Source organism: Microtus pennsylvanicus, chromosome 8 (genome assembly GCF_037038515.1).
Source record: "Microtus pennsylvanicus isolate mMicPen1 chromosome 8, mMicPen1.hap1, whole genome shotgun sequence".
Taxonomy (NCBI): domain Eukaryota; kingdom Metazoa; phylum Chordata; class Mammalia; order Rodentia; family Cricetidae; genus Microtus; species Microtus pennsylvanicus.
The window spans coordinates 27,138,371-27,282,549 of NC_134586.1; the positions used below are offsets into that span (position 1 = coordinate 27,138,371).

The 144,179-nt window shown below is 39.0% G+C and overlaps 2 protein-coding genes across 24 annotated transcripts; one reads left to right on the top strand and one right to left on the bottom strand.

Annotated features, from left to right (window-relative positions):
• Positions 1-1,991: 1,991 nt before the first annotated feature.
• Positions 1,992-118,095, top strand: Wnk1 (WNK lysine deficient protein kinase 1). 15 transcript variants are annotated; one of them, XM_075982938.1, is made up of 30 exons: positions 1,994-3,734; positions 36,770-36,942; positions 45,372-45,592; positions 47,550-47,707; positions 67,946-68,034; positions 69,979-70,198; positions 71,522-71,855; positions 72,988-73,175; positions 81,496-81,576; positions 86,440-86,580; positions 88,651-89,109; positions 89,941-90,225; positions 90,888-90,985; positions 91,082-91,244; positions 91,898-92,014; positions 92,332-92,505; positions 92,651-92,708; positions 92,827-92,949; positions 93,640-95,075; positions 97,016-97,099; positions 99,121-99,204; positions 100,297-100,357; positions 103,217-103,281; positions 104,662-105,323; positions 106,153-106,355; positions 107,141-107,335; positions 108,949-109,041; positions 112,094-112,135; positions 114,753-114,940; positions 115,348-118,095. In XM_075982938.1, the coding sequence occupies exons 1-30, from the start codon at positions 2,976-2,978 to the stop codon at positions 115,663-115,665; spliced, it is 7,272 nt and encodes a 2,423-aa protein (XP_075839053.1). In that variant the 5' UTR covers positions 1,994-2,975; the 3' UTR covers positions 115,666-118,095. The 15 variants fall into 15 exon arrangements, with proteins under 15 accessions (XP_075839069.1, XP_075839068.1, XP_075839060.1 ...); XM_075982939.1 differs by having other exon boundaries at positions 108,949-109,020; XM_075982945.1 differs by lacking the exons at positions 114,753-114,940; positions 115,348-118,095 and adding an exon at positions 113,828-114,731 and having other exon boundaries at positions 1,993-3,734.
• A 1,421-nt stretch (positions 118,096-119,516) lies between these two features.
• Positions 119,517-135,695, bottom strand: Rad52 (RAD52 DNA repair protein). Of its 9 annotated transcripts, none has more exons than XM_075982966.1 (12): positions 135,566-135,695; positions 132,867-132,960; positions 130,842-130,943; positions 129,277-129,370; positions 129,035-129,102; positions 127,559-127,677; positions 126,835-126,910; positions 123,264-123,463; positions 122,975-123,126; positions 121,772-121,855; positions 121,000-121,224; positions 119,517-120,075 (listed from the first exon to the last, which is right to left on the bottom strand). In XM_075982966.1, the coding sequence occupies exons 1-12, from the start codon at positions 135,580-135,582 to the stop codon at positions 120,014-120,016; spliced, it is 1,293 nt and encodes a 430-aa protein (XP_075839081.1). In that variant the 5' UTR covers positions 135,583-135,695; the 3' UTR covers positions 119,517-120,013. The 9 variants fall into 9 exon arrangements, with proteins under 9 accessions (XP_075839081.1, XP_075839084.1, XP_075839082.1 ...); XM_075982969.1 differs by having other exon boundaries at positions 121,772-121,852; positions 122,975-123,123; positions 135,566-135,688; XM_075982967.1 differs by having other exon boundaries at positions 122,975-123,123; positions 135,566-135,688.
• Between the last annotated feature and the right edge of the window lie 8,484 nt (positions 135,696-144,179).

Consider the following 144,179-nt stretch of genomic DNA (forward strand, 5'->3'; position numbering starts at 1 on the left):
TCCTGCTTGAAACAACATGTTGACAGGTCGTAGTTATAGTTAAGGAAGTTGTGCCCATTGCTGTGTGACTGAAGTTTCAGGTCTTAGTAAATAGGAACAAGCGATAAAGATAGGTAAAACTCTTTCATAACCACCCATACAGAAGTATCCTAATTTGTTTTTGTAGAGACAAAAAAAAATAAGTGTTGTGATTTACTGGCCTTCTAGTCCACCACTGTATAATTAGTTTCTGTGTGCTATAAGCAAACTTCTCTCTGGTGAAGCAGCAACTGGGAAAAGTATAGGCAGTAGCCTCGAGAAGTAAAACAAAATGCACTTCACAGCCATTTCCTCATTTGCTGACATTAGATTTATGTCTGGAGATAAGCCATTAATTACGTTTACTAGAACAGACTTACCCTTACTATAGCGAACCAAATGATTCTCTTAAACAGCAGAGCACTAATATATTTCAGTATTCTTGCTGTCACTACTGCGTTTATATTTTAAAGTGTTCGCAATCTGCCTTCTTTATGAAATCTAACAACCATTGGTTTCAGACAAATGCTAAAGATTAAAGTGTAGCGTTTGGTAAGAAAAAAAAAGGAAAGTGCTAACTTTTTTTAAAAAAACGTTTCTGATAAGTTGGTATTAATCATATAGCAAGACTTCTCTAAGTGGAGTTTATCCAGATACCGTGAGTTAACGAATTTTTTAGCTGCTTCCAAACTACTGCTCCTCTCCCTGGGGTTTGGACTGAGAATGCGGGCTTCAAAGCTCGCTCCAGTCCCGGGCTGCGACTGCTGCGTATCCACGCTCTGGTGCGGTTGCGTACGTTTAAGCGCTTCCCGCTCTCACCGGTTGGGTTAAGACTTGTAACTGCCATCTGGCTCATAAATTTGTCTTCCTACTCTGTCTGGTGCCCCCTGGTGCTCATCACAACTATAATCTTAGGTAGTAGCAAAGGTGGTCCAGGAAGCACTAAGGATATTTTGATGAAAAGAATTCCATTACTGTAAACTGTACGGATCTAGGTTTCTCGATTGGTATAAATTACATATGTACACATATGCAAGTCTAGTAAAGAAAGGGATGTTTCACTAAGCCACCGAGGGAGGGAAAAACAAAACGAAAGGTAAATAAATTTTACCTAACTATAGAGGCGAAAGTCAGCTATGCCCTCTCAAGTTTGTAGTCAAAGATCAAAGATGAAGACATCTTCGAACCCGACTTCCTCCCATACTTGTCACCCGCTCCCCCTCCCCCACGCTAAGTTTCTGGCAAAGCAAAGAGGGTTCGCTCTGATCTTGGGTTTTATTTAGTAGGCAGCTCATCTTCGCAGCCAAAGTACTTGTCTGGGAACTGGAGTCGAGCATGTGGTCTCAAGTTGTGGAGGGGAGAAGGATGGGATATATTTGTCTTCCCTAAACCATTTAATCAACAGTGATCTTTTGTGCACTCTTCACAAAGTTTCCCGGGAGTCTTCGAGCTCGGGCTCTGGTTATCCAGCTTTGCCTTCCCCCTCCACTCCCACACCCCCAGTCACTCAACACTAAGGAGGCTCTCCATTAAAGGCGAACAACAGATCATTTTTCATTGCATGGCAGCTCTGTGAGCTATTTAAGCAGAAAATGACGGAAGTCTTTCGTTCTCTCCTTATGACTTTTTTTCTCTCTCCTTTCTTGTCTTCTTTTGCAGTTGATTCCTAAATAATGATTTTGGTAGAGAGCACTGACTTTAGGATGGAATTGAGCGACCCACGATGACGCTCCCATCAGGCTTTCAGAAGGGGCGGTTTTCAAAAAAAGGAACTACAATTCCCAGGAGGTACTAGGCTAGAACAATCGCAGGGCATCACGGAAGTAGTAGGCGCTTTTCTCCCTGGTCCCTTTCACGGTTTCCACTCTAAAACTACCAATCCCATTGTGCCTCGAGCTCGGCACGCCTGCGCGAGAGCCCCCGAGAGCAATGTGGGCGGGGCCGCCCCGGGCAGCAGGGGGCGGGGTCCAAGCGGGCTGTGTGGAGGCTTCAGACATCGGCGCCATTTAAAGCGGAGAGTTTCCCGGGCGGACGCGCTTCTTCTGCTCGGCCATTCCGCACTCCCTTCTTCGCTGACAGAAGGCGCCTAGTGGGGTGACTGCTCTTTTCTCTCCCTGCTCCCCCTCCTCCCAGTTCTTTCGGTCTTCTCTCCTCTTGGCCAGAGAAGTAGCGGAGCCCGGGCCCCGCGGTGAGCGGCCCTCCCCTCCCCACAGTTCCCTCCCTCCTCTGCCGCCGGCGCCGGCCAGAGAGGGGAAGAGGTTCGCCAGGCCCGGGGCGGGCGGGGAGGCCTCGGGGACGGGGGGGGCCGCTCCTCAGGCTTCGAGGTTTCGAGGCTCCGGCCCTCGGCGTCTGGTGATGGGCGCCCTGTGAGACTGGTCCCCCTCTCTGGGGCGCGTGCTGCCTGAGGCGGCGGCCGAGTGACCGGGAACCCGGGCCGCGGCCCTCCTTCCCCTGCGCGGCCCCTCCCACTCCTGTGCCCCGGGCTGCCACCGCCCGGCGTCGGGGCTCGTCCCTCGCGCTCTGTGCCTCCGCCCTCAGGGCCTATCCCGCCGTGCTCGGCGGGCGGCGGCGGCGGGAGCTTAGCCGTCTTTGGCTTTCGTCGCATCCGCTCGCCCGGGAGCCGGCCCCGCGCCCTGCCCCTCATGACTGCGGCGCTGGTGCTGCCACAGCCCTACCGGCCACCGCTCGCTGCAGGATGGATGCGGACTGTGCGGCGCTAACCCCCGTGGCTCCGCTCCTGCCTCGCCCGCCGACGAGCCCGCCCCGTGAGCCGCAGCAGCAGCAGCAGCCGCCGCAGCCGGACCCAGAGTCCCGCGTCGCCCTCGGGGCGTTTTGTCAGTGCTGAGCGGGAGTCGTCGGAGCGCCGCCCCGCACTTCTTGGTGGCTCTTCCGGGCCTCCCTTTCCCCCTTTTCATTCACGAAGCCGAGCCCGCACTCTTGACTCCAGCGGACCGACCATGTCTGACGGCGCCGCCGAGAAGCAGAGCGGCACCCCGGGCTTCCTTTCGCCGCCGGCGCCAGTCCCCAAGAATGGCTCAAGCTCCGATTCTTCCGTGGGCGAGAAACTGGGGGCCGCGGTCGCCGACTCCGGGATGGGCAGAACCGAAGAATACCGGCGCCGCCGTCACACCATGGACAAGGACAGCCGTGGGGCGGCCGCCACCACCACCCCCACGGAGCACCGCTTCTTCCGCCGGAGCGTCATCTGCGACTCGAATGCCACCGCGCTGGAGCTGCCGGGCCTCCCCCTTTCTGTCCCCCAGCCTAGCGTGCCCGCAGTGGTGCCCCAGAGCGCTCCCCGCGAGCCTCACCGAGAGGAAACTTTGACCGCCGCCGCTGCTTCCCAGGTGTCTCAGCAGCCCCCAGCTGCTGCCTCCCCTGGGGAACAAGCCGTCGTCGGCTCGGCCACCGCGACCGTCCCCAGCAGTATTAGCCCAGACCGCCCGGTGTCCCAGCCCAGCCCGGTGGGGAGCAAAGAGGAGCAGCCGCCGTCCAGAGGTGGAAGTGGCAGCGGCGGCGGCAGCGCTAAAGAGCTGCAGGAGGAACGCCACCAGCAACAGGATGACAACGAAGAGCTGGAGACCAAGGCCGTGGGAATGTCCAATGACGGGCGCTTCCTCAAATTTGATATCGAAATCGGCAGAGGGTCCTTTAAGACGGTCTACAAAGGTCTGGACACCGAGACCACAGTGGAAGTCGCCTGGTGTGAATTGCAGGTAATGCCCCACCTCCTTTCATATGCGGTCGCTTGGATCCCTAATTTGGCTCGGTTAAGCCAGTTTATCGAGTTTATTCTTTACTTGTAATTCTCTGAATCTGAGTGGGAGGGGGAGGCCAGCTTCCGAAGAGGTTGAAATTGGGAGATTGTAGAACTTTTAGTTAGGTGTTTGGAAAAGATAGCAATCCCTCGTCACCAATAATTCCTACCAGGTTTGAGGTGAAAGTCACTTAAGTATAAACTTGTGTTTTAATGTGTCTGGAAACGTGGAATTAATTATTGGGGAACGGTTTCTTCCTCGACCCTCATGAACTGGGCATTGAACCCGGGGCCTGGCCAAGTGCTTTCCCACTGAGCTATATATATCCTCAACCTTTGGGGAAATTTTTTATTTTAAGTAAATATCAATCTTTTTTTCCCTTGTGCACTTCAGCCTCATCTGAGTCTCTGCAATAATAAATTGCCTTGTGTGTTTCCATCTCTGAAATCAAGTTGTTAGATAAGAACCTGTGCCTTAAGATACAGCTTACTTGATAGCAGCATAGACATTTAATAAATAATAAAACAGAAATGCTTTCCAGGTGTGTCGGGACATGCCTGTAAGTCCCAACTGTTCCAAAGGCTGAGGCAGGACAATCTCAGCTTCAAGACCAATCTGGGCTGCATATTGAGACATTCTTTCCATTTTAGGATAAGTACTTTGGGATTAGGAAGGTCCTGTATGCATCTACTATTATTCCACGTACAGATGCTTAATCCATGTGTCTCCTGTGATCTGACACTGTTCATTAGAGTGACTGTCATCATCCTTTTCAGCCAGTAGTGAATAGTAAAAGTCCATGCAAAATTGCCGAAGTGCTTTGAAAACTGTGTTATTGCATCATTGTAATCTTATTATAAAAGGTTTTTGTTGACAGTATTCTAAAGTATAGCCTAGTCTGACCTGAAATTGTTGGTCCCTCTTGCCTTAGCCTCCAGAGTACTAGAATTACAAGTTTGTGCCACAATGCCAGGGATATAAAAAAATCTCATAGGGAAGTTTTCATTTTATAAATAAATTGCAGCTATATTCTAGACTTAGGTTACTTTGCTTGACTTAAGTAATAATGAGTATTAGAAAGCACCTATGTAAATATCAGTTCGTTAGCTCTGTTCTCTACAGGAAATGAACATGTGTTAATGGTGGAAGCAGAATTTCAGTTATATCATAGATCAAAGTGTCACTGATGATTTCTTGTCCAAAAAATGGACCAAACTGAAATAATATTGGAAATTAAAATGAAATAATCTCAGAACTTCATTTACCCAAGAACTAGTAAATAAACAACTTGGTTTCTAAATGACCCAAGGCCATATGAAATGTGAAAGGAATAATGTCTGGAACTTGCTTCTAAATATCTAGTGAGGGTGAGAGAATGTAGTAGTTATCCAGCTTCAACAATTACCAGCACGTGGTTGTTCCATGCAAAGTAGTTGATCAAGCTTTAAATTTCCTCTAATGGAAATAAATGTTCTTTTTTTTTTTTTTTTTTCTTAGCTGGGGTTTCTCTGTAGCCCTGGCTGCCCTGGAATTCTGTCCAGCTCTGTAGACCAGGCTGGCTTTGAACTCACAGAGCTCTGCCTGCCTCTGCTGGGATTAAAGGCATCGGCCACTACTACCCAGCTATGTATGTGTTTTTAAAATAAATTTGTCAAAATATGCCTGGTCGATCATACTCAATAATTCAGATGTAATTGATTTACAGGAAGACACTTTGTGTGTGCCAAGGATCTGATCCTGGTATTTAATTTTTCTATTACAGTTTCGTTTATGAATGTGCGCTTCTACTTTTTATTTTTAATATTACTATTATTTACTTTTTTCTTTTCTTTTCTCTTTTTTTCTTTCTTTCTTTCTTTTCTTTTTTTTTTGACAGTCTGGGCTGACTTGAATTCACTCTGTAGATCAGTCTGGCAACCAATTTAAAGCTTCAACCTCCCAAGTGCTGGGATTATGGGTATTAGCCACCATGTCTGGTCCTTCCCAGCCACCCATTTTTAAGTACTGTGTTTGTTAAGTATTGAGAATTTTGTGGGTTAAGTTTGTTAGTTTCAGTTATTCCCTTACAAAATATGTATGTGTGTGTGTATAATATATATATGTTGTTATTCTGGGGATTGAACCCAGGACCTTTACATGCTAGGCAACCCCTATAACCTAGCACTCAACAGTACTCAGTTATTTCACATTTAAAAGGACTTCTCAGACTGGTTTGTTTTCCTTTGTCATTAGGGACTGATAGTTTTTTTTCTTGGAACTAATATAAAAAACTCCCATTTGTCTAATGTCACAACAATGATTTTAAAATTCAGCTTTTCTCAAAATACTAAATTTTTGGACTTAGTTCTTTATGTAGATCTGGGTGTGATCAAACTAAGGAAAATCTTACTTTGACTATTATTTTTAAGCCAAGTCACCATTTGGAAGCAGAACCAAATGGATCTTAGCTTATAGAATGAAGTCCTGGTTTTCAGAACTTTCATGCTTTTTAACCAAGCTTCTGAAAATTTTTCATTTTTGATTTAAAAAAATTAAACAAATGTGACTTCTAGTATAAGAGTACTTTATAGCGGTAGTCAGGCAATAATTTTGTTTTTTGTTTTGATTTTGATCAAAGTATTAGTAGGTCAATGTTTTGAACTTTTATCTTTGGGTCCAAATTAAAGGATAAACCTCTAAGGATAAGCTTTGGAAAGAAAAAATACCTCTCTTTTACATTGAATGTCAATGTTTCCCCCACTGTCCCATTACTAGCAATTGAATCTAGGATATTACATACTCTATCTCCAACCTGAATGAATACTTGAATATAGTATTTTTGCAAGACAGGAATAGGATTGTGTTCCATTAAGTTAAAAATCTGAGTGTTTTTTATTTGTTTTGAGACAAGGTTTTGCTGTATTGCCCAGGATAGCTTTGAACTTCTGTTTTTACCTTCCTAGCACTGGCATATACATGTCTGACTTTAAAAATCTCAGTATATGAAAACTTGAAGAAGGGCTCTGGGAAATGGCTCATCAGGTAAAGGCACTTGCCACTAAGCCTGGTATCAGTTAGTTCAATCTCCAGCACCAACTTGTGAAAGTTGTTCTCTGACCCTGCACTCTTGCTGTGGCACTTGTATACCCACACACATACATGAATTAAATACATGCAAAATTGGATGAAATAGGCTATCTTTTCTATCTACTTGTTTATTAAATAAGGACCTGAAATCATAGGGCAATAAATAACTTGGTTTAGGTTAAAAAGAACAAAATTAAAATAGTTAGGATCCAGTAATTTGTGAGGTATTAAAAACTGTTACAAGTTTGGCTTGGGCCAGGCGGAGCCGGGCGGTGGTGGCACACGCCTTTAATCCCAGCACTCAAGAGGCAGAGGCAGGTGGATCTCTGGGAGTTCAAGGCCAGCCTGGTCTCCAAGAGCTAGTTCCGGGACAGGCACCAAAGCTACAGAAAAACCCTGTCTCAAAAAAAAAAAGTTTGGCTTGGTAGCACAGGCCTATAATTTTAGCTACTGAGGGAGGCTGAAACAGTAAGATCATAGGTTCAAAAACTGTCTAGGCTACAAAGGAAGTTTTAGGACAGCCTGGACAGCTTAGTAAGACCCTATCTCAAAAGAAAGGGCTGGGGAATGTAGTTCAGTAGAGTGCTTGTTTAATATCCTTAAAGTTTAGTTTTCAGTATCACAAAATGTTAAAGGAAACAGTAGCTGTGATTACCTGTATAAAACTTTAATTTTTTTTAAAACTGCATTTGTAGCTTTAGTAGATGGCTAATTAGTAATTTCAAATGAAGTAATATTTTTTCACTTTTTTTCCCCTCAAGACAGGGTTTTTCTATGTAGCAGTCCTAGCTGTCCTGGAACTTCCCTTTGTAGACCAGGCTGGCCTCAGACTCACAGAGATTCCCGTCTCTGCCTTCCAAGAGCTGGTATTAAAGGTGTGTGCCACCACTGCTCAGCAAAGTAATGCTAGTTTTATGTAGAAGTGACTGTCAGATTTCTAGAGTCCTCTAACAATGGAAAATTATGTTTACTTTTTATCATTTCATATGGGGATATAAATTTTGGAGGATGAGTGAAGTGAGTAGGGTGTACAAATCAGACTTCCTATTGTTAAGGTTATTTTTAGAGTCACAGGTAATATTTTGATACCATAGTTTTAAGTAATAACTAAGACCACCCACCACCACCACCGGCCTGAGAACCCTTAAAACAAGATTTCTTTATCAGGACCTGTTACGTAAATGGTGTACTTCAGTTATTCAACCAGATGTGCTGATGAAAAAATATTACTAGGGTGTTCTGTAGAATTTATATTACTGTTACTTCTGGAGGCTGGGGTAGTAATGGGAGCATGCTTTTCAGGAACAGCATAATTTGCTCTAAGAAAACATACATAGACCTAGTAATCTATTTCTGACATTTTTCTTATAGGTTGTCTCTAAATAGTGAGTTTACTTGAAACACTGTATATTTATGAGATTGTTTTTAGTTCTAGCTAAAAGGAGAGATAGAAGTCATAATTTTTGTTTACACTCTAGTCTACCTAGTACCTGTGTCTTAAACTGGTTTTTACCAAGTTAAGGTTTTTGTTCCTTCCTAAGGGTATGATTCTTCCCCCGCCCCCCCCCCCCCCCCCCCCCCACCGACAGGGTGTCTCTATATAGCCTTGGCTGTCCTGGAACTCACTCTGCACACCAGGCTGTCTAAGAACTCAGAGATCCCCCTGCCTCTGTTTTCCAAGTGCTGGGATTAAAAGTGTGTGCCACCATGCCTGGCTCTTAAGTATACAATATGAATGTTTCAAGATGAGCAGTGCTGTAGAAATGGAATGTAGTTCTGTCACTCAAACCTAATTTATTCCTTTGCCAATTTTGAAATAACCCCCATTGAGCTGAATCTCCTCTCATGTGATTCTTCCCCCCCCCCCCCCACAGGGTTTCTCTGTAGCTTTAGAGCCTGTCCTGGAACTTGCTCTGTAGACCAGGCTGGCCTGGAACTCCCAGAGATCCGCCAGTCTCTACCTCCCCAGTGCTGTGATTAAAGGCATGCGCCCCACCGCCCCGCGGCTTTTTGGTGTTCTGTTTCGTTTTATTTTTTTGAGACAGGGTTTCTCTGTAGCTTTGGAACCTGATCAGGCTGTCCTCGAACTCACAGAGATACACCTATTTCTGCCTCTGGACTGCTCGGATTAAAGGCGTGTGCCATCACTGCGGGGCTGGAATAGTTCTTTTGAGTTCAGTCTCACACCTTCTTAGACCAGGGGTAATCCATACTTGAGTGTACAAGATCTTGTTTTAGGATATTTTAGGTTCAAAATACTGTTGTGGTTGGGTAGATAGGTTGGTAAGGTCTTTCTGCTTTAGCTACACTTATCAACCTTGTTCGTTTTGTTTGTTTGTTTTTTATTTAGTTAAAAAGTTACTGTGTGGGGGCTTGAGAGATGGCTCAGAGGTCAACAAACAGAACTAACTGCTCTTCTAGAGGATCTGGGGTCAATTCCAAGCCTCCATATGGTGAATTAAAACTGTCTATAGCTCCAGTTCCAGGGAATTCAACACTTTCCTACAAACATACATACAAGTAAAGCACCAATGCACATAAGATAAAAGTCAATCATTTTAAAAAATGATTTGGCCAAGTTTGGTGGCTCATGCCTTTTATCGCAACAAGCACGTGGGAGGGAGGCAGAGGTAGGTGGATCTCTGTGAGTTTGAAGCCAGCCTAGTTTATAAAGTGAGTTCCGGGACAATCAGGGCTTTATACATAGAGAAACCTTATTTGGAAAAACCGATTTTTTTTTTTAAATTTTGTATGTGTGTGCATTTATGTCAGTCTCATTCTACTATGTGTAGATATGGAAGCATATACTATTTCATTCCACCACGTGAATTGTGATGACTGAGTTTAGGCTTGGCGGCAAGTGCCTTAATCTGTTGAGCCATCACATCAGCCTCAAGTCTAGATGTAAATTTTAGTTCCCCTGATTCCTAAATAGAATACTATTTAGGAAACAAAATACTTACCAGGTATGTTCATGGCTATATTGAAGACATAGCTTCTTTTTGTAGGTTCTTTCAGTAAGGATTGTTTTAGCCCATTTGGGCTGCTGCAATAAAATACTATAGATTAGGTACTTTATAAAATTTTTTTTTCATTTTCTCATAGTTCTAGAAGTTGGGAAGTCCATTGTCAAGGTGCTGACAATTGATGAGGAATTTCTTACTGTATGAAACAGATGTTTGAAAACCCTGTACAGCAGCATTAGTTCTTTCAAGAGGGTAGAGGTCTACTTCCCTTCCTTACATTAAGGATTAAGATTTCAGCACAATTTATTGGGGAAATAAGTAGTTCACCTTAACTATTAGAGAAAAAATAAATATTAATGGGTGTTTGTGATTACTATATAGCACAGGTTAGCCTTCAACTCCTTGTTATCCTACTTCAGCCTGAGTGCTGGGATTAAAGGCAAAAACTATCATATACTTCTTTGCGTATTTATTTCTATATCTAACCAAGGTGATATAGTGAGATTATGTCTCAAATAAAATCAGTATTTTTGTTTAAAATATTTTTTAAAGCCTACTTTGTTTACTGTGTGTGTCACATCACACATGTTTCTACTAATGCAAGCTTTAGTGTTTGAACACCAAATTATTCCTTTTTAAAAACAATTTTATTTATTTTTATTTTATGTATATGAGTGTTTTACACTGTGTGTGCCCTGCAGATCTCTGTTAATCTTCATGTGGATTCTGGAAACTGGACCTGGTTCTCTAGAAGAGAACTTAACTGATGAGCCATCTCTCTAGCCCCTAATTCCTTTCCCCCTCCTTTTTTTTAAGTAGACCATGAAACCTGATATGGACAAGTTCAACAGAACCGCTGTATACGGACTGCCCATGCATGCTTCAGCATTGCCAGGGTATACATTTTAAAAATTTCAGTTTCTTTCCATGTAAGCCTACCTGGTCTGGAACTCACTGTGTAGACCAAACTGGCCTCAAACTCGAGAGTTCCACCTGCCTCTACCTCCAGAGTGCTGGGATTAAAGGCGCACACCACCACCTCCTGGCTTGTTGTAGAGTTCTTAAACTTTTACTGTTTATTATGATTGGCACTAGCCAACTGACAGCTGATTTAATTGTAATAATCTTTTTTAAAATTAATATTTTTAGACAAGGTCTTGCTGTGTAGTCCAGGCTGACCTTGAACTCATGATTTTCCTGCTCTGCTTCCGGTACTGGTATTACAGATGTTTACCACCAAACATGTAGTATAAAACTTAAAATTATTTTTCTTTTTTACATTTTGTGTGTGTGTGTGCAGGGGGGTCAGAGGACAGACAGCTTGGCTGATTCAGTGAGATTCTAGGGATTGATCCTACATTGACAGGCTTGGCACCAGGCACCAGGCACCGACCAAGCCATCTCCTTGGCATAGCATTATAGAACTTGTGTGCAGACTACCCTCCCCCACAGAAAAAAAAGCCACAAAAAAACTAAAAGAGCTGACAATTTTATTTTAACATTTCAGAGTACATGGGAAAATTGAAAATTATACTTTAAAATCTTACTTCTCTTTTTCAAAACTATTCTTCGTTAGGAAGGAAGAGTTTTCTTTGACAGGCCATTAGAAGACACTCAGGCATAGCACTGCAATCTCATGGTGAAATAGAAACAAAACTAATAAAGAACCCCTCTGTCTTTACCTATCGGGCTAAGTCATCCCAGTCTAGAGATTTGCCTGTCTCTGCTTCCCAAGTGCTAGGATTAAAGGTGTGTGCCACTATGCCTGGCTTCATTACCACTCTTTATAAATGGCAATTCTTTGCTATTGCTGAACACAGAAATTTAGTATTTAAATTTTTTCTTTTTAGTATATAGTGCTTTGTCATTTCCCAGCATATGTGTATCAGAAATATCTCTAATGAATCATGTTCTCTGAGCATGGTAGTTGTTGGCAAGAAAGACATAAGTTAGTGATGGATGTAAGTGTCTGGAAAAAAATTAAAATAATTTTATTATAAAAAAGCTTTTGCCAGGCAGTGGTGATGAAGCAGGTGGATCTCTGAGTTCCAGACTAGCCTGGTCTACAAAGAGAGTTACAGGACAGCCAGGGCTATCCAGTGAAACCAAACAACCACCAAAACCCAAAAACCTTGCAAATAAAAACCACCGCAGATCAAAATTAACCAAACCCAAAGTTTTATGTCTCAGTGAACTTCTGCATGGTTAGAATAGTTATTTTGAAGCTGTAGAGATTCACCTTGGCTTTTATACTTTCACTATTCAATATATATATTTATGTCTTATACTCACCAGAAATGAAAAATTTGTGACATAGTTAGAGCTAGAAAAACAATTTGCTCTATATTCCTTTTCATAGCTTGTATTCATCTCCTGCGTTCAGTCCTCCTTCATCTCCTAATATTTACCCTTTCTTGGTCTTTTTTTCTACTTCTGCTGTATTGATATGTACATTTGTTTACATATACACATAGATCATTGGCGGTTCTGCATATGAAGGAAAATGAGTAGGTTTTTCTTTGAGATTGTATGACCTTAAATATTATATATTCTAAGTTCATTTTCTTGCAAGTTTTGTGATTACATAAGTGCTAAAAGTATTCCATCTGTATATTTATATATACCAAAATTATTTATCTATTGGCAGGTAACTAGGTTTATTCCAGTTCTTTGTTTTAGTGAATAAGATAGCAATATACATGTTTTTAAAGGTGGATAGATTCTAGAATGTCTCTGAGTATATATTATTTCATATAAAAACCTAGAAAGTAGTTCTCTTTAAACACATTGTTTCTTATATTTTTAAAACATCTTAGATATGTTCTAGAGTAGACAGCTAATAAATAAAGTAGACCCAAGTTATCTTGAATGGATAGGATAGACAAGCAAACCCCAAACCTTTAATCTCAATAATCACAAAACTGAAGCTGAAGCAGGACTCCAAGTAAGTTCTTATATGTATGTATGCATATATAATGCTGGGTTTTAATTATAGACTTGTGCCAAAACCTCACCTTAATTGTGTTTTAGAAAAATGTGTGAGTGAACTTTGGTAGACCTTTTATTTGATATATGAGAGGGTTTTTGCTGCTCATTTAGAACTCTGTTAGGAAAATAACTGAGGTATGTTAGTGTGGGTTTAATATAAACACAAACATACAGCCCTTTTGTGAATTGACTTGACTATAGACCAAAATTAGTGTATTTAAAAATGTATTGTCATGAAAGTGGAGAGGGTTGATAATTTTGAAGGATAGTAGAAGTAGAGGGACAAGGAGAGAAGTGGAAAGTAGCAAATAGGAGCAAAGCCATGTACATTTGAGAATGCCATGATGTATGTAGCCCATTTATTATGATCACTGAAAACATAAAAATGAATAAAATGCTATTCACAACTGAAAAAAAAATGTTTTAGGCCAGCAAGATGACTCAGTGACTTGCTGTAAAGCTTGGCAACCTGAGTTCTATCACTGGGACCTATGTAAAGGTGGTAAGAGAACTTGGCTCCACATACTTGTCCTTTGGCCTCCACATGCCAACCATGGCAAATGTGTCCACACATATCATGCACATATAACAACAACAATAATAAAACTTATTACTGTGCATATGGCAGGTTTGAGAATGTATTTTATCTTGTTTTGGATATAAAGGATTCAGATACTTGAGTTAGCTTCCTTTTTTTCTTGCCTACACTTTTTTGCAATTTATCCATAATTTACTAGTTTGACTCATCATAAGAGCCAATATCTCTGCCATTGTCATTACTGAACATTCTTGTTTAAGTTTGTGATTTTGTTGGTAGTCATTGATAGAACTGCTTAAAGGTGAACAGATAATGTCTGAAGAACTAATTGGAAACACTTTAGAGGATGATTTTTTTTAAAAAACTTTTTTTTTAAAGCTTTTTTTATATGTGTGTATGCCTGCTGGCCAGAAGAGGGCACTAGACCCCATTACAGATGGTTGTGAGCCACCATGTGGTTGCTGGGAATTGAACTCAGGACCTTTGGAAAAACCGTCAATGCTCTTAACCTCTGAGCCATCTCTCCAGCCCAGAGGATGATTTCTTTGCATAATATTTTAAGCTTACTATGAGTTTTGGGAAAGAGTGGGCAGTAGTACACCTTTGGTTGTACAGTAGTGATGAGCTGCCCATTACTTGCAGTATTTGTTTTTAGCTCTTTATGTAGAGAATTTTTTTTCTAAATCAATTTTGTGTATTTGTTGTGTAACCAAGGTTGATCTTGAACTCTCTGAGAGCTAGACTGGCCTCAGGCTTATGAGCCTTCTTATTCAGCCTCCTGACTGTTGAGATTATAGGTGTGTGTCACTATGACCTGCTAGCAAATTCAATTTTAACTTTAAAATTGTATGTTTGTTTTTACTAATTCAGTTGTTAGCGAATATTTATTAGGTGATGTGTATGAAGTATTTTGCAGATACTTAAGATATTACTTTATTTCAATGAAAGCTTTATTTTAGCAGTAAGATAGAATTACAGATCACAAAAACACAGGATAGTTCAATTTGGTTTTGTAGTTCTTCTAAATTTAGGTAATATAGAAAGGGGATTTTTATGACCATGGCTATGCATTCCTAAACAAGTGTGTTGCATTCCTAAATGTAGTGTGCTGCATGCACTACTGAGCATAATGTGAAAAGAAAAGTGCCATAAAAAAGCTAAGTACCAAGTAACTAGCTAGAAAAAGCTTTTAATGGGATGGCTGGCATGGTCATTAATTTGGTACACTAGTACTTGGGGAAGTGGTCACATGTAGTAGAGTGCAGTTTGTTTTAGTTATTAGAAACCAAAATAAGAGACTCAGAATTAACACTTAAATGCTAACGTGGTTTTCTACACCCTAATTTAGCTTAGTTTAGGAGACTTGATTCAAATGTAAACTGTAGAAGAATGGCTCATTAGTTAAGATCCAGTCAGCTTTAGGCCTTTGTCAATTTTTTTTTGATTCAGCCTTAGTTCTGTGACTCTTTTCCAAATATTTGGAGATATATATATATAATGGTTTGCTATAGATCCTTTCAACTTTTATGACTGAGAAGCATTTTAAGTAACACTTTTTACATTATGACAATAAATACACATATAAAAAGCTTAAAGATGCTGGGCCGCAGTGGCTCACTCCCTTAATGCCAGGACTCAGGAGGCAGAGGCAGGTGGATCTAGTCCGAGGCCAGCTTGGTCTCTAGGAGCTAGTTCCAGGACAGGCTCCAAAGCTACAGAGAAACCCTGTCTTGACCCCCCCCCCCCAAAAAAAAAATAAAAGCCTCAGCAAATATTTTGTTTCATAAGAAAATGATAATAAACTACTTTGAAAAGCATTTAGGGTATAAACCTAAAGCTAGATCCTTTTTGTTTGTTTTTCCAATATGGTATTGCTGTGTATGTCAGGTTGATCTTTTTTGTTGTTGTTGTTGTTTTGTTTGTTTTTGTTTGTTTTTTGGTACTAAATGTCGAACCCAGAGACTTACACATGCTAGGCAAATATACCATTGAGGTATATTATCAGTTCCATTTTATAAAGAGGGAAGTCTGGGGTTTATGTTACTGTTTACTAATATCAAAATCTATGCACAATGATTACAAGACAGAATGAAGAATCTGGGCCTTGTCACCAGCTGCTCTACTGTTCCCCCTGGGGAATCAGCTCTCCTCCACTACTTGCAACCTCGTTCCTAAAAGGCAGTGGGGAAGCTCCCTCCAAGCATGGTTTGCTGCCAGCTCATCCACCATCCAAGAGAGTACTCGACCCCTTGCCTCTGGTTATTATCTGGTTACACATCCTCAGAGAATACCAGGCTCATTGGGCCAAGCTGTCCCAATACAATTGGTTATTGTATCGAATTCCCACAACACTTTTAGTTTTTAGACAGGCTCTCATTAGTTTCCAGCTGGCCTTGAATTTGTAATATTCGTGACTTAGCCTTTGGACTAGCCAGTACACTTTTGGTCCTTTGTCTTTTTTTTTAACTAATTAAACAAATTGTTTATAAGTATTTACTACAAAATGAAAGTTGTTGGCTATATGAATTTTAGTTCTTGTCACACAAACTCGGCTAATTTCATTCTTAGAAAGAAACAGATGATTAGGTTTTATGTAACAGCTGAAGTTGGGTCCTTGTAAAGTTTCTTTTTATTCTTGTTTTTGTTTTCTTTGAGACAGGGTCTCAAGTTGTTCTGGAACAGATGATTAAACCCCACCTCCCACCCCTGATACTCCTGTAATGCACTGATTTATACAGTGCTGGAGATTCAATTCATGGTCTTGCACAGCTAGGCAGTGTTCTACTAACTTTGCTATATCTTAGATTTCCATGTAAACAAATTATCTGCTAATTTTTATTTTAAAGATTTTAGGCTTTTTTTTCTTTCTTTTCTTGTATTTTTGAGACAGTGTTTTTCTGTGTGATAGCCCTGATCTGCCTGCCTCTGCCTCCCGAGCACTGGGATTAAAGACATTGGCTACCACACCCTAATAAAAGATTTTAGTTTTAATTGTGTGTGTGTGGTTGTGGGGGAGGGTTGCATATGTGTATGCAATAGCCAGAGACCAGAATTTCTACAGGCATCAGATCCTGTTGAACTTGAGTTACAGGTAGTTATGAAATATAAATTTGGATATTGGGAACTGAAATTCAGATCTCTGCAAGAGCAGGACACATTCCCAATGATGAGCCATCTCTTCCACCCCAATCTTAATGGTTTTTGACTTTTACTTTGAATTTAAACTTTATTAATATGCACAGTACTGTTTAGTTGAAACAAGATAGTGGCACCAAAATTTTCAGCAACTTTTTAGAATTGAGTTTTGAAAGATATTTTGAGACAGGGTCTCTTTGTAGACTAGGCTAATCTCAAACTCAGATCCACTGCCTTTGCCTCCAAGTACTAGGATTAAAAGGTGTGTGTCACCACATTTGGCAGTATTTGTCTCATGGTGTGTAATTTAGTCTTTAGCATGAGTATATTTGTTATGAAAGTCTTTTTTTGTTGTTATTTATTTGCTTGGGTTTGGTGGGTGGTTATAGGGTTTATCTCTGTAGCTCTGGCTGTCCTGGAACTCGATCTGTAGATCATGCTGGCCTTGAACTCAGAGACCCAAAGCCTGTGTCCTCCTGACCCCATCACGTCCTGACTGAATTTCCCTTCTCTTGCCCTTGATTTCTTTGTTTTGGAACACCAAACTCTCTCTTAGGTAAGGTGTCTTTTCTGTTTGTTTGTTTTCCTGTTTTAATCGTTTGTTCTTTTTACTATTTTTTTTCCTAGGAAATTTTGATTTGACCATGCTATCAAATTTTGGTTTTGCTATGATACTTATTTTTTTTTGAGAAATTTTTGTACGATATATATGAAGCCAGCTAGTTATGGTGGCTTGTACTTGGAAGACTGAGGCAAAAATATCAACTTGTTCTAGACTAGCCTGTGCTACAGAGTAAGACTGTCAAAAATCAAAATGTATGTGAAGCTTAGATCTATGCTTATTTTGTAATAGTTTTTTTTTTTGTTTTGGTTTGGTTTGGTTTTTTTAGTTTTAGCATATACTTACTTAGAGGGAATTTTGTTTAGATTTGTTTATTTTCTTTGCTTTTTTTGTTTGTTTGTTTTTGTTTTGTTTTTCAAGACAGGGTTTCCCTGTAGCAGTTCCGTAAACCAGGTTGACCTTGAACTCACTTGATCCGCCTGACTCTGCTTTCTGAGTGCTGGGATTAAAGAGTGCACCTCTACCGGATGGCTTTATTTTCTGTGTATGAATGTTTTACCTGCATGGGTATGTATGTGTGTCATGTGCATGCTTGGTATCTGTTGAGGTCAGAAGAGGTTGTCGTTCCCAGGGCTAAAGTTATGGATGGTTGTGAGCCACCATGTGAGTGCTGGGACTCAAACCCAGGACCTTTGGAAGAACTGCAGAGCCAACTCTCTCTAACCCCTGTTTTGTTTGAGATAAGATTTCAGTACAAAGCCGTGAAACTTGTAAAGAGTCATTTACCTCTTGTTCACTGGGATTAAAGGCATTTACCACCATGCCTGGCTAAGAGGTGTTATTTTTTTTTTTCTGTTCTTTAAAAATGTTTTGCGTAACCTGCCACCCTAAGATGGGAAGCTATTTTATTTCATTAAATATTTATTAACAATTTACTTTGTAAAAAAAAAATTAAAGAAAGCAGATAAAACTGTTTAAAGCTTATTTAGTACATCCCTTAAAGTATCTAGCATTAGTTAATATAATTGCTAAGCCATTTCCTGATAGTTTTCTTCTCATTTCTGTTTGCTGCCTTTAGCATTTTTTGGCTTTTTTATGTATGTTAATACAAAAGTAACATACTATTATATATTTAAAACATACATCCTTCATTTAGCAGTCTTATTTACCCATGATCTATAGCCAAGAGTGCCTTACAATAGATGAGGGGAATTAGAAGATTTCTTGGTACATAAATATTTATTTTCCCCACCAATAAATACCTAGCTAGGGAGAGGAACTTTTCTTAATTGTCTTTGTAGTACCTAAAAATTATTACTCCCTCTAATCCAGTCATGCCTTCCCCCTTCAAATGGGGGAGAGAGAGCATGTTAAAGAAAAGTTTTCTTAAAGGGGGAATTTGGCTGCATGAATCTTTAACCTTTTTTTTTTCATTAGAATACAAATGGGCATCTAAAAAAATGAATAAACCAGAATAGGATGAAACAAACATATTACTAGGAGAAAAAGTAACACATAGAGGATACAGAGACACACACGTTTGCAAATATAGAAATTCCATTAAAACAAAACCAGAAATTAGAAAATACATACAAAAACCTCTAAGGGAGGAAAAAATGAATAAAAAAAGAATAAAAATAGTGCTCAGAGAAAGCAATATGAGATAAGGAACTTCCAAAAATGCCATTTTATTCATTCATTCATTTATTTATTTATTTTGGTGTTGACCATCTATTTCTGGGCATGGTCCTGTCTTTAGGAGTGGTTTGTATATCCTGTGTGGTGGTTTGAAAGAAAATGGCCCCCATAGGCTCGTAGGAAGTGGCATTATTAGGAGGTGTGTTGTTTTTGAGAAGTTGTGTCACTGGGGGTGGGCTTTATTGAGTTCTCAGATGCTCAAACCAGGCCTAGTGTGGCAGTCTCTTACTGCTGCATTTGGATCCGATGTAAAATTCTCAGCTACCTCTTCAGCACCTTATCTGTCTGCATGCCACCATGCTTCCCACCATGTTGAAAATGGACTAAACATCTGAACTGTAAGCCAGCTCCAATGAAATGTTTTCTTTTATAAGAGTTACCATAGCCGTGGTGTCTTTTTCACAGCAATAGAAACCCTAAATAAGACATCCAGTGAAATTCTGTTCAAGAAGATTAATTTTTCCTTTGCGAGTAGTTGTAAATTGGAGATAACTTCTGGGTTGGGGCATGTGTCCACTTCCCCTCTCAGTGCTGGGACCCTATCTGACCCAGACCCGTCCAGGGTCTTCTTTGCGTTTTCTGTGAGTTGTTATGTGAATGTGAGTTCATATGTGTGTTAGTCCTGCTATGTTTAGAAGGCCTTGTTTTTTTGGTGTCATTCATCTTGTCCTGGCTCTTAAAATCTTTCTTCCACCTCTTCTGCAGAGTTACCTGAACCCTGGGGGGGGGGGGGGGGATTTGATGGAGGTCGTGCTTAGGACTGAGCGTTCGAGGTCTCTCACTCTCTGCATGTTGTCCAGTTGTTGGTCTCAGTATTTGTTCCTACATAGCAAGAGAAAGCTTCTTTGATGATAGCTGAGCAAAGACATTGATCTGTGTATAGCAGAATGTTGTTGGGAATCATTTTATTGCTGTATTCCTTTAGTAGAACAGTAGTATTTGGTTTTTCGCTAGGTGCCTATCTAGTCTCAGGTTCTTGTTCACCTGAGCAGTGTTCACCTGAGCAGTGTCATGGAATGGGCATTATTGATTGGTTACTCCTGTAAGATTTATGTCACTATTACACCAGAGTATCTTGCAGGCAGGTCAGCATTGTAGATAGAAGAGTTTGTTGCTGGATTGTTATTTACCTTTCTCCTCTGGTAGTGTGCAGAGTATCTTTTAGCACAATAAATACCAGCCTGTAAGGGTGAAAACTCTTGGGTAGGCACCAGCTTGAGTTCTTTGTGTTCAATGAGTTATGTAGTTGTGTTTTTGCAATAGGGTCTTCCCATCATTTGGAGATCAGCCATTAGCTTTGACAATAGCCTGGTCTGTTTAGGGGTGAAAGTTATCCATGTGGTCCCTTAACAACTAGCATACATATATAAGTGAATACAGTTATTTGCCGTTTTGGGTCTGGGTTACTTCACTCACAATAACCTTTTTTTTTTCTAACTCCATCCATTTACTTGTGAATTTCATTTTTATTCCATTGTATAAATGTACCACATTTTCTTTATCCATTCTTCCATTGATGCACATCTAGGTTGTTTGTAGTTTCTGGCTATTATGAATAGAGCAGCAACGAATATGGTTGAGCAGGTGTCTCTGTAGGATGTCGAGTCCTTGGCTCACCAACATGAGATATTTGTTTTATTGATCTTGGTCTTTCTTACAGGTATAAGATGAAATCTTAAGGTAGTTCTGATGTGCATTTCCCAGGTAACCAAGGAGTTGAAGATTTCTTTAGTACTCTTAAGTTTCTGAGCTCTCTCTCTAGACCTCCAAAGTTCTTCATGCTCTACCCTCCTTTGCCCAGAGAAAATGAAATTTGTTTGTACTTCTGTTTTCTCATGCATTTCATGCACATATATGCTCATGTATTGAAAAACTATGTAAACATTTATATCACTCACTTTGTTTTCCTTAGCTCATGGAATTCTTATTAGATATAGTGAACATTAAGGTTAAAGACAATTTGGAAGCACAGGGGAGATGCCTTGGTAAATGCTTACTACACAATCATGAGGACCTAAGTTTGGATACCCTGAACTCATGTAAAAGCCTGTTGCTGTGTATAGTATGTCTGATCTTAGTGCTGGGGAGTTGGAAATGAAATCCTGGGGGCTTGCTAACCAAGCAGCCTAGCTGAATATGTGAGTTCCAGGTTTTGTGAGAGACTCATTGTTGACCTATGTTCTCCACATGCATATTCCCACACCCCTTCATACACACATTAGTATACACATACAAGAAAGACAGTTTGGAATGGGATACCTTTAATCTTATTTTTCCTCATCTCCGATCTTTTAGATATGACAAAAATTAACTAGAATCCTTAGCTAGGGTGACTACTATTAAAATTTAAGGGTGAAGATACTTCACCACTCTTTTATACCAAAGAAATAAATATGTAGTATGTTTTCTAAATGTAGACAATACACTTATCAGTTCTCTAAATGTAGACAATAAAATCTTCATAGGGTCTCAATAATTGTTACTAAATAATTGAAGAATTGATTAATGAAGTTAGTAAACTCTTTTTTCCCCCTGTGGTTCTAGAGTAATCAAGACACCAAAATTTTAGCTGTTTTTGGAAGAACTTTGTAAATCATAGCTTATACTAAAGTTGAATGAGACAGAAAGTCTATAAGATTATAAGTGGTGACTTGTTGGGTCTCTTAATTGTCTCAGCTCTTGACTTTGTTTCTTCAACTAGTAATTAAAAATAGAAAAATTATATATATTGTTTGGAGTACTATATAATGTTTTAATACACACATAGATTATACAATATTCAAATGAGGCTAACATATTTATCTCCTTAAACATTCACCATTTTTTTCAAGAACTGTTCTTACAGTTCTTTTGAGATGAATATACATTAATGTTATTGCTAGTCATCTAAATGAGCATTAAATAGCATCTCAAAACCTCTTTCACATCATAAAAATGGTTGATTGCAAAGTGTATCTTAGTAGTTGCCCCATAATTAATAACATTGAACATCTTCTAATGATTATTTGTAGCTTTCCAGGTCTTTTGCCCATATTTTAAGTTTGATTATTTGTGTTTTTATTGTAGTTATAGAAGTTTTCAATGTAGGGCACAGAAATCTTTTTTCAGAGATATAGTTAACAGACATTTTCTTTGCTTTTCAGGTTATATTTTCAATTTCTAGTAGTGTCCCAATCATTTTTTAAAGGGGGATGTATGGTTTTTAATATGCCATTCTGCAGAAAGGGACTCTAGATAGAGAAAAGGCAAAAATAGCTGGTATGCTGGTATAACATAAGTCAGTGATTTTTTTTTTTAAGATCCCTGATCATAAGAAATTCCTGCTCTATCTATTTCTTATAGTCCGGGACTTAGCGTAGTCATTTGCTATTGGTTTAGGCTGCAAATCTTTATCTAATGAATAATTTAGGGCTTGAGACTGCTCCAAATTGAGATTTTTCTGAACATGTAGTAGCAGACTACCAGTAACTTTTCAACTCTCAGAGTTCTGAGAAAAGAAGGTGCTTGCTACCAGCTAGGGAAGAGAGAGGCTTGGTGCTTCCTGCTTGTCTGTAACTTTGATAAAAAACAATGAGGGCACCTCATCATACTGAAAATGGACCATCACAATTTATTTCTTTCAGCACCCACCTATAGGCAGTTTTAAAACTCACTGTAACTTCAATTCCAGGAGATTCAGCACCTCTGGTTACAAGGGCACTTGCACTTATCTGTATGCACACACTAATATACTATACATGTTTAAACAATCTTGAGCTATCTCCCTCCCTCCCTGCCTATTTGAGACAAGGTCTTATGATACAGCCCTGGCTATCCTCAACTTCACAGAGATTTTCTCCTTCTACCTTCCTAGTACTGGGATTAAAGGCAAGTGCCACCATGTCTAGTTTCTGAGCTTTATTTTGAAGTTATTAGTACTTCTGCTGTTTTTCATTTCTGTGCTCCTATTGCTTTTCTTGGCATACCCAATAAATTAATATTCACTTAAAAAATAAATATTTGTTTTAAGTTTTTTTGCTATATTTCGGTGACTTTTTAAAAAAGCTATGTTCTCATTTCTAGATGGATTCAAATAAAGGTTTCATATGCTTTAGTTAGAGTTTAGGGACATTTTCACAGTTATGATTTCTATATAAGGTAAGTATCTGTATATAAGATTGGAGGTTTTCACCCAGTGAAAGTACTTTTAAAAATCAATTTTGTGTGGGATTCTGTAATTTTACTTTTCTTCCTTAACATTCTGCTATTAGGCTGGGGAGATAGCTCAGGCTGTAAAATAGGGCCTGAGTGTGATCCTCAGAACCCATGTTTTTGGTTTTGTTTTTTAAAAAAAGCAAGGTAAAAGCCAGGTATGGTGATGCATGCTTATAATTTATAATGCCAGTGCTGGAAGATGAAGACAAATGGGTCCCTGGGACTCACCAGCTAGCCAACCAGTCTACCAGACTTGTAGTGAGGAGGCAGGCAGGCCTGCTTTTCGTCCTGCTCTGCTCCTGCATGGGTAGTTTTGCCCCCGTAATAACAACACACAAAACGTATTCTTTTAAGCACTGCCTGGCCCATTATATTTAGCCTCTTCTTGGCTAACTCTCACATCTTGATTAACCCTGTGTGTAGCACCACGAAGTGGTGTCTTACTGGGAAATATTCAGCATGTCTGACCTGGCATCTGGCTCACTTCCCTTCTTCCCAGCATTCTGTTCTGTCTACTCTACCTACCTAATTTTCTGACCTATCAGGCCAAGCAGTTTTCTTTATTGATTAACCAATGAAACAACAGCTTGACAAATGACTTTCCCATATCACAGACTAGTGAGAGACCTTGTCTCAAAATAATTAAAAAGAAAGGTAGGTAGTAGTGGCATTTCACTTGTATTTTAAAAGATAAAACTTGCCTGAGATTCAGAAAGTAAAACAGCCACATTGGCCAATCTTATTGACCAGGCAGAAATGACACATCTTTAATCCCAGTAGCCACAGTAGTTTGCCATAGAAACCAGGTGGTAGTGGTGCACGCCTTTAATCCCAGAACTAGAAAGGATTATAAAATGGAAGGAGGCAGCTCTCAGTCTCATTCTGAGATTCCTGGAGGCAGGATTGCCATTTTCAGACTGAGGTTGAGTGTAGTAATAGGACCCGGCTAGCTTTACCCGAAATAATTACACAGAAACTGTATTCTTTAAACATTAGTTCCAGCCTCTTATTGGCTAGCTCTTACACATTGATCTAACCCATTTCTAATAAAATGTGTAGCCCATGAGGTGGCTTACCAGGAAAGATCTTAACCTGTGTCTGTCTGGAGTTGGAGAATCATGGCGACTCTCTGACTCAGCTTCTTTCTCCCAGCATTCTGTTCTGTTTATGCCGCCTACCTAATTTTATGTCCTATTAAAGGGCTGAGGCAGTCTCTTTATTTAACCAATGAAATTAACACAAAACAGAACTCTTCCCCCATCAGTTGAGGTAAGAACCAGTGGCTGGCTGTTTAGCTTTTCTGGTCTTCAGGTTGAACCCCAATTTCTCTTGAGTTTTTATTAATCATGCTTCAGTAGGTATAGCTCCTGAGGAATAGCTCCCAGGAGAAAAGAAACTATCCTGGTATTTTTGCTTCTGGACATATTTTGCTTTTGGAAACTACTTAAATGAATAATAAATGTTTCCCTCTTTTCATTAGAGTTTTTCTTTTTGGTCTTAACTTTTCTCTGCCATCTGTTCTGGTTTGGTAAATAAACCTCCTGTAAATATGTGTGTTTTACTTTGAAAAATGTTTCAATTGGAAAACTTCTACACTTGATTTTTTTTTCTGTTTTCTGAGAAGTATTTTATTTGTTTGTTGGGAATCTTGTAATTACTGTTGCCTACCCTCTTTAATCTATTGTCTGACATTCTGTTTGGGCTTCTTTGGGAAAATTTTTTTTTTCTATTCACTGCCAGCCAACTTCTGTTTGTGAATTTTTTAATTTCTGTAAGTTTTTTGGTCCTATCCCCATCATATTCTTGTTTTAGAGTCATAACATATTTTATGCACTCTAAAAGCAGATGATTCCTCTTGACTTCTCTTGTTTTTTGAGAGCCTTGCTATGCAGCCCATGCTAGTAGCATGAACTCTTTCCTCTTGTCTTATCCTACTTAATGCTGGAATCACTGGTATGTTATCTTGTAAGGGCTCTCTGAGTTCTGTGTTATTTGTTCTATTTCTTTAAGTCAGTGCTTCATCATGCATTCTGAAACCTAGCACATAGTACTTATACCCTATTTTCTTGATTCCCCTCTGCCACCGCCCATACAAAATGGAAATAGCTTTGGATACCTGTTTCAGTGAATTATTGAGAAGCTCATTAACTTTGCAGTATTTACCACCACCACATTTACACATTTACCCTCTTGTGCTGACATTTTTTGCTAGTACACTATATGAGTTTTTAATCAGTTTTGTTTTATTGGCTTCTCCTTTGATGACCCAATCTCAAGAAAAAAATGTTAATTTTTATCTCATGTATGGCTTTTGATGCTGAAAAATTTTCTGTTTGATTCCCATCTCTCTTTTCTTTCTTTGGTCTCCTTTTAAGCTTGACTGCTTTCTTTAGAAAGAGTTGCAGTAGTACTAGGCCATATATAGCTAAAGTTTAGCCCTTTGAGTTAGTTGTCTTCATGTTGGCCTCTGCTATTTTACTTACACACTTATAAGTAGATTTTTCTTCTTTTACAATAAATGATAAATAAAGATAAGCTGTAGTGAGAATGGGCTAACAGAAGTACAAAACCAGACTATTTTATGGAGAATTAAAAAATTGTGGAAACTGGCATGATTTCAGAATAATTCTTAGAAGATTCCATGAGATGTAAGGGGCATTGTACCTTTCCCCCTGTGATTATCATACTTTTTACGAATTGAGAAAAATTTAACTAATGTAAATAATTTTTCCTGTTGAAGAGATCCAGTTTTATTTCAGGGATACTATATTGGAAGGCTATAAGAAAATCTGCACTAGCATTTTATTTACACTGTAGGTTTGGCCACAACAAATTCAGGGGTGATTTTCCTATTGTATCTCAGTATGCAATTTTTTTTTTTGAAAAGTTGCAAGTGTGTATGTATGTGTGTGAGAGAATTGTTTGCTTCTTAGTAGTTATTTACCCACTCTCTACTCTTCTGATATTATCAAGAATAATAAAATAGGGGTTGGGGAGATGTGTCAGTGGTTAAGAACACTTTCTGCTCTTTCAAAGAATCTGGCTTGGGCTACCAGTACCATCGTGGCAGTTTATAAATGTCTGTAACTCTGTGGGATCTGATCCCCTTTTCTGGCCTCTATGAACACTATATATATATTATGTTCACATACATGCACTCAGACACAAACACATGAACATAAAATAAATAAAATTCTTCCAGCTAATAAATATTTCTGTCGTTTAAAATTGCTATTATATATTCATATATGGAGAATATTCCAGACTTAAATAATTTTAAAGTAATTTAAAATACTGATCAATTTTCTAAAACTTTTTGTAGATAGTAATTGGAATTTGTACTTCAGTTGTTTTAGACTGCTTTATTACCTGCTTGAAAATACCTTTTATCACAATACTTACCATCAATTTTTGGTACTTATTTTTGAAGATGGAATAGATGCTCAGGTTTTTGCTAAGTCAGTGTGGTGCACAGTGATAAGGAGGGAGGACTCTAATATTGACCTAATTTTTTTAATCAAAGGATTCCAGACATGTCATCCATATTTTGATATGTAGAATTATCATAGTGGGGTCTTAATTTAGTAGTAAGACTTCAAATATAACCAAATATAAAATATCCTAGAAATTAGCCGGGCGATGGTGGCACACGCCTTTAATCCCAGCACTCGGGAGGCAGAGGCAGCGGATCTCTGAGTTCGAGACCAGCCTGGTCTGCAGAGCTAGTTCCAGGACAGGCTCCAAAGCCACAGAGAAACCCTGTCTCGAAAAACCAAAAAAAAAAAAAAATCATAGAAATTAAAAAGACTTGAGGACTAGATATTTTTTTGAGATGGGTTATATATATAGATTTGCAAAAGTTTGATTTTAATTAATAAAAGCCAGTTTCACTGTTTCAATTGTGAAACTTTTCTTTTGGAATCAATTAAAGGTTCCCAAATGGATGAGGTTTATATAAAAACAAAAGCAGAGAGATGTCCAGTAAAAGGATGTAAACTGAAATTTTTAAAACTAAATTTGTAAATTGAATTTATTTACTTTGTATTGGTAAGAGAAAGACTATAGTGCTAGGGGATCCATGTACTATATAGCACACATGTGGAGGCCAGAGGACAATTTGTGGAAGTCAGTTCCCCTTCCACTGTGGGAGTCTGAGGCATTGCACTCAGGTTACTGGGTTGTATAGCAAACACTTTTCCCACTGGGCTATCTTGCTGTACACCCTCCCTTTCTTTACTTATTATTTTTAGTAAAATATTTCTTAAAAATTAATTCTTATTTTTCAGTTTATAACATAATTACGTTACTCCCTTTTTCCCCCTCCTCCCTCCAAACCCTCTCATATACCCCTCCTTGCTTTCAAATTCATAGCCTTTTAAACTTTGTTGTTAGTATGTGCATATATGTATATACATATATATATATATATTTCTAAATATAACCTATTCAGTCTGTATAATGCTACTTGTATGCTTGTTTTCAGGGCTGATCATTTGGTATTAGATAACCAGTTGGTGTGCTTTTTCTGGCAAAGATTATTTCTCCTACTCTTAGGCATTTTTTGGTTACTTGTAGTTCTTTGGGTAGGGTTGTGGCCTTGTGGACTTTCTAAATGACAACATTTCTATAGAACAATGAACTGAAGTTGGGTACATTATACTAAGCATTGGTATTGTGTTTTTCAGAAAGGTGAAGTTTATGAATCAATTAAAAAATTAGAGTAACTGATGGAATTGGAGTTAACAAACAGTTGTGAGCTTTCCTTTGTGAGTGCTGGAATCCAAACTTAGGCATTCTGGAAGGGAACAGTAATAATTTTTATCTACTGAGCCTTTTCTCTCCAATTCTAGTTTGTGTTTTTGAGACAGGGTCTCATTAATAACCTAAGCTGGTCTCTTTCATAATCCTATCTCAGACTCCCTTGGTTTTACCACTACTGGTCCAATATGGTCTTTTTTTAAAAGACATATTTGAGGTTAACTGTTGGCTCACAAGTAGATTCAGTTTAATTTTGTTTCTCTAACCACTTTCAGAATTATTTGATATAGTGCTGATGGTAAGCTGTTCTATGGGGAAAAGAGAGGACTTTTGGTCCCTTCAGTTGTCCTGGGGTACCAAAACTTGAGGTAACCCTAGTTTCCTCTGGAACTAGCAGTGGTGAGGACACAGACCCAGCTCCATGATGTCACCCTCAGCAGAGTTAGTTTCCCTAAGCTTTTAAAGAACCTTGACTCAGGTTTAGTTGTGATTCTTAGCTTTGATGCAGAAAAGAATTCCAGGCCTAGCTGATATGATAAGCAGAACTCAAGAGTTTAGTTATTTTTTTAAATAAAGTATGTGTATATGGGTGTGGGTGTGTGTGCATGCATATATATGTACATATGTCACTGCATGCCTCTAGAGGTCAGAGAATAAACTTTAGAATTGGTTCTACTTTTATGTTGATTCTAGGGAATAAACTTCAGCTTATATGGCAAGTGTCTTACCCACTCACCTATCTTGTTGATTTTAAAGATATTTTAATAAAATTGAAGCATAAGTGTTAACGAGAAAAAGACATTCCTCTCAGAGCATGGGTGTGGGCTTTTCTAAGTCACAGAAAGTAAGACATATCCAAATATAGATATAGGCATCCCTTTTTTTTTCCTGGTCCCCCCCCCCTGGGTTTTTGAGACAGGGTTTCTCTGTAGCTTTGGAGCCTGTCTTGGAACTAGCTCTTGTAGAGTAGGCTGGCCTTGAATTCACAGAAATCCACCTGCCTCTGCCTCCTAAATGCTGGGATTAAAGGCATGCACCACCGCTAATATAGGCTTCTTAGGAGTGTCACAATTAATTGTCTTAGTGTTCGTCCTGTGTACTAAAGTTTGGTGGCCCAAGTTACAGTGGGGCCGGGTGGTGGTGGTACACACCTTTAATCCCACCACTCGGTGGGCAGAGACAGGTGGAGCTCTGTGAGTTCAAGGCCAGCCTGGTCCACAGAGCGAGTTCCAGGACAGCCTCCAAAGCTAGAGAAACCCTGTCTCAAAAACAACAACAACAGCAGCAGCAAAAAAGTTAACATCTCAAAAAGTTGCTAGAAAACCTTTGTGGGTGTTTGTTTTCCCTTGGGAAGTCAGATTATAAAATGGTTCTGTAAATGCCTTGAGCAGAGTTATAATCTGATAAGGTAAAACCAGAAACAACTAGAGTTGCACAAGGAGTTTAGTACACATCCTTTCTCTGTAAATGGGGTTTCTGGCGAGATTCCTAGAAACTTTCAGGTTTATAGCTGGAAAGCAAGTGAGAAGGGCCTTAAGCAGTTGTTAATTGTTCTGAAATTCTTTCTTATTTGCTTGCTAGAGGTTGGATTCATGGGTCAGGATCTGCAGCCCTTTAGCTCCCAAGATTTTTTTGTCTTTGTACTTGTTTCAGAACTGGAGATACTCTCTTTTCCAGTGCAGGAATTGTTGATCCCTTTCTTGCAAATCGATATTTTCCAAGGTCCCTTTCATTTACATATATGGATTTCTAAGTGCTTGGCTGGGTGATAGCTCTAGGCAGGATCTTCCTGACGCCTTACTTTCTATTGGTGGGCACAGGGTTCACAGCAGCAGCTAGCCATTCAGCCTATTCAGTTTATTTCTGTGGGCCTTTCTGCCTCTGTATTATTAATGACTCCAAAACCCCTATGTGTCTATTTTTTGGCATGTTTTTGTTTTTTGAGACAGAATTAGCTGCCTTAGCTGTCCTGAAACTAGATCTATAGATCAGGCTGGTCTCAAACTCAAAAAGATCTGCCTTCCTCTGCCTCTTGAGTGCTGGGATTAAATACTTGTCTAAAATGGGTGGTGGTGGCACATATGCTTTTAGTCCCAGCACTTGGGAGGCAGAGGCAGGCAAATCTTTGTGAGTTTGAGGCTAGCCTGGTCTACAAGAGCTAGTTCCAGGATAGGCTCCAAAGCTGCAGAGAAATCCCTGTATTGAAAAACCAATAATGATGATGATGATGATGATGATGATACTTGTCTAAGAAGACCTTTTCTTCTGATGACTCATTAGCTAACATTAGTGTACTTTTTAAGGTCCTCAAGCAGCGATTCAGGGAAGAGGACAGAATTTTCTCCTTGTTTTAAGTAATTTTACAAACTTTATCATTATTAACAGGGTTGGTTACATGCCTTTTCATTCCTCCTATATGGCAAATAATATGGTCACCTCTTTTCTGATTTTGGTTGGGCTTTTCTTGTATTCCCAATAAAGGTGTCTGGGGTAGAATTTCTCTAATTTGGTAAGTACCAAGATTGGACACATTACTGTGGCATTTGCATGCTGCTAAATTGCCCTCGTAATCCTTTGTTAATGTTTTTCTCTACTGTAAAAGTGACAGTAAGATGTGCAAATTCTCAGTCAAATAAAGTGAATTTAAGAATTCCTCTATAAATTTATGATAATCATGCTTTTTACTACATAGGACCAGATCTGTCAGAGGAGACTGTATTTTTAATAGTTCCTCCATTCCTACCTGGCATGTATTAAAGAGGACATAATTTCTTTTGTTCGACTGGTAGTACTCCTAACAGATAGGAGTACAAACAGATTTTGTGGTCTTTCAACTCTCCAAAAGTGATCAAAATTGGGATTATTTTGATGAAGACTTGCTGTTCCTTGTGTTTCTGAATTAAAAACAGCTCATGAGATCCTTGGAGTATTCCCCTTAAAGTTTATGAATTCAGACATGTTTAGAAGGACCATACCGTAAGTACTATTAGAAGAGGATCTTCTCAGTTGGCAGTGTTAGCTCCCAGAATATGAGGCAGTCATACCCAGCAGTTGTGTCTCAGCTGTAGATTACATAGCAGGCCATTAAGATGATGACATGAGGTACTCTTGCCATTTTCTTAAAAGTTTTGCAAAACAAGTGTAGTAGTAATAGCATCATAGTTTAATGAGTCATTGAAGATTGAGGTTTTCTAGTTTCCCGGTTGATATTGTAGCCATATTTCAAAAGCTTTTCCTTTGTTACTATATGCAATTTAAATTTAGTCCAGCTACTTAGAATTCACCCTAGTAGGGAATTCTTTGGGATGCCACCTATTGTCCCTGTTGTTGGTTCAAACTGTGGGAGGATACATCTTCAAGTCACCAATTTCCCTTGTATTCTGAGTAATGCAGCTGAAAATTTCTTGTTGTTGGAGACCTGATTTGAAAGAGGCTGTTGGTTTTCGTGCATATTTGGGAAGTCAGAAGCAGTCTGAATAGTGCCAGGGTTAGGGATTAGGGAAGATAGGAGTCTCTGGGAATGGGGAGTTGGAGGATCCTTTAGGTAAGAGAAGTCACCTCTGCTCTTATGGGAAAAAAAAAACTTCATCACTTAGTGGTAAAGACATAGAGAACAAGCTACAGAATGAGAACGAATGATGAGAAAATCAGACTAAAAAGCAAACTTGGTGCATGTCATCTGAAGAAAGTACATCCTTAGAATTATAACCAGGTATATGCAATCACATACTAGTAAGTTTCATATTTAAGCTCATTGCATAAGAGTCACAGCCAGGACTGATACCATCTCTGAGTCACCAAACCTTCGTAAGTTTAGAACTTGTCTACAGAAGCATGGGATATATTGAATTCCAATGGATAAATTGAAACTTAAATTAGCTTCATTAACTAGAGTCATAAATCTTATAACAAAACTAATGGCAACAGCTAAAATCTTTGGCAAGATTAGATTCTTGCTACTCCAGGTTAAATGACCTGAGCCTCTAAAAGTTTTTGTTTGGTTGGTTGGTTGTTAGGTTATTTTTTGGTGTGTGTGTGTGGGGGGGGACAGAATCATTGTATTGCTCAGGCTACTTTGCAACCAGATATATCTGTAGTCCAGACTAGTCTCAAACTTAATGATTTTTCTGCCTCAGTCTTCTAAGTACTGGTACTACAGGCAATAAGCCGCTATGTCTGGTAATAAAGTATATTTTAAGTCAGGTGCAGTTGCATACACCTCTAGTCCTACTACTTTGGTGGCTGAGATAGAATTGCTTGTGCCCAGCAGTTCAATACTAATCTGAATAACTGTGACAGACTCTCCCTTCTCTCATTGCTTCTTTTTCCTTTTATATTTTTGTTTTAGATAAGGTCTCACTATTTAGATCAGACTGACCTTGAACTCTATCCTCCTAACTTAGCCTCAGTATCTTTTAAGAGTTAAGAAGACGGAAATGAAATACTGATGCCATGGAGGTACAATGAAAGCGTGATCTAATATGAAATGAAAATGTACTGAGATCAAATACTAAATGAGAAGTAGTACTACCTTCCTCAGTTTTCTGGCTTCAGTTACTTTGACTTGTGCCTTGACTGGAAAGTTTATACTTTGAGAGATACCAATAATACAATAATTCTGTCATCATGAGCAATGATCCCTAGTAGACAAATTTAGGTGACTTTGTGGATAAAGCCTTTGGCTGGGGAGTTGAAATAAAGTACAAAAAGATGTGAAAGAGAGTCTGGTATTTTTTAAACATTACTTTAAAAAATTATTATCTTAAAATTTTTCTTTTACTTGGAGCTTGGATATGTGTGTAGAGTGAAAAGAAAACGTGTGGAAGCCATTTTTTCCTTTCCATCATTAGGGTCACAGGTTATCAAAGACCTGGTGACAAGTGCACTTACCTACTGAGCCACCTCACCAGTCTAATGAAATAATGTTTTTGCCAGTCTTACAGTGAAAATTTATAGAGGGAGCAAGATTCTGAGGAGGAAGTTCCAAAGAGGATGTGCAAAAACTTACTTGCTCATGAAGCTGGAATCCAGTGGAGGCTAGAGGGGGACTGTTGTAATTAAACTGATTACTATGACTCATTCAAATGTATAAGGTCAGAGCCGAATGAGGAAAGATTAATTTCTTCTCCAGGCATGGGGTTTGGTGAAAGAGATAGCTAGAAAAACTCTCTTCTTAATAAATTCTTTAGTGTGAGCATGCTCCCTCCTATCCTACCTCACCTACGCGACTCTTTTTTTCTTAGCTTTTTGTACTTTTGTTTTGAGTTAGGGCCTGTCATACTTTTTTCTTTTTCTTTTGGTTTTTCGAGACAGGGTTTCTCTGTGGCTTTGGAGCCTGTCCTGGAACTAGCTCTGTAGACCAGGCTGGTCTCGAACTCACAAGAGATCTGCCTGCCTCTGCCTCCCGAGTGCTGGGATTAAAAGCGTGTGCCACCACCGCCCGGCTAGGGCCTTTCATACTTATAACACAAGCTGAGCCTCCTCTCAACCTCACAAGTACTAGGGTTGTTTATACCACCATGCCAGTTTAATTTTGCTTGTTTAATTTGTGTGTGTATGTGTGTGTGTGCAAGCTCAAAGTCAAAGGACATTTTTCAGGAGTTAGTTCCCTCCTTCCACCATGTAAGTACTAGGGTTTGAATCCAGGTCATCTGGCTTGTGGGTAAGTGCATTTACCTGCTGAGCCATGTCTCTGGCCCTTAGACTTGTTTTGGATATTAGTGGGAGTAGTGAATAGGAGTCATGACTTGTTTCCTTTCTCAAACTTCCCCATAGATACTTTTGAGTCTGACTGCTTGACCCTCTAGAGTTTTTCTTGTTAGACTGTTCTGCTTTGGTCTGGAGATTTGTTTGTTTTGTAGTGTGGATGGAAATAGGGTATCATTAGTCCAGTCTAACATCATACTTTCAATCTTGAGTGCTAAGATCATGCCACCATCATCCTAGCCTGACCTATGTTTTATATTCTTTATGGATGGCCATGTATTGGCCCCCTCCCCCATATATATTTCAGATTCACTTGCATTTTTATTTGGAAGCATCTGGTTTAGGCTCATCTCTCCCTTATATCTGGAGCAGTCCAAGAACTTGGCACATGTCTTTTGTATCCTTGCCTCCCTTGAGCCATAAAGTTCAATTAATAATGGTAGTAATAAAAAGATACTAAACAAGGATGTGTTGTAATAACTGAAAAGAAAATTAGTGAAGATAGTGATATATCTGAGAATCAGGACCCTAAAGAAAGCAATGGATAATGAGAAACAATAAAGATAAGTCTCACATGCACACATGTATGCATTTCTGCACATAAAATCTTGTAGAGAGTGAAGGATGGGAGGAGGTTATTTTAGAGAGAATGAGAGAGAAGTTGACAATTTTCCTGAATTAAGCACAAATACTTAAATTTTATTTTTAAAAAACAATTAGAGTGGGCATTGATGATTTCCATCTATAATCCCAGCATTTGGGAGACTGAAGTAGGACAGCAAGTTCAAAATTATCTGGACCTACATATCAAACCTTCCCAGAAAAGTAAAAAGAAGTTGTTTAAGCATATTACTGACACTGATAAAGTAAATAAGAGAGTATGATCTTACACTCACCAAACTGACAAAGTTGATATGTGGTAGGTAACTACCACATGTACTGTGTAGGCTTCTGTAATGAAACTTAGATGGCATTAATTTATAAAAAATAGAAAAAATCAACAGTTCAGATAACTGGGAAGCTCAAGGTCAAAGTGCCAACAGGTTCCATTTCTGGTGACTACTTATTGTACAGAGAACTTGTATCATGTTCTTGTTGCATCCTCACAAGGTAGAAGGGACAGAAGAGATTAACTTGTTACCTGAAGGATGTCCCCTCCCCCTATAAAGTCACACTTAAAGGGCCTGCCTTCTAATATCTTAAGGTTAAGATTTCAATGTGAATCATTTAGATAATAACAAAAGCACATAAGAGCAGAAAAGAAATTACATTTTAGTTATCAAAGTATTATTTTTAAGTGGCATTGTATACATCATTAATGGATACTACAATCTAGTACAAGGTCTAATATCTACCATGATTTCCAAGTAGTGGTTAATCTGAGTGAAATTTTGGGTTACCTGTAATCATTTATCGTTTGATTAAGTCTGTCAGTGATAAAATCACAGGTAATGCAGAATACTGTTCTATGTTTGCATTCATAAATAAAAAATGGTAAATTTTAAGCTGGCAGCAGTGGCCCTCGCCATTAATCCTAGCACTGGAGAGGCAGAGACGGGTGGATCCAGGCCAGCCTGGTTTAAAGAGCCACTTCCAGGATAGTCAGGGATATGCAGAGAAATCCTGTCTCAAAAAAACCAAAGCAACAACAAAAAACAAAACCAAAATATTAAGTTTTAATTCAAAGTTAATGAGAATTAACATTTTTTAAAAGATGTTAGTTTTTTTTTAATATGTGAGTGAATGTTTGTCTGCACGTATGTATAAATACATACATTCCTTGTGCCAGAGGAGGTCAGAAGAAGGTGGTATGTTAGATTCCCTAGTACTGGAATCATGGATGGTTGTGCTCTATCATGCTGGTGTTAGGATCTGAACCTGGGTCCTTCCCAAGACCAGCAATGGCTCTTAACTGCTGAGCCATCTCTTTAGTCCTATACGTTTATAAATCTTGAAGTTTGTAAATCCTACAAGAAACAGTGCCCTGCTGGGATTGGTGACCCATGCATTTAATCCCAGCACTCAGGAGGCAGATGTAGGTGCATCTTTGTGAGTTCAAGGACAGACTGAACTACATAGGCTAGTTCCAGAATAGCCAGAGTTATCTAGAGAGAGCCTGTCTAAATAAAACAAAACAAAAAACTTAGTGTCCTATATAAGTTATATATACAAGTCCAAAAAGCTTAACAGTGAAACCTTAATTGTGGTATTGGAGAAGCAACAAATGAGGAAGTGCCTGAAGATTCCTGAGTAGGTAATGTATAAATTGTGTTATGTTCAATTTTTTTTACAGAATATAAAAACAAAATGATTCTTATATATATAAATTTTGGATAATATTCATTCAAGGGTAAGGAGTAGGAAAGAGGGGCCACTAGTTACTTGGAGGACTTTATAAATTAGGTGTGTAATATTAAATCACTTAGTTTTGCAAAAATACTGTAATATTAAGTCATTAGTTTTGCTGGGAATACTTCATTGAAGTATTGTGAGAGTGAGTGGCTAGAAATAGTCTCCATTTTAATAAACAGAACAGTTAACACATTGTGTATATGAACCTTGTTAAGGTCTAAAAGCAAATTGGATCCTTTGTCCATTTTTCATCTTAGATAGGAAATAAATTGGTTTTTGTAAAGGCACCAAGAACTTTAACCACATGATAAAAACATACTTGCTAGATTGCTTGATTCTGGTGTTTTGTTGGGTGATGCAGTATAGTCATAAAGTTCTAATTAATACAAAGATAGAGCTGTAGTTGTTATTTTTTTGCCTTCAAAAACCCATGACTATTCCATGATGATTAATTAGCTATTGAAAGTGATTTTGGTGCTTTTTTGTTTTATTTTGTTTTTCGAGACAGAGTTTCTCTGTGTAACATCTCTGGCTGTTCTGGAACTAACTCTGGACCAGGCTGGCCTCAAACTCACAGAGATCCTCCTGCCTCTGTCTCCTGAGTGCTGGGATTTAAGGCATGTGCCACCACCACTTGGCTTGTTGACTGATTTTGGAAGTAGCAAATGACATATTTTAGATATACATTGATACTAATGATAAATAATATCAAGCATCACTTTATAGTCCAATTTCTTTAAGTATGCAGTAGTCTGTTGTCAGATACTTAGGGCATGAAAATGATTGTTATTAGTGTTTCTATTTAATTTTAGTGCTATTTTTCATAAATACATAATTTGCACATTTTTAGATGAGTTTTTGAACTTGCCATCCTCCTGCCTCAAGCCATTCTTCTACTTTAAGAGGATACCTGAGTGCTGAGATTGTAGCCATGTGCCATCATGCCCAGTTTATTTAGCATCTTAATATAGCCATGTGACTTGTGTTTTATCATTTTATACCACATTGTTTTTTTTTTTTTTTTTTTTAGGATCGAAAGTTAACAAAGTCTGAAAGGCAGAGATTCAAAGAAGAGGCAGAAATGTTAAAGGGTCTTCAACACCCCAACATTGTTCGATTCTATGACTCCTGGGAATCCACAGTAAAAGGAAAAAAATGCATTGTTTTAGTGACTGAACTAATGACATCTGGAACACTTAAAACGTAAGTCTATCAATATTTAAAAATATGTAGCAAGAATGTCCAGATAATCTCATTTTATATCTATTTTCATTGTTTAGCCTAGCAAGGCAGTACTAATTCTTTCAGCCTTTGTGATACCATGTGTTTTTTCTACCCACAAAATTCTCTTGTATATAAAATGATATGGTGATCGCTTATTGATAACTATTGGAATGTGGTTGTTGCTGAATAAACCTATTTAATTTTAAAGTCATATTGATTGGTATTTCTAAAGTTGAATGGTTTAGGGATTAGAAATCAATGACTAGGTTGCCCTCTAGTGGTTAAAATGAGATTAAATTACATTAAGAAATATTTATTTGATCACATTTTATTTTTTACTATATGTCTGCAACTAGCTATAGTCTTAATTTATCATAGCACTAAAAATTAAAACCAAAATAGCTAGACATGTTATCCACTTGAGAGAAATAGGTAACATAGAAGTACCAAGATCTTTGGGTGAAGAGATGGGGTATACTTTTAAAATCACAGGTTTGTGGGGTATACTTTTAAAATCACAGGTTTGTCAAGAGTACCTGTTTATTATATTAAGAAAGGAAGCTATTGTAGAGTACATGGTATAAGTTTGTTATGGGAGAAAATAATTTTAATTACATTTTAAAAAAATTTTATTTTAAATTACGTGTGTATGTGTGTGTATGTGTGTACATGTAACACCAAGGCCAAAGGTGTCTGATTCCCTGAAGCTGGAGTTACAGATGGTTGTAAGTCACCTGATGGGTGCTGGAAGCTAAATTCTGCAAGAGCAGCAAGCACTTAACTCCTGGTTCATCTCTCCAGCTCTCTCTTTATTATTATTATTATTACTATTACTTTTATTGTTAATTTTTGGTTTTTGAGGAAGGGTTTCTCTCTCTCGTCCTGGCTATCCTGGAACTTGCTCTGTAGACCAGGGTGGCCTCAATCTCAAAAACTTGCCTGCCTTGCTTCCTGAGTGCTGGTATTAAAGGCTTGTACCACCATGCCCAGTTTATTATTTTATATGTGTGTGAGAGAGAATATATTAAGTAAATATCTTGTGTGTGGATATTTACAGAGGCTAAAAGAGGATGTCTGATCCCTTGGAGCTAGAGTTACATGTAGTTGTAAGCTGCTGGGTATGGGTATTAACAACCAAATTCTGGATCTTCTGGAAGAGCAACAGTAACTACTGAGCCATCTTTGTAGCCTAGTACCTAAGTAACTGAATTTTAAAAATTTACTGTGGTGTGCTATTTGTTCTCTTATTTTTATTTTGAGCATGGATGTGGCTTGAGACAAGGTCTCACTATGTAGCTCAAGGTGGCCTGATACTATAGATCAGGCTGCAGGCTGGCCTCAAACTCAAAGATCCGCCTGCCTCTACCCCTTTAGTGCTTGGATTAAAGGTATATGCCACCACCACCTGGCATATTTGTGTGTGTGTGTGTAGGTATGTTTATCATGGTGTCAGTGTAGAGGTCAAAGGGTAAATTGTGGGACTCAGTTCTTTCCTACCATGTGGATCATGGAGGTGGAACTCCATCCAGGTTTGTTGATAGGAGGTTTTACCCACTGAACCATCTGTCTCTATCATATACTACTGAGCTGATTCATATTAGGTCAGTTTGGAACATAGTTTTTTGTCCCCTGATTATAGTCACTGATTTGCATGTGTCATTGAATGCTCTAATTTTTTTTTTAATCCAGTGTCTTCAGCTCTTTCTGTTCTTCCAGGCTCTTTAATATTCACATTCCTGTTTTTTCTACTACGCTTTACTTTGTAGCACTAAGTCTGAAATTTGATAAATACCTGAGTGGATTAAAGAAAATTGTGTGGTAGTTGTGTGTCTATCTACATCTTGAGATTATTTTCACTGGTTCAGATTCCTAGTTGATTTTCAGCATTTTGTCAGACATACCTAAGAGCACACTACAATGGTTTAGTTGTGTCTTGCTTGTTTATTTTTTTATCTATCTATCTATCTATCTATCTATCTATCTATCTATCTATCTATCTATCTATCTATCTATCTGCAAAATGATTTATGGGGCTAGAGTGGCTCAGTGTTTAAGGTTCCTCTTGCAAAGGACCCATGTTTGACCCAGGGGATCTGATACCTTCTGACTTTTGTGGTCACCAAACACGCATGTAGTGTACACACACACACACGCACATAAAATTAATATATTAAAATTTTCATGATTTATTTTTTTATTCATGTGTTAAGTGTGTACATCTGTGTGAGTGTATGCCATATGTGTGTGGGAGTCTCTGAAGGAGGGAAGAAGGTGGCAGATCTCTTAGAACTGGAGTTATAGGCTGTAGGGGGTTGCTTGATATGGGTGCTAGGAACTGAACTCTAACCTCTGGAAGAGTAGCAAGTACTCTTAACCATTGAACCATATCTCCAGTGCCTTAATTAAATAGTCACCCACTCCCTAGCAGGGTTAAGAATAATCCTCAGAAAAATAATGAGATAAATAAGAGTTATACCAGATATTGTACATGAGGAATTGTGTGTAAATGGAGACTGCACTTTCGTTTCCTGGCCATTCAGACCCAAATAATCATACAGAAAGTATATTAATTTCAACACTGTTTGGCCAATGGCTCAAGCATATTTCTACCTAACTCTTACTTTTAAATTAACCCGTTTCTATTATTTTATATTTTGCCATGATGTTTGTGGTTTATTACCTCACATCCTGCTTCTTGGGTGGATACATGATCTCTAACTGACTCTGCCTTATTTCTCCCATCATTCAGTTTAATTTTCCCACCTAGCTACATTCTGCCCTGCCATAAGCCGAAGCAACTTCTTTTTTAACCAATAGTAATAAAATACATTTACAGCATACAGAGGGGAATCCCACATCAAATGGGTACTTGTTTAGGTATCCACATAGTGACAAAAAGGCCTTGGAAATCAGCAGAGAGGATTAGAATATTACCTGTGTCAGAAATGTAATTGTCTATAAAAAGTGTGAAGTTGGCACTCCAGTCACTAAAAACTACAAAAAAAGCTTTTGCCCTCTGGATGGAAAATAGGACCTCTAAAAAATACTAAAGTGCTGTCCTTCTTGCCCTACTTTCCTCCCCAATTACTATCAGTGCCTGTTCTTTATAACTTCCTGTCACATATATTATAGAATATATAAAATATGTGAAAAAAATATATAAAAACTCTACTGCCTAGTTAGTGCAGGAAACTCAAGCCAACAGATATATGCCATAAGTTATTCCAGTGGAAATATCCAGGTACATTTTCATAGTTCATTGGTCACACTACAATTTCAACAGCCAAACTTTCAAAAGCGATGTGGTAGCTTGAATGTGAATGGTCCCATAGACTCATGCACTTGAATACTTATTTGGTTCTCAGTTGATGGGATTGTTTGGGAAGGATTATAGGTGTGGTCTTTTTGGAGGAGGTATGTCATTGGTGGGGGAGACCTTTCATAAGACTAGCATCACTCCTAGTCTTTTTCTCTTGTCTGCTACTTGTGGATCAGGATGTGAGCTCTCATCTGTTCCTGCTGCCATGTCTTTGCTTCACCACCATGGACTCTCTGAAACTGTAAGCCCAATTAAGTGCATTCTTTTAATATGTACCTTGGTCATGGTATTTTGCTATGGCAATAGAAAAGTAATTAAGACAGGTTACTTCACAGCTAAATAACTAATCACCAAAAACCATGAACACACAACCAGAAATTAATACTGAACCAGTTAAAGCCGCTGTGGGCGATTCTGAAAGTAATCGTATATTAAGTAATGATGAAAAAGAATATACAGTTATATAAGGAAGGAAATGAGAATGAATAGAAAACATAAGAAAGAAATGAGACCCCATCAAGAAAAGAACAGGTACAATTGAGAAATATCTGGAGAACATTTATGCCTAAGAACAAATCATTAAAATTAAAATTTCACAAAGACTCAGAGTATACGCCTGTATATCCAAGTATTAAGGAGGCAGAGACAGACAGGTCTCTGTGAGGGCAGGCTGGTCTACCTAGTGAATTTTATTTAGACCAGCCAGGGATGTACAGTAAGACACTGTCTCAAAAAATAAAATAAAAATTATTCTTTGACAGTTTCATACATAGATATTATGTATTTTGAATATTTTATTCCTCCAATATCTCTTCCCAATTCCTTCCACTCTCCCTTCTCCTTTCAACTCTTTCCCCCATGTTCATGCTTTATTGTTTCATGACGTGTTGAGTTTAACCAGTATGAACTTTAGTTTGGAATTGTCTGTTGGAGCTTGGTGGGCTTCTTAGTGGGTAAAGAATTGAAGACAATGACTACTCTTTCCCTATAATCAGTAATCAATAATTCAGCAAAGGGGAAGCTAGAGCCCTGTGAAACTCTGTCCCCTACTGTGAGATCGTTATTGCAATGGTGGAGTCATGCCTGGAAGATAGTCCCATAGTCCTTACCCTTACTTCTGCATCTTATATTTTTTCTGCCTCTATTCCACACTGTTCCTTGAGATTTAGAAGGGATGGTAACAAAGGTTCTGTTCAGAGTTGGACACTCAGCTATCGCTTATTCTCAGAAACTTGAGCAGCTGTGAGTTTCTGTGTTTCCCTCTGTTCATTGCAAAGAAAACCTTCTCTAAGGCTAAAAAGAGCATTTGTCTATGGGTATAAACTGAAACATTTAGAAGGAATTTTGCTTAACAACAGTAGTAAGATCTCGAACCCAACAGGGCTCATCAGATACTTTGCATATGAGATACTTGCATTATAATTCATAACAGCAAAATTACATTTATGAAGTAGCAATAAAATGTTACGGTTTGAGGTCACCACAACATGAGGAACTGTATTAAATGATTGGAGCAAAAGGAAGGTTGGGAACCACTACCTTAGATCCTAAAACCTCCCAGCAATGGGTTTTTGACAAGGTTTATTATACCAGGTATAAATTCTCTTATGTATGGAAAAAAATGTTTTATAGCAGTTCTCTGCTACCTCTGGCTCTTAAAATCTTTTACCTTCCTCTTCAGCAATGATCCCTGAGCCGCAGAGGGAGGAGGTGTGTCATAGATGTCCCATTTAGGGCTGAGCACTTCGTAGTGCTCTAATCTAACTCTCTACATCTCGACCAGTTGTCAGTCTGTATTAATCACCATCTGCTCCTGCTCCTCCTTCTCTTCCTCCTCCTCCTCCTCCTCTTTTTCTTCTTCTTCCTCTTTTTCTTGTTTTTCAAAACAGGGTAGGGTTTCTCTCTGTAGACCAATCTGTCCTGGATCTCAGATTGGCCTGCCTCTGCATTCGGAGTGCTGGAATTAAAAACATGAGCTGCCACCACCCAGTTCTTTCCTCCCCTTCTTTTTTTTTTTATATTTATTTATTTATTATGTATACAATATTCTGTTGGCGTGTATGCCTGAAGGCCAGAAGAGGGCACCAGACCTCATTACAGATGGTTGTGAGCCACCATGTGGTTGCTGGGAATTGAACTCAGGACCTTTGGAAGAGCAGGCAGTGCTCTTTACCGCTGAGCCATCTCTCCAGCCCCCATTTCCTCCCCTTCTTTAACTATTTTATTTTTTGAGATTATAATATAATTATGTCACCCCCTCCCACTTTCTCCCTCTAAGCCCTCCCATGGTACCTGTTCCCCTTGGTTCTCTTTCAAATTCATGGCCTCCTCCTCTCCAGTTGTTATATGTATGTGTGTGTACACATATTTCAAAGTATATAAGTACCTACTCAGTCTACATAATGTTACTTATTATGTTTTCAGGGCTGAACATTTTGTATTTGAGTACCTATTTGTGTCCCTTTTTTAGGGAAAGACTAATTTTCCCACTCAGCATTCCTTAATTGTTTATAGGCCTTTGTTTAGGGTTGAGACTTCCTCCCATATTAGCATATCTATTGATGTTTTTGTTCAGGTCAGCTTCTTATATTTATAGTAAACACACAAACTCCCCATTCCCCAGCTCTTAAAATCTTTCTGCCCCCTCTTCCACAATGATCTTGAGCCTTAGGTGCAGTAGTTGTGTATCGGTTATGTCTGGACGTTACAACTCTGCTTTCTCATCAGTTGTTGTCTGTAATAATTGTCTCTGTCTGTTACTAAGAGAACTTTCCTTATTGAGGGATAAGAACTACACTTCTGTGGGTATAAGAATAAAAATTTAGAATGTAGTTAGGGAGTATGTTGCTTTAGTAAAGTGGCAGTTGTAGACTCTCCTCCAAGATCCACATCTTCGTTAGTCCTAGGTACTTGACTAGGTTTCCAGTACTAGGCAAGATGGCATGATTTCCCTCTTGTTGAGCTGGTCTCTTTCTTTCCTTTTTAAAGTGTATTTTATTATTATGGGTGGGGGGAGAGGAGCAAGAATATGAGAATAAATTAGAATATGAATGAGAACAGTGTGTGTGTACTAGTCCATATGCATGCCATGGCACAAGTGTAGAGGTCAGAAGACTAAATCCAGCATGTACTGCTTTCCTTCCACCATGAATTCCAGAAATCAAACTTAAAACTCATTAGGTTCATGCACCAAGTTATCTGCCCTCCTTTTCCATCTTAAAAAAAAAGGTTTACTTTGTGTGTCTGTATGTCTGTGTGTGTATGCGTGCATGTATGTGCAAACTACCCATATGCAGATGCTCATAGCAGTCATAACAGGATGTTGGATACCTTGAAGCTGGAGTTAAGGTGGTTATGAGCTGCCTGGCAAAGATACTGGGTACTGAACTTAAGTCTTTTGGAAGTGTTTAACAAGTGTTCTTAACCACTGAAGCATCTCTCTAGCCTCACCATTCCTTTACTTATCACCATTGCACTGAACTCATAGAACTGTTTTTTATTACACCATGTTCAAAATTTGTTTCATTTACCACATAAGACTTTTTAAAAATGATTACATTTGCTTATGTGTATGTACACATACACATGGCATGGCATGCATATGGGGATCAAAGAATACTTAATGGGAATCCATTATCTCTTGTGAGTCATGGAGATTGTCAGAAGGCATGCAGCAACTACCTTCAGCAGAAAAGCATGAAGACCTGAGTTCAGTCTTTATAAAGCCCACATGAAAAAAAGCAAGGCATGATTATCTGCTTTACTTCAATAATGGAATCAGATGAGTCCTTGGGGCTTCCTAGCCAGTCGGTCTAGCCTACTTGATAAGATCAGTTAAAGACCCTGACTTAAAATACAAGATGGATGAAATGACATTCAAAGTTGACCTTTCTTTTCACATGTACATGCATGTGTGCACTCACACACACATAGAGAGAGGCTCCTTACTCATTGTTTTCCCTTTATTCTCATGTGAAACCACTTTGATTTCGTCTTGTTCTTCATTTTTTTATTTAAAAATTATTAAATTACATTTATTTGCTTTTGTGTTTGTGCATATATGGGCAGCACGTGTTGTGGTACACAATTTGGAGGAATTGGTCTGCTCTTTTTACCCAGTAAGCCATCTTGCCAGCCCATTTTCCTTTTTTTAAAACCAGTTTAGGAATACATTGGTGACTGGTAGAAGCCACTCTATCATTTACTAGAAGCAAAATTCTTTTATTTATATTAATAGCAAACTAATTTTAAGTATGCATTTTTTTTCTGTTATAGGAATTTTCTTACCAAATGCTAATTAGTTTCTCCAAGAACTGGGGTACTCAGTTGGTAAAGTGTTTGCTTAGTGCTGGGTTCTATTCCTAGCACTGCAAAAACTGGGCAGGGTGGTGCATACTTAAAGTTCTAACCTTGGGAAGCAGAGACAGTAGGATCAAGAGTTCAAGATTATCTTTAGTTATATAGCAAGTTTATAGTCTCCCTGGCTTACATGAGACCATTCTCAAATACATACATGCCTACATACATACAAAAAAATGAAAGAGGGATGCAGAGGCAGAAGAATTGCAAGTTTGAGGCTAGCCTGGCCTACATAGATTCTTTCAAAATCAAACTACTAGCCAGAGAAATAATTAAGATCGCTTGCTGCACAGTCTTGAAGACAAGAGCTCAGATCCAGCACCCAGGTAACAAGCCAGGCAGCTGGTAAACGTCCGTTCCTTCAGTTTTAAGGAATTTAACCGTCTCTTTTGACTTCTACACATGGCACAGGTACATGTAATCCCCTACCCCACATGCACATACTTATAGTCACACATAAAGATAAATATTTTTTTCAAGAAGAGTTTATTATTCAACTATAAAAATATTTTAAGGACTTATTTCTTGTCTTTAAATAGAATTTCATTTTAAACTTATCTCAGCTCCTTTAACCTTACTATAAGTATTACTAACCCTTAAAGTTACTGAGTCTCAATATTCTAAATTTGATATTTCTTTCTGCCTTAGTATATTAGAATTTAATTGAGTTCTTCAAAGCAGAAAGCTTATATCATTGATAACCTGTTTGGTTTTACTTTGCCTTTTCCAGGTACTTAAAAAGATTTAAAGTGATGAAAATCAAAGTTCTAAGAAGCTGGTGTCGGCAAATCCTTAAAGGACTTCAGTTTTTGCACACACGAACACCACCAATTATTCACCGGGACCTTAAATGTGACAACATCTTTATCACTGGCCCTACGGGTTCAGTCAAGATTGGAGACCTTGGTTTGGCAACTCTAAAGCGGGCTTCCTTTGCCAAGAGTGTAATAGGTATGTTTCCAAGTGTGCTTTGGAGCCAGTTTGGCCTTTTGACATAGCTTTTCCTTAGAAACCTGACCGCGTTATATCTTTTCTGACACAAAATAAGCCTTCAGAAATTCATATCATTAACTTAGTGATCAAGTCTACTTAAATACGAAATGAAGGCTTTTTAATATTTAAACTTCTAAAATCATTTTGAAGACTATTGATGTTTTATAAAGTTACATAGAGAGAAGTAAGGTGAACTTTGTTGATATAACCTTTCTTGTTAACAGTCTTACTGAGTCATTCTGTTAATATTTTATATTTATACTTATACAGTAGAAGTAATGTTTCTTTTTTCATAAAGTAAATGGAGTTTATGTAGTTTAGCTTCAGAAATGTTTGTTGGCTATATCTTCAAGAATACCTGGCTAGGGCTAGAGAGATGGCTTAGCTGTTAAAGGCTAGGCTCACAACCAAAAATGTAAGAATACATGGCTGTAAAATTTTGATTTGAAAATAGGAATATAGGGGGCTGTACTATGAAAAGCCGGTCTCATCAACTTTTCTTTACTCTCACCTTTTAGAATGAATGATATATCAAAATTAGGTTTCTCAGCCTCAGTAAACTGGATAGGTGGGTCTAGACAGTTATTTTTTTAGGGTTTTCTTGTATATTGTAGAATTATTTCATAGCGTGCCTGGATTCTACCCAAAAATATTTGTAGCATATCTTGTCTATTTACTCCTAATTGTTATAACCAAAAATGTTTCCAGACATTGCTTTAAGGAGAGCAAAATTAACCCTATTGGGAATTAGTAAATTGTCTAAATAATAAGAGTGACCTTTCAGACTTTTTAATTGTATATTAGTCACAGCTGGAAGAAATAATGACTGTTTTGATAAGCTTTAGTTCTCTTTAAAAATTTTCAGTTCACAAAGTGCATTCATGATTAAGCAGGCCAGAATCCTAAATACAATAAGAATAGCATGGCACACCTGTAATTTGCATTTTTTAACATAAAGAACAAAACTAAACCAATGTTCTCAATGGAATATTGTGAAGTTAGGATTTTGAATGCTGTTCATACATTTTCACACAATATATTAACAAGAAAAATATATTTGAAGCCAAATTGCCCTTTTATTTTCTTGACAGGAAGCATTTGATTGTCTTTGGCATCTTATAATCACTGGTCCAATGGAGTTCTTATTTCCTTTGTTTATTAAGCATAATGTACATACTTATTCTGGAATTGGAAGTTAAAGATCCTGAAATTATTTCTAAAATCTTATCTTGTAGGACTATATGCATACACACACATACATACTGTGTCACAAACCAGTGTGTATTTGAGTTCTGTATCTGTTGTATGTGTATGTGCATTTGTTTTTCACCTGTAGGATGCCCCTCATTGTATTTCCTGTATCTGCATTAGTCTTACTTGTGCATTGTGAGTTGTATGGTAAATATGTGAAGAAGAGGCTCTGATGAGTGGTCTTGGCAGATGATTACATGTTATTATTTTTAAAAACATTGAATACAGAGGAAACACCCCCCCACCCCACCCAGCAAGGTCTCCTTAAAAAGGGACATATTAATGGCAAAAAGCTAGTTGTGAATACAACTGCCATATGGTAGAAGGCAGACAAGTATCTGATCTTTTTATCGCTACTATCTTATATCCCTTCTGCTAGTTTTTTCTTACCTTTTTATTTGTTTTCATTATAATGCTAATGTATCTCTTAGTCAAAGTTCTATGGTAATCGTGGAAACACAATTTCAACAGTTTAAGTAATCATGTACCTGTTTTAAAGACCTTACAATGGAAGATCTTCTATAGGATATTTGATGGAACAGACTTAAGATTTCCTTCCTCTTCCCCTTTTCTTTTTCTTCTCCCCTTCTGCTTTTTGAAACCTCTAGTAGGTAAAACCTACAGCTACTATTCAATTGAGTCTGAATCATTGTTTTAATTTAAGGTACTCCGGAGTTCATGGCTCCTGAGATGTATGAGGAAAAATATGACGAATCCGTTGATGTTTATGCTTTTGGGATGTGCATGCTTGAGATGGCTACATCTGAATATCCATACTCAGAGTGCCAAAATGCTGCGCAGATCTACCGTCGAGTGACCAGTGTAAGTCCTTGTCTTAATTGTTGATGACATCACATCATATTTAATAAAATCAAACTAGATAATATCCACATGTGCAAAAGGGGGCAATAATAGAAAACCTAAGCTGTTGGAATGAGAGTTTGCTCAGTTAGTTGCAGTGTACAGTGAGAGCAAAGTTAATCAGTTTCTTTCCACCTCCATTGTAGTCACTTAAACCTTTAGCATGAAGTATATTTTATTTGAAACTGCATTCCAATATCTCTTAATAGTTCATCTGTGTTCTTAATTATAATACATGGTTTTGTATTACTATTATATTGCTTTAGAGGTGATTTCAATTGTAGACTTTTGAAAGCAGCAAGAATATATAGGTTAATATTGTGGCCATGAGACAGTGATAGATAATTGATACAGAAGTATCTAAGATTCAGTGGGACCTTGGGCATAAAGAGGAAAGAGGTTTTTGGTTTTCTTTCAGAGAAAATGTTAGATATTGTGATGGGTTCAGAACACAAAATAGCAGGTTCACTTTCCCACTGTAGTTACTGCTGTATTTTCACTCTTGCTGTCTTTCTCCCTCTCTCTCTCTCCCTCCACCCTTTCACTCCCCCTCCTCTCCCTCCCCTTTTCTACCCCACCTCCTTCTTTCACTCTCTCTCTCTCATTTTTTGAGGTAGGGTTTCTCTGTTTAACCACCCTGGCTGTCTCGGAACTCATCCTGTAGACCAGGCTGGCCTTGATCTCACAAAGATCTGCCTGCCTGTGTCTCCTGAATGCTATGATTAAAGGTGTGCACTACTACCACCCAGCGCTTTGGTAGTCTTTAAAGGTCATTTGCAATGAATTTTCTTTGCAAGTTATTCTGTTTTGTGCTGATTGTTTTTATAAAATTTTAGAGAATTTTATTGATTGATTGATATTTTATATATAGGTGTGTACCAATCTTTAATTAGGAAAAATTTTTTTGCATAATAAAAACAAGAGTTATATTCTGTTTCTATAGACCTTTCTGGATAATTTATATGTAGGAAATAATGTGTGGTCTTTTGTGACTAGCTTCTTCCAGTATGTTTTTAAAGTTCATGAATTATTTTCCCATCCTTGTTTCTTTTTGAGGGTCATAGTGTTCATAATAGAACCCCTCTAGCTTTGTACATAGTAGGCATAGGGTCATTACTTTTAAGAGGTGATATTATTCTATTGTATATATACAGTGTAGTTGGTTTAGCATTAATCTGTTGGTGGATATTTAGTTTGTTTAACCTTTTGGGGTATTGTGAATAGATCTACTGTGAATATTCATGTACAAGAATTTGATTGGCCATCTGGTTTTTTTGTAGGAGTAGAATTATTGGCTAGTATTCTAACTCCTAACAACCATTTAATTCAACTCATTTGTTTTCCATATGACTGTATCTTCCTTCCCTTTTCTCCCCTCCCCTGCCCTCCCCTCCCTACCCTTCCCTTTTTTCTTTATATGTATGGGTGTTTTGCCAGCATGTAGAGGGCATCGGGTCCCCTTGGACCTGGAATTAGAGACAATTGTTAGCTCCCAAGTGGGTGCTGGGGATTTAACTCTGGTCCTTTAGAAAAGAAGGTAGTGCTCTTAACAGCTGAGACATCTCCCCATCCTTCAAACCCAGTTCTTATTTTATTGAGCTGTATGTCTTGTTACATAAGTGAATTAAATAATTTATCACATAGAATATCACACTTCACCAAATGTATACATGTTGGCTGGTTTTTAAACCTACCTTAACCCAGTGACAGGTATCTTTGTAAGAACTGATGTATATACTATAGAGTATCTGTGATAGCCCATGTGATGTCAGAGAAAGAGATTTCTGTTTTTACTGTTGCTACAAGCCAAAGAACACTGAGGACAAATCACTGTAAGCTACGAAGAAAAAAAGGGTTTTCCCCACATATTTTAGAAGACATTTGAGCATGCTGAAACTGAAGGTTAGAACTGCTGGCCTCTAGAACCTTGAGAAAATAAATGTTTCATTGAACTTGTGCTTTTTTGCTGTGGCATCCCTCTAAAACTAAACAGTTACATTAATACATGATAAAACAATTTTAAATTCACTTTGCTGGATTTAATCTTTGTAATAATCCTATTTCCAAATAAGGACATCATTATCAGTTACTTGTCTGTTACTGTGACAGTAGTACTGGACAAAAGCAACTCAAGGGAGAAAAGGTTTATTTTGTCTCATTTCAAGAATACAGTCCATCGTGGCAGGGTTTTTGAAGCAGTTGTTCACCATCTATAGCCAGGAAGCAGAGATAGATGAACACTGGTGCTAAACTAGCTTTCTCCTTTGTATGCAGTCTAGTACCATATCCCAGGAAGTGGTGTCACCCATATTTAGAGTAGGCCTTCCCAGTTCAGTTCACCTAATCAGTATAATTCCTCACATATATCCCTAGAGGTTTGTCTCCAAGGTTATTCTAGATCTTGTCAAGTAGACAGTGCAAACCATCATATCACAACTTGCAAGAGACTGTTACCGAGGAATTATGAGAGTCAACAGAACCAGGGGACTTTAGGCAATGCTGTGTAGCTTTTATTTTAGGTGGCTCAGAATTAGCTCAAAGCAGGAATAGAAAAACAATGAGCATTTCTCATCATTATAGGCTCAGGATACAGGAAGTCTCATGGCCTAATGGGATATGTTTGCATAATGCCTTTGAATGTGCTAAGCTGCATTGCCAAAGAGCAAGGAGAACACTTCTTGCCTGCTGCATGTAAAGGCATTCCTCCCAGGAAATTAAAGAACTATGAGATGAGAGTTCACACAGCAGGATAGTATAGGAAAATCTTAATATATATCGGTTATATCATCACAAGTCCTCTCCTTGTTCCCATATGTTCATGGCCATACCATAATACAAAATGCATTTAGTCCAACTTCAAAACTCCTAGTCTTATAGTTCCAACACTGTTTAAAAGCCCAACTTTTAATGAAACTCAAGCTCCTTACACTCTCAAAACTGAGGAGTTGGGGCATGGCTTAGCAGATAAAAATACCTGCCAACAAGCCCGAGGATCTGAGTTCAAGTCCCATGACCCATTTGGTGAAATGAGAGAACCAGTTCTGGCAAGTTATTTTGAGACCCCTATGGGCATTTTATGGTACTTGTGTATATACACACACACTTGCATACAAAATAATAAACATTGTTTATAACATTTTATTTAAGCAATAAAAAAACCCACGATGAATATTTCCAATATGCAATGGGGCCAAATAAACATCCTTATCTCAAAGGGGAGAGAAGGGACACAGCAAACTAGTATCAGAACAAAGACAGACCCAGCAGAGTAAGCATCATATCCTACAGATCTGTGTCCTGAGTGCTGAGTCAAGATTATGAGTTCCTGCCTAACCTGGGTAATGTAGGGAGAAGGGGGAAAATGGGAAATGATCATTATTATTGTATATCATTATTACATTAGCGGCTAATAGGGGGAAATGACTGAACATGTGGAAGTATGGAATCAAGATGATTATGCTTTTTGTTTTGTCTTATTAAAGTTAAAATTGAGCTCTTTATACTTAACAGTTAAGAAAATAAATGACCATTTTAGAAAAGTGTATTTTTACAATGGCCATTGGTAATTTCTGAGGTTTCTAATTGATCATTGTTATAAGAACAAGGGTATGTTGAATGCTCAGCCATAATTGGGACAACCTTATAACTTATAAGAGGAAATAGAAAGAATTTAAAAACAGAAGGAAGTACTTGAGGGAGGTGGAACTACGTTTTTGGAGCATGTTAATGTCTACACATTAGCATTATTGATTCTGCTGCAATTATGTTAGCCAATATCCTGTCTCTTCCTGAGGATTTACAGTAGCTAAGGGGGAGGGATTTAGGAGCCCCCACCTTCCCTGAGGTTTTTTTTGTTTTTGTTTTTTGTAGTACTGTTTGGCCAATAGCTTAAGCGTATTGCTAGCTAGCTCTTACATCTAGAATTAACCCATTTTCATTATTTTACATTTTATCACGAGGCACATGGCCTACTGGCAAGGTTCCAGCTAGCAACTCACAGCTTTATTGTCTGTTGTCTCCCTTCTCTGAGTATCTTATCTATAGACTGTAAATAGTCACTAGGGAAGGCAGAGACATTTTTTACAGCTGTATAACCATTGAAGAGAGCTCTTGCTCTTGTAAATAGTTTTTCACCCAGTTCCTGTTAAGAAACCCTAGTAAAACAAAGTGGGATGGGGACACATATGCACACACTCTGTACATAAAAATAGAAAGTAGGGCACTGGAGAGATAGATAGATGGCCCAGTAGTGAAGAGCACTGGTTGTTCATCTATTATATTAGAAATAAGTTTAGGATTGCAAAGAAAAAGATCACAACTCCAACTGAAGTGTCTACACAGAGCAAACTTTACTTTTGAGCAAGGGAAGATCTGTTGGACAGATAGTAAGAATTATTCTAATTCAGGTGATGACTTTGTCTTTATCTTAGTCTTAATTCAATTAGACAGTCTTTTTGGGGGTGTGTGTGATACAGTGTTCTTTCTGTACCCTGCCCACCAGAAGAGAACACCAGATCTCATTATAAATGGTTATGAGTCACTATGTGGTTGCTGGGAACTGAACTCAGGACCTCTGGAAGAGCAGCCATTGATTGCTCTTAACCTCTGAGCCCCTCAATTAGACAGTCTTAAAAGAATTGGCACACAGGAAATGAAGGGGGAAGGGTCGTTGTTCCAAGCCATCATATTCCTGGATTGCAGTAAGGAGGGGGCCTTTGTGTGAACAAAAGTGTAACTTGAGGAGTGGTATTAACACATTTACATAAAAGTCTTACTAGAATGGGAAGATAAAACAATTTGAGTATAAATTGAGTATCTGACAGAAAAGACTCATAACTAATATCTTACACAGAGCACCCAGATTCCTAAAACCTACAAGGTTGAAATAAAACTGTATTGACTTTCATATTAGTGACTTTTCTTACTGTAATGGCAGAGATTTTATGATTCACAAAATTCAGTATACTTACCACCATGCTTTTAACAAAAGAAGTTAGTTAATAATTTAGTCTAAATACATCACTAGAATTTGTTTTACAAAATTTACCTGAAGAGGTCTGTACATAATCATAATTTAAAAAAGATATTTTATTAGGATCCTGTATATTTGCAGGAAGATCTTTCTAGTTTTTTGAAAAACTGACCTTAAATGTTTAGTCCTCCTGCTTCTGTCTGCCTTTTGGAATTGTAGGTATATAAAATGATGCCTGGCTTATACATGTGAAATATGTAAAAGCAAATTATTACATAAATTATTAATTCTAAAAATTTCCAGACAGTCTTCTGGAGTTGAGCCATCATTTTAATATCTTTATTAATTGTAAAATTCAGCTGAGTTGAGAATAAAATACTCTTTCTTAAATGAAATAAGACTTTTAAGTTTAATAGAACTCAGACTATTATAACTATTTCTTGGTAATTAAAGCAATCAGTCTGTTTTCAGTTTTTGAACAGATTGTTCCAGGACAGGCCCCAAAGCTACAGAGAAACCTTCTGTTTTTTTTTGGGGGGGGGGCGGAATTGAGCAAATATGAATTTATGTTGAAGCTAAAGTAAATAGGTGTAGTTTCTGTTACATTCCTGGTGTATCCATCACCAGATTCCAGTACTTTTTCACCATTCTCCAAAAGAAACCCCATGTGTACTATCAGTCACCTCCTTTTCCTCTATCCTCCAATTCAAGTTAGATTTTACTTTCGTGGAACATTTAATGTCAGTATTGTTTTACTCACTTAGCATAATGTTTTCATGGTTCATCCATGTGGTAACATATAAGTACTTTCTGCTTTTTATAGTTAAATAATATTTCATTACCTGATATTGAGCAGCTTTTGGTTTCCTTTAGTTCTCTTTCTTTTTATTTTTCTTACTTTTGTTGTTAAACTGCTTGAATCTATAACTTTATTCCTGGAGAGGGATCAAAAACAATGCTGTTGTTTGTTTGCTTGTTTTTTGAGACAGGATTTCTCAGTGTAACAGTCCTGGCTGTCCTGGAACTCACTTTGTAGACCAAGCTGACCTCCCTCCCTCCCTCCCTTCCAGATTTATTTATTTTATGAGTGCTCTATCTGCACATACACCTTTATGCCAGAAGGGAGCATCAGATTCCTTTATTATAGATGGTTGTGAGCCACTAAGTAGTTGCTGGGAAATAAACTCTGGAAGAACAACCAGTGCCCTTAACCATTGAGCTGTCTCTCTAGCCCCCAATGTTCTAATCTTTTGAGCAGCTGTAATAGAAATGTCACAAACTGGAGCATCAATAAGCAGCGGGTTTATTTTTTCATTTGTTTATTTAGTTTATTTCTCAGTTCCTTTCACATTGTCCTTTCCTTGTGAAAGATTCCTTTTATTAAGTTACATTTTGTGCACTCATTACCTAAATAAATAAAAAAATTCAATTAAAGAATCCCAGGTGTAGTTAAGTTAGATACTATGCTAATTTGTGAGAATTATCGTCCAAAGGAGAAATGAAATTTAAAATGACTCTTGGAATTTTTTTATCCTATTAAAATGAAGCTAAATTGCAATAAATAGAAACTGACATACAAATAAAAACAATATATAGGTATAGAAAAAAGTGTAGAATGAGGGAAACTAATACAGAAAAAGTAGAAAACTAACTTTAACAGTGAAAATTCCAAGGGTAGGTGACATCTGAAATCCTTGTCCATTCTCTTGCTACTATATAGATTCTGAAATCTCAAAATTGTAATTTTTGAATAGCAAGTTTAAATTGCTTTCTGTGTTTTGGGGATAGGGACTGTGCGATTTTGCCTAGCAACATTTCCTCATAATTTTTAGCCTATCTTCACTTAGTTTTCTGAGGGCAAGAGCAAATCATATTTCATTTGATAACCCACACATTTCAAGATATTTTTCTAAAACCAGTTTCTTAAGAAAGGGAAGCTTGTATGTATGCCTTATTGGAAAAGGAAATTGCTCTGCTGTTTTGCCATTGTCTTTCTATTTAAGATAACATCTTGTCAAGCTGTTTTAGGACTTAACATTCCTGTGGAGACCTTGTCTCAAAAATTAACAAAGTTTACAAAGTAAATTGACTGGTACTGTGTCAAAATCCTTAATTCAGAGCATACTACTGGTGACATTAATCTATGTTTTGTTTTTCTTCTGGTCTTTACAGGTCTAGTTCTAAAGTATCTTTAGTATTCTGCACTGTTCATTCATATATTTGGACATGCTGTCTTATTTTTAACTAATCCATTTTTATTTTATGAGTTCCAGTGAAGTGTCAAAGGGGACTGTGTCTTTTGTTGCTTTAATGGAAGATTGCTTGTATTTGAGGCTCTGATATTAATGTGGGGTATTTAAATAAGTCATTTAAATAATTATGCAATGATTTTATATAATTATATAAACAACAGTTACTATTGTGAAATAAGATTGATACAGCATTCTTTCTTGCAAATCTACCTTGGATATAGATTTAACTAATTTAAAAATGCTAATATACTCAGCTTACCTACTACATGCTTATTAAGGAAACATGTTGATGTTTGGTTATCCATTCAAAAAGGTTATAATTTCTTAACTAACACCACACACACACCAGTCTCTAGTTTCTAGTTGGGGTCTGTTATATATTCTACCTAACAGTAATTGGTAAGATACCTCCAAGGGCCTTCTATATATTTGGCATTGATTGATTACAAAGAGTCTTGGACTTACCTTCCTAGGCCAGATTTTTCTATTCCAGAATCTTGTTCAATTGTACCCATGAACTGTAGTTATAAGTTTCTTTGTTGCTTTGTCTTTTGAGACAGAGTCGTCTTATGTCTTCCAGGCTGATTCAGACTCAGCAATCCTTCTGAGCAATCCTGCCTTAGCTTCTAAAGTGCTGAGACTACAGATGCAAGCTACAGTGTCTGGCTTTTCATTTTAATTCCCATAATTAATTGTGTAACGTTGTTTCTCTTCCTCCTCCTCCTCCTCTCCCTCTGTCTTTCTCCCCCATCTCTCTCCCCTCTCTCTTTGAGACAAGGCTACCCTGGACTCAATTTGTAGACTAGACTAACATAAACTAACAGATCTACCTATGTCTGCCTCCCAAGTCCTAGGTTAAAGGTGTGTACCACCACACCTAGTCTTACCTTCTCTAGATTTTGGAGATGCGTCTTCATTAAACTTGAAATGTAGTCAAAGATGACCTTGACCTCTTGCTTTCAACTCCTGAGTGCTAGGATGATGTATGCTGTCATTGTGCTGGGGATCAAACTCATTCTTTCATGCATGCTAGACAGACACTCTACCTCCTTTTTGCATCATCTGTGTGCTAAGTTGTGGACATAGCAATGAGCAAGAGAGATGCTTTAATAGTTTACAGAAATTTTATAGTATACCAGGAACAATGGGCATATTAAAATAGTCCATTCACTAAACCAAATAGATAGTATAGACATAATGAAGTTAGGGAATTTTACTCTTCTTGGGAGAGTCAAAGATACTATTCCTAAGAAAGTATATTTAAACTAAGAATTTGCTCTGAGAAGGTAATTTTTATATCTATCATATTTTAAAATTTCTAATATATTTATACAACCCCCCTTTTTTCTCATCCACCCCTTCCCATTTACTCCTTGCTATCTCTCAAATATCTCTGTCTATGAATATATGCACATATATTCAAATTCCTAAATACAGCTGCTCGGTCCACATACTGTTCCCTGTATGTATATGGTCTCAGGACTGACTCCTTGGTACTGAATAGCCAATTGCAGGATGGGATGGGATGTAGTGCGATGCAGTGCTCTTCCCTGGGGAAGACTATTCTGAGAAGGTAATCTTACGTGAAGAAATGAACCAACACCCTACTCTACTTGTCACTCGTTTTTTGGTTCTTTTTGTTTGACTGTTTGGTTTTTTAATTTTATGTGCATGAGCATTTTGCTTGTATGTTTTTCTGTGCATCACATATGTGCCTGGTGCCCAGGGAGGCAAAAAGAAGGCTTCAGATTCCCTGGAGCTAGAGTAGAGAGTGTTGGGAGCCACCATGTGGGGACTGGGAATCAAACTTGGGGCCTCTGGAAAAGCATCATGTGCTCTTAATCACGCAGCCATTTCTTCAGTCTTGTTGCTGGCACTCTTTACCAGTAGCATTGCTACCTGTTCTGTGTTCTGTTTTGATATTACCTATTCCACCTTCAATACCTATACCTCTCAAGAACAAGTTCCTTTTTTCCTAAGTATACAAGAGTTTTTTTCTGTTTGCACAGTTACTTAGCTGTTTAATAGTTACAGCACTGAACAAGATAGATACTTTAATGGTCTGCATATTCAATTGACATTTGAATTTATAGTTAAATTCTTCATTTACCCATGGTTTGGAAGAGCAAGTAAATACTATTTATCTGTTGCTTATAAGAGATTGTGAAATCCAAGGTGATCATTAAACAGTGACACATCGGGAAAATATCAAGAATTCTGGGGGCTGGAGAGATGGCTCAGCAGTTAAGAACACTGATTGCTCTTCAGAGAATCTGGGTTCAATTCCCAGCACCCACATGGCAGATAACAACTGTCTGTAACTCCAAGATATAACACCCGTACACAGACATACATGCAGTCAAAACACCAATAAATAAAAAAAAAAAAACGAATTCTGATCTCAGAGATCCAGCTTAAATCAAATGTTATATTGAATTAATGAATATTATAGTGTCATTTATGATATGAGGGCATTTTAACCTGTACTGATATGAAAGTAGTAAGTACAGACTGGTTTAATAGAGAAATAAATGCACTTATAATACACTTTGTGTATCATGGCTGTAATTCATCCAAATCTTTCTTTTAATGTTTATATTCTTTGGGAGACTTTCTCTGACTAACCTATCTAAAAAAAAAGAGTTCTTAAAACACATTTTAATTTGATCTTTTTATTTTTCATGGCTATTATCACAACCTCACTTTTTTGCTGCCTCAAACACAAGCAGTTCTTTAGAAAAGTAACAAGACACAGGCCCTTTATTATTCTTATGATAAAGAATGGATATCAGTAAAAAATAAGGCAGTATTTTCAGATAATAGGAATTGACAGTACAGAATTAAAGACTATTAGTAATGCAGCAGTTTAAAAGTTGCAAATACTCAGCCAATATTAGTGAAATAAATACATGAGTACATACTATAAGGAGTATATAGTTTGGAGTTTGATCTGCTTGAATTCAGATCCCAGAAATGCTTCCTAGCTGTGAACTGTGAACTTAGCTGCAAGTTTTTAAATTCCTCTGAGCCTAAAGTGTTAATTGAGAAAAAACATATAACTTTAAAAAAGTAGTAGTAGTCGTCGTCATCATTGTCTTAATTATATACTTGTCAACCAGCATTTGCTGGATATTGCCGTTGTTACTAATATTACTGTCATATGAGTAGTTGTGAAATTAGTTGCCAATGATGTTTAGACACAAATTGTATTAAATATGTTTAACAAACTTCATTCACATGAAGCCAACTTTAAATTGGGTAGGAGTTGATATTTATTTAAAATTTTGTCAGTTGCCTTGCAAAATACGTTAAATATACTATTTCAGTCTAATTTTAGTATTATGATAAATAGGTAATATCTTCATTTCACAAAAAGACAGACTTGAAAGTTTTAACCATTTTTCTTAATGTCATGAAGGAGTGATATTTAGTTCAAAAACAAAACATACAGATAGATAGTAACATTTTTGTCCTTTGCTTGTTCTTTTAAAACTTTTTTCTCTAGGTATTAAAAAAAAATCTCTAGCCGAGGTAGTGGTGGCACATACCTTTAATCCCAGCACACACTTTTAGTTCCAGTGTTCAGGAGGCAGAAGCAGGCAGATCTCTGAGTTTGAGGTCTGCAGAGCAAGTTCCAGGAAAACCAGGCTACCTAGAAAAACCCTGTCTCAAAAAACCAAAATCAAAACCAACAATAATTCCATGAATAAAAAAAACTTACAGACTATAGATAACACAAGTTTGTACATAAGATCCCCAAACTGCACTTTGGGGATTCTTTCATAAAAGTCTAGGTTCTTGTGGCAGCATAGAAAAACTGCTTAGTTATATATCATGTGCTTTTAGAATTGAGAAGATCCAAGTAAGGGTATTAATCCAGCTATGGGAGGCTAAAGTAGTAGGATTGAAAGTTTAAGCTCTGCTTGAACTATAGAGTGAACTTAGAACTTTGTGAGACCATCTCAAAGTAAAAAAAATAAAAATCGGTATGGGAATATAGCTTAGCAATAGAACACTTATCTAGCATATACTTGGCCATAGGTTCAGTCTTCAGTATGGAGGAAGAAAAAGTAACACAAGTTTTGTATGCTATTAAAAGAATTTAAAAGTTTAGTACACTACAGCATCAATGTTTATATGAAGGATAGTGCATTTGAGGCTGGAACAATATCTTGACTTTCATGTATCCAGAGTAATGAGCCTCAGGGAATCATGAGGGAAGCTAATTTCCTTTAATAGAGCCAACTCAATTTGGTAGAGCATTTGAAGAGGCTTGTTTTCCAATGGAATTATATGGTTTGTTCAAATACCTGTAAACTAATGGTTCATACCAACAAGAATCTGGCTGAATCCAGTCCTTTAACAACCAAGTTAAAAATAATGGGGATTTTTTTAATTACTTTGTTTGTGTAATTTAACTTTGGCACTGATTCCATTAGCCTTTGGATTGCAAGACTTGTACACCTTGTATGGAAAAAACAGAATTAAAGCCATTAGGTTAAAATTCCTTCTACCTTTTATATAACAGATTACAGTTCACTCTTTTTACAGAAACAAACTACACCAATTCTTGATTAGTTTTTAAAGTTAAGAAAATTGTATTTCTTTTAGCAGTTAGACTTTTTTGTGCTATACTAGAAAAAATATGAACTTAGCTGAAATGATTAAATTTTGTCCTTTTATAAATGTGGATTGTAAGTGAAAAGATAACACAAGTTGTATCTAACATTCTGTTTGACTTTCAGAGACATTCTGTTACTCTCCGGTGATTCTAAATTTAAAAGTAACAGTTTAGAGTATCATTCTTCTTGAGGGGAAGTGTTAAAAAAAATTGTAAAATTCTTCAGAATTCCTCAGCAAATCCTGAATATCAGTCTTTAATTTCCAATGCAGTAGACAGAATTAAAAACTGACAGTCTATAAAGATGTTGTTTTTATTTAAGCACATTTCAGTAATACTGAAATTCATGCTAGGTGCTAAGAGAGTAGAAATACTACTTCATAATTGTTGCCTTTTTTTTTTTTACTGATATATATGGTTTAAGGTGTACCTTTAAAGAATCACGAGATGTAAATAACTAAACAAGAAGGGGAAGAGGAAATGTTTTGTCAGTAAAAATAATACATTAAATATACAGTGAGCAAGTAATGCATTTGACTGAACTTACTGGGTAGGTGGGTATTATTGTTTATTATTATTATTATTATTATTAATTATTGAGTCAGAGATTGGGAGCTGTTTTATTGAGAACAAAAGAGAATGTCTTTCATAGTAGAAGGAGCATCATATAAAAAGTATTTTTATTTATTTATTTAGTTGGTTGGTTGGTTGGTTGTTGGTTGGTTGTCTTTTCCAGGCAAGGTTTCTCTGTGTGGCCATGACTGGCCTAAAATGCAGAGATCCACATGCCTGTGCTTCCCAAGCACTGCGATTAAAGGCTTGCACTCCCACAAACCTGACTGGAAAAAAAATGCTGATGGAAACACATTTTAAGCATTCACTGAACAAGTAATCAATTTAACCTACTGGGGAAATAAGGGTAGATAGAGGTTAAGTAGAAAGCATGTAGTAGAAGTAACATTGAGTTTGACACTGGAATATTTGGATTCTAGTTTTGACTCTACCATTAATTGGGCCATTACGTATTAGAACATAGACTGTTCTAGGTGCTCAAGTTAATGCATTAGCACTTGTTGGACTAGACATTCAGTGATCCACCTTGAATTAATAATTTATTTATGAATGTTCAAAAATATAAAAGATGCAACGGAATATGTTTATGCTGAGAAATGCAGTACTAAATACAATAGAAGAAAATAGAACAACTCCATTGATACTTTGGCATAAATGAAGATTTTGCAGCCTCACCACCCAGATAAATGTCTGCAGTGCCTTTTGTACATATAACTTTAGAATCAACCCTCTGAAAAGACTTTACCAGTTGAAAGAAGAGAGTGAGAAGTACAGAAGCACACACTGATCATGACTTTATTTAAAAATAGTAAATTCTGTACAGAAATTGATGTTGTAAATTTCAAAAATAAATTTTAGATTTAGTTGTCAAAGACCACATTTAAAAGCAAATCAGCATGAGTTCAGCCTTCCTTGTAGAAACCAGATATACCTAACTGACAAAAAAAAAAAAAAAAAAAAACCAAACGAGTTTATTGATGTTTGAAAAATACCAATTTAAGTATACAATTATAAAAACTACAATTCTTTAATAAAAGTCGTGGTTCCTATTTCCTTTATATGCAAGTTGTTGTGCTATAGGATTTAAACACTAAAACAGCTTTTCAAGGAAAGGGAATATATTTTAAGTACGTTAAGCTTAAATAATGTTTTAGGAAGATATAAAATATAAAAAATACAAAAGTTATTAATGACTGGTGTGGTTTATATAATAGCTACTTCTGTCTGTGAGTTCTTGAAAAACAGATAAGTAGTTTGTTTGTTTAAACAGGTGGTAAACAGTTCTGTTGTACCCTCTTACTCCTCCTATAGCTTAACATTTCTGGCCAAATAAAATGAGGTTTTTATGCTGATTCTGTTACCTTCCCCAATCACTGCTTTATATCTTTTGCATTAAAATTTTGACCACCAAATTCTGATTACTAATACCTCATGTCTTTAAGTTAAGGTCAATTTACCATGGACTCTTTGTTTCCATTCCTTGAATGTAAGTGTAGAACTTACATTCTACACTTACATTCAAGAAATAGGAACGTACCACAAGTTAGTATGTCATCCTTGTACAGGAGCCATTTTAATATATGGCTTTGTCACTCCAATTTTAGTATGTGTTGCTGAAGCAAGCCCAGAAAAGGTTTATTTTCACAGAATCTAGAAGTTTGTGCCTATATCAAACTGTTGTCAACAACAACCAAAAAAGCTACACCAGTTTAGTTTGTTCTTAATACTCATATCTTTTTTTTTTTTTAGTTTATTTTTATCTTTAGTGCATTGATGTTTTGTCTGCATGTATGTCTGTGTAAGGGTGTTGGATCCCCTGGAATAGGAGCTATATAGACAGTTGTGAGCTGCCATATGGGTACCAGGAATTGAATCTGGGTCATCGGGAAGAACAGCCAGTGCTCCCAGCTGCTGAGCCATCTCTCTAGCCACAATAATCATATCTTAAAGAAGTACGAAAGTATGGAAAAGGCCTGCCTGCCTATCTATCTATCTGCCTATCTATCTGCCTATCTGTCCATCTGCCCATCTATCTATCTGTCTGTCTGTCTGTCTGTCTGTCTGTCTGTCTGCCTGCCTGCCTGCCTGCCTGCCTGCCTGCCTACCTACCTACCTACCTACCTACCTACCTACCTACCTACCTATCGATCTACCTACCTACCTACCTACCTACCTACCTACCTACCTACCTACCTACCTATCGACCTACCTACCTATCGATCTACCTACCTATCTACCTACCTACCTACCTACCTACCTACCTACCTACCTACCTACCTACCTACCTACCTAGTTTTTTGCGACAGGATTTTGCTTACGTTTTAGAGCCTGTCCTGGAACTAGCTCATGTAGACCAGGCTGGCCTTGAACTCACAGAGATCCACCTGCCTCTGCCTCCCTGAGTGCTGGATTAAAGGCGTGCGCCCCCAACTGCCCTGCTGGAAAAGGCATTTTTTAAAAAATCTCTTTGAGGTAGCCAAGCATAGCCTTAAGCAATCTTCCTTGTATGTGTAAGTTAAAAGAACTACTATACTTCTGCCCACCACCTGACTACTTGCTTAGTAGTGATAAATATTGAACCAGAAATTATTGGTAGCTGTTTTGAGATAGCATGTTAGAATTAGTGTATTTCTACCCTTTAGAAGAGAAGTTGCTGAGCAAACATTCTACCACTGAACTATATCTCCAGCCCTAATATTACTATTTTTTCAGTTGATAAAACAAAGGAGCTATTGTGCATACTTTAAAAAAAAAAAACAACTGTCTTCTTCCCTTCCTTCCTTCCTTTCATTCTTTCTTTCTGTGCATGAGTGTTTTGCCTGCTTTTATTTCTGTGTACTACTTGGGTACCTGGTGCCCATGGAGGTCAGAAGTAGACATCTGATTCCCTCAAACAGGAGTTTCATATGGTTGTGAGCTGCCATGTGGGTGGTGGGTATCAAACCTGGGTCCTTAGGAAAACAACCAGTGAAAGTATGAGTTAATTGGATAACTGCCAGTCCCTCTGCTTGATGTTTACCTTGAATTTGCTCTGTTGCCTAAGCTCAATCTCCACTCCCACCCCCCACTTTTAAATAAAGCATAATTTCAGCATGTTTGTTATGAAGGAGGTGTTTCAGTGGGTAGGTATTTAATGTTACATTCAGGAAAGCCTCCAAGGTAGATTTCAGAATCAAGGAGGCAGAACTTTTGGATGCAGTAGGTGGAGCTTTGAGCAAATAAAAGTCTCCCTGCTTATCCAAGGAATGTATTGCTATTGTAGGAAAAGCAGAAGAAACTACTAGTAGCAAAATTGTTGCCGTGTCTTTCAACATGTGGTTTATATCCACAGAGCCAATCTAAATAGAGTGTTGGCTGAGTAAAGCAAGCTCAGTTGGGAAACATGGCCATTCAACAAGAAACTATGCTCCAGTCTGACTTTTATATTTGTCTTCTTTATGCTGTGGGCTAAGTTGTTATATTTCTATCCGCTTTCCCTTTAATTTTTCTCTAAACTCTTAACAAAGCTGTTTTTTCTTTTCTGATGGATTTTATGAAGACAGATTTTTGTTCAGTATTTGTTATTGTAAATTCTCATTGCTGCTGCTGCTCTCAAAAGGATTGTATAAATGAGGTAAGAATTTCCAGTCTGGGTAGAGCATATCGTAGCCTTCCTGATGACGTATATAGAAAGTTTCACTTAAACTGCTGAAATTATTTAATGTTCTGTGGTTTATTCTGTGTGAGGCAGTATGTTTTTCTCAATCCTGATTGGTTAGGACAAGTTTTACTTTTATCAAGCAAGAGATTAAATGTTTGAAACCTAACATTTGACACTTAAGCTTTGAGACAATTCCTGACAGTTTTAAGAAATTGAATATTGAGCCAAAGAATTCTATACTATGACTCAGTTCTGTGTTTCCAGCAGATTAGTTGACGACCGTAAACATACAGTATTAAAGAAACCAGTGTCTATAAAAATTTTTAGTTCAAATAAAGCAACATATTTGATAAACATTCTCTTAATCATCTCTTGATATATATGGCCTTTGGAGTAAAAAAATTACTCAGTTTTTATACTGTATGAAATGTTACAGAAGTGACTTTGTAACAACAGTCTCAAAACAGAATGAGAAAGTGCACAGTTTTATGACACTTAAAGAAGAGTCTCTTTGTCTGCAGGAGCTGTGTATATATAGAGACACGATTGTCCAAAGATAGAACCTGTGAATTGAAACAATAAGGCAAGAATACTTTTAAAGCTAAGTTGCTGGTTCTGATGAGTGGCGTGAAAAAAATATTTGTCCTTAGTGAATAAAGCTTAATTTTTTTTTCTTTAAGAGTAACCCAGTGTTTCTATCTTAGTATTCTTTTTGGTTTTGTGTTTTCTAACTTTATGTAGAAAAGGTAGGAAATATATTTGCTTTTACTATTTGGAACAGGACCGAGTAGGATTAAGTTGAAGAGTAAAGAAAGGGGGTTGCTTTTGCAGGGTTGTAGAGCTTTTAAGTTAATCTTCATCTCTATTGAAATTATACACGTAAAAAAGAAATAAAATGCAATTTTATCACAAGAACAAATTGCTAATACTGTGTTCTTTCTGGTGCCAAAAACCATGTTTTAGAATAATCTAGACCAACTTTTAAAAATATGAGTTATTAAGTTCTTATATCTTAAGAACAAAAAGTGCGTGGTGCACATCTCAAAAACTTTGCTTTGTGCACATTCCTACCTACTGTCACAGGTCCCTTTCAAGAGCTTCATACTCATTCCATGTACTTTTTGTCTGTTAATACTAAATTTATACATTCTTACACTATTTTTTAAAGGCTTTTCTGGGCATTTTTATAATCTTGACTGGTGGTAAGATTTTTATTTACTTTCCCAATATCTAGGTGGGTAGTAGTCTTAATCTTCTAATATCAACTGATGGGTTAATAAAATATATCTCAGTTTTATTGACCACCTTGCCATTTACAATATGTTAAGGCCACAGTAGCTTCTGGGTATGTTTTATTACATTTAAAAGAATCTATCTGTGTCTAACTTGGAGTTATATTATTATATTATTATTATAACTAATATTAGTATAAACTAATACATTTGAGGATGGTGCTATACACAGTTACTTGATTTTTCTTTATTTTCTATTTGTTTTATTAGCTAGTAGATAGAAATTACAATGTGTAAAAACATGGATGTGTATGTTTGAATGAATAGGGTTAATAAGACAATTTAGGATCATCAATGATGAAAGCAGGTTTAGGAGAATTTCTTATGTCCTTCCTATATTGATATAGAAGTCAGTCTATATTTGCCATCGTAGTTTAGTATGTTGCTGCTGGTAATTTAAACACATTTCCTTGAGATACTGTATTATGGATGGAGCCACAATTTTTTCTCATTAAGTTTTCTGTTGGTTTGGTTATTTTTCTGTAACATTTGAACTGTCTTCTCATACATAATTTAACTATTCAACCTGTTATACCAAAATCTGTTTCAGACAATTGCTTACCAATACTTTTTTAGGTATTTCTTACCATTTAAAAGTTTAGTTTATGTTGTATTGCTTTATTGTAGAAAACAAAAAGCCACTATACACTATAAAACAGAAAACTCAAATATTCTACGATCAACTTTTAGTATAAGTCATCCATAAAATTGCTTAATTTTTTAATTACAATTTTACTCATTGCATGTGTGTATGTCCACAACTCCTTGAATGCCACAGCACTTGTGTTTTTGGTTTTTTTTTTTTTGTTTGTTTTTTGTTTTTGATATAAGGTCTCATGTAATATAGGATGACCTTGAACTTGCTTTGTAACCGATGATGCTCTTAAATATCTGATCCTCTTTCTTCTACCACCTGGGTGGTGTTTCATTACAGGGATAGTAACCCTAGCTAGGACACACCGTGATGCTATTTAGTTTCACATAGAGTAGGCTAATGAGTTTTCTTCTAAACTAATTGTAATACTTTTATTTCATGTGAGCCTGATTATTTTGCCCTTTATGCTTTTTATTAGTCATTTTGTTTTGAGACAGGGTCTCATGTAACTCAAGCTGACCTTTGAACTCTATGCAGTTTTCAGATGGGGCAGGTGGTTCAAGAGGACACTAGAAGATTACTGGGCACTAAGGAGTTTATTAGAAGAGGTTGTTTTTTTGTCAAATGTGCGTGTATTGTAATCAGCAGGTAGGACACTTGTAACAATGAGGAAAAAAAGTTGTGAAAGCAAGAATTTGGTGAAGTTGCCTGGTAGATTACTGTTGTAGGAGGCCACTTGTTTGTTCCGGACTTTTCAGCCCCAAAATAATCACACCAAAAACGTATTATTTGCAATACTGTTTGGCCAATAGCTTAAGTGTATTTCTGGCTAACTCATACTTTAAGTTAATCCATCTCCATTAATCTGTGTATCGCCACGAGGCTGTGGCTTACCGGGTAAAGTTCTGGGTCTTCTCCAGCAGGGCTACATGGCTTCTCCAAGCTCTCTGCCTTCCTTCTCCCAGCACTCAGTTTAGTTTTCCCTGCCTACCTCTGTTCTGCCCTGCTATATGCTCAAGCCAGCTTTCTTTATTCATTAATGGTAATCACAGCATACAGAGGGGAATCCCACATCAGGTTTCCTTTGGGGGCTCATAGGTAGATTCTAGCCCAGAGCAGAAGGAAGACTACATAGCCTATGAAGAATGAGTCCACCAAGAAAATCTTTGTAGATATTGTGTATGAACTTGGTGGAGGTGACCTTGTAACCTAGCAGGAAAATGGCCAGAGGTACCAGGGTCAATTGGGGGAAGACAGCCTGGTTGACTAAGCTGATTTATTTATCTACTCATGGTCTTGAACCCCATTTTGCTTCACATAGGATTATTAGAAACATTTTATGTTATTTTTATTTCCAGGAACCTACTGACAAACGAGAAATAGCGTCGAAGAGGCTCTGAGGAGAGTCCCTTTTCTGAAAAGAATCAAGATCTGAGTGGCAAGGGAGGGAGTTTCTTTTTAGACCTTTTAAAGGATGGGGATGAGTTAATTGATAGTAAGATTCTATAGCCAGACTCTCATGATTCCCAGGCTGGATACAGGGAAGGGTATAAGGATAGTTGTGAAACATTTCCAGTGGTACCAGTAAGTTTTCTAGCTGGGGGCTCATAGACAGCACCCCAATAGGATGCCTGTTAATATTTGTGAGAGGCTTCTCCTGATCAGAGGCTTCATGCTGACATATTACTCCAAGGATAACCTTGAATGCCTGATCCTCCTGCCTCCGCTTCCCAAGTGTTGAATTTATAGACTTATACAACAGTTTCTGGTTCTTATTTTTCTGTTTTATTTATATAAAGTTGCTCCTTAGTTATCCTGCCAAAACAATACTAACCCATAATTCTTTGTGTAAAGCTTTTAGAATAGTATCATATAATATGATGCTTACCAAACTCTGTAAATACATACCTATCTCTGGGTTCAATGTCCAAATAAAGGCTGAATTAATCGATGTGTTAGTTTTCAAGATTGAGCACAAGATTTTCTAACCAATCAGAACACCTGGTTACCATTTTAAATGTAAGGAAAGATAATGTCATGAGCCTAAATTTTTTTTTTCTGTAAAAGTAAGATCTGCCGTATTCCTTATTGTTTCTTGAGATTGCCACTTCCTACCTCTGATCCCTACATGGATTAGGTCCTGCATATACATCAGAAAAAAAGGCAAGGGACATTAAGAAGGCAGCCTGTTTAAAAAAAAAAATCAAGATTCTCTTTTCATTAACATTTTTGTGGCTATTTTTATGGATTTTAGGGAGTGAAGCCAGCCAGTTTTGACAAAGTAGCAATTCCTGAAGTGAAGGAAATTATTGAAGGATGTATCCGACAAAATAAAGATGAAAGGTAAGTTGCTTCTTTGACCCCTGGTGTTGCTTGAACAATGTGAGGTATATTTAATACTTGTATTTCATTTTTCCATTCATAACATTTTTAAAAATTTTTAAAGATTGGATTCTTTCCATTGAAGCTACTCAGATTTGCTCTCTTAACTGTAAAAATGTGACTCAGTGATGTTTAAGTAAGTTAAGTTTATGTTTAAACCAGAACCACCTCATACAGTCTCTACATTCAATTTAGAAAACCCTGCAGTAGAGTTCATTCTACAATGCAAAAAATTGATTCATTAATCATTCTCCCTCTGAAATTTGAAAGTAAAGTAAAATCTTGGCTTTTGAAAATCAGCTTAGCTCTACAGGCCTTTATTTTCCTACCATTATACCAGGATTGAAAAAGAGCAAAACATTAAAAATTCCTTTGAGTAAACAGAGATTTCGTGCAAGGCTTAGAAGAAGAGCTGCCTTAGTCATTTGTACAAACAAAGCTTTTCTGAGAAGAGTGTCCAGTATCAGTTATGCAGTGTAGCTGACGGGTCACCTGTAGGCTTAGCAAAGATAGATGATTATTTGAAAAATAATCTGCCTTACTTACCTCCATACCAGTCTAAAAACAAAAGGCACACCATCCTAAATTAATATAAACTGTAAATTGAGCATAACCTATCTCCTAAAATATGGCCACAATTGGCTATATCAGCCAAATTCAAGAATTTCATATCTTAACTCTTCTAGTCTCATGTTCTTTTCAAAACTTTGTTATTTAGAAGAGCTCTACATCATGATCTTTCAGACCGTTCAGCAGATAGTTATCTATGAGTTTCTGTTTTGAGATACACAGCCCTTAGAAGCTCTTTTAAGACTTTTTCAGTTTAAACAAAGGGATATTTGTTTTGAGTTTTAAAAACATTCTGTTTCATTTCTGGATGGAAAAGTTTCTTTGATTACTGGTATTTTGTATAAAGAAGATTGATTGTGGGGCTGGAGAGACGCCTAGGTGGTAAAGAGCACTGGCTGCTCTTCTAGAGGACCCTGGTTCAATTCCTGCACCCATATGGCAGCTCACAGCTGTCTGTAACTCCAGTTCCAGAATATCTAATACCCTCACACTAATGTACATAAAAATCAATAAAACATTTTTAAAAAGATTGATTGTTTTGCATCCAACCTTTGACTTGCCTAATCCACAAGTTGTTGATAAGGAATTGAAAGGATTTATTGTAGTAAATAAAGGTTGCTGTTATAGAAAGTACCAAACTAGAAAACAACAAATTTATGTTTTAGTTATGATTATATTATTTATAACTGTAAAATTTTGAGAAAGAATCTTAACCTTCCTCTGCCTTCATTTTATAATAGTCAAGAAATGGTATTCCATTGTTATTGTTCAAAGACCAGAGAAGGTCCTACACAGTGGTTTGTTGTCGTTGTTTTGGGTTGTGGTTTTTGTTTTTTTTGGGGGGGGGGCTATGTTTCTGTGGTGTTTTGAAGCTTTGATATTCTGTGCATTATTTCCATAATTATTCTGACTAATGAAATTAGATCATTTGGTTTAAAAATTGTCTCTATCAGCTGTTAATAAAACAGATTGGCATAAGATGGTAGGCTGGGGATGAAGAAGTGCTTGTCTACTATGTGCAAGGTCCTGGATTCCGTTGCCAACACACACACACACACACACACACACACACACACACACACACACACAACGCTGTAGCATTATCATTCAGATAGACTAATGTTAAAATGAATCACAAATTTTCCCTAGTTTTTCTATCATAGATTTTTTTTTTCTCCTTAATTAAAGAATAGCAAACACATACATTTATGCCTGTAAATGCGCTGTTAGTCTGAGGCCAGCTTGGGCAACATAGGAGATACTGTCTCAGAAAGAAAGAAAAATAATCTTTTCAAACTAATGACTTCTTTTTTTAATTTTCTTTTTCTTTGAAAGATATTCCATCAAAGACCTTTTGAACCATGCCTTTTTCCAGGAGGAAACAGGGGTACGGGTAGAATTAGCAGAAGAAGATGATGGAGAAAAGATAGCTATTAAATTATGGCTGCGTATTGAAGATATTAAGAAATTAAAGGGAAAATACAAAGACAATGAAGCTATTGAATTTTCCTTTGATTTGGAGAGGGATGTACCAGAAGATGTTGCTCAAGAAATGGTAAATTGACCCTTAACTGTTATAGATTTATGTATACTGATACCAATAGGGGAAAAAACAAACTTTTATCTAATGAGTGTTGTATGTTGCATGTCTCATTAACATGAGGTTATGTGATTCCGTATGTTTTGTCTTTGGATAGGGGGATTTTTCTATGATTTTTCTTTAAGACCTTTCTTTGTATTTTTTGGTATTGTTTTGATAATGTGGGTTGGTTTTTAGTCCTTTAAAATTTTTATTTGAGGAAAATAACATGTAATTATAAGTGAATGAATAAAATAGACCGGAATGTATTCTGGAGTCTTTCTTAATATAAAGGTGAATACTTCTAGCTGACTGTAGCTGACTTTAGTCAAAATGTGTTAGTTATGCTGTTTTGCTTTGGGAACATTGAATTTATGTTCTTCCTGTTCCCTGAGTGCTGAAATTACAGGTATAACCAATCAGACCAGGTTTGGAATTGTTTCTAAACATTGGTTAGCTTTTGATCCATCATTATAAACACTAGAGAAAGATACAGAATTATAAGGTATTTTCACTTTGGTGGCTGGACAGGTAGGTAGCCCAGCAGTTACCCAAATTGAGCAGCTCACAACTGCTTATAACTCCAGCACCTCTGGCCTCTGTAGACACCTGTACTCACACATACAATTTAAATAATAAAAATAAATATTATGAAAACAGTTTTTACTTTGAATGGTGTTTTCAAGATCAAATCACTCTGATGTATCCTTACTTTAAATATGTGTAAAAGATCACTGTTCTAAAAGGAAACCCTTTTAGGAAAACCAAATCTAGGTATGCCCCAGTGCCTAAAATAGCCAGTTGTTATACAAAGGTAGTCATAAAATAACCTTACTAGGATTTATTAAAAAAAACCAAAACAACAACAACAACAAAAATATTCAGAAGTAGAAAAGGGGTCAGATATGAAAGAGGTACTTATTTTTTATTAATTTTATGTAATGTTCTATAGAAATGGTGGTATTCACTCTTTGTTTACCACAATTGTGGGGAAATATATAATGCAGACTGGTAATTTTACTGTTCGGTGAAGAAGAATCCTAAGGTCTCTGATGTTAGTGGCACACGTCTGTAATTCCAGTACTTGAAAACTGAGGCAAGAGGATTTCAAGTTTGAGACCAACTGTAAAATAGGTCTCAAACATTATAAAACTTGAAAAAAAAATTAATGCACCCCTCCAAAATGACTAACCTACTTTTCTACAGTGCCTTTTGTTTGTTCATTTGTTTGTTTCATTTTGTTTTGAAGTAATTTTCTCTAAATATCCTTTTTCTTAATATACCCTTTTTATTCTGTAGGTGGAGTCTGGGTATGTCTGTGAAGGTGATCACAAGACCATGGCTAAAGCTATCAAAGACAGGGTGTCATTAATTAAGAGAAAACGAGAGCAGCGGCAGTTGGTGCGAGAAGAGCAAGAAAAAAGAAAACAGGAAGAGAGCAGTCTCAGACAGCAGAATGAACAACCACCAAGTGTTTCCCAAGCAGGAATTCAGCAACTCTCTTCTGCTAGCACCGGCATACCAACTGCTCCCACCACTTCTGCTTCAGTTTCTACACAAGTAGAGCCTGAAGAACCCGAAGCAGATCAACATCAACAGCTACAGTATCAGCAGCCTAGTATATCTGTGTTATGTAAGTGTTTGGAGAAGTAAGCAAAGTGCTAGTGATGCTTTTGATTATTTTCGTTCTTGTACTCATTATTAATAGAAGGGTGAAACACTGAGAAAATGTGCTTAAGATATAAGGGTATTTGAAAACTGTTAGTGTCTTAACATTTTGAGTTTGTAGGTTATTTATCTATTTTATTTAGTTCCTTCAAGTTAAATTTGCAAATAATGAAGGGTAAATAAATTTTGCTATTTATAATTGAAGCTGTTAATCTGGTTTCAACTCTTTTACCAAAACTACCTAGGAGACCAAAGGTTGTTGAGACCAGTGCTCAGTAATTGAATTAAATATTTAACACCAAGTTAAACACAGGTCTCCACAGAATAAGACCTCGAAGTTAAATTCAATTTAAGATGATATCATTCAGTGACAATCAGAAATTTTTTGTTTTGTTATTGCTGTTTTGTTTTTATTCTGGAGACAGGGTTTCTCTGTGTAGCTTCAGTTCTCCCGGAACTATATATGTTGATCAGGCTGGAATTGAACTCAGAGATCCACCTTTCTCACCTTTCAAATGCTGGGATTAAAGGCATGCACCACTACTGTCTGACAAGAATTTTTTTTTTTTAAATTACTACTTTTTTGCACAAGTCCCTCATTTAAATGTAGACAGGTACTTAATTGTCTCAAGTGCCATGTTGACCCTAAGTCAGAATCTCTTGTTTGTAGCCACATTTGTTGTCAACAACTTTGAGAGAGCAAAAATAAGCTCAAACTCCCTGACTTCCAGTCAAGGTGAAACAGGCTCACATCTTATTAAGACTGCTATTCTTTTGGTTTTGCTTTGTTTGTTTGTTTGTTTGTTTGTTTGTTTGTTTTTGGTTTTTCAAGTCGGAGTTTCTCTGTGTAACTTTGGTTCATGTCCTGGAACTCATTCTGTAGACCAGGCTGGCCTTGAACTCACAGAGATTCACCTGCCTCTGCCTACTGAGCGTTGGGATTAAAAGTGAGCTCCACCACCACTGGCCTATTCAGTTTTTAAGATTTACTCCACATTTTAACAAAGAAATAACCAATAACATTAATGTAATGAGTCTGCAATGTAAACTTCTCCCTCTTCCATCTCCCACCCTCTAATGATTCATTTATCCTTCAGCTGATGGAACAGTTGACAGCGGTCAGGGATCATCTGTCTTCACAGAATCTCGAGTGAGCAGCCAACAGACAGTTTCCTATGGCTCCCAACATGAACAGGCACATTCTACTGGCACAGCACCGGGGCATACAGCTTCTAGTATCCAAGCACAATCTCAACCTCATGGGGTGTATCCACCCTCGAGTATGGTGAGTAAATGCATAAGGAAATGTAATACTAAAATGATAGCCAATAGGTAATCTTCAGATTATTTCTTATGTCATCTAGGTAGCAATGTGAGTCTAAGGTAGAAAATATAAATGGTCTAGTCAGTCTTTGTTGTCTGTGATTTTCATGTGGGTGGATTTAAATAGTAAAATGCTTAAAATTTTTATCTGTACTGAACATGTACGGACTTTTCTTGATATATTCCCTAGTAATACAACAATTTTTAAATGCCTTTAGAATGGAATTGGGTATTATAAGTAATCTAGAGATTATATGCAAATACTATGATAATCTATATAAAAGATTTGGACAACAGATTTTTGTTTCTGTTGGGGTGGCTTGGAACCAACTCAGCATAGAGACTGAGGGTTGATGTTATTTATAAAGGAAATAAGTTTATAAGAGTATAACCAGAGGAGTTTAGTAACATACACATTAACAAGTGAGAATTAGCTGAACTTCAAACACAAAGTAGCTGTGTACAGTAAGACTGAACTGCACTCTCTTCACCTAGGAATTAAATCTGTTCAAAAGGCATAAACTAGATACAACAAATGATTTGTGGGTGGAGCAAGACTTTTTAAAATTTTTTTGAAAGTAACAAGTGTTTTCTATAAGATTTTCTTTTGTATAAAAACCAGGTAAGACCTTCCAAACTATTAATAGAATGTTGCATGTGAGTATTATAGAGTAAAGGAATCTTTTATTGTATGACCTCTGACTAATTTATTGCTTGTATTTAGTTGATCATCAGTTGCTATGCGTGTTCCTTTCCCAGTATATGTTCATTTACCTTTTCCTTTATTTGGTATTTATTTTATCACCAGTTTATTTTCAGAGTCAGCTTACAGAAGTAATAAATTTATTGGAATATGTTGTATATGCACATTGTCCTTTTGCAATAGTGAAAGTTAAATTAGATGAATAATAAAATATCCCCATTAATTTTTTTGCTGACTCTCTGTGAGGTATTCAGAGGAAAAAAGATCATATACTTCAGAAAGGAATTAGATAACTGTTCACTTTAATCACTTGTTAGTACAATCTTTAAGCAGACTGATTTTCCTCCCTCCTTCCCAGAAGGCTTTTAATCCGAACTTTGTAGAATTCTTATGTCTTCATTAAGTGGAAAAAAAAAAAACTTTTCAGGAAAATACTTTCACTCATAAAAAATGCTTGTTTTGGAGTCCATTGATGGATCAGTTCTGCTTTGGACTTAGGTCCCAAGATGAATGGCCACATTAATTCAAAGAAAAGTACCACTAATATATACTAACCTTTTAACAATCTGTTCTTAACCTAAGTAGGGCAAATGACCTTGGGTGATTTATTTCAATATACTGACAAATATTAGTTGTCAGCACTTCTTTATTTCTTTGTTTCACAGTTATTTTCAACTCTTGGCTTCCTCATCATGGGGGTTATGTCTTTTTTTTTTTTTTAAAGTGAAATAGGATTGATCATTCATCCAGATATTAAATGCTCAAGCCATTAACATTAGCTGTATTTATTTGCTGTTCTAAAATTAGACTGTCTCTAACTTTTTGATGATAGTCTTCTAGAGTGATTATAAAGAATTACAAATATTTAGAATAATAAAACATTTTATAATCCTACTCTTTTTTTTTCATTTTAAGAATTTACTATGCCTAAGAGAAAATTTAAAAAGAGAGACAAAGGTAAAAATTTGTAACCAAAATGAACTTAATCATGATGATACATACTGATGAACTCCAAGTTTGGCTAAAAAGCATTTTTTTTTTATTATTTTTGAGACAGGGTTTCTCCATAGCTTTTTTGGTTCTTGTCCTGGAACTAGCTCTTGTAGACCAGGCTGGCCTCGAACTCACAGAGATCCGCCTGCCTCTGCCTCCCTAGTGCTGGGATTAAAGGTGTGTGCCACCACCGCCCGACTGGCTAAAAGCATTTCTTTGAAGCCAGTTTTGTAAAAGAAAGATCATAAACTTGCTCCAAGCACCCTAACAATATTAGACTAGCTCTGTAGTTATGTTAAACCCTTTCTCTTAGGGCACTACAAACTTTGTAAATTTAAACTGAATTTATCATATGGGGGAGGGGTTAATTCTTTAGAGATTCAAATTGAAGGCATTTCTCCCACTGACTCCTTTATAAAAGTACAAAGTATTTCTAATACTAGTGGTAAATGTCAGAAAGCTATTCTTTTTCTTCTATTTGATGATGACTTTTTAACCTTTGTAGAGAAAGTTGCAAGTGTATCTTGTAGACTATCTTCTAAAATAGAAAAGTTTTTTCCTCAAGTTTTTAGAGCTCTTGCAAATAATCTACTCCTAAAATCTTCCCCAATTTTATACTTCAGTAAATTTATTCTTATACTCTTACTAAGGTTTTAGAACTATATAGTTCATTGTTACTTGTATGGTACCCTATTAGTCAGTTTTTTTATTAATTCATGCACTTAATAGTTGGTATTACTTCAAAATAGTTAAGATAATAGTTGATCTTTTATTCATGCAAGAAAACCTGCAAAAAAAACACCAAAACAGGGAGACTAGTTATGATATACCAGCTGTGCTTTGTAGAATTATGTCTCACCTAAACATTTCTTTTTTTTTTCTTTTAAACTTTGCAGAGTTGGGGAGGGTAGAACATTTCTTTGTTTACTATGCCCTATTATCACTGTACATTTGGTTATTTTGTTTTCAAAGTACTGTTTTTCATGTGTGTTTGTTTTCTGTTTAGCCTCGTCGTGGCCGTAGCATGTCGGTTTGTGTTCCCCATCTTTCTGCTGTTCCCTCTCTATCCCGCATCTCTCCCAGTGCTCCTTCTACCCCACCACCAGTGCTGTCTGCACCTCTTTGTCCTTCCCTCCTTCGGACTGCCCCTGAGGAAACTTTTGCTGAAAAACTCTCTAAAGCATTGGAGAGTGTCCTGCCTATGCACTCTGCCTCTCAGCGCAAGCATCGACGCTCCAGCCTGCCTTCCCTCTTTGTCACTACTGTATGTAAATGTAAACTTCCTGACAAGTGAAAAACTATTACCAATGAATACATCCAGGCATAGAAAATTTGATTAAAGAGCCAAACTAAACTATTAGCTTGGTTATATGTTGTGCTTTTAGGATAACAGCTATTCCTATAGAAAACATTTTTTAAAGAATACTTTAAATGAGAATAAAAAGCAAGGAGGCAGTGAAATTTTGTTTAATAGCACTTATCAGTATAGCTTTTATTATACTTTCCTAGCTTCCCTTGATAAAAGGGTTTGAATTTTTATATCTTAGCAAAACTATGTGTTAAATTACTCATTATTAAACTCATTATTAGCCTAATCAAAATGGATTCTACCAAACATTAACCAAATGTTTCTCTCCTCAGTTTATTCTTCAAGGATGCAACTAATTGAATCCTTTGTATTTTAAAACCAAGTCAATTGAGGAATAAAAATTGATTTTAATTGTGTAAAATGATATGTCAGGAATCTAAAAGGCTGTTCCCTCTTTGGGAGGTACTTTTTCGCTCCAAAGATTACATAAGATTGGGCATAGACTCTACTGAATACATTAGATAAACATATAGCATATATAACTTTTCTTGTCTCCATTAATGTCTATGAAGCTACACAACTTCTCAAATTACTTTATTTGCTGTATGTAAGACCTTGCTTGCTACTTTTCCAAACAGAAAATATAGTTAATATTCTGAACTAGTGTCACCAGAATTTTAAGATATTTAGTTAGGAAAATGACTACCTATGTTATGGTTTTAGGATAAAACTTGAATAATCAATAGAATGTTAGCATTTGATGCAGAATACTCCTAGCAGGAGGAAGAAATGGCTCAGTGACTAAAGTACTGCATAAGCATGAAGTGCAGATCCCTAGAACCTATGTAAAGCCTGGCGCAGTAGTTCACATTCATAATCCCAGTTTTTCTGGGGTGAGAAGGGAAGTGTTAACAGACTCTTCAAAATCTCACAGCCCTCCAGCCTATTGTAGACAGCATCAAACAACAGAGATATGTCTCAAACAAATTGGATAGTGAGGACCAACACCTGAGGTTGTCCTCTGACCCTTCCCCCCCCACACCCATTTTTGTGTTGTTAAGGATTGAACCTGGACCCTTGCATATGCTAGACAAGCACTCTATTGAGCTATATCCCTAGCCTAAAACCAATATATTTTAAAAAGGAGTTCAGTCCTTGGTAGAGAATTATGTGCATTGCATTTGGCAAGCTGCGATTCTAAGCTCAGTCTTAATTCTGGAAACAAAAATTGCTATTAAATTGATTTTGCTATTATTCATTACCTCCATTTCATCTGATTTGTCAGAATTAGAAAATTCGTGGTGTTCAACCCTTATTAATGTTCAGAAGAATGATTCAGCATCTCTAACATTTTGTAGTAAAACTATTAATTGTAGTTTTGGATACAGAAAGGAAGAAAACTAGTCACTTATCCTTTTGTTGTCTTTTTTTTTTTTAAGATGGTGTCTCATATAATTGCTCAGTATAGCCTTATACTCAAAAATCCCCCTGCCTCAGTTTCTTTTTTTCTTTTCTAAAGATTCATTCATTCATTCATTCATTCATTCATTCATTATGTGTACAATGTTCTGTCTGCATGTATGCCTGCAGGCCAGAAGAGGACACCACATCTCATTACAGATGGTTGTGAGCCACCATGTGGTTTCTGGGAATTGAACTCAGGACCTCTGGAAGAAGAGTCAATGTTCTTAACAGCAGAGTCTATCTCTCTGGCCCCCACCTCAGCTTCTTAAGTCCTAACATTATATAAGTGTGCACCATTGAACTTGACCATCTACCGGAGATCCCTTTTGATTTATATTATTACAAATTTCTTCTGATCATTTACTCTTAGTTGATGAAAATAACACTGAAGCCTCTAATAGACTACTATGGAACAGTAGCTTAAATTAAAGTATATTTTTAATTATAAAAATAGTAGGATTCTTTGTTGTCCTGTAATATTTTAACTTTAGGATTTGCCATTGACAAAACTTTAAGAATGAACACATTTATTATAGATAAATAGAATAATCATTTAGGAAGTTTACTTCATACCTTTGCTTTGGGAGAGCGTATTTGTGGAAAAACAGCTGTTTTTTTTTCATTCAAGGAAGTACCAAAGATTGACTTTATTGGCCCTGGATGTATTTAATGGATTTTTACTATACACATAATTTCCAAAAGCATTGTTAATTATTAAAATTTGAGTGTGGCCACTTCATGGGGTTACACAGAACTATCCAGCTATGCATGTCTGATGTAATTTCACTTACTGAATGTATGAATTACTTGTCTTATTCATGTTGATACAGCCTCAGTCCATGGCGCATCCGTATGGGGGGACCCCAACATACCCAGAATCACAGATATTTTTCCCAACTATTCATGAACGTCCAGTTTCTTTTTCACCACCTCCCACCTGTCCACCGAAAGTAGCCATTTCCCAACGTCGTAAGAGCACCTCCTTCCTGGAAGCCCAAACTCGCCAGTTTCAACCCCTGCTGAGGACTGTTGGCCAAAATCTTCTTCCACCTGGTGGCAGCCCAACTAACTGGACACCAGAGGCCATAGTTATGTTTGGTACTACAGCCGGTAGAGTAAATAGAGATCTATGTGAGATGCAGGCCCAACCTGTGTTTGAGCCAGCCCAGATTTACAGTGACTATAGACCTGGACTAGTACTGGCAGAAGAAGCTCACTATTTTATTCCTCAGGAAACAGTATATCTAGCTGGGGTGCATTACCAGACCCAGGTGGCAGGACAGTATGAGGGCATTTCATACAACTCACCAGTACTGTCAAGTCCTATGAAACAGATACCTGAACAGAAGCCAGTGCCTGGGGGCCCTGCCTCAAGTTCTGTCTTTGAATTTCCATCTGGACAGGCTTTCCTGGTAGGACACCTTCAGAATTTAAGATTAGATTCTGGACCAAGTCCAGCATCACCCCTCTCTAGTATTTCTGCACCTAACAGTACAGATGCTACACATTTGAAATTTCACCCTGTCTTTGTTCCTCATTCTGCGCCAGCTGTGTTAACTCATAACAGTGAGAACAGAAGCAACTGTGTATTTGAATTTCATGCTCAGACACCAAGTTCTTCTTCAGGAGAAGGAGGTGGGATTTTACCTCAACGTGTTTACCGAAATCGACAGGTTGCAGTGGACTCAAGTCAGGAAGAACTGCCTCCTCAGTCAGTTGGATTGCATTGCCATCTGCAGCCTGTTACTGAAGAACAGCGTAATAACCATGCCCCAGAATTGACCATTTCTGTGGTTGAGCCTATGGGACAGAACTGGCCAATAGGAAGCCCAGAATATTCAAGTGATTCCTCTCAAATTACTTCGTCAGATCTCAGTGATTTTCAATCACCTCCCCCTACAGGGGGAACAGCTGCACCTTTTGCCTCTGACGTCTCATTGCCCTTTATTCGCCTGCCTCAGACAGTGTTACAAGAATCCCCACTTTTCTTCTGTTTCCCCCAAGGAACCACAACTCAGCAGGTCTTATCTGCCTCATATTCTTCAGGAGGAGCTACACTCCATCCACAGGTTATAGGAAAACTTTCACAATTCTTTTAAACTACCCTGTTTTGCACTAGTGCATTTAAATATTCTATCTCATGTCCCTGAATCATGGATTTATGAGGAATGTTGTTTATTTTCTTAATAGAATTTTTTGTGGTTATAAATATTTGTACTAAAGAATGAACTATAAAGCAGAAACTACCTGGTTTGCCTGTGATTGTAGTCATCAGAATTAATGACTAATCTCTATGTGGAAATTTACCTTAGTAGTGAAAATGCAATTGTCTATTTTGATTATTTAGATACAGTAAAATGATTTAGTATAATTTCTTCCTCTAAATAAGTTTTTAAAAATTAAAGAAGTATAACCTTAAAGCAAAATGGGAAGTAGCAAAGACTTTTTGGTGTAATGTTAAGAAACACAGAGCCTTTCATTATAAGTAGGACTTAAGAAAACACATCTTATGAGTTTGGCTTAACAAATGAAGGTGTAGTTTTGAAATGGTATCAATCAGACCACTGTATTAAGGACCCAAATGTAACACTAATCAGTTAAGGACTATGTCAAATTTTAACAACTGGTAGAGTCTATTGTGTAATGATTTTATTGGGTTTTGCATGAATTTATAATAATGGGTTGCAAAGGCCAGGAACAGTAGTGTCTCAGGCTTTGTTCTCTGAATATATTTAAAAATTTAGTCACACGTACACGAGCATACATACTCACAAATATAATAAGAGACAGAATTAAAGAAGTTATGACTATTTCATATACTCTTTAGGTATATCCATTACTTGGAATCGTGGTAAGAAGCAGAAGGGCCCTGAAACTTAGATAGCGTGGGCATGCTGTATGCTTACATTATCCTTCAAGCTTTGCAAAGAAAAAAAAAATTAAAATAAATAATTTAAATTTTCATCGAGTGTGATATATCCCTAAAAACATTGAAGAACCTCTTCTAAATTGAATTGAAACCATAAAGGTAGCCTTTTCATTTTCTTAACATATGTCGGTGTGCATAGTATACATGCATTCATTTCCCCAACATATATTCTTGTACTCTATTCTCAGTTAATATAGACTTCTTGTTAAATGGAATAAGCTGTTCAGTTTCTCAGACCCAACATAGTTCACATTCTCTGGGTTAGTTAATCCTTTGTTCTGAATGGGGACTTGTATGGTCATTATAGAATTTTTAGTAGCATCTTATAGCCATTTCCCCTAGTTTTGACAATTAGAATGTCTTCAAATGTTTCCATATGTTACCTGAAGCAACCATTATATACTTGTTGAGAAATTGGTTTTTAACAGACGTTTGACATTTTTTTATCAGTTACTATGACTACAAGAAATAGGAAAAGAAAGCCAAATTAGCACTTTTGAATGTGGTTTTTATTTAATTATCCAGATTAAATGTTTTCATGTTGATATCTTAACACATTTTTTTCCTGTGACAATTTTATTATTGAATCTAACTATTCAAGCCAGCTAAAACTTTAGCCACCATTAATAGTAAGTTTTTAACATCAGTGTGTTTGTGTTTTTGTTTCATTTTTACCTGAGATGTGATCATAAATGTTCTATAATCTTTTTCCTAAACTTATCTTACAAAACAAAACAAAAAACCCTAGAGGTCTGTCTTGTATTACACTACCAAACTGTTTCATTTCAATCAAGCAGTCTTCTGAGGATCTGAAGTATTTATACAAAAGTGTAACTTTCATGTGCATAAACCTTCTCTAATTTGTATTTGCTTTTTTATTTCAGGCACAGGGGCAGAGCCAGGGCCAGCCATCAGGTAGCTTAGCAGGGGTTCTATCTTCACAACCTGTCCAACATCCTCAACAGGTAAGAATGTTATGGTGTTACATTATGTTTTATCAGTGGCCAAAAGCACTTACTTTTTGAGCTAGATTGCTGATATAAATGGCTTGCTAACTTTTTGGAGAATAATTAAGTAGCGTAACATTTCTGGCATTTAGTAGTAGTTTAGGATATCTTTCATTTTGGTTAATGTACTTATAACTATTAAACAATTTATTAGGTACATGTTGAAATTTAGAAGAATTGTTACATAATTTATCTTCTTAATGGTTGTATTCATGAGGTAAAATATACAAAGAAAATTGTTTCTATTTATGTTTTATGACTTGTCCACATATGGGAATTTTGTCACCTTTAATCCCAGCATTTGGGAGGCAGAGGCCTGGTGAATTTCTGAGTTCAAGGCTAATTTTCTCTACAAAGCAAGTTCCTTGACAGCCAGGCTACAAAGGAACCTTACCTCCAAAAAGAAGGGGAAAAAAGGAGGCATTTTGTCATTACAGCCTCCCATGGTTCATGCCTTGACTAGTGAACTTGTTTTTATTGGTTATTAGTGGGATAGTATATCATATTTGCACTATAAGGGAATGAATGAAAACCTAAAGAACAAAATAAACTTTATTTTCCTTAAAGGAAATGGAGTGATGGCTCACTAGTTAAGAGTATGTAGCCAGGTAGTGGCCACGCAGCACTCGGGAGTCAGAAGGAGGTGGATCTCTGTGAGTTTCAGGCCAGCCTGGTCTACACAGCAAGTTTCAGGACAGGCTCCAAAGCTATACAGAGAAACCCTGTCTCCCCCCACCCCACCCCCAAAAAAAGGAAGAAAAAAGAAAAAGAACGAAAAAGTATTATATTGTTATTCCAAAGGACCCAGGTTCAGTTCCAAGGACTAACACTATGGTTAACAACCATATGTAACTCCAATTCCAGGGTACCCTCTTCTGGCCTCCTCAGGCATTAAGCATTCCATTCATGTCTAACATGTACATACATGCAGGCAAAACACATAAAGAAAACAAAGAGCAACTACTACAGGAAGTTTTTTTGTTTTGTTTTCTTTTCAAGAAAGGGTTTCTCTGTGTAGCCCTTTCTGTCCTGGAACTCCCCCTGTAGACCACACTGGCCTTAAACTTGGAGATCTGCCGGTCTTCACCTCCCAGTTACTGGGATTAAAGGCAAGTACCTCCATGCCCCATCTGATTTTTTTTTTATTTTTAATTTTTGACCTAGGAGGTTTTGTCCCAGAAGATCTGAGGAATTCAGGACATGAGTTTAAAAAGAGCCAAACATCAATAAAATAGCTGATCTTAAAATTCAAATAGTTTATCAATACTTTTGCTTAGCAGATTTTAATTTACAGGAAATCATTCATTTTGAACAATTTATTAGTTGTTTCAAGCAAGATTTATACTCATCTGTTTAATATGATAAACTATTTCATTGATGGTTCTTCTACTATAATTTTAATGACCATATTGTAAAGTGACTTCTAATTTTTAAAACAAAGGCTTCATTATTATAAATGGCCTTTTTTAATACACTAGGTGGCCATATGGTCACTTCATCTTTATGGAGGTTAAATTACAGGTTAGTAAGATGACTCAGTTAGGTAAAGTTTCTCTCTCAATGCTCTTGCCTCTGCCTCCCAAGTACAAGAATTAGAAGCATGAGCCACACACATCTGAATCACACTAACATCTTAATTTGCTTATATTTCGATATAGGCCAACACTATTAAAAGGAAAACATTTATATTCTGTGCTTTTCCTTTTCTAAAGAAATGTGTCAACTGTCTTAAATACATACTTATGTTTACATACATACATATAAATATTAGCAAATAAAGGAGAATGTGAAATAAATCATCAAGTTCAACACTCAAAGTATGTGGGGATAAAGTAGCGTAATACTATAAATAAATGTTAAGTTGAAATTGTAATATGTCTGAATGTGATTATGTGCACTTGGAATGTCAACTTGTAGGAAACTTACAGCAGAATCATAAGTTCCAGGCCATCCTGGGCTGCCTAGTGAGTTGTACTCTCAGAAAAGAGAAAGTAGTTCATAAGGCCCCAACTCTCTCTTAGAATATGTGAAATAAGTAGCATATCTTGAAACAGGCCACCAATGTAGTAGAGATACGTTCTTTACTTCCTTGCATTCATTCATTCAAGTGGAACCTGAAACAGATAATGTAATCTTTTGGATAACACCAGTGTAACTATTTAGGAACAAGTTCACTATTATAAAAATCTTGGTTTGTAGTAACTAATGGTTGCTGGGGGAAGGAAGGAGAATCATTTCCTCAGTGGTGTAGCCACTGAAAAGTATGCCATGTTCCAGTAAATAACCTCCTGTGCTAATGTAACACTAATTAAACTCATTCTCTCCTTCTCTCTATCTCTTTCTCATGTGCACGCACGTGCGCGCACGTGAGCACACACACGCGCGCGCGCGCGCACACACACACACACACACACACACACTTGAAAGTAGAAGGAAGATTTCTTGAGAAATGGAAAGGTTTCTACAGAAGAAGGAAGGAAGAGAAAGGGTAATAGTAGTGAAAATGACTGGATTTCATTCTGTGTATTTGAAACTGTCAGAGAATAAGTACAAATAAATTTGAATACTCTAAGATAAATTGAGAAAGTGCTAAATAGTTAATTCTAGTGGTGGATAAAATGCAAATAAATGGACTATTAAAATTAATTTTTCTTTTGGTTCCATTTTAGATATTTTTACAGCATATTTTAAATTTAGTAGAATCAAAATTATGAAGCCAGTTTGTATAAGAGGTATATGTAATCTAGTATATTTTACTTTTGTAGAGTTTCTCAGGTAATAGGAAGCTACAAATTACTGAAATTCAAGCTTTCTGTATAAGTGACTTTTGTTTTGTTGTTGTAAAATTAGTTTATATGGTAGATATTTAAATGCTATACTTACCTGTTACTGGATCTATGTGAATGGATGAATGCAAAGAAGAAAAGGACCTCTCTCTTTCATGTTGGTAATAATAGTTTTTTATAGTAAGGAAAGACATACACCTCATCTGAAATTTAGTTTATCTTGTGACTTTTTAGAATATAGTAAATGAGGAATGTCTTTTCCCCTGATTCATTGTTGTTTTTATCAAGAGTTATAATGGATAAAGGCTAGAGATATAATTCAGCAGTTGAAAGAGCTTACAGCTCTTCTGAGGACCCAAATTCAGTTCCATTCCAGATGCCTTACAACTGCCTATAATTCTAGTTGTAAGGGCCACCCTTCTCTTACCACTGTGGTCATCTGTCCACACATGTATACACGTGTATATGCACAAAAATTATTAAAAAAAATAAAGCTTTAAAATGGTATCATTTATATTAGTGTGGTGCCCCCAGTATTTATGACTGTAAAGAAGGTTGTGGGAAAGATAAACATGTCTTCCATAAAAGCATGTACAAGCCTTCGGATATTCATATTCTTCTGTTCACGCTGAGGATCATGTTTATATGTCATGCAGATATGTCGTACCAGTCAATAAAAGCTATTTGAACTGGTTTCTATGAAGAAAGTCTATGCAAAGCATAATTCTCATCATCGCTGTCTGACTGATCTATTGGTTATTAGCCAGTGTGATTATGCAGAAGCAGATGGCATGTAATTTTGGCTTACCAAATGTAACATTTCTCAGAAACAGTACTCTAAGGTACTATTGACATACCCGTCAATTGTCTTTTTAGGAATAAGTTCATAAAAAGAAAAGGAATCCATTTTTGTTACTCCTTTACTTTTTCTCAGCGTTCCCAAGTAAGCCAGAGTTTTGTTTGTTTTCTTTTTTTCTGACAGTCAGCTGAGATGGACTAACATGAATGGCTCTGGGGGAACCTAAGTAATGTATTTGTAAGCATAAAATGTAAATGTAGATCCTATCATTATTTTCATTTTATTAATGGAAAAGCTAAAATCTGAGAACTTTGGGAAACTGTCTCAAATATATGCCATCTAAGAGGTGAAAGCCGCCCATTTCACTGCCGTGTCTCTGGCAGAAAAATAGACACCTTTCCTGATTGGAAGGGGTTTATCAAGAAGACTTCATGGAAAAGATGATATGTTATAAGTCAGACTCCTGCCAAGGGTGGAGGAGTTGCAGTTTGGAACATGTAAATGGAACAAAGTTAGAAAATTATGGGACAGAAACAAATAAGCCCGGTTTAAGGTGTCAGGAAGATTTGTCCAACCTGATGTATAGAAAGAGTTTAAGACCAGTATTGCCTAATTATTCCCTTTAAAAAAAAATGGGGATTTTTTTTTCCCCCCAGGCAGTGATGCTGCACACCTTTAATCCTAGCACTCAGAAGGCACAGGTGGGCGGATCTCTGTGAGTTTGAAGCCAGCTTGGTCTACAAAGCGAGTTCCAGGACAGCCAGGGCTGTTACACAGAGAAATCCTGTCTCTAAAACAAAACAAAAAGATAGTGATTTTTCTGTGGAGCCCTAGTTGTCTTGGAACTCACCCTGTAGACTAGGCTAGCCTCAAACTCAGAGCTCTGCAGGTGTGTGTGTGTGTGTGTGTGTGTGTGTGTTAGTTACGACAGGGTTTTACTGTATAGCCCTAACTGACCTGGAACTCTGTAGACCAGGCTTCCCTCAAACTCAGAGAGAGATTTGTTTGCCTCTTAGCTAATTATTCTTAATGATTTAAGAAAAAAATCAGGATAAATGCCAGGCGTGGTGATGCATATCTTCAATCCCAGCACTCAGGAGGCAGTCAGGGAGATCTCTGAGTTCCAGAGCTGCATATCCTTTTTTTTTTTTTTTTTTTTTTTAAGAAAAGGGGGTCAACTCAGTTATTACCCTCTTTCAAAAAGTCTGATTTTTTTTTTTTTTTTTTTTTTTTTAGCAACCAGGAATACAGCCAACTGCTCCTCCTCAACAGGCAGTACAGTATTCACTTCCACAGGCAACATCTTCCAGTGAAGGCACTACTACTGCACAGCCTCAAGCTCCACAAGTTTTGCCTCAAGTGTCAGCTGGAACACAGGTAAACTCTAATTCTTGAAAAGATGCTACAGATGATATCTATGTCCTTTACCGCAGATTTCTGCCTTCTCCTGTAATAGTGAAGAATCCGTTAAAATGGAATAGAGATTAATCCCGTTATATACTTGTTTTTGTTGTAAATATCAATAGTAATGACCATGTCAAAATATTGAAATTTTAGGTTTGATAAGTATGAAGTAGTTACAAATACTGAAATTTAGGGGTTAAATGGAAATGTTTTGGTAACTGGACCTACGACATTCTCTAGAAATGTGTCAGCTGTATCTTACATTCCAGTTTTGCAGCTGTGTTTTATTTTCTTGTAAAGTTCTTCATTGTTTTCTCCCTCGCTGCATACAGATACTAATTTATTGTGTTAATTAGCTTTTCATCATTGGCAAATGCCTAAGGACAATATTGTAAGAAAAGAATCATTTGTTTTCTTGTATGATTTCAGTCCACACATGATTGGCAAGCCATATTGCCTTTATATTGTAGCAGGAGATGGAGGAAGGGTTATAGATGAAGGAAAAATTATGGCATAAGAAACTATTTTATGACTGGCAAGGAGCATAGAAGAGGCTAAGGCCAAGAGATACCTTTCAAAGCCCCACCCACCCAGTTCCTTTAACTAGGCCCCACTCTTCACATTTTCACCTTCTCCTCTTAAATTATGAATCCATCAGAGGTCAGAACCCTTTTTATCTAGTTGTCTCTGAAAATGCTCTCAGAGATTTATTTTAGTAATCACCTCTTTACTATCAGTCTAATTAAAGTTGACAGCCAAGATTACCCATCAACTGGGTATGTTGTCACATATCTGCAATTCCTGAGGCAAGAGGTTCAAAAGATCTAGACAAACCTGTGCTGTCTACTATGTCTATTCCTCAAAAAACTTATGTGGATTTTTGTTTTGTCTGGGGAAGTTATTTTGATTATTCTTTTGTTAGTTTATTCAGTCGCTTGGAAAGTAACCTGTAGAAGGCATATTCCTATGAATAACCTTTCATCAACTTCATCTATGGGTCAGTTGTAGATATATGTGTATATTATATTGTCATCTCAGAACTAAAATAATATCAATTCTAAATGCACTCTTATTTGCCACTGGCATATAGTCTTAATCTCTACATATATCTCACTCAGGTTTTAAAATGACACAGTTGTGGAATCAGTGAATTATCTAGAATCAGCGAATTATGCTAATTATACCAACTTTTAGTGTTGTTTTACATTTAAAATTGAAACATAATATGAAGTCTAATTCCACTGGAAAGAAATTTGAGTTTAATCAGTATATTAGCAGTCATATTAGATGATTGCAGACATGCTGGTGGATTATGCTGTGTGACGCATATGCCAGTAGACAAAGCTGGGTGGTGGTGGTGGTGTACTCCTTTGTGTGCAGATCTCTGTGACTTTGAGGACAGCCAGGACTGTTACACAGAGAAACCTTGTCTCAAAAAACAAATAACAAAAAGTTGGGTGTTCTGGTACAAGTCTGGAGTCTTAGCACTTGGAAGGCAAAGGCAGAAGGTTTGTTTTTGTTTGGTTTGGTTTGGGGTTTTTAAGACAGGGCTTCTCTATGTCCTTTGGAGCGTGTCCTAGAACTCACTCTATAACCCAGGCTGGCCTTGAACTCACAGAGATCCACCTGCCTCTGCCTCCCAAGTGCTGGGATTAAAGACGAATGCCTCCACCACCTGGATGGACCTAGAGTTTTAAGTTCAGTCAGAATCGCCCAACAAGCTCCAGGAAAGCCTCAGCTGCCTAGTGAGAGTCAAAATTAAAAAATAAACCAACAAAGAGAAGGGAGAGAAATCCTTCCGTGTGAAAGGTCCTCTTTTATTGCCAAAAATGAAATAGCATTTTTTTCAACAGTGAAAGGTTTGGAAATGTTACTTTACTAGCATATTTCTCTCCTATTCTTTCTTGATTCTATGTGGCATGTTAATTTATACTAATGTATGCAGAATTTTGTTTTTCTTCTTGACTAATATGTAAATCTTGCTTTTTGGCAGCTTTGCTTTAAAAAAAAAAAAGTCTGTTTTGTTTTTCTTTACCTTCCCAGCTTCCAGTTTCCCAGACAGTACCAACTATCCAAGGCGAACCTCACATCCCAGTTTCCGCACAGCCCTCAGTTGTTCCAGTCCACTCTGGTGCTCATTTCCTTCCTGTGGGACAGCCACTCCCTGCTTCCTTACTCCCACAGTATCCTGTCTCTCAAATTCCCATATCAGCTCCTCATGTATCTACGGCTCAGACAGGTTTCTCCTCCGTTCCTATAACGATGGCTGCTGGCATTAATCAGCCTCTGCTCCCCTTGACTTCATCTGCTACAGCATCTTCAATACCAGGGGGATCAACTGTAGTTCCTAATCAGCTTCCAACCCTTCTGCAGCCTGTGAATCAGCTGCAAAGTCAGGTTCACCCACAGCTCCTACAGCCAACAGTTCAGTCCATGGGAATACCAGCTAACCTTGGACAAGCTGCCGAGGGTCCACTTCCCTCTGGAGATGTTCTGTACCAGGTATTGTGTTAGCTAGTAAATCAGAGGGTGTTAGACTATTGGATTTTAATGGCAGATCATTAAGAACTTGAGAAATGTACTAGTTAGTTGAGTGTCAGAGTAACAATAACAAAAGTTGGCACTCTGAACTAGACAAAATAAAAATAGCAAAATTCTGAAAAGGCTGGATGTGGTAGTGTGTGCCTTTGATCCCAGTGCTTGGGAGGCAGAGGCAGATAGCAGATCTCTGTGAGTTCAAGGCTAGCTTGGTCTGCATAGCAAGTTCCAAGTCAGCCAGGGCTACATAGTAAGACCCTATCTCAAAGAAACTATTGGAGTGATATTACCAAATGATTCATACACGGTTTTGAAGACACAACTTAGAAGAAAAGTTAACTCTATTCCAGGTAAGCTAGATAAACTTGGATAATGGTTAGTGTAGTATGCCAGGCTGCTCTTTTACATATGTAGACTGTAAATAGAGCAGGTAGCCTGATACAAACAAGAAGGTTCAGGATTTAGATTTTATAATATGACTGCTATCTGGGAGAGATTTTTGCATTCTTCCATGTAAGATTGCTATAAATTCTTTCTGTGAGGAATTAATCTCTTAAGTTCTACTTAAATGGTCTCTAGGAGGGGAAATCAGTTTAAAGTATGATTGAAAGAGTGCCATTTTCTAAGTTATCTGCCAGTTCATTTTGAAAATGATCTTTAAATTTTCTTTAAATTATTAGAAACCGGGGTACTGTTCTTTGCTTTGTGCTTCTTTTCCCTCTGGCCCCTCATCTACTGATTTGCTAATTTGATGTCCCCACTCACACTAACTCACCTTCCTCATTTCTGTCACAGGGCTTCCCATCTCGACTGCCACCACAATACCCAGGAGATTCAAATATTGTTCCCTCTTCCAACGTGGCTTCTGTTTGCATCCATTCTACAGTCCTAGCCCCTCCTCCTATGCCGACAGAAGCCTTGGCCACCCAAGGTTACTTTCCTACAGTAGTGCAGCCTTTTGTGGAATCAAATCTTTTGGTTCCTATGGGCAGTGTAGGAGGACAGGTTCAAGTGTCCCAACCAGCAGTGAGTTTAACACAACAACCCCCCACTACATCCTCCCAGCAAGCAGCCCTGGAGGTAAATGAAATTACTGCATGTTTATATGAAAAACATCTATAAAAAATGGGGTTCAAATAGCAAAGAAAAAACAGGCTTCCCTGATTTACAACTCATTTGGAGACTGTCTAACTTCTAAATGACTTTTTCTTACAGCAGAATGAAATGGCAATGTGGGGGCCTTGTTGCCACTGGCTGTTCTGTTGGGAAGTGAGTTTGCCTTAGAGAAGATTAACACTATTAGCACTTCACTTCTCTAGTTAGTGCGTTAGCCATTGTTCTCCTTCCACAAACTCTTGCCATTGGCAGTTCATAAGAGTATCTTACTTGCTGTGCTCCCAACAACCTTTTCTATTCTACTAGGGTACAGTTCTAAATTTATCTCTGCACTTCGCTCTACCTGCCCTATTGCACACTCTAGTAAGATGCTGTCTGCATGGCAAATTGTAGTTTCACAATGCCTAGCAAATAGGTTGGCTGACTTCACACCAACAGTTGGTATTAGAAACTAGCTTTGGAAAAGATTTTGAGTTAAGAATTACTAGTACCTTCATTGATTCCAAGACTTATAGAGGGGTAACAGGAACTTCTTAGGAACGGTGAATGATTTTATAAACATACTTACATATGTGTGTGTAAATCTTTTTTCCTGCCAAGATTTGAGTTATCTTCTCTATTTATAGAGTACTCAGGGAGTCTCTCAGACTGTTCCTCCAGAACCAACTCCAATAACACAGTCACAACCTACCCAGCCTGTCACATTGGTTTCAAATGTAGACAGGTAAGAAAACTAACACTTGTTTGAGTTGTGGGCAGGATGGTATGAAACTTCAGAATATCAGGCCTTTCAGTCTCATTAATTTTTTTCTCTTCAAAGTGCACATTCAGATGTTGCTTCAGGAATGAGTGATGGCAATGAGAATGCTCCTTCATCCAGTGGGAGGCATGAAGGAAGAGCGACAAAACGTCATTATCGAAAATCTGTAAGAAGTCGCTCTCGTCATGAAAAGACTTCTCGCCCAAAACTGAGGATTTTAAATGTAAGTATTGATTTGTAACCTTTGTATTGTTGAAATAATTTGGGACTTTAGGTTTAGAGATCAATTCTGAACTATTCATAAAATAAACTTTTTTTTCTTTTTTTGGTTTTTCAAGACAGGGCTTCTGTATAACAGTCCTGAATGTCCTGAACTTGGTGTAGACCAAGCTAGCCTAAAACTTACAGAGGTCTGCCTGCCTCTGCTTCCTTAGTGTCAGGATAAAAGGCTTGCACCTGGCTATATATATTATTTTTATAGCAGCCTTTTCATTTAATTCACTCAGTCTCTTTTAATTGAATATCACATTTACTTTGTTGTTATTGTTTTGTTTGTTTGGTTTTGTTCTGTTTTTAAAGACGGTTTCTCTATATGGACTCTAGCTGTCCTGGAACTGGCTCTGTAGATCAGGTTGACCTTGAACTCACAGATCTGACTGCCTCTGGAGTGCTGGGATAAAGACCTGCACCACACTGCTTCCAGACTCCAGAGTTTTAACTAATAGAAAAAACTCTAGATACTTTTGCTAATGGAAGATTAAAGAAGCTTGAGGGCTGAGATCTTTCCATAGATTTCCTTACTGCCAGTTTAAGATTCAAGGATGTTTTCTCAAATTCAGTAATAAATTTGAATATGTATTACCTTTCTCTTTTTAGGTTTCAAATAAAGGAGATCGAGTAGTAGAATGTCAATTAGAAACTCATAATCGGAAAATGGTTACATTCAAATTTGACCTAGATGGTGACAACCCTGAAGAGATAGCAACAATTATGGTATGTCTCCATTTGAAATTCCACATTTTTCTATAGTATTTGGTCTTACGTACATGTCCTAGGCAACCATGTAGTATTTTGTCATCCACTTTCATTTTGACAAGTGATTTTTAATTTCTCTTTTACAACTAGCATACCCAGCCCATAGTCTATGATTTAGAGGTATTTTGGTTTAAGATGTAACTTATGTATGTGTTCAGGGTCTTATAAAGAGAAGTAGTATCTTAAATACCAAGTACACAATACCCCTGATGTATAGATAGAAGTCATAAGAATGATAAGAAATGTACTAATAGATTGATACATGTTTCTCATAGGTGAACAATGACTTCATTCTAGCAATAGAAAGAGAATCTTTTGTGGCTCAAGTGCAGGAAATTATTGAAAAAGCTGATGAAATGCTAAGTGAAGATGTCAGTGTGGAGCCTGAGGGTGACCAGGGATTGGAGAATCTACAAGGAAAGGATGAATATGGTTTCTCAGGTTCTCAGGTAGGTTCACCATACCAATAATGGGGTTGCGTTTATTTAAAGTAGTTCTGTATTGGCACACATTACCCCTATGACTGAGAATGAGCGTTTATGCTCTCCAGGAGGTTGCATGTTGAGAATTAATTTTTGCTTCTGTTTGTTGTAGAAATTAGAAGGAGAGTTCAAGCAACCAATTGCTGTATCTTCCATGCCACAGCAGATTGGTGAGGTTTTTTTTATTTGTTTCCATTTGATAAAAAATTGTATGTGGCAGTAATGGAATCTTGAGACTTCACCCATGTATAGCAATATACATGAACTTCAGTGATTTATTTTATTCAGGTGTTCCTACCAGTTCTTTAACTCAAGTTGTTCATTCTGCCGGAAGACGGTTTATAGTGAGTCCTGTGCCTGAAAGTAGATTACGAGAGTCAAAAGTTTTCACCAGTGAAACATCAGATACAGGTAAGGATTGATTCAGCTATGTTTAAGAAAATCTTTCACCAAATCCCTCATATGGTAGGAGCTTGAATGAAAAGTAGAAAATTTAATAAAAAAGTAACATAGAAAGAGAAAATAGATTATAATAGCATCAAAATAAAATCTAGAGTTGGGCATAGGCACATGCATGTGATCCCATTTTTCAGGAGACAGAAAAGGAATGATCAGTAGTTTGAGGTCAGCCTGAGTGAGACTCTGTCTTAAAAAAAGACAAAAAATGTGCTAGACATATTGGCACACACGTTTAATCCCAGCACTCTGGAGACATAGGCAGGCAGATCAGTGTGAACTCAGGGCCAGCCTGGTCTACAGAATGAGTTCCAAGACAGCTGGAGCTGTTAGGAAAACATAAATAATTAGATAAATGACAGGTGTGCTAAGTAGAACCTACACCATAGTGTGTTCATTTCTTCATTTAGAGATTGTTTTTTGGTTACTCTGTGTTTGGTTTTCAAGGAGTATATACTCATAAGCTGCTTTACTCCATCAAGCTACTACTTAATTTTACTGTTTTAGAGCATGTCATTTTCTTGGGAAATGTTATAATTCTTACTGATGTATATATAGCATTGTTGATAATCTAATAATGGTTCCTCAAAGACTCTGAATCCATGCTTTTAAAATAGGTTAATTTCTTTGTGTTTTCCTTTCTAGTTGCTGCCACATCTCAGGGCCCTGGAATGAACTTATCTCACTCTGCTTCATCCCTTAGTCTCCAGCAGGCTTTTTCTGAACTTAAACATGCCCAGATGACTGAAGGACCCAATACAGCACCTCCAAATTTCAATCACACAGGACCAACATTTCCTCCTTTCTTGACTGGCGTTGCCGGTGGCCCAACTGTAGCAGCATCCTCACCATCAGTATCAGTCCCTATATCAAGCAGTCCTCTTACTGACATGTCCACATCAGTAATGCAGTCTGAGGCTGCATTACCCACTGAAAAAGGCATTGTCGGTGTTAACACCAGCACAGGTGTGATAACTTCAAGTGGTCTCACCCCATTGTCTGTGTCACCAACACTTTCCAGTGTGGTTTCCAGTTCTACAGCACCTACAGTTGTTGCGGTGTCTACAACATCCCAGCCAGTTCAGGCTCCCACATCTGGGAGCATTGTTTCTAGTACAGGCAGTTTTCCTTCTGGGACATTTTCCACAAGTTCAGCTACTACAGTGGGTAGTGTGACTGCCCCAAATGCCAAGCCTTCAGCTGTATTATTACAACAGATAGCAGGCAGTACTGCTGGGGTAACCATAGCGACATCAGTCTCTACCAGCACTCCATTCCCAGGCACAGCTTCACAGCCATCCCTTCCTCTTAGTAGCAGCACCTCTGCTCCCACTTTAGCGGAAACTGTGGTGGTTAGTGCACACTCACTAGACAAGACATCTCACAGTAGTACCACAGGATTGGCTTTATCCTTTTGTGCACCACCCTCTTCTTCCTCCTCTGGAACAGCAGTGTCTAGTTCTGTTTCTCAGCCTGGTGTGGTAAATCCTTTGGTCATCTCATCAGCTGTAGCTTCTACACCTGTCCTCCCCCAACCAACAGGACCTACTTCTACACCTTTATTACCCCAAGTACCTAATATCCCACCCCTGGTACAACCTGTTACCAACGTGCCTGCTGTACAGCAAACACTCATTCATAGTCAGCCTCAACCAGCTTTGCTCCCCAACCAGCCTCACACTCACTGTCTAGAAATGGATGCTGATACCCAATCCAAAGTTCCTGGGATCGATGACATAAAGACTCTGGAGGAAAAACTGAGATCTCTCTTTAGTGAACACAGCTCATCTGGAACTCAGCATGCCTCTGCGTCGCTAGAGACATCTTTGGTAGTAGAGACCACTGTCACACCAGGCATCCCCACCACTGCTATAGCACCAAGCAAACTCATGACTTCCACTACGAGCACTTGCTTACCACCAACCAATTTACCATTAGGAGCAACTGGCTTGCCAGTTATGCCAGTGGGCACACCTGGGCAAGTTTCTACCCCAGGCACACATGCTTCAGCCCCAGTCAGCACTGCAACTGGAGCAAAACCTGGAACAACTCCCCCAAAGACATCTTTAGCTAAGACTGTGGTAAGATTCATTATTAAATGACTAAATAAATGTGATTATTCCTCGTCCTTCCCTCTCAGTAATTCCACATTTTTAGCTTAGTCTTAAGCTAAAATGTAGTCATAAAGGTGTCTGGTATGTTAACTGGTCACTTAGTTTTAAAGTGACAGCAGTTTTAGGGTGTAAGTACAGTAAACACAGAATTTTCTCTTTGTTTGAAATGTGGCTGGATTTTTAGGTTATGTTGATCAATTTTCTTAGAATGTATAATTATCAGGTAAAATACAAGTGTTTTCCTGGGTGGGTCTTATGCCTGTTTAGAGTACACATACCACCACATAGACACACACAGACATATATAATTTAACAGTATAATAAATCCTTAATGAGAAAATATTTTTGCTGAATTGGTATATCCTAAAGAGTTCTGTATCCCAAAAGAGAACAAAATGTTTTACCAACAAGACAATAGTTTACCATCTTCAAAATGAGAATGAAATAAATATTCTTTTTGTACATTCCCAGATAGACATTTGAAATTAATAAAAAGTTGGAAGTTGATAAAATTGATATAATGAAATAGGGAATAATCTCATTTACAAATTCAATGATTAGAATGTATTTAGTTCTGCTCTTGTAGATTTCCTCTCATTCTGTCTTTGTTCCTGTTCCAAGTCACAAGACTGAATAACTATTGTATTATATATTTCTACCCTTTTTCTGCATTGCTTAGTGATGGTAGAATTCTTTTGACAGAAGAGTAATGCTATTATAACTAGCGTTATAGCATAAAAATACAAAACAGAAGAATATCACTTCTTTACTCTTGTAATAACTTGGATGACTGACAACTGTAGTTTGTTGCTGTCAAGAGATACCATAATTTGCTATCCTGAAAATAGAGCAGAATTAGAAATTTTTCTGGTGGCATGTGCCTGTAGTCTCATTTACTCAGGAGTCTGAAGTGGGAGACTCACTTGAGACTAACCTGGTCAACACCTTCCAAAAATTGACTAGATGTGGTGGTATACCTGTAATCCTTCTAACAGTTGACTAAAATGTATTAGTATATGCCTATAACCCTAACACAGGTTCAAGCTATCCTGACCTATATTACAAGACCTTATCTCAAAACCAAAAAAAATTCAATGTACAGTTTTTACTGAATATTTATTGATATTTCTCTATTATAAATTAAAAGGGTTTTTGATCTTACCATTCTAAGTCAGGTACCATCTGTATAATCTTTATGTAGACAAAACAAATTACTTGACAGTAATACATTTTTTACCTTTTATTATCAGCCTTAACCCTTGTTTATTTCTAAACCTGCTTGTTTTCTTTGAAAAGTCTTGTTTTATTTTTTTTTCTTAAATGTGGTGGCTTACAAATTTATTGATGTACTGCTTTTTTTTAAGGCTTGTTTTTGTATGTATGAATGTTTTGCCTTTGTGTATCTGTGTGGCACTTGGTGCCTGGTGCCCACCAAGATCAAATCCCCTAGAACTGGAGTTGTGAGCTTCCATACAGATTCTGGAAACCAAACTTAGGTCTTCTGCAAGATTAGCCAGTGCTCTTTACTGTTGAGCCATCTCTCCAGCTCCTGACTTTACATCTTATAAAGAATTTTTTCTTTGCTGGGTGGTGGTGGTGCATACCTTTAATCCCAGCACTTGGGAGACATAGGAAGGTGAATCTCAGTGAGTTTGAGGCCAAACTGGTGTCTACAGAGTGAGTTCCCGGGTGGCCAGGACTTTTGTTACCCATCATAACTCATTATAATGTCTTTAGTTATGATGTCCTCTAGGACAGATTAGAGAATATAACTTAAATGATAGAAGTATGCCATAACTAAACACATTTTCATTTCATTCTTCTGCATTCAAATTAGTAATTTTCTTTTTAGTATATAACTTTACCAATGGTGTCTCATGGATTTGAATTTTCCCTCATTATTATAGGTGCCACCAGTGGGTCCTGAACTTCCAGCTGGTACTCTATCCTGTGAGCAGCTGACACCTTTTCCTGGGCCTTCTCTAACTCAGGTGCCCCTAATTTGGCAGATTATTTTCTATGCCTCTGCTTTCCTTCACAGAATTTGTATAAATTCTCCACTACATAATCTTGGCTTCCACCTTGTTTTTTGGCTGTGTTTTAATACCATCCTTTTAAACTATCTGACAGGCCAGCATGGTGGCACATGCTTTTAATCTCAGCATTTAGGTGAATCTGTGAGTTCCAGCCATCCAGTGCCATTCAGCAAGACCCTGCCTCAAACAAACAAATGAATGAATAATAAAGTGTATCTGACTATACTAGTCAGATGGCAAGCTCTGGATTCAAATGAGAGATCTGCCTCAAGGTAGATCTGGGTTAGAAAGCAGTCAAAGAAAACACTGATGTCAACCTCAAGCTTCTACACACATGCATGTATATAAGCCCACCACCACCACCACACACACACACACAAATAAAATGAAATTTTGAGTGGGGAAAGAAAAGTAAGGTAAAGCTTCTAAGCCACTGTAGAAATAAAAAGTTGTATGTAGTCAAATTTTATCTAGAAGTTCTGAATTAGAAGAGACTCGTAAGTCAGCATTCTTAAAATCTCTGAAGCCCTTCTACCCCACCCTGAGAGTTTTTTACTTTCTTAAAATTCAGTGTTCATTCTATTTAAAGAAAGGAGCCATGCATAAGCAGTCTTGGTAGAAGAGGTGTATAATTCCACCACTTGGGTGAGTCAAGCAAAAGATTTGTGGGTATGAGGACACCTGGCCTACAAAGCAAGTTTGTGTCCAGAGGGAAGGGTGGAAACCACATGAGTAATTCCTTATGTGTTTAGTATTTCTTTCATTAGTGAAATAATTGATGTATCATGTAGTTATACCTACTTATAAATTTTAGTTTTACTTTCCCTACTGCTCTGCTACCAATGCTTTAAATGACATTCTCATCAAGAAAGCACTTGTTCTGAATCCATTGTAAACATGAAAAAGCTTCTGATATGAGACAGCAAATAAATTTGAAATGATATTTGTAATTCATTTTTAATTATATGTCAGAAAATTATGACACATTACTTACATTAGAAATCCAGTATGAATTTATTTCTACTACTTTGTTCCTTATTTTCTATAGATATGTTAGGGTAAGGAACTTGCTACAAGGGTATGAACTCCAACAGAGAACACACTCTACCAGACCAGCCATAAAATTTCAAGAGAAAAGGATGTGTAATGGAAAAGCCTATAAATTGGGAATGAACTTTTTACCTGCTTTTCATTAGAAACATGTATTCAGAAGCCTGGCACTATGGTGTGGGAGTATCACTTGAACCCAGGAATTGAGAACAACCTGGGAAGCATAGTAAGACACATAATTTAGCATCCAAATTTCTAAGGGAAGATAAAGTGTAATGAGAAATATGTGGAGTTAATGCATAAAAGTCTGCATATAGGAAAGAAAAACGATAAGTTTATACCAAAGGTAGAAGGCACTTGAGTTGTACACCAGTGAGGCATAGTACCTCCTTACTGTCATCGGTGAGAAAAGGAAATACACATCTTAAAATCTGAAGGATAGAATACCCTTGATAATGACTGAATGTGTCAGTGCTGTCTTATTCAAAAGCAGTTCCCAGAAAGATGTATGAAATTAAGAGCCAGACAATGCAGTAAAAGCCCCCACAAGACTAAGCCAGGAATATTACTGTACCTTGATGGCTTGCCTGAACTACACAGCAAAGAAACATCTTTTTTAAAAAAGAAAGAATATGAGACTGGTAAATAATCTAACAATTGGTGATACACTTTTCAGAATGTGTTTTTAGATAGAAGACAGTAAATTCCCTAACATTAAGGATAGAAGATAAGATCATTTTTGAATCTACAAAAGTATAAATCCCTAAGGACTGATAGACTGACAACCTGATAAATTGTCGTGTTATACTACGGCAAATACTGTGTTGTGATCTAAAGCATAAAATAATGTGTTATGTGTAAATTAATTATATATAGTGACTAAAGCTACTAAACAACTTATCGTACTGTAACTGTTTTTTGTTTAGTCCCAGCAACCATTAGAAGATCTTGATGCTCAATTGAGAAGAACACTTAGTCCAGAGACTATTACCGTGACATCTGCTGTTGGTGTAAGTTTTTAAAGCCTTGAAAAAATCTCTTCGAATTGTTTTCTAGAGCACAAACTATAATATAGATGATTAATACCTAATTCTTCCTATTCAGTCATTGTCAGCAGAAATGGCGCAGACTATTAAAAGATTAAATAACTCTGACCCCCCATGTAACTATGGAAAAGATATCAGAGATGCTTATTTTGTTTTACTTCTTTACCTCTGGGTAGATTATATTGCAGATTGATTTTACTAATTTTGTATTTAAGCTTTGGAAGAGGTTAAACGCCTGTGACAATATTTTGGTTAAAACTACTTTCCAACCAGGCTGTAGTATTACAGGCCGTCAATCCGAGCACATGGGAGGCAGGCAGGGGGATCAGAGTTGAAGGCTAGCCTGGTATACAAAGCAAATTTCAGGACAGCCAACACACAGAGAAACCCTGTTCCAAAAAAAAAAAAAAAAAAAACATATATTTCAGTAAATATCTAAACTACACTATTTAAATATCTTGTTAAAGGGACTGGAGAGATGGCTCAGCAGTTAAGTACACTTCCTGCTCTTGGAGAAGACCACAGTTCAGTTCCTAGCAGCTCACAACCCAGAGTAGGAAGTAGTAGTCTTTTAGAGTGATGTTGAGAAAAAGAATAGGAAAATACTTTTTGTTTTGATTTATGAGACAAAGTCTCACTGTGTAATACAAAGAGCTCCTAAAATTCAACACAGACTGACAAGTGATATAAAAAAATAAACTTACATATGAAAAGGTACGTAACTCAGCCTTTGTGGAATCCAATGCCTTTTTCTTGGTTCTGCTGACACTCTTTTTTTTTCTTTTTTAAATTCTGTGAGTAAAAAGGTAGTAAAGAGTTAAGTAAGTAAGAGAAAGCTGAAAAGAATTAAGATCCAATGTTTCTTCTTAAAAGCTGCCTCTTGATATAGACCTTTAGGTTGTAAAAGAAAAAAACACTACACTAAACAAAAGTATCTCTTCATATATACTATCTTTCTGCCATTTTACATAGACCAGAGAAAAAGTGACAAGGCAAAAGTTGTAAGAATGATTAAAACTGAAGATTCTGTGGTATCTGTGTGTATGTGTTTTGCAGCCTGTGTCCACGATGGCTTCAACAGCAGTTACAGAAGCAGGAACACAGCCTCAAAAGGATGGTGAGATACCCCTTCTTACTTTCATTTTATCAAGCCAAATTCTATGTGTAATTGATAATTGATACAGTTTTTACACACACACACACACACACACAAGGAGGAGAGGGAGAGAGAGGGAAGGAGAGCGGAGGGGAGGGGGGTTCTCTGTAGCTTTGGAGCCTGTCCTGGAACTCTCACTCTGTAGATCAGGCTGACCTTGAGTTCACAGAGATCCATCCACCTGTTTCTGCCTCCTGAGTGCTGGGATTAAAGGTATGCGCCACCACTGCCTGACTGTTTACTTTTTAAAGATACAATTTTGAGAATGTTGTGCACTTTAGACTATTATATATAACATTTGTGTGGTTTCCTGAATGAGGAGGAAATATTAGTTATCTAGTATCTAAAGCAGGAAATTTTAGTTCATTAATGAGTCTTGAATGATTATTGGGGTGAAGAAGTACATATAATAAGCATTGTATGGTTTCATAGCATAAAATCATTTGTTATTAGCTAGGCAAGAACCTTGCTATAAGAGATTAATTTTAAAATGTAAGTAGATTTATAAAAAGTAGTTTTTGAGCTCAAGTGTAGTGGTGTGCCTCTGGAATCCTAGCACTCAGTATGCAGAGGCAGAATAATTTTGAGCAGAAGGCCAGAAGTAAGCCTGGCTACAAAGCTAGACACTGTCTCAAAGGAAGAAAGAGGGAGGGTAGTCAATTTACAGGTAACCTACAGTTGTAACACTGTGTAGAAATACAGTTTAGTTGGAAAAGCCAAGTCAAGTTAAAATTCTAAATGAAACTTTATAAAATATCACTACAGAAAATATCAGTATAAAATTATAAAAGTGTATGTATGTATGAAAATATCATAAACCTATTTTTCTGTGTAGTTGAGGCACACTCAAAAAAATAGTAAAACCTCCTGAAATACTATAGAACACAGATTTATCCTTTTCCTCTCAACTGTCTATAACAGAGTCCAGAACCGTTTTGTTTGTTTTCTTGTTTGTTTGTTTTTAAGGTTTGTTTTCTTGTTTGTTTTTAATAGGGAGGGCCTTATGTAGCCTAGAGTAGCCTGAAATTTACTACATAGCTAAGAATTACCTTGAACTTCTGATTCTCCTGCTTCCACCTTCTGAGTGCTATAATTACTGGCATTTGCTACCATGCCCAATTGAAACTTTTTTTCAAAGGCTTTTCAGGTCACCAGTCTCTAAAAATCATACTTCAAACTAACAGTAACTCATAATATATAAATGGAGGAGCTTGGCTGTGTTTCAATAAAATGTGTTTGTAAAAATGGGCAGTAAGCAGAATCAAAGTTTTCTAATTTAGGAACGAGTTACTAAATCTGAAACACAGCCCAGAGTAGGCAGTAGTAGTCTTTTAGAATAACATTTGAGTAAAAGAATAGAAAAATACTTTTTTGTTGTTTTATGAGACAAGGTCTCACTGTGTAATATAAAGAGTTCCTAAAATTCAACACAGACTGACAAATGATACAAACAAATAATTTTGTTTTGTTTTGTTTTTTGAGACAGGGTTCCTCTGTGTAACCCTGGCTGTCCTGGAATTCACAGGCTGGCCTTGACCTCAGATCTGTCTGCCTCTGCTTCCCAAATGCTGCGATTAAAGACATGCGATATGAAAATAACTTAATAAAAATTCAAAACAAAACTATAAGCAGTAGCATTTCTCAGTATCATTGGAGAAAGCTTCTGATAGTCAATTTAGTAATATCTGTTAAAGTTGTAGTCCACCGATCTATAATATCAAGAAAGGCCAGTATGTGATGTAGGATTTCCCTCTGTATGCTATAAATATGTTTTATTGCCATTGGTTAATAAGCTGCTTTCGGCTAATGGCTTAACAGAATATAGCCAGGCTGGGAAAGATAGAGAGAGAGTAGGCAGAGTCAGGGAGAAGCCATGTAGCTGCTATAGGAAACAGATGCCTGATGCCGGACGGAGCCTTAATGGTAGGCCACCACCATGTGACAATACACAGATTAATAGAAATGGATTAATTTTAAGATATAAGAGCTAGCCAATAAGAATCATGAGCTAATACGCCAAGCAGTATTGTAATAATAAAGTTTCTGTGTGATTATTTTGGGTCTGGGTGGCTGGGAAACGAACAAGCAGCATCCACCTACAAGTATGTTTGCTTGGCAGATAGAAATTCCTGCTGCCACCTGAGTTTGAGCTTCAAGACTCATGAGGTGAGAAAAGAGATCCAACTGCCACAGGTTGTCATCCTAACCTCCACACACATTCATACTTGTGTGAAGTGTGCATACATATACACACACAATAAATAAATTGTTTATGTGTGTGTTTTTAAAAATACAAATTGCCCTGGCGTTGGTGGTGCACGTCTTCAATCCCAGCACTCGATAGGCAGAAGCAAGCAGATCTCTGTGAGTTTCAGGACAGCTAGGACTATACAGAAAAACCCTATCTTGAAAATCATTAATGAGTGAGTGAACGAGTGAACGAACGAACGAACTGATCTTGCCTGGTGAGGTGAATCAATGGTTAAAGGCACTTGCCTCACAAGCCTGACAACCTGCTTAAATAGAGAGCTGAGTCATAAAAGTTCTCCTCTCACATGTACATGCCCATACTCACATACAGACATCATAAACAAACCATAGTAATAACTAAAATTTTTAAAAACAAATCTTTAGCTGTTTTGCACACCTGTAATTCCAACACTCGGGAGACTGTCCCAGAAAGATCAAGTTTATGGTCAACCTGAAGTAGCAGACAGTCTTGAAGGGTGGAAAAAGAATCTTTAATATCATATTTCTGATGGGATTGCAAAGAAACTGGAAAGAAATATTAATTTTGCTTCTGTCTTTTTGTTTCTCAAGCCACTGAAGGCCATGCCCTAGCAACTAGTTTAGGAGCTGGTGTTGTTAAGATGGGACGATTTCAGGTAAGATGATCATTTTCCTTGCTTTGGTCATCTCTATTGGGGCCAAGGTATATAATAAAATTTTAGCCAAACCTGGTGGCATGGGCTTTGTTTCCAGATACTTGGTTGGGAACCAGAGGCAGGAGGTCTTCCTGGGATTACAGAGTGAATTCAAGTCTATACTTGTAATTTAGTGAGGTCCTTTTTCAAAGTAAAAATAAAATGAGAGTAATTTTCCAACACACTAAGAAAAGTAATATTATATATTTATGCCTAAAATAGTTTACATATTTAAGATATTTTTCTTAGGATTCAGTCCTCAAGTGAATTCAACATCAAATGATATTACATTTTATTTCCCTACTTGGTCTAACCAGTGAGTTTTTTGGCTCATGGTACAAATGAAACTTTTCACAACCACTTCAAAATAATTTTGGTGATAGTCCTTGGAGTTGGGAATTATAGGTGATAACTCTTAATTCACAAACTTCTAAGAGTTTGGAATGGATTGAGTTTATATGATGAACAAGCCTTGTCACGAATCTGAAGTTTAATATTGTTGGATATAATTTATTCATAAGAAACATTCATGATCCTGTAGCCTGTTATTTATAATTTGACTGAGACATGAATTTGAGTTGTTTCACATGAGAGGTAAAAATGAATCATTGATTCATCAGGCACTGAGACTGTGCATCTCAGTACTGATGTGCTGTCTCTGTAGTGGTGTTTAGTTTACTTTACAATGATTGACGAGACTATGAAAAGAAATTCCACTGGTTCACTGGCAAATAAGTTGATCCTTCTTTCACCCTCATCCCCTGTCCCACCCCGCCCACAAGTGTGCTGGGATAACAGGCATGCATCACCAACCCTGGTCTACTTGGTGCTAGGGATCTCACCAGAGGACCTCTTTCATACTAGGCAAGCATTCTGCCAACTGAGTTATACCAGAAGCAATCCTTCTTTTGACTGTCCAAGCTACAAATAAAGAACAACAACAACAACAACAACAACAACAACAACAACTACTACTACTACTACTACTACTACTACTTCTTCTTCTTCTTCTTCTTCTTCTTCTTCTTCTTCTTCTTCTTCTTCTTCTTCTTCTTCTTCTTCTTCTTCTTCTTCTTATTCCTCTTCCTCCTCCTCCTCCTCCTTCTCCTCCTCCTCCTCTTCCTCTGCTTCTTCTGCTTCTTCTCTCTATCTCTCTGTCTGTCTGTCTGTCTGTCTGTCTCTCAGAAAAGGTTTTATTATATAGCCTTGGAAAGCCTGGAATACACTAACTTTGAACTTACCGAGATCTGTCTACCTCTGGTGTGCTAGGATTAATGTTATTTGCCACTACCCCAGCCAGGGACATCATTTTTAATCATACTTCATTCTCTTTTCCATCAGGTTTCAGTTACAACGGATGATGCTCAGAAAGAGCGTAAAAATAGGTCAGAAGATACAAAGTCGGTTCATTTTGAATCTAGCACATCAGAGTCATCAGTTCTTTCAAGTAGTAGTCCAGAGAGTACCCTGGTAAAGCCAGAGCCTAATGGAATAACCATTCCTGGCATCTCCTTAGATGTGCCAGATGGCATCCAGAAAACACCTGCCCCAGAAGCAAAGTCAGAAACTGGGCAGCCTACCAAGGTTGGACGTTTTCAGGTGACAACTACAGCAAACAAAGTAGGTCGTTTCTCTGTTTCAAGAACTGAGGACAAGGTCACAGAACTCAAAAAAGAGGGACCAGTGACCTCTCCTCCTTTCAGAGATTCAGAACAAACTGTTAGTCCTGTTGTGATACCAAAGAAGGAGAAGCCTGAGCTGGCAGAGCCTTCCCATCTGAACGGGCCCTCTTCTGACCTGGAGGCTGCCTTTCTTAGTAGGGGTGCAGAGGATGGGTCAGGTAGTCCACAGTCTCCGCCTCACCTGTGTTCAAAGAGCCTTCCCCTCCAGAATCTAAGTCAGAGCCTTAGTAATTCATTCAACTCCTCTTACATGAGTAGTGACAATGAGTCGGACATTGAAGATGAAGACTTAAGGTTAGAGCTTCGACGACTAAGAGAAAAGTAAGTAATGTTTTCCCTGTAAAATAGTGGCAGATATTGTATCTCAAGTCTGGTATTTAAGCATTTCAATACAGATTCTGATCTCACATTCCTTTTAAACAGAAAGTAACACATAAAAGCTACAATTACCTGATTCATCTTTCATTGGGTTATCCTGTATTCATCAGCACCTATGGCATTTCTAGTTTTGGGGTTCCTTAGCACCATTATATTGTTACATTATTTTTGTTAGTGACACCTTTAAAGAAAGATGTTTATTTATGTGTACAAGTGTTTTGCCTACATGTATATATGTGTACCATGTGCATGCCTGGTGCCCGTGGAGGACAGAAGACAGTATCATTCTCTGAAATTTGAGTTACATAGATGGTTGTTAGCTGGGATGTGAGTGCTGGCAACTGAATCGAGGTCCTCTACAAGAAGACAAAGTGCTCTTAATGACTGAACCATCTCTTCAGTTCTGTCAATAACTAAGGACTCTTGGTTGTTTGTTAGTATATAACATGAATCTAATAATAGCACTATAATGTATAATTATGTTTATAGTTTTATTAATCACCTGGATCACAGTAACAAATTTACCTATGCTTTGTATGGCTTCAGTTTTTTTTTTTTCTTTAACATGCTGTTATCTAGGCTAAGAGTTTACTGAAATGTGCCTTGTATATAGAGATCAGCAAAATGAATTGTCAAACTAGAATCTCACAGCACATTTAAGAAAAGGGTTGATAGCTACATAAGCACTTGAATGAAGATTTAGGAATATTATTTAACTCTTACTTGAACAATAGTGGCTATATTTTTATCCATATTTGGTTATCTTTTATAGACATCTTAAAGAAATTCAGGACCTGCAGAGTCGCCAGAAACAGGAAATTGAATCTTTGTATACCAAACTGGGCAAGGTTCCTCCAGCTGTCATTATTCCCCCAGCTGCTCCTCTGTCAGGGAGAAGAAGGAGACCTACCAAAAGCAAAGGCAGTAAATCTAGTCGCAGCAGCTCATTGGGCAATAAAAGTCCACAGCTTTCAGGTAAGAAGCCCTGGGCCAAGTCTAGTCAGCCATTCTGTGTTTCTTTCTCTCATAACCTGTTGAACATTTGTTAACTTTTAATTAAATTTCAAAGGATTTTGACTTTCCCCCCTGTGTCTTTTTTTTTAGGAGTTTGACTTTCCAATATTCCTACTTTGGCTCTTCTATACCTGGTGTGTTTCGAACCTCTTTTGACCCTAGAAATAGGCTTTTTTTTTTTTAATTAGTCAGTGTTAATATCTATGTAACTATGGAAGTAGAAATGGAATCTTCATATCTATTGCATGTTTTAGTTTACACTTCATTCTGGCCAAGCTAGTGAGCTCTGCATCATCTTATACATAGCCTTATATCTATAAACATCTTATTGCTTCTCACCTTCATATCAATAAGAATTTGTCTGTTTATTAGTTTGTATGTTTTTGTTTTGTTTTATTTTTAAATTTACCACTCAAGAGAAAGGAATCAGAAACAATAAATATATTAGGAAGTTTATATAATGTATTTTTTTTCTTATTCTTTCTTGATGTTTTATTGATTGGTTGGTTGATGGATTGATTGAAGATAATCCCAGACTGGCTTCAAACTCACTGTGTAGTCAAGGATTACCTTGAATTCCTGATCATTCTTCGTATACTTCCCAAATGCTGGGATTATAACATACTCTACCACACCTGGATTGTGTGGTGCTGAATCAAGCCCAGTATTTCATGGCTGCTTAGTGAATTGAAATACATCCTTAGTTCCTTCTCCATGTTTCTTCAAACCTCTATATTTTTCACCAGGTAACCTGTCTGGTCAGAGTGGAACTTCAGTCTTACACCCCCAGCAGACCCTCCACCCCCCAGGCAACACCCCAGAGACTGGACACAACCAGCTGTTACAGCCTCTTAAGCCATCTCCTTCCAGTGACAACCTCTATTCAGCCTTCACCAGTGATGGTGCCATTTCAGTACCAAGCCTTTCTGCTCCAGGTCAAGGTAAGAATTCAAAGTGTGACCACCATCGCCTAGAAACATTAAAATAGAAATACTTCCATACTTAGAACAAAAGCAAGGTCAGTATCTTTCTGTCATCAGCTGAAGAGAAAGAGACTGAGCAGGAAAGCTGCATAATGATTAGAGTCACTGACCTCCTTGATTCAGACGTGGTAAAATAGCTTCTTGATGTTTGGGTTGTTTTGTTGTTGTTCTTGTTGTGTAGACAGCACCTCATTCTGTAGCCTGGAGTAGACTGTTCTGAAACTCACTGTGGAGTCCAGGCTAATGTTGAACTCCCAGCAATCCTCTTGCTTCAGCCTCCCAAGTGCTAGAATTATAGGTATAAATCATCAAACTCGGTTCTGAAATAGCTTCTTTTCAAAGGGTGATTATTACATGTCCAGCCTGTATGAATTATAACTTATTTATGATTTAGACCATAACCTTTAACACTAAGCCAAGATTTTGTGGACTAAATTCTGAGGCGTTGCTAGTTGGTTTTTTTTTTTTTTTTGGTTTTTTTTTTTTTGTTGTTGTTGTTTTGTTTTGTTTTTGGTTTGTTTGTTTTGCCAATCTGCTTTTTTTTAATTTTAATTTTTTTTGAGACAGGATTTCTCTGTGTTACAACCTTAGCTATCTTAGAACTAGCTCTTGTAGACCAGGTTGGCCTTGAACTCACAGAGATCCTTCTGCTTGTGCCACTACTGCCCAGCCCTACCCAATCTGCTTTTAAACTTCTAAGCATGGTAGCAGCATACTAAAATGATTAACGCTAAAATCTATTTTTTTAGTCCATTGTGGACATAGATTTATTAAGAAAAAAATAAGAAAATTCCAGAAAGTTAGAGGGACTCCCACGAGAGGAGTACCCTAAGATCAAATTTTTAATCCGTATTCTACTTTCCAAAATAATGTTTTGGTTTTGTTGCTCATAACATTACTGTTACAGAGAGCTTTTGAAACTGAAAGTTATGTGAGAATTGGAAAGAGGGGCTGGAGAGATCATTCAGAGCATCCACACGAAGGCTCACAGCCACCCCAGGGGATCTGTTCTCTTCTCTGTGGGCAATACATACAGTGTGCAGGCTTATCTTCAAGCAAAACACTCATACACGTAAATAAAAAAATAAAAGAATAAAACTAAAATTGAAAGGAAAGTTGGGCATTATGGAACATGCCTTTAGTTCTAGTACTCATGAGGCTGAGGCCAAATTGGGCTGTAATAGTGAAACAAAAAAGTCAAAACAAAAGTAATGAATTGGGTGTCTGGGTAGAAAGGAATTGGAGGACAGACCTACAGATAATTAAGTGCTTCTAGCACAATTTCATAGAAATTAGACATTCAATTTCCCTCCTTCCTTTCCCCCCAGCTAATGGGAGTAATTAGTAAGAAACAACACAAAGTTGTTAACGTTGTTCCAAATAAAAAAAGCTTCATTTCTGCCAATGGGGGAGGCTTGGTGTCTGTCTCATGCAACAGATGGACTGACTTCCTTATAGATCTCCCTCTTCCACATGCCATCCAGTGTGTCACCACTCCAGCCTCAAGCGCTAACATCTTGTAGTTGTGTTGTCTCTTCTCCTCTCTGTTCTTTCCTTTTCCCTTCTCACAGGCTGTGCGAAGTTTAACTGTGCATCTGAGCAGGTGACATTCAAACCTGGTGGCAGGAGGACCCGATTTCTGAGTACGCCCTGCTTGGCTCTTTGTGTGTAACACCTTTACTCCTTCCTTGTCCTTGTTTTTCTGCTGCTTTGGATCTGATTGTCACGCAGTCCATTTTCATTTGTCTCTTTTATATCTCATCTACTCAGTGGCCTGGCTGAATATTACCCTCAGAAGTTTGGGTCCCTGTGTTAATTATAGAAAAAGATACAGAGACAGCAGTGGGTTTTATAGATTTTAAATTAACTCCCAGATAGAATTGCCTCTTTTAGATCTATTGTATATTAGCATCTATATTAAGACTGCAATACACAATCATACTCAGTGCTGTCTCATTGCCCTGACATTAGGAGTGGTGGTGTTCATGATTCCCATACTGTGGAGGGAGAAGCAAAGATTGTAAATTTGAAGCCAGAGTGGACTGTGTAGCAAGTCCCTATCTCAAAATTAAAATTTTTTTTAAAAAAAGGACAGGAATCATGTTGACCACTGATGCATGATCCTGATGGAAGGTAAAAGCTTACCTTGTTTTCCATTCTTTTAAATATGAATTGAAATCTCAGTTAAGCCCAAACATGTGCAGATTAAAGAGATGCTAGAAATCTCTTCACCTCTGTTACCAACTCCATGAGATTAAATAGTTCAAAGAACATTTAGTATAGTTATCTTACAAAGCTTTTTTGTTATTGTTGTTTTTTCAAGACAGGGTTTCTCTGTATGATCCTGGCTGTCCTGGAACTCATTCTGTAGAGCAGGCTGACCTCAAACTCACAGAGACCCTACTGTTTCTGCCTTCCAAGTGCTGAGATTAAAGGCATAAGCACCACTGCCCAGCTTTTAAAGACCAAAGCCAAGTACCTGCAAGTGAAATTTATCATTTAATATTAAGTATTAGTAGAACTTCATCATTTTCTGATTTAAAATAAGGTGCAGGAGCTTGAAAGATACCTCAGTAAAATACTTGCCATGCAGATTGAGGACCTGAGTTTGACCCTACAACCTAAGTTAAAAAGTTGGGCTGTCCTAGTACTAGAAAAGTTGGAGAAAAAAAGAACCTGTGTCTCATGAGCAGATCAGCTTAACTATGTCAGCAAGCTCCAGGCTAATGAGAGACCCTTCCTCAGAAAAGACTGTGGGTGGTTCATGAAGACTGACACCTGAGGTTTCCTCTGACCTCCACATGTACCCACTCACAAAAGCACAAACCACAAAAGGTACATGTGGAACTAGAGAGATGGCTCAACAGTTAAGATCACTGGCTGCTCTTCCATTGGACTCAGGTTCAGTTTCCAACTCCTACATGATAGCTCACAACTATAATGCCAGTTCTTGGGTATCCAGCACCCACTCTCACCTTGGGACACTTCACACACATGGTCCACAAAGATACATGCAAGCAAAACACCCATACACATGAATTAAAAACAAATCTTAAGAAGAAAGTGGCAGCCCAGGACCAAATTGCGCTGTATTGTCCTCTCCCTGTAAGGAGTGAAATCAGTGCCTGCTTCCTAAGGCTATTGTACAGTTTAAATAAGATATTGTCCACAGAAACAGCTGCTACTTAGAAAACTCTCAATTCCCTGTGATTAGCAAAAACCTGTCTGGTATTAGTAGGTACCCAGAGTCTTTATTGGAAGAAAAATTTTAAAAAGAAAAAACTCAAGAAAGAAAAAGAACTTTGTTAGAGTTTTGGATGACAATCAGTTAAGGCCTCAAACTTCTGGTGTGGTTATTAAAGTGCTTTTTAAATGCATGTGCTAAAGCCATCAGTGTTTCTGTATGTGACTCAGATTGCCTTTGGCCTCTTCATGGTGGGAAGAATTTACACTCTGCTTTGTTCTCTTGTACCTTTGTGTATTAGATTTAACCTGTTTCCCTCACTGACATGTTAGTCATGGATTGGTTCTACCTACAGCCTTCTTTTACCACATTCCCACACATGCCAGTGGTCCAGGGCTGAGCTCTTCAACAAAGTGGCTGGAAGCCATTGCCCATATTGATAGTTTCCAAGCATGCATGATTTGGGTATACTTCTATCAATAGTTTTTTTGATTAGACTAGCTCAGACTATGCATGTTATTAGCACACTTGAAAAAACATTTAATTTGTATGTCCAGCTAAAAAGATGAAAGGACATTAATAATAGGATGGGTATTTTGCAGTAAAATGTGCCCAGTCCTGTGATCCACAATCTGATATGTCTGAAAAGAAAGAAGGCAAACCAGAGCTTCTTTCTGTGAAGTCTGATACCTACCCACCATTTGACTTAATTCTGTGTCTTACAGCATACTATTAAGTTTAGGCAGTATTGATCTGAAAATGATTAGAAGTGGTAAACCTTACCACTTCCCTTTGAGTCTAAATGAAGACCTATACCTGTTGAAAGTGCATGATGATAGGGCATGCAAAACTGCTGGACAAATCCTAGAAGGCAGATGTTTTAAAATATATATATATATATAAAGAAAACGGGTGTTTGGAAGAAGGGTATGGTCCGTTACTTGTTTTGGACATGTTAATCCTATCTTCTCAAAATAGTTTGGAAGCACGGCTTGGCTTAATGCTCTATCTATATTTAAAGGTTGCTTGTTTTCCACATACTTTTAAAATTCTGGAAGGGATGGGGTATATGGATGGGGGGGGGAGAATGTGTGTCTAGAATGTGGAAATAAAACAGCCAGTTTTAAATCAACTTAAAGCGTAACAGTGGTACTGATTTAAATGCTTTTTAACAACCCAGCAGGAGAAACAGGAAGTAGGACATGGTCAATGGAAGTACTGCTTGGTATTTGGAATTCAAGCAGTTAGACCTGTTCCTCCCTCCAGAATGTCACATTTCATTTTAGAAATAAAGATGAGGTGTAAAAGCTCAACATCTGTCATCCAGACTTCACAGTCCAGCTGACAACTGTGTTAACACTCACAGCCAGTTAGACTTGTCCCTAGACTTGTCTCTTCATCTAGGGCTGCCAGGTCCTACCCATCTGTCCCCTCCTGCTTTCTCTTGCTGGGCTTCTATGTGCTGTTTGGAGATTTCATATAAAGATTATACTGATACTTCTTTAACACACTGCTCTCTCTTTGTGCTTCAGGGAAGATGGTGAAAAAAGTCTGTCCTTGCAACCAGCTCTGTAGTAATTATCTTCTTTCTGTTACTTTTGATCCTGATTGCAAAGCCATGAGTTCTTTTAAACTATGAAGCCTCATAACTCCCTGATTCCTAATTTTCATCTATCCCTTGCACCCTTTTCCGATAATATACCTTATTGTGCTTAATTGCTGCTATATTTTATTACTGCTACTACTTCCAGATTGAGAAACCACTTCATAGTCAGTTCTCTCATGTGAGTCCAGCTGTGTTAGTCTGTATCTATGACATCCATGGATATGAATGGGGAGATGGAGGCAGCCTAGGTTCTGTACAGAAAAGAGTCTCTGAGTCAGTGAGCATGTGCCCTCCACTCCACCACTGTTCATCAACACTGAAAACTCAACAGTAATCTAAGTGTACACAGAGGGCCATGTCCTCACATCCTCTGCGTATCTCAGTAGAAGTTGGTGCTCAGCTACAGGGGAGAGGAATGCTACTTGATTATAGAGCTTGACTTTTTAGCCTAGGGGGTTCTCATTAAAATAAAATGCAGATGCTAAGAAATTAATACTAGCAGTTTATAAGAGTCTAGAGTGTTAGAATGAGTGTGGCTCATAATGGCTTATAACCTGCCAGTGTAGGGGTAGGAGAAACTCAGAACATGAATTTAGAGAAACAAAATCTACTTTTAGGGATATCTATACAGCTTTCAGGGGGACTGAAAAGATTTAAAAGTTAGCACTCTCTGCAGAAAGCCTACTAATCCTACTTTACAGTCAGAAACTACAGCAAATAAGGCTAACCGTGGGGTGACTCTCCCTTATAAGGTAAACCTCATGTTAAGAATCCACTATTGAGGAATGTAGAATAAAGTGAATGGCATTTGGTTTTAAAGGGCCCTCACAGCATCAAGAGCAACTAGCAACAGACTAGAGAAGTGTGACTTCTGGCATGAGCTCTCTGTATAAGCAGTGCTCACCCTGACTTGGCTTCTCATTTGGCACCAACAGCTCTACTCACTTGTGGATATTTCTATTGTTTTGATCATCTGGCGCGTCATCCAGCAGGATGCTAGTCCTTGTGCATGCCACATGCTCGCTTTTTGGGTTTCCTCACTGTTGTGAATGCCCATCCTCATGGCCTGTGCTTTCTTCCCACTGCACCTTTTCCCACATTTGCTATTCAAGGAAAGATGTTTCTTGTGTTTTTATATTCTCCCACTTGGTTTCCTGTACTGAGGTGAATTTACTCAGTTTTTACGCTGTGTGTGATAATGATCCCCTGCAGTTCTAGCAGACACCATGTGATGCGGTAATTCATGTCTTGCCACAGTGACCAGAAGAAGCATGTGAGCATCCTCACTCTGCAGCTTCACCTGAGTTAGCTTTCCTCTAGCACAGACATGCTTTATGCTTTGGTGGGCCACTCCTTAGGTGATAAAATATACACCCTTTGGCACAAACAGGATTGCAGGGGGCGGTAGTAGATAGGGTTGCTTCAGATGTGCTGCTGTGCTCTGGTGTGCTGCTTTGGCATTGAAAACAGTAAAACGCATGCACTTAGTCCCAGGGTTCCTTGAGTATGATAGTAGGGCCTCCTGGCTCACTACTTTGGTAACCTTTTTTTACTATGTAGTAAATGTGAAGTCTGACAATAAAGGGGGATATAAACAAAAATGAGAACGTGACTCTTCTTTCCCTCTTCCCCAAAACTTGCCTCTCCGAATAACCTTCAGTGTGCCCTCCAGCTGAGCCGAAATCAGGCAGGACACAGACTCCTCCTTCTTTTTCATCAAACTATAGAAATAGAATTCCTTCATCATAACCTCTATGCCTCCTTTCCCCTCCCCTGCCTCAGCTGCATTTTCCTGTTGCTTCTACCCAGGAGTGCTTGTTCCATTGGGAAGAGTGGGGAGAAGGGATAAGACTCCTTGAACCAATTAAAAGACAAGTCCTCAAGAAAACTAACTTCCTGGACCTGAGAGATTCAGGCACATCTTTCCCCACTGCCAAATCTCAGTTCTTTGCTCATGGGACATTGAGAAAAGTTGGGGCCTTGACTCTTTTCCAAGTTTATATTTACAAATTTATATTTGTGGTTCCAGGTGAGAAAAAAAAATGTTTTGAACAGAGCATGCGGTGTCTCGTTACTTCTATTTGTTAAAGATTGACTAAAGAATGCCACAGTATCTACATGATCTGGGAACCCCATCTTTCCACAGCAAGCACTGATCTCTGCATTTGTACTACTTTAACTTACCCAGCACACAGTACTTCTTTGGCCCTGCTTTCTGCAAAGTTCCATAGCAGCTAGCCTTGTGGACCATATCACTCCCTCATCAGTGTAGTGCTGGGAACAGAGCACTGGCAGACAGTCCCAGTATTACAGGTTGCTTTGAAAGAAGCCTTTACCCATGGCTTCCATCATCCCAAGTTGTTGAGCCTTATCTACAAGCTATGGAAATGAAACCATTTTCATTACCTGTTATGCAAAAGCAAACAGATAAATAAAACTTTGGTATCTTCCTATCCTGCATGGCTTCCCAATTATTCTCCCCATTCTGTGGCTTGCCATTCATTATCCTGTTACATTTTCCCCTTTCCCCAGAGTCATATCCCAGATCCCCTTTAATGCTAATACTGTGTTGCTTGCAATTCTAGGGACCAGCAGCACAAATACTGTTGGGGGAACAGTGAGTAGCCAGGCTGCCCAGGCTCAGCCACCTGCCATGACTTCCAGTAGGAAGGGCACATTCACAGATGACCTGCACAAGTTGGTAGACAACTGGGCCCGAGATGCCATGAATCTTACCGGCAGGAGAGGGAGCAAAGGACACATGAATTATGAGGTAAGTCTTCCACTTTTCCTAACTTGCCAGACTACCAACACACAGATGAGCTGAGGACTGCCAACACTGGTACACCATCCTTGCCACCACCACCTTCTTCAGCAGCCCATGGATTCTAACATTATTGAGTAAATAAAGTAACAATCACTTTGGTACCCTTTTCTTTCAGTATCCTACACTACCTGTGTGTGCACACATACACTTGTCACATATGCACACATCTCATACCCAAGTTTTCTCTCCTTGTTAAACATAGAGCCAATAAATTTTGCAGGAGGCTTTGTTATGTTTTGCTAACACTAAGATTAAAACATCTCAAGCTCTAGAACAGCATTGTAGTTATCACACATTTTTTTTCTTGGTATTATACCTACATCAAATTGTCGTTGTTTCTTTCTTGTTTTTAGGGCCCTGGAATGGCAAGGAAGTTCTCTGCTCCTGGGCAGCTGTGCATTTCCATGACCTCAAACCTGGGTGGCTCAGCCCCCATCTCTGCAGCATCTGCTACCTCTCTAGGTCACTTCACCAAGTCCATGTGCCCCCCACAGCAGTATGGTTTTCCAGCTGCCCCATTTGGCACTCAGTGGAGTGGAACAGGTGGCCCAGCGCCACAGCCACTTGGCCAGTTCCAACCTGTAGGAACTGCTTCCTTGCAGAATTTCAACATCAGCAATTTGCAGAAGTCCATCAGCAATCCCCCAGGTTCCAATCTGCGGACCACTTAGTCAGACATGAAGATGTTAACTAAATAGATTTGGGGGCAGGAAATGGAATGCTGGGGGTTGGGGGGTTGGGGAAGTAGCCTATATACTAACTACTAGTGCTGCATTTAACTGGTTATTTCTTGCCAGAAGGGAATGTTTTTAATACCATTTTGAGCCCTTAGAATGGAGAACCACCCTCCCTCTCCATTTGTTGGAGTTCAAAAAGAAGAAAGAGCAGCTTTCTGGTGGAGGGGTTTGCCTGAGACTGCTTTCCTGTTTCTGTACCCACCAGTAAGGCCTAGAGCTAGAAGAGAGCCTTGTTACCAGATCACCCCAAGAGCTCAATGTAAGCCAAACCCCATATATATCTGTGAGTGGGGTAGAGCTCTTAATTTTGACATATGCCCCAAATTCTTTACTCCCACAAGAATGCATACCTTAAGACAAAAAGGTTCTCTCCCACTCTGATCCCTACCCCCACTTTCTTTTTTTTCCTTTACAACCTAGTGAAAAATACCAGGGGACTGGGGTTGCAACCCTTTCTTATATAGGTCATTAATGCTTTAAGCAAGATATTAGCAGCTTTGACTGCAGCATTAGCAATTAGGGAAAACAATTACGTTCCCTGAGGACATGAATTTTGCCATCAGTTTTGATGTGGAAACACTGTGATATATAAATGTTGTTGGACAACATTAGTTTTAAGAGTAAAATTTGAAAGGTTTAAAAGGTTCACACACACACACAAAAAAAAGCTAGCTCTGTCCATTACTTATTAAGACACTTTAACTTTTTCCTTTGTATTTCCATTGTATTAGATAAATAAATGTGAATGTAAAATTGTATAAATTACTGTACTTGAATACTTCTGTTCTCCCAGTATTGCTTGCTGGATATTTTAGTGCCTTGGACTTCTCTTGCTTCTGCTGTTAGCATCAACTTACCAGACCCCAGGTCACCAAAGGGTATGTGGAAAGAAATCTTAGGTCCATATGACCCCAGCAGTGGATATGCCAAAGGGAAAATGAAAGTGGGTTTGTTGTTGTTGTTGTTTTTTTTTTTCCGTTGTTCAAACAGTTTTGTCTAGAGCAGGTGTGAGATGAGCACAGTGAGAAGTTGGCATCGGGTTGAAAACGAAGTTCTGTTTCAGAAAGAATGAGGGTTATGAGCTGTGAAAGATAAGGACCGGAGGGACAAGCTTGTTTGAAGTGATGCCTGGCCAGTGAATTAACAAAACCTAGAAGAAATTCAACAAAATGAGAAGGGAGCGGGCTAGATTCTAAGTTGGGAAGGATGGCAGTGCCAAGTCAAAGATGGAAAATGTTGTTCTAAGGAAACCTGCTTGGTTGTTCCCACCTCTTGTACAGGTACCACACATTTCTCCACTTGAAGTACTGTATTGTGGAAAATGGACCCACTTCTGACTTTCTAAGCATTGTAGGAAAAGGTTCTTCTTAACTTTCCTACCCTTTTCTCCTACAGTGTCCAAATGGTTGCACAGTCAGAATCTGTGCCACCTGTACTTCTGTATTAGAACTAATACTCTCACAGTTTCATACCCATATTCCCAAATAACTACAACCAACCAGTATTATCTAGTACTATACCTAGTTGTAACAGGCAGTTTTCTGTCAATACCTAATTGGCTGTTTGGGATCTGAATACTCTGAGAATGTGGAGAGAGAAGTCATCGTTTCTTGGGTGCTTCCTCCTTGACCCTGAGTTGGGAACTGACACATTTCCAACCTCATTGACACATCCCAGGAGTTACACACTAGACACTGGCTACCTGCACCCTTCTTTCTTTAAGAGTCCTGTTCTTTTTAAGTTGGCCTAGGCCAAAAGATACACGTGAAAGCTGAAAGTTTGAGGAGAGGGAGGTGAAAAGAGCATGGTTTTTGTTTCAGATCCTGCTACCAAAGTGTTGACTCATTTATTCCTTTTGGGAGAGGGTAAGAGGCGCAGTGGAAATTAAACGGGTTGTAGGATGGGTGAGAGTGCTTTGTACCGGTGGTAGAGGGAGCCAGATGCAGCATGTTGTTGGTTTTGGTTTTAGTCATCTTGAGGTCTTTTCCCTATTCACAAGTTTATTTACTGTTGATTTTTTTTTTTTTTGCCCTCCTGTGGATGAAATAACTGAAGCCTAGAGAAACGAGCTAGTGCTACTGAACTGTTTAAATTATTTTTGTGTTAATAGTACACTTTGAGTACCTTTTTCCACATTTAAAAAGAACTTTGCGAATTATAAATGTTTTCCTTACGTTATTTAACAATGTACACTGTTTAAAACTGAATTCAAACCTTGGGGTTTCTCAGCAGCCGTTAACTGTACATTTTGCACTAACTCCGGGTGTTGCGCTTCTTGTAAGATTGCGCTTTGTGCTTCAGTTTGTTACCTTTGTAGACTTATTTAATGAAACCATTCAAATAAACCAAACTTGCTTTTGTTGAGCTGTGGGGTGTCATTTCTAGCTAAAAATGCGTTTTATTCTCCATGGCTTTATTTTGAATTTTGTACAACTTATAACTGGATTTGTTGTCCCTTGGGAACTTTTAACAGTAGTTTTATTCTAACCTAAAAATCAAGCTGTTATAAAATGAAAAATCAAAGTTTGGTGGCATGTGGCAAACTGCTGTCAGTCAACACTTGTGTAAGTATCTGAGGTCTCAGCTCCCCACAGACAGGTCTGGCCCTGCTCCAATATTAGACACTCCCCACTAAGCGTGATGGTCTTGGCTTGATTCCTGGGACCCACATGGTGTAAAGAGAGCACCAATTTCTTCATGCACAATAAATATAGTATAATTAAAGATATTTTATAAGGATTCAGCACAACAAAACCACAAATTCAGCTTAAGTAAAATTACAAATTCATTGTTCATTTGGGGAAAGAAAACTAAACTACTGGGGTGGTACAGTTAAGAGTAGTCGCTTCCTTAAAACCTATTCCTGGGGCTGGAGGGAGAGCTCAGCAGTTAAAGAGTGTGTACTGCCTTTGCAGAGGACCCAAGTTCAGTTCCGAGCACCCACATGGCGGCTCACCCCCAACAGTAATTCCAGTTTCAGGGAATCTAACAACTTCTTCTAACTCCTCCATGGATACTACAAATGCATGTACACGTACGTGCAGGCAAAACACATGTAAAATTACAAACAACAAAAAAACCTATTCCTTGGATCATTTCCTTGCTTGGGGGAGATGCCATGGGTTTGAGACAGGGTTTCTCTGTGAAGCTGGCCTTGAACTTCTTCTTCTTCTGAAAGAAGGTATTCACCACTATCACCCGATTGCCATTTCTTTAAATGAGAAATTATGCAGTGGCTACCCCCATAACCCATATTTTTTCATTCAAAGGTTTCAGTCAAAAGAAAATTCTTTAAAATTCCATGTAGTAGGGGGCTGGAGAGATGGCTCAGAGGTTAAGAGCACTGGCTGCTCTTCCAGAGGTCCTGAGTTCAATTCCCAGCAACCACATGGTGGCTCACAACCACCTGTACTGAGATCTGGCGCCCTCCTCTGGCATGTGGGCATACATCAAGGCAGAATGTTGTATACATAGTAAATAAATAAATCTTTAAAAAAAAAAATTCCATGTAGTATAATGAGAATTCCACCATCAATGTGAGTTTTGCCTTTGCCAATTACAGCCATGAAAGGCTTATCTACCAGTAATCTCAGTTGTCAATTCCACAATTCTGTCAATGTTTAAATACGAATTTACTCGACTCGAAAATGCACTAATGGGCACTGGGTGTGGGTGGTGGCACACGCCTTTAACCCCAGAGGCCTCTGAGTTCAAGGTACATAAGTTCCAGAACAGTGACGGCTGTTACACAGAGAAACCCTTTATTATAAAATAAAGGCGGCAACTGTTGAGATGTAGTCTTTATTATAACTTAATCATAGAAAATTGAAAAAAAAATTCATGCTGGCCTTCTTGCGTATACAAACCACATACATCCACAGGACGTGGTAAGCATGGAGAATGGAGAAGACCTAAATCAGACGCGAAAGCACCCACTGTACGTGTTGGTATTTCTCTCTCTAGAGGCTTCTGTTGACTTGAGTCCATGTGTGATCCTGAACCACCACCATGGCCTGATTGGTTAACACTTTGTGGAAAACAAAAGGAGAGATGAGCTAAAATGTAATTTAATGAAGGTGATGATCAAGCTGGTGCTTAGATGGGCTACATGACTAAAAGAAGGTAGCCTGGATGAATAGTACTGAGAACTCAGAGCCGATGGAAGGCTTCCGCCCATCATAGCACATGGCAACCTCTTTAAAGTACTCTAGTTCAAAAGAAAGCCTTGGGGACAATTTTATGACCAAACTTCCTGTGACAGAATCTAGTCATGACTTGAGCTTCAGGATGGATCCAGTTTCCTTTTCTTCAGGTCCTGCATCTTCATATGAGAGTCAGAGTTTCCTGTGAAAGATAAATGTTTAAAATGCTGCAGCCTTGACTTTAAGCAGTAGCTAATCTAATCATTTCTGGATTGTATAGGCTAGCAACTCTCATTCAGACAATACACAGAATGAGAGTGACCACTGTTTATCATTCTTAAGACAGTTCTCTAGATCTAGTCAGGCCTTTGCTTCCTACAAGCATGCATTTTAACATTATAAAACATTTTGATCAAAGTTCAGCAAGAGCTACTCAAATTAAAAAAAAAAAGTTGTAATATCGTACTAGGGTCATCAGAGTCATCTCATCCTAGATCTAAAGAGTAGGTCTGGACTTGAAATCAAGAGCCAATAGCTCAAATACTCTTTACCCGTACTGTTTGCATTCCATCCAGCTTTTTTTGATAAAGATCTTAATATGTAGTCCTCACTGGCCTGATTGAACCCAGGGCCTTGCAACACACTAAGCAAGTTAAGTATTGAGCTAAATACCCAGCCCACAGAACTCATCTATACTTCACTATACAGCTCAGGCTGACCTCAGACTCAATGGAAATCCTGTCTAAGCCTCCTGAGTGCTGGGATTACAGGCATGTTGCCACTGTGTACTGTTTCTCCCAACAATTATTTTCCCCAAGATTAAAAAATATATATTTTGGTGGATGTTTTGCCTACATGTATGTCTATGCACCATTTACATGTCTGATGTCCAGAGTCCAGAAAGAGGGTGTTCAATCCCTTGGACCTGGAGTTGTAGGCAGTTGTGAGCCAATACATGTGTGCCAGGAGCTAAATCCTGGTCCTCTACAAGAATAGTATGCACTGGTAACTGCTGAGCCATCTTTCCAGTCCCCCTAATTCAATTTCTTAAAATGAACTAGCTCCCTCCCTTTAGATTTTATAGAATCAAACCCAGGATTTTTGTTCTTCCAAAGATCTCTGCTACCTAGTACATGCTGGTAAGTGCTGCAAGTCTGCAGGTGCCCAGCTCCAGGTTTTTCTGGTGGCATCTGGTGGCAAAGGCTGTGTAGGACACCATCCTGAATCACCTCCTGGTGGTTGAGGGCTCGGGTGGTAGAAGTTTGGGGTGATTCTGGTCTAGACAAAGGCTTAATAATGTCCTCTAAATCTGGAGTCAGGTCCCACATTTCAGGGTTGTCTTCAGGGTTATCTACAGAGAGAACCACAGTATTACAACAGCTTCCATGTTTTGACAGGTGTGACGGTGCACATGGCAGCCAGTAGCGAGCAGGAAGGTGGACAGTTCCATGACAGACAGCCTGTCTTATGGTTAAAAAAGAAAAAAAATCAGGCTTTCAATTCTCTCTGATAAATCTGCATTTTTTTTTTTCCAACAAATACCCCAAGTCTTTCCTTTTGTTAGAGAACATGTATCAGATCCACTGTCAGTCAATTTGGGAACCTCTTTCTATTTTTATAAATCTTTACAGCACTATAAATCAGATGAGTTCCAAAGAGATGGCTAGTCAGGTAAAGTCACCAGTAGGAGAGAACTGACTACAAGATGAAATCTACGGGCTGAGGATGCAGCTCAATGGTAAAGCACCTGCCTGGTGTCACAAGGGCACAGGTTTAATCCCAGTACTGCACCTAACCCTTCCCCAAAAAACTTGAGTTCTATATCTGCCAAAAATTACACAGCACAGTAACTTACACATACTCCTAAATGTTTACTGGTTAATTCTTAAGTGATTTACCTGGGAAGATGGCTTTCTCCCTGAGGAGTTCTGAAGCAGCAGTTATGGGGGTACTGTGTTTCGGAGGAGGGGCTGGAAGCACTGCTATAGTGTGCACAGGAGAAAAAGGACAAGCCAGAAGTCACATTAATTTGTCAACTCCAGGATGAAGTCTATTCCCCTCTTGCACAGATATACCTGGGAGTGTTCAGGTTCCTAACTCCTTGGCCTACCTCCAACTCTGTATGTCTACTAAAGTGGGGAGAACCAGGTGTTTTCTTTGGTATTTTGTTTTTGAGAGATAGAGTCTCTCATGTAGCTCTGGCAGGTCTTAAACTCCTATACAGCCAAGATGATCTTGAATATCTGATTCTCCTAGTGTAACAGCAGTGTGCCACTACCACACCAGAACTTGGGACACCAGGCAAACATTTTACCGTCTGAGCAAAACCCCCAACCCATTTTCCTGTCAACAGCAAGGCAGGGGGGGTGGTATGAGTCTTCCAGCCCAGTGGTTCTGGGACAGAGCAGTGCATCCTGAATCCCATCCCTGCTCTTCAAGCTCCTGGCATGGCCAGAAGCCAAACTTTTAGGCTAACTCATTACTCAGGATGTGCCCAGAATGGTGATATGTTTTGGTTTGTTTGTTTTTTTTTCCTACGTTAATGTTGCATTGGGTTAAGGGGTGAGAACCAGCATATAACCTGTCTCTTGTACCTTCACTACAGAGAAAAAGGGCAAACGTTCTCTGGACCAGAAAAGTACTTAATAAATGTCTGCACATCAGAAATATCTAATTCTGTGAAATCCGAGCTCAGATTAATTTAAGCTCCTGAGTAAAGAATCTGCTAAAACCTCCAGTTATCTTTCAGCTTTGTCTTATATTCAAAAGCCATCCAAGAGGCAAGTTTCCTAATTGCAGAGACAAAGCAATTCTTTACTTGAAATTTCAAATTCCAGAAGATGGGGAGGGGCCTCATTATGTATTCCAGGCCAACTTGGAGCTCATTGATCCACCTGCCTCTGCCTCCCAAGTGGTGCAGATTATGTCAATCATGGCCGATGACCTCCCTGAAAATCCCTCGTCTTTAGAACTGGTAAGGAGCAGAGCATATTTTACCATCCTAATTCCATGGGGTCATCTGTCCTACATGGAACTCTGAGAAGCCCTAGCGAGGCACGGCCTGGAGTGAGTCAGTCTCCCCGTCACACATCCTCACACACCCTCAGGTTCGGCTTCCACCTCTGCAGCAGGTGCCTGGCCCTGCAGGCGAGCCTCCATCCGCTGGCGGAACTGCTGCTGCAGCTGCTTCTGCCGGAGCTTCCGGAGCTTCCGCTGGTGAATGGCATCACTCTCCCCGGTGGCGGTCAGACTGCTGCAAACCAAGTTAACCACAAAGGACCCGGCTTGAAGAAGCACACAAACCACTTGGTTTCAAAGACAGGAGTGGAAGCAACCAAAGCCAGGCTAAAAGGGGCGGAAGAGGAAAGGGAAGGAACCTGAGTCCAGTACCAGGAGCTGCTGCAGTCCTTAGCCCCCTGCAGCCTACTGTCCGAATCATGTGGGTGGCTTGGTCTGCAAGGGGAAGTTGCTTCTTGTGGTTTTGAGGGTCCCAGTGCTTCATTCTGTCTGCAGCTGTTATATCTTGCCTGTTCCACAGATGGTTCAAAATCTTCTCTCTTTGTTTTAGCTAAATCCACTTCAAGAGGGAGCTAAAAAGAAAGGAAAAGAGGTAGAAAAACTGAAGGCACCCCATACCCAGCTCCCCCTCCCCATCACGCACATCCGCAGACATACTGCTTGATGATCCTTGACCTATCTGTTCCCACACCGATGGCAAACTCCTGGACCCAGGCAAGCCTGAGCAGCTAGGGCTGCAGATATCTGACATTTTTGTTGTTGTTTTGTGTTTGTTTGTTTTTTTTTCAAAGACAGGGTTTCTCAGTAGCTATGTAAGCCCATGTAGCCAGTTCTGGAACTTACTCTGTAGTCCAGGTTGGTCTTGAATTCACAAAGATATACCTGCCTCTGCCTCCCGAGTGCTGGGATTAAAAGCATGCACCACCACTGCCCAGCGACATCTGACATATTTTAACAAGAGCAATTCATTTGTATTTTGAACTGTTCTGTATCAGTAATAAGTTTCAATAAAGATTAAATGCTTTTGATGAAAATAGTCTATATAGTCTAATTTGACTCTTTCCTTGGTGGCTGATCTGTCTTTGTGGTATACGTATCCCTTTTCCTTTGCGCTTTAGGAGGCACAGGCAGCGAAAAGCTGCAAGCTCAAGGCAACCTGAGCTACAGCTTGAGACATTGTCTTAGAAAAAAGGAAAGAGAACTGGAAGGAAGGCAGAAGGGAGAGGGGAAGGAAAAGAAAATAGAGTCCTTCAGATTCACAAAGACAAGTAGCAGCACAAAGACAAAGAATACAAAGTTCTCCAAAAAAAAAAAAATGCTGGCATACACAGAAAAATGTCACTATAATGCTCCTACACAGAATTTAAAGAACAAAGCAATAAAAGAAAATTTTTAATTAAAAAAAAAAAACTGCAGGCGGAGGTGGCGCACACCTTTAATCCTAAGTACTCAGGAGGCAGAGGAAGGCGGATCTCTGTGAGTTTGAGGCCAGCCTGGTCTACAAGAACTAGTTCCAGGACAGGCTCCAAAGCTACAAACCCTATCTCAAAAAACAAAAACAAAAAAACCTGCCAGATATGGTGGGGCACACCCTTAATCCCAGCACTTGGGATGCAGAGGCAGGCAGCTCTGAGTTCCAGACCAGCCTCAGCTATACCGTAAGACCCTGGGTCAACAAAACTCAAGCCTACAGCAATGAATATATCATATATAAAGTAGTGTTATTATCAACTGGAGTTAAACTGATGCCATTTTAAAGCAACTATTAACACTAACATGATTTATGCAACTGCAATGGAAACTACAAGGAAATTATCTAAGAATGTACACAATGCAATATGAAGAATCAAATCAGCCATACAAAAAATTCAAAACAAAGGAAGGCAAAGGTCCAAGAACAACAACAAAAAAAAAACCTATAAGATATGCAGAAAATCAGAAAAATGGAAATAATAACTATCCTATCGGTAACTGTTTTAAATTGATTACAAAAACTGTATCCAACTACATTGTCACCTATAAGGACCTGAGTTTGATATTCAGCACCCATATAAAAGCTGGGTGGGGTAACAAATGACTATAATACCAACCCTGAAGGATCCCTTGAGCTCAATGGCCAACCAGTGTATCCTAACTGCTGAGCTTCAGGTCAGTGAGAGACCCTGTCTCAAATATAAGGCAGAGCAACTGAGAAAGACAGCTAACGTCTTACCTCTAGCCTCCACAGGCAAATGCATACATACACATGAACATGAACTGTCACATGGGAGAGGAGTCGTCAGTGAATACTGCTGAGAACCCTAGATCTCCCCAGACCAAAGGATGAGGTTGGTAAATGTCTATACTTTTCAGAAGAACCAGCTCAACACAAACTAAGTCCTAAGTTAAGACTCCAAACTCTTAGGGAAAAAACAGCACTGGATATGGTGTAAGACACCAAAAGTGGGGCTCAAGAGATGGTTCAGTGGTTAAGAGCACTCAGGACCCAGGTTCAACTCCCAGCAACTACTCAGCAAACACTTGGCAGCTTGCAGCTGTCTGTAAGTCCAATTCCAACAGATGCAATACCTTCATACAAAACTGCAATGCACATGAAATAAATATAAATTATTAAAAAAAGACACTAATAGCATTGGGCAGTGGTGGTGCCAGCCTTCATTCCCAGCACTTAGAAGGCAGAAGCAGGTGGCTTAGAGTTTGAGAACAACCTAGTCTACAGAGCAAATTCCAGGACAGCCAGGAGTGCCTCAAAATAACAAAAAAGAAAACCAAAATAAATCAAAAAATAAAATAAAACAAAATAAAAATAATCTTACAACATATATGGAATGGGAGAAAACATTTGTATATCTTATTAACAGATAAAGTATTTAATGTTGAGAATATTTAAAGAGCTACCATCACTCAACAGCAAAAATACCAAATAACCCATTAAAAATGGCAATGGAAGCCGGGCGGTGGTGGCTCACGCCTTTAATCCCAGCACTCGGGAGGCAGAGGCAGGCGGAGCTCTGTGAGTTCGAGACCAGCCTGGTCTACAAGAGCTAGTTCCAGGACAGGCTCCAAAGCCACAGAGAAACCCTGTCTCGGAAAAAAAAAAAATGGCAATGGACTTCAATCTCTCAAAAGATGATTCCCAAATGGCCAACAAGCTTTTGAAACACAACAATGCTGCTGACATGAGGGACACATGAAGCAAAAACTCTACTAAAGCAATAGAAGAGTAAGGTCATGGAGAGAATGGACTGTACAGTATGTACTGTATCAGGATGGAGATTTCTCAAAAGAAACAAAATAGGAGACACATGACCCGGCACTCACACTTGTAGGTACCTATCACAAAACTGAAAACAGCGCTTCTATGGAAATTTACACGTCTCTGTTCACAGCAGCAATACAACAGTCAAGAGGTAGATAGATAGACAACCACAGTGTACGTTCTCAGGACTGGCATGCATACACACAAACACACACACACACACGAGGAAAAGAGGAAAGTCTTGTCAGAAGCCAAATGACACTCCACTGGTTCCTGTGATAAAAGGATGGGGCAGTACCTGACAAAGCTCTCAAGGAGACCAAATCTGCCCCAATTCCTGCAACTCTAGCCACATCTACCACACAGCACTCCTGAGGCTGGTACTAAGATCCCATAGATAGGCAGAGACAGAACGGAGGTACGCACCTCACAGCCACCAGAGCTCGGAGCAGAAAGACAGCTAGTGTGAACACGTATAGGGAACAGCAATAGTGGGAGAAGGCCTGCATGGCTCTCTGTTCACATCTGCTGGCCTCAACCTTCTGAATCTGAAATAACCATTCTAGATGCTGCCAAACGCTGAGTCCTCCCTTCTCCTTCCTGCAGCTACACTCAAGGACATACTGGAGCAGTTGCATGCTGTGATAGCAAGCGCCTGCACCCCACTCCTCGCTGTTCACATACCTGTCGTGGAAGCTTATTTAGTGACCTCAGGTAGTCTTTGTCCAGAATGCAGTTTCCAAGTGCATTCCCAAAACTCCTACAATGACAAAAAGCCAGAAAGTTCAGTTACATCTCACAGTTACAACACTACAAAGCTGCAACCCAGGAGAGGAAATGGGCCCTAGTTGAGTGAGACACAATGGACCATGTCACAGTCCTGCATGACACTAGCTTCTGAGAGCAGAGAGTGGCCTGACACAGACTTCCAAAGGGACACTGAGTGCTATGAAGCCCCGCACACGCCCACCTGCTAAAGGCCAGGCCTCTAGGGAATGGGGCAGAACTGATGGGATCTTAGGAGCTGGGGGCCAGTGAGAGGTGTTAGGTCACTGAAGATTTGCCCTCTGGGAGTACAGATCACGGGGTTTGTTTTCTGGGTTTTTTTGTTTGTTTTTTAACCTCTCCACCCCAGATCCACAACAATCTGGCAAATCAATCCTGAATCCAAAATTTAGGCAAACTAAATTTTGAGTCAGTGTATTCGGAAGAAAGGAACCAGCTCTGCAGACAGTGTAGTCAGATTCAGCCCTGCAACCACGGGAAAGTACAGAAGCAAGCAAGGAAAGACAGCATCAGGATAGAATGAGACTTATCTTCTCACATTATTAGATCTCTGACCCAAGGAAACGGGCCACTTCTGAAAGATGAGCTGACATGAGGTGGCTGGAGCCCAGCTCCTTCTTACCTGAGTGCCCGCTTCAGCCCGTCAGTCACAGCCTCCTTCCTAGCCTTCTCCAGTGACAAAGCCTTTGACCTGAGGCCCTCACTAACTCCATAACCCACGTCCTCATGATAGGACCCGTCCTGAGGTAGAAAGGGGCATTGTTGGAGCTCTAATATGAGAGCTATGGTCCTCTTCCCTGAGCAACAGCACTCAAAAAAACAAAGAAACCAATACCACTACCACCCCCACCACCCCCAGGCTGTGGCTCCAGGACCCTGCTGAAGAGACAACAGCACAGAGCTTAAGCTATCCATTTCTAGCCAGCGATGGTGGTGCACGCCTTTAATCCCAGCACTCGGGAGGCAGAGGCAGGAGGATCTCTGTGAGTTCAAGGCCAGCCTGGTCTACAAGAGCTAGTTCCAGGAAGGCTCCAAAGCTACAGAGTAACCCTGTCTCGAAATATATATATATCAATTTCTAGAAGTGTTGTCTGGAACAGATCTGCCTGGAAACATGCTTGTGGTCAGTGCCAAGTCTTTAAAGCTGTGAGGTCAATAGAAATTGACCAAAACAACAGTTTAACAGTTTCTCTCTCTCTCTCTCTCTCTCTCTCTCTCTCTCTCTCTATATATATATATATATATATATATATATATATATATATATATATATACATACATACACACACACAATATATATATATTTTAGAAACACAATAGAGTTATAAATGGAATTTCCAGTCATAAATATATTAGGACAATGACATTTCTGATAAGAGTGCAGCTTAGCAGGACAGCACAATCCTGCAACTCAGGAACTGTAACTGTAAACCACCAGTTTCGGCATAACCTAGGCTCTATGTACTGAGACTTTATTGAAGCTGGTGGGAGCACATGCGTGTTATTTCAGTCCACAGGAGGCAGAGAAAGAAGCCTGAGCCTCAGGTACCCAGGATCTGCATGGTGAGATGTCTCAACCTTCCTTGTGTTGTGGGGACTCCCCACCATAATAGCATTTTGTTGCTACTTCATATCTGTAATTTTGCTACTGTTATGAATCATAATGCAAATATCTGATATGCAGCTATCTTAGGTGACCTCTGTGAAAGGGTCGTTTGACCCCCCATAGGTTGAGAACCGCTGATCTAAACTGAAGTAAGGGCTATGGGACACAGCACTGCTTCAAATAAATGGTAGAATTTAATCCCCTATGGCACTTAGGTTGTTACATTATAAAAAGATTTTCCACTGTTAAGTTACACACTTACATACACATATACACACTACACACACACTCCTTTTATATTTATGTGGTCAAACTTTTGTGCATCAACGTAAGATGAGTTGAGACACAACACATCCTGTCAACACTCTCTTGAGGGCAGGCGCACAGGACATTTGAATACTGCCATCCTAGGCACCCTGGTTAAGACACACCCTCCCTGCTCACTCCATCTACTCAGTCCTCCCAGGCAGCAGTGGCACCCCACCCCCTCACCTTTAACTGCACCCTTACAAAGGCACAGACTCCCACGTAGAATTTGCCATTGTTGAGGTCAACAAAATCTAGGAATGGGAAAGAGAACCAGTTGGAAAGACACTGTTCCCTGCACCTAGTTACTTTCCTTGGCTGGCAACCAACCCACCTACCCAAACCCTGACACACTAAACTCTCTAAGCAGGGGAAAACCAGCTATGAAATAATGAGCATAAAGCAGTCAGCACACGCAGGGAACATACCCACATTCTGCTGGGTGATGGAGTGTGCCCAGCCATTGTAACCAAACATCTCATTGGCCAGGTTAATCACACGATGCCCTTCAATGTAACACACCTAGAAAATACATTTTTAAGAAAAAGCTATTAAAATGTCCTTGGTATTGGTATTTTTAAGTGTCAATTAAAATTCATTTATTCCTCGTATGTTTTTGGCAAAACTTCCTTTCCACAGGAAATCTCAATGCAAGTATTTCAGAGACTTTTGGAAAAATCAAACTAGAACTATCAGTCAATCTCTGGGAAGGGACCAGCCTCAGAAACTTCAGCTGACCTATGGCACAGCTTCCGGAGGACCAAAACCACACACAGCTTCAGCTCTGGGGCAGCATAAGCTTTCCAGCAGGAGGCCAGGACGCCGTCCTTCAGCAACAGAAGACGATTGTTAAAACTGGAAGCAAGGTTTGGTGTGCTGGCTTGTTGTGGGACGTTACTTTCACTATGTATAGAAGTGCTACATTTGTTTAATTACATAAAGATGCATTGCTGTTTCACCTTGCCTGCCTTAGGCACCTGACTGGCCTAATAAAAAGCTGAATAGACAGAGGAGGCAGAGGAGGGGCTGGTGGGCAGAAAGAATAAACAGGAGAAGGAATCTTGGCTTGAGAGGAGAGAGGACAAGGGAAAAAGCGAGGAACACATCTGGGCCCAGAAGGCAGACAACTGCCAGACAGACAGACATGGACTAGGACATACAGAAAGAAAAAAAAAAGTAGCCAGGCAATGGTGGCGCACGCCTTTAATCCCAGCACTCGGGAGGCAGAGGCAGAGGCAGGCGGATCTCTGTGAGTTCGAGACCAGCCTAGTCTACAGAGCTAGTTCCAGGACAGGCTCCAAAGCCAGAGAAACCCTGTTTCGAAAAAAAAATAAAAAGAAAGAAAAAAAAAAGTAAAAAGTCTGAGGCAAAACAAAGATGAAGAGAAACAGGTTAAAATAAATTATAAGAGCTAGTGAGAGAAGATAAGGCTGAAAATTCACAGCTAATAATAAGAGCTGGATGGCAGTCCCAAAGAAAGTATGCTATAGTTGCACACGCCTTTAAACCCACCACTTGGGAGGCAGAGGCAGGAGGATCTCTCCAAGTTCAAGGCCTGGTCTATAAAGTGAGTTCCAGGACAGCCAGGACTATACAGAGAAACACTGTCTGGAAAAACCTGAAAGAAGAAAGGAAGGGAGGAGGGAGGGAGGAAGGGGGGAGGGAGGGAGGGAGGAAGGGAGGAAGGGAGGAGGGAGGGAGGGAGGGAGGGAGGGAGGGAGGGAAATAAAGGAATGGAATGGAATGGAATTAAAAGCAAGTAGTAAAGAGAACATTTAAAGATGAGATAAAAATCTCAACATGGAATTTACAGCAACCTCAAGACAGTGTTTGGGCCACTACAAATGACAAAGAAGTCTGAAACCCACCCCTTCCAGAGGTTCGAGGTCTCCAGTAATAGGGAACAAGAGCCTCTCAATCTGTGGAATCTAGTAAAAGCAATAGGCAGAATTTCTCTATCAACTGCTAGATATGTGCCCAAGACTCAACTTACCTTCTGGCCTCCTCCAGCCATGCGGCTGCTGATGTACTCTGGGCCCAGCCTCTGCCTCAGAGCCCTCTGGATGGCCTGGTATTCTTCGGCTGTGTACTGGCTCTACAATCCAGAAGGGGAAATCTCCCTAAGTTTCCCGACACAGCTCCTCTTGCTCTCTTGAGAACTGAGAAGAGCTAACTGTAGATTAGAGCACCCACCTAGCACAGGAGGCTCTAGGTTCCACCCTCAGCCCAGGGAAAAGCACTGGACATACCATGCATACATGTATCAAAGCATCGAATGGTAGCCTATAAAAAAGCCTAACTTTATGCACGCATTACACATTGCTTTAAATCAGGTAGTGGTGGTGCACACCTTTAATCCCAGCACCGAGGAGGGAAAGTCAGACGGAGCTCTGTGAGTTTGAGGCCAGCCTGATCTACAGAGCAAGTTCCAGGACAGCCAGGGCTACACAAAGAAACCTTGTCTCCAAAAACTGGAAAAAAAAAATGTGGGGCTGGAGAGATGGCTCAGTGGTTAAGAGCATTGCCTGCTCTTCCAAAGGTCCTGAGTTCAATTCCCAGCAACCACATGGTGGCTCACAACCATCTGTAAAGAGGTCTGGCGCCCTCTTCTGGCCTTCAGGCATACACACAGAATATTGTATACATAATAAATAAATAAATATTTAAAAAAAAAAATGTAAACAGGTCGTGGTGGCATACCCTTTTAATCCCAGTACTTGGGAGGCAGAGGCAAGTGAATCTCTGAGTTTGAGATCAGCCTGTCTACATAGTGAGTTCTAAGACAGCTACGGCTCTGTAGAGAGGCCCTGTCTTGAAAAACAAAAACAAAAAAATTTAATACAAAAATGTTGCTTTTAACATAGTATCGCCGCTATCCTTCTTAAACTTTCTCAAGCTAGGTTAGGTTTTGATTTTTTTGCTTTGTGGAGCTAGGAACAGACCCCAAGGTCTCCTACAGGCTAAGCAAGCTCTCTCACTGAGGGGGCTCCAATCCTCTGAAGCAGAGCTAGGAAACCCAACTTACCACCTCAGAGCCCAAACCTCACTCCACAGGCAAGGCAAAAGGAGTAATAAAGCTCTTACAATACCCACTTCCACAATTCCCATCTCTCAGTGAAACAAATATATCATGGTTGATCTTTGGGGTTTATTCCCTTGTCTTGTTTAAATTAGGTAAGTCCTAACAATTCTTTGATAAAGACAGAATTTGGATAGACAAAACAAGAATCTTTCACACAATTTCTTTTCTGTTGTTGTTGTTTGGTTTTGGAGACGGGGTTTCTCTGTAGCTTTGGAGTCTGTCCTGGAACTAGCTCTTGTAAACCAGGCTGGCTTCAAACTCATAGAGATCCGCCTGCCTCTGCCTCCTGAGTGCTGGGATTAGAGGCGTGGGCCACCACGGCCCAGTTCATGCACAATTTCTACACACAGAGAAGCATCCCATACACGTACCATACTCTATCTACATTATACATTCAAATAGGGTAAAATTTTATAACACATGATCACAAAAATTTACACCTAAATGTAATCCCTTGTACTACAAGATTTTAAACGTTTTATTACATTTCTCAAATGTATTTATTTTGCATATGTATACGTAAGTACAAAGTAGCACAGTGTGAGCATGAGCTCAGAGGACCACTAGCAGGAGTCAGTTCTTCCTCTACCGTGCGGATCCCAAGGACAGATCTCAGGTCATCAGGCTTAGCAGCAGGGGCCATCTGCTGAGCCACCTCACTGGCCCTACTATTAGACTTTACTGCAAAGCTCACGAGTAGACTAAGTCACTAGAAGACCTTGGGACAAAATGACAAAATATAGCACCATGCTGGGGGTACAATAGCTCAGTGGTAGAGCTCTAAATTCAGTCCTCAGTGCTGCAAACTAAAACAGCAAAGCCCCTAAAACACTGCATCAAAGGAGAAGGGAGTCCAGAAAAACTCACACGCAGGAGGACAGTATCACTTCATCCTAACTCTCCTCACTCAGACTTCAGAATGAAGCAGCTAGTTACCTGCCCAAAGCACAACACAGACTTCCCACCAGCAAAGGGAGAATGGTTGTCACAACCTCCGTGGACCGCTTCCTCAGCTCCAGCCATGTTGACTCTGTTTAAATAAAGCAGAATTGGGGAGAGGATTAGGAGACAGATTCAGAGGAGAAGCAAAGATAAGAGCTTCCTGTGTTCTGTTACACATCTGGGTTTTGGCTGGCTAGTTTTTGTTTGTTTTATTTTAATGTAAATATTGTAAATTGTTATTGTTTTCTTTCTTAGCTGGTACTATGAAACAGACTTTGATTTCTGTATGCTAATTATATATTTTGTGGCGTTCTGAAATCATTTATCACATCTTCAAGAATATTCTGGTATAGTCTTTGTGGTGTTTTAAGTATAGGTTGTTGGCATCTGCAAATAGAAACATCTGTATTTCTTCACTTAAAAAATAATTGGGCTAGAGAGATGGCTCAGGGGTTAAGAGCACTGACTGCTTTTCCAGAGGTCCTGAGTTCAATTCCCAGCACCCACATGGAAGCTCACAACTGTCTGTAACTCCAGCTCCATGGGACCCAATGCTCACGGCAAAACACCGATGCACATAAAATAAAAGAAAAAGAAAAAAGAAAAAGAAAAAAGCCCCAAGTTGGTTGACATTATCAAACTGGGTTCAAAACAAACAAACAAACAAATAAAACATTAATATAAAGCTCAAAAAAATAGAGGAAAAAGCAAGAGCCTCTATCCCAAATCAAATAAAGCACTTACTTAGGGGACAATGTCTCTCAGGGGTCAGGTAGGATCTGCCAAGACACAGATAAACCTAGCTATTCTTCCAGTTAACACATGTACTATTGTGGGCTAGAAAAGGTAAATGTTTACACTGAGAACATATGGTGTTATATCAGTATTACAATGTTATCAGTATTACAGAATTCTTGCTATGGATAATTTTACATAATTATATAATTTCTTCTTCCTCACCTCCAATACCTCCCATAACTCCCCCACCCACAAACTTCATGGCTTTCTTCCTTTTACATACATAACAAACATACATACATGAATAAATATATAAACACAAGCCTACCGAGTCTGTTTATGGGGCATGTATGTCTATGATTTCAGGGCTGATCACTTGGTACTGGATAATCACTTGGTACTTTCTGGGAAAGACTTATTCTCCCTCCTTCAATAGTCAATTGCCTATAGCTCTTCATCTAGAGGTGGAGCCCTGTGAGAGCTTCCCCCATCCAAGTTGGCATGTCAATTGGTCCTGTAGCTGCCCATGTTTTAGTAAGGCAGCAATACTGAGATGTCACAAAGTGTAATGTCCTTGTCATGTAAAAGACACTGTTATAGCAGACTTCCTGGTCTTCTGGTCCTTACGATCTTTCCGACTCTTCTGAGATGTTCTCTATGGTAGATGTTTTAATAGTTCAAATCTTTTTTTTTTTTTTTTGAGACAGCGTTTCTCTATGTAACAGTCCTAGCTGTCCTGAAACTCACACTGTAGACCAGGCTGGCCTCGAACTCACAGAGATCCGCCTGCCTCTGCCTCCCGAGGCCTGGGATTAAAGGTGTGCACCACCACCGCCCAGCTAAATTCAAATCTTTTTAAAATCAATTTTAATTCTGTACCTATGTGTCTGTGTGTGGGTATGTGAATGAGTGAAGGTACCCATGGAGGCCAGAAGCATCAGATCCCCTGGAGCTGGGGCTAAAAGTGGCTGTAGGCACCTGATGATGAGCATTGGGAACCCAAGCCAGTTCTCCCCAAGAGCAGAAACCACTGAACCAGCCAGCCAGGCCCAGGCCAATGATATAGCTTAAGTGTTCAACATCCTTAGCCACCAAAGAAAGGTAAACTAAAACTACTGAGATTCCATCTCATTCCAGTCAGGATGGCTGTCCACAAGAAAACAGTAACAGGCTAGGAGGAGGACTTGGTGGGAATATAAATTAGTGCAACCAATTCAGAAATTAGTGTTGAGCATATCTCAAAGAACTAAGCTAGTTCTTTACCTCATGACCCAGCTAACCCTTCTCGTAGGCATATGCCCAAAGGACTCTAAATCCAACTACAGATACCCGTACATCTGTGTGTACGCTGCTACATTCACAAGAGAAAGGAAGTGGAATCAACCGATGGACCGTGAAAGCGGAATGCACACTGGTTCAACTGAAGCAGACCCTACACGCTCATTTTTTAAAGCTCCGTATCATTTCACACCAGCGAAACAGGCAAGTTCACAGATGCAAAGCAGAAGGGATGCTGGGAGTTGGGAAAACGGGAGAGGAATTAACTAGGGCTTCAAGATTTACTTAGGAGTGATGAAAATGGTGTGAAATTCGATAATGCTAGGGGTTGTGGAACCCCGAAAACGTACTAGTAACCACAGAACTGTGACCCTTCAAGGAGTGAAGTCAGTGTATTACTGCACGCCTCATTTTTCAAAGTCCAGAAAGGCGGACTATGCGGCTACCCTGAATGTCAAATTCCCTAAGTCCACCGGTTCTTCCCAACCTCACCCAGCGACCGACAGTGACCGCCACCGCCTCCAGGCTGCCCTCCCAAGGCCAGCACCCCGACCCGGCCGGCGCCTCCTCTTGCACCGGCGGAGCCCGCAGGGAGGACAGGCTCAGCAGCCGCCGAGGACGTCCAGTCGGCAGGGCCCCACGCCCCGACACCCCGCCGGAAACACCCACTCACGCGCCTCGGGACGCGGGGCATGCAGGAGCTCGGTCCCGGCACCGTGAGGCGGAAGGGAGCCAAGCAGGAGAGACGGAGGAACAGGCTCAGAGCACGCCGGGAAGGAGGTCCGCACAAACCCGAAGGAGGCGCCGTAAGTCAAGTCACGAGGCGACCCGAGCCGCAAAGCAATCTGTCGCAAATCATAGCGCACGGGCGCGCGAGGCCAAGGAGGGATCGGCGTCCGGAGCCGCTAGCTCCGATTTTGCTACCGCCAAGCATCGGGCCGCCTTCCTCCTGCCAGGGTCGGCCTGGAGCTGCGGCAGCTCCTCTGCCTCGACGGTCCTTGTCCTCTCCTCAAGGATGCGGCTTTATCCAAGCCCCCTGAGGCTGGCTCTTCGCCCTTCACCCCGCCTCGGTAGAGGCCCTGAGAGGGTGTTTGTTCTTCCATTCCGTCACCTGTCCTAATGCGCTCTTGAACTAGGAGGCCCTGGCAGCCCGGGGTGTGGTTTATATACTGAGAACTTGTTTTGTTGTTTTGTTTTAAAAAAAAAAAAGTCAGACTTTTAGATTGCTACAATGTAATCTGTTCATTATCCATTATCTGGCCATTAACTCCAGGCCGATCGATGTTTTTCTAGATGGTTGACTTGACTAGTCGTTTTCCCAGGAACACGGAGTCTGGATGCCATTAATCAGTAAACCGAAAGCCTTTTAAGCTATTGTAGGGCCCAAACCTTCAACAGCACCAGGATTTTTTTTTTTTATTTCGAGACAGGGTTTCTCTGTAGTTTTTGGAGCCTGTCCTGGAACTAGCTCTTGTAGACCAGGCTGGCCACGAACTCACAGGGATCCACCTGCCTCTGCCTCCCGAGTGCTGGGATTAAAGGCGTGCGCCACCAACGCCCAGCTCACCACCAGGATATTTATACAGGACAATGGCACCCGCTGCAAGAAGAACTCAGCGGTTTCTGGAATGAGTAGACCGCTCAACTTGCCCATCCCTTCAATAAAGAGAAAAGCATCTTTTGCCAGGCCTTGGTGGCCCTTAAATCCCAGCGCTTAGAGAGACAGAGGCTGGGGGATCCTTAAGTTTGAGGCCAGCCTGATCTACAGTGTGAGTTCCAGGACAGCCAGCTACACAGAGAAACTACGTCTCGCAGTGGGGGGGGGGGGGGGGGGGGGGCGGGGGGACCATCTTCTGAAACTGTGCTGCTGGCCAATGAAAAATGACCAAATAAACCCTTCAAGACTAAACTAGCTTGAGCTTAGAACCTGTTTCAAAATAAAGAGGGCGCTATAACACAGTAGTAGAACACTTGCCTAGCTTGTGTGAAGCACTGGACTCAAGCCCAAGGACAGAGGAGGCCGCTATCAGCACCAGTGGCTAGAGAGAGAGCGTCACAGTTAAGAGCCTTTGCTGCTGTTTTGAGAACCTGTCCCCACATCCAACTCTGGCAACTCGCAATAGCCTGTAACTCCAGCTTCAGGGGACCCAACACACTTTTCTGGCCTCTGAAGGTACCATATACATATGACATTCATTCACACAGACACACAAAAATGAAGCTGGGCATAGTGATGCTTCTGGCCTCCTTGGACACATGGTGTACACACATCCATGCAGGAAAAATACTCATACCCATAAAATAATAAATGTGAAAAAAGTCTACAGGAGGAAGGGGCTACTTTACCCTGGGTCAGCAGATTAAGTTGAGAAAAGGCTTGCCTCTTCCTCTATTCAGAGAACACCTTAGTTTATCTCTCAGCCAGTGTTGTCTCTTTGGCTCCAGCTAAGGTCAGGCAATCCATTTCACAGTTCCGATGAAGTCTTGCCTATCTTTGGCAAAATTTGGCTAGGGTTCCTTTTTACCATTTCTGTGCCAAATAATTTCATCTCTGTTGACACAACATACACTTTTGTTTTATTTCTGGGTCTTACATGATAGCCCAGGCTGGCCTTGAACTCACCGTATAACCAAGAGTGAGCTTGAACTGCTTAAGTGCTAGAACAAGAGGTCGATCCTGCCTCGTATATGCCTGCTGAGGACTGAGCACAGTGCTTCAGACATGCTAGGAACACTAGGCATGGACCGCCTCTCCAGTCCTTGTAGGCTTTTTAATTTTTGAGGGGGCAGGGTTCAAATACTGAGTATACACACACACACACACACACACACACACACACACACACACGGGGGAGGGGGTCAAGAAGAACTTTGTGAAGTTGGTTCTCTCCTCCTACCCTGTGGATTCTGTGGGGGTGGGGCATTTCCTGTTGCCTGAAAGATATAGGACTTTCTGCTATCTCTCTAGCTCTACGTCTGTCTGCATGCCAGCATGATGATAATGGATTGAATATCTGAACTGCAAAGAGAAGCACCACAGTTAAATGGTTTCCTTTAGCCAGAAGGTGGCGTGATGGAGGAAGGTCATTGGTTAATTATAATAAACTGCTTGGCCCGAATAGGTTAAAACATAGGTGGGAGGAGTAAACAGAACAGAATGCTGGGAGGAAGAGGAAGTGAGGTAAGACGCCTCAGACAGAGGCCATGTTCCCCTCTCCTGGGCAGACGCGATCGATGAAGCTCCGACCCAGGATGGACGTAGGCTAGAATCTTCCTGGTAAGCGCACCTAGGGGTGCTACACACATTATTAGAAATGGGCTAGTCCAGGTGCGAGAGTTAGCCTAGAAGAGGCTAGATATAATGGGCCAAGCAGTGTTTAAATGAATACAATTTGTGTGTTGTTATTTTGGGTAAAGCTAGCCAGTGGCGGGAGCTGGGTGGCTGAATGCAACCCGCAGCTCCCCACAACAGTGGCGCATGCCTTTAATCCCAGAACTTGGGATGCAGAGACAAGTGGATCTCTGTGAGTTCAAGACCAGCCTGGTCTACAGAGGGAGTTCCAGGTCAGGCTCCAAAGCTACCAGAGAAACCCTGTCTCAAAAAAAGAAAACATTTTCCTTTATAAGAGTTGCTGTGGTCATGGCCTCTCTTCACAGCAACAGAAGCCCTAACTAGGAACCAGGACTAGCCTCACAGTCATCGCTCTTCCTGCCTCAGCCTCCCAAAAAGCTGGGATTACAGGTGTGCACCACCATCCACCACGTGTGGCTTTCACTTTTTTTTTCATTTCTTTTTTAGGACAGTGCTTTCCTGGAACTCATATATATGACTCTGTATGGCTCTAAACTCACACTCTCTTCCCCTACCTCCTGAATGCTGAGAATTAATTTGTCATCTGCACTGTAGGAAGACAATCTGACTTGACTCTCTAACCTGGGAATATCAGTTTTCCCCAGCATCATGTGTCAAGGAGACTATCCCTTTCCCATGCATTCTTGGGACCCTTGGTCAAATATCATTTGAGCAACATCCAAGGGTTTATTTCTGGACTGTTTCCAAAAAGATTTTGTGAGCATCTCCTTCTCTGAGAAGAGTGTGGGAAGTCTGGCTCTGTAAGATAATACTATTTTCTCCTGGGCCTTCCTTTGCTTTGATGGTATTGATAATTAATTTCCAAGGCCATTATTTTCACATTGGAGAAACCTCTAATTTTCCTTTTGCATTTCTCAAAAGCTTGCTGCTCATGACATATTAGAAGCCAGAGTGGAGGATGCTATTGTTAACAATGACTCATTTTGTAAATCTTTAGTAACCATAGTTCTTGCATGGTGCTAACTTTGATTCCAAGTCTGTAAACATTGTATGTATTACTTAATCCTTATACTTTATAATACCCTTGTGGGGTAACCTAATGAGATACCAGAATCACTTACTGTAAGATACTGTCCATTTAAATACTTCTCATTATATGTTTACTATCAAGACAGAAAATCAAAGTCAGGGGTTGTAGCTCCTGCTTCTAATCCCAGCACTTATGAGGCTGAAGGAGGTGGATTGCCACAACTTTGAGGCCAACCTTAGCTACATAGCAAATTTCAGACAAACTTGCACTACAGGATTGATGGGGAAAACCTCTTTAAGAGGTGGAGCCCAAGTAAGGCGTGGTTTTCTGGGACCTGAGGAAAAACCTGTGCACCGCTCAGGTGCGCTCTCTCTCTCTCTCTCTCTCTCTCTCTCTCTCTCTCTCTCTCTCACACACACACACACACACACACACACACACACACACACACTATTGTGAACCTGAACCAGGTCTTCCGCAAGAGCAGCAAGTATACTTAGTCACTGAGCCATCTCTATGGCCCCTTTTCTGTTCTTCTAAGACAGGGCCTCCCACTGTAGTCCAGACTGGCCTGGACTGGACTCCAGCTCTCCGTGTTCCTCCTCCCCGTTGACACATATGCTAGAATGACCAGTGTGAGAAACTGTGCCTGATTCAGCCATGTCTTCTCTCTGTCTCTCTCTCTCTCTCTCTGTCTCTGTCTCTCTGTCTCTGTCTCTCTCTGTCTCTCTCTCTCTCTCTCTCTGTCTCTCTCTCTCTCTCTCTCTCTCTCTCTCTCTCTTTCGATACAGGGTTTCTCTGTATAGCCCTAGCTGTCCTGGAACTAGCTCTGTAGACCAGGCTGGCTTTGAACTCACCAAGATTTGCCTGCCTTTGCCTCCGGAGTGCTGGGATTAAAGGCGTGCGCCACCACTTCCTGGTCCACAAAAGATTTTCAATGACAATTTATATTGTAATCTTTGGGAAGACATTTGTTAAAGTCTCAGGATGCACTACAAGCCTGAACAATATGAACTGACAATGTCACCAATGCCACCTGGCTGACAAGAAATGTCAGAATGTGACAAGAAATGTCCAAGTTCAGAAATGTGATTGTGTTAAAACAGTATTTGAGGGTCAAAGAAATTACCCCCATCTTGCAGCCGCAGCACAAAGGGATGCGTGGTTTTCCGGAAGCCGTGTGATTGCCAGCTTAATCAGCCCGATGGCCACTGTGTTTGCTTGCTCACTTTACTCTGTGGGTGCCAGTGGTGGAACCCGAGGTCTCACGTGCTAGGCAAGCGCTCTGCCGCTGAGATACACATTTGACTCAGCCAGACTTTGATCTCAGGAATCTGGTTTTACAGTCAGCATTTTTGTCATGAGGAGAACTTCAGAGTTGAATAAGAGAATTCTCTACCCAGCTTCACCAGCTATCCTGTTCCCGCTAGCACAAATTTCCCAAGAAAGGAAGCCCTACCATGCGATTTAGAAACCTATTTTGGGGCTGGGGAAATGGCTCACTTGTGGAAATGCTTGCTACAGAAGAATAAGGACCAGGGTTGAGACCCCTCACATCCATGTAAACGCCAGGCATACAGCAGTGTGCACCCGGAAGTCCAAGCCTGAAATGTGAAGGTTCCCTGGTGAAACCCAGGTTCAGTGAGAGACTTTGTCTCAAAAAATAAAATGAAGTGGAAAACAATTGAGTAAGATACTGAATCACAGTCTCTGCCCCCATGAGTATTCAAACACAAAATTCTACTAAACTCAGCCAGGCAGTGTTGGCGCACACCTTTAGTTCCAGCACTCAGGAGGCAGAGGCAGGCGGATCTCTGTGAGGTTTTTGTTTAATAAATGTTTACTACATTTATTTATTTTGTGTACACAGACATATGGAGGTCAAATGTCCACCTTCTGAAGTCTGTTCTTCCACACGTGGGTCCCAGGAATCCAAACAAGACTGTTCGACTTGGAGGCAAGCACTTGATAAGACTTCTTGCAGGCCTGAAAACCTATTTTTGGACATTCACTAATTGAAAGGTAGTACTCCTATATTCCAAGTCTGTGCTTCATCTGTGCTTTAGGACCACACATAACAAATTGAACGTCTTTTCTCTGCAAACTCTGTTTAAAAGAAGGGGCTTCATCTTAAGCCATATAAGGAGCCAGGCCGATCTCAGCTCCAGAAATATGCAGCGATAGCAGGAATTTGAACAGATCTCCTAAAAATAGCTAATTAGGGAGCTAGGGAGCAGGGCCATAAAGTTTACCGAGGTCCAGATGTTCTTGGGAAGCATCCTGTCCTTGAAGATACCTTGTCAGTATGGCTCTTTGCTAGATTTTCATGCCCTCAAACTAACCATTGGTTTCAGAAACTGCCTTACCTTATGTTCTCCTTACCCAGTCCCAAGACGGTGGCCGTGAACTCTCCTGATCACGGACTTTTCCCCTTTAAAAGTTTTACCCTCCCAGGGCTCCCTGCCGCACTTTCCACACGCACCAAGCTGGGATGCTGGAAAGGTGTGGGTCCAAACTTGAGTTTGTATATTTAAAAAACCCTCATATAATTTGCATCGGCAATCCAGCTCCATGAATTCATTTGGAGATTGGAAACTTGGGCATAGCAACAATGTCTTAGTTCCATTTTCCTAACGATGTGGCAGTTCAATGGATTTCAGTCATGTTTTCTGAACACGACATAGAGCTTCAACAGAGGACGGAAAGGGTGAAGTAGAGGATCCACTGTTAGTATTCAGGCATCTATACTGACCTACCCTTGGGGTCCTGATAAGGTACGTCCCCAGCTGCAGCCACTAAGCTACGCTCCCTTTTAAAAGGTGGGCCTTGCCCACCTCCGGTTAGTTCCCTCTCCCTCTCCCTCTCCCTCTCCCTCTCCCTCTCCCTCTCCCTCTCCCTCTCCCTCTCCCTCTCCCTCTCCCTCTCCCTCCCCCTCTCCCTCCCCCTCTCCCTCCCCCTCCCCCTCCCCCTCCCCCTCCCCCTCCCCTCCCCCTCCCCCTCCCCCTCCCCCTCCCCCTCCCCCTCCCCCTCCCCCTCCCCCAGGGACCGTTCTCTGCCCCACCACCTTCTCTGCCCCCTTCCAATAAACCTCCAATGGGAGCCTTATTGCATGATGTGACTTCACGGCGTTTTTTGAATGACAACCCCCACTCCTATGGAATTCATAAAAAGGTAAGGACTTAGCTCTATATTAGAAATAGTTTCCATACAAACTAAAGTTGGTAAACGAGAAGTTTAGATAATGAAATTTGAGTGAATGATATCACCTCTGAAGGAGGAGCAGGAAGTCTTCATGGAGAAAGAGGCAGGTGAGATGAAATCTATTATCTCTGTGTCTGGACTGACATCAGACTGAGACACATAGGGTGGCCATGGTAGCTTATTTTGGTTGTTTTCCTAGCTAGCTTTATGTCAGCTCTACACAAGCTAGAATCATTTGGGTAAGGGAACTCAACATAAAATAAAAAGCCTCCATAAGAGCCAATGGTAGGCACAAAAGACTATATAGGGCATTGTCTTAATTGGTGAGTGTCTGGGGTTGGGGAAGAGGGCCCATTGTGGGAGGGGTACCCCTGGTCTTATGGTCCTGGATTCTGTAAGAAAGCCACGAGGAACAAGTCCTTAAGCAGCCCCCCTCCATGGCCTTTGCCTCAGTTCCTGCCTCCATGTTCTCACCTAGTTTGAGTTCCTGCCTTGGCTTCCCTCAATGGACTGTGATTCAGGATTTATAAACCAAATAAACCACGTTGTTTTGGTCATGGTGTTTCTTCGCTCCAACAGTAACCTTAACCAAGCCAGGAATCGATGTTAGAGTCAACGGGGCCTTGCTGTGACAGACTTGACCATGTGTTTTGGGGAGGGCTGTGAAAGGACTTTGGAACTTTGGGCTAGAAAAGTCATCGAGTACTCAGAACTTGGCGAGGTGTCCTGTGGAAGCTCGGAAGAAAAGAGTGTGGAGAGAAATTCAGATGACGATGCCTGGCTTGTGAAGTTCCAGAGAGAAGTTCAGGATTCACGTAAAACTCTGTTGAGCACTCAGGAGGCAGAGGCAGGCGGATCTCTGTGAGCTTGAGGCCAGCCCGATCTACAGAGTGAGTTCCAGGACAGCCAGGGCTGTTACACAGAGAAACCCTGTCTCAAAACAAAAACAAAACCAAGCCAAAAAAAAAATCCAACAACAACAACAACAAAAACCCACCAACAACAGCAAACAAAACCAAAACTTTCTATTGAAGCTGTGGCATATTTTTAATTCCCAGTCGATGATTCTGGTCAGCTAGGGCTGAAGAATCAGCTGTGGTTAACAAGAGACCAGAACCACTTAGGTGAAAGCTTTTCTGGAACTGTCAGCACCAGGGGGGCGCTGGAGCTGAGAAACTGGCAGTGACTAGGAAGAGACCAGCATCCTTGAGGTGACATCTCCGGGGTGGGTGGGGGTTCCTCAGGGGTGGCTCACAGAAGTAGGTTCCGGAGGAAGCCAGTGCCGTACCTCGTGCTGGCAGCCAAACATCATCATGTTTAAGAGTCTCCCAGATGATACTGGTTTTGAAGGTATGGAGGGTTCATGGGGAGCAGCTGAGGTTTAGCACTATGAGAGTCAGAAGAAGCCGCTTTTTAAGGTGGAGCCACAGTCGCTGCTGAAGAGCCAGGATTGAAGGGGTCGTGCAAAGAAGCTGAGGCTTGGCACCATGAGGAGAGCCCAGGAGAGGCTACTAATAAAAGCACAGCCCAGTTGCCCCATGAGACACGCGACTTTGGAGACACCAGTGCCGTGGGATGACAGCCAAGACAGTAGCAGCCATGGAGTGGAGCCAGCCTGAGCTTGTGAGACAAGCCATGTGTGCTGTGGGAGGGGCTAGAAGATGGGAGCGAGGCCCAGAAGTCTGACACCGAACTTTACACAGCTGGATTTTGGTTTGTCTTTGATCTGATTGTGACACTGTCTTGG

Coding starts and splice junctions, on each gene's coding strand:
- Wnk1 (XM_075982953.1), top strand. CDS start 2,976: ATGTCTGACGGCGCCGCCGAGAAGCAGAGCGGCACCCCGGGCTTCCTT. Junction 90,986..91,081: donor TTGGTTTCAAATGTAGACAG/GTAAGAAAACTA, acceptor TTCTCTTCAAAG/TGCACATTCAGATGTTGCTT. Junction 106,356..107,140: donor TAAAAGTCCACAGCTTTCAG/GTAAGAAGCCCT, acceptor ATTTTTCACCAG/GTAACCTGTCTGGTCAGAGT.
- Rad52 (XM_075982966.1), bottom strand. Junction 129,103..129,276: donor CATCACCCAGCAGAATGTGG/GTATGTTCCCTG, acceptor TCCCATTCCTAG/ATTTTGTTGACCTCAACAAT. Junction 121,856..122,974: donor GGTGGAAGCCGAACCTGAGG/GTGTGTGAGGAT, acceptor TGCACACTATAG/CAGTGCTTCCAGCCCCTCCT.